Genomic DNA, 143,576 nt, shown 5'->3' with positions numbered 1-143,576 from the left:
TCTATGCAGGGGAATGTGACAGACTCTCAGCTCGCTGTTAGTGTTAGGAACATGTGCTCTCTATGCAGGGGAATGTGACAGAGGCCCAGCATGCTGTTAGTGTTAGGAACATGTCCTCTCTATGCAGGGGAATGTGACAGACTCCCAGCTCGCGGTTAGTGTTAGGAACATGCGCTCTCTATGCAGGGGAATATGACAAACTCCCAGCTTGCTGGTAGGGTTAGGAACATGTGCTGTCTATGCAGGGGAATGTGACAGACGCCCAGCTCCCTGTTTGTGTTAGGAGCATGTGCTGTCTATGCAGGGGAATGTGGCAGACTCCCAGCTCGCTGTTAGTGTTAGGAGCATATGCTCTCTTTGCAAGGGAATGTGGCAGACTCCCAGCTCGCTGTTAGTGGTATTAGCATGTGCTCTCTGTGCAGGGGAATGTGGCAGACTCCCAGATCGCTGTTAGTGTTAGGAGCATGTGCTCTCTGTGCAAGGGAATGCAACAGACTTCCAGCTCCCTGTCAGTGTTAGGAACATGTGCTTTCTATGCAAGGGAATGTGACAGACTCCCAGCTTGCGCTTAGTGTTAGGAACATGTGCTCTCTATGCAGGGGAATGTGACAGACGCCCAGCTTGCTGTTAGTGTTAGGAACATGTCCTCTCTATGCAGGGGAATGTGACAGACTCCCAACTCGCTGTTAGTGTTAGGAACATGTGCTCTCTATGCAGGGGAATGTGTAAGACTCCCAGCTCGTGGTTAGTGTTAGGAACATGTGCTCTCTGTGCAAGGGAATGTGGCAAACTCCCAGCTCGCTGTTAGTGTTAGGAACATGTGCTGTCTATGCAAACGAATGTGACAGACTCCCATCTCGCTGTTAGTGTTAGGGACAATTGCTCTCTATGCAGGGGAATATGACAGACTCCAAGCTCACTGTTAGGGAATTTGACAGACTCCCCGCTGCTGTTAATGTTAGGAACATGTGCTCTCTATGCAGGGGAATGTGACAGATGCCCAGATAGCTGTTAGTGTTAGAAACATGTGCTCTCTATGCAGGGGAATGTGACAGACTCTCAGCTCACTGTTAGTGTTAGGAACATGTGCTCTCTATGCAGGGGAATGTGACAGACGCCCAGCTTGCTGTTAGTGTTAGGAACATGTCCTCTCTATGCAGGGGAATGTGACAGACTCCCAACTCGCTGTTAGTGTTAGGAACATGTGCTCTCTATGTAGGGGAATGTGACAGACTCCCAGCTCGTGGTTAGTGTTAGGAACATGTGCTCTCTGTGCAAGGGAATGTGGCAGACTCCTAGCTCACCGTTGGTGTTAGGAGCATGTGCTGTCTATGCAAGGGAATGTGACAGACTCCCAGCTCGCTGTTAGTGTAAGGAACTAGTGCTCTCTATGCAGGGGAATGTGACAGACTCCCAGCTCGCTGTTAGTGCTCTCTGTGCAAAGGAATGTGACAGACTCCCAGCTTGCTGTTAGTGTTCGGAACATGTGCTCTCTATGCAAGGGAATGTGACAGACTCCCAGCTCGCTGTTAGGGAATTTGACAGACTCCCCGCTGCTGTTAGTGTTAGGAACATGTGCTCTCTATGCAGGGGAATGTGACAGATGCCCAGCTAGCTGTTAGTGTTAGAAACATGTGCTCTCTATGCAGGGGAATGTGACAGACTCTCAGCTCACTGTTAGTGTTAGGAACATGTGCTCTCTATGCAGGGGAATATGACAGACTTCCAGCTCCCTGTCAGTGTTAGGAACATGTGCTTTCTATGCAAGGGAATGTGACAGACTCCCAGCTTGCGCTTAGTGTTAGGAACATGTGCTCTCTATGCAGGGGAATGTGACAGACTCCCAACTCGCTGTTAGTGTTAGGAACATGTGCTCTCTATGCAGGGGAATGTGTAAGACTCCCAGCTCGTGGTTAGTGTTAGGAACATGTGCTCTCTGTGCAAGGGAATGTGGCAAACTCCCAGCTCGCTGTTAGTGTTAGGAACATGTGCTGTCTATGCAAACGAATGTGACAGACTCCCATCTCGCTGTTAGTGTTAGGGACATTTGCTCTCTATGCAGGGGAATATGACAGACTCCCAGCTCACTGTTAGGGAATTTGACAGACTCCCCGCTGCTGTTAGTGTTAGGAACATGTGCTCTCTATGCAGGGGAATGTGACAGATGCCCAGCTAGCTGTTAGTGTTAGAAACATGTGCTCTCTATGCAGGGGAATGTGACAGACTCTCAGCTCACTGTTAGTGTTAGGAACATGTGCTCTCTATGCAGGGGAATGTGACAGACGCCCAGCTTGCTGTTAGTGTTAGGAACATGTCCTCTCTATGCAGGGGAATGTGACAGACTCCCAACTCGCTGTTAGTGTTAGGAACATGTGCTCTCTATGCAGGGGAATGTGACAGACTCCCAGCTCGTGGTTAGTGTTAGGAACATGTGATCTCTGTGCAAGGGAATGTGGCAGACTCCTAGCTCACCGTTGGTGTTAGGAGCATGTGCTGTCTATGCAAGGGAATGTGACAGACTCCCAGCTCGCTGTTAGTGTTAGGAACTAGTGCTCTCTATGCAGGGGAATGTGACAGACTCCCAGCTCGCTGTTAGTGCTCTCTGTGCAAAGGAATGTGACAGACTCCCAGCTTGCTGTTAGTGTTCGGAACATGTGCTCTCTATGCAAGGGAATGTGACAGACTCCCAGCTTGCTGTTAGGGAATGTGACAGACTCCCAGCTCGCTGTTAGGGAATGTGACAGACTCCCAGCTCGCTGTTAGTGTTAGGAACGTGTGCTCTCTATGCAGGGGAATGTGACAGACAACCAGCTAGCTGTTAGTGTTAGGAACTTGTACTCTCTATGCAGGGGAATGTGACAGACTCTCAGCTCGCTGTTAGTGTTAGGAACATGTGCTCTCTATGCAGGGGAATGTGACAGAGGCCCAGCATGCTGTTAGTGTTAGGAACATGTCCTCTCTATGCAGGGGAATGTGACAGACTCCCAGCTCGCGGTTAGTGTTAGGAACATGCGCTCTCTATGCAGGGGAATATGACAAACTCCCAGCTTGCCGGTAGTGTTAGGAACATGTGCTGTCTATGCAGGGGAATGTGACAGACGCCCAGCTCCCTGTTTGTGTTAGGAGCATGTGCTGTCTATGCAGGGGAATGTGGCAGACTCCCAGCTCGCTGTTAGTGTTAGGAGCATATGCTCTCTTTGCAAGGGAATGTGGCAGACTCCCAGCTCGCTGTTAGTCGTATTAGCATGTGCTCTCTGTGCAGGGGAATGTGGCAGACTCCCAGATCGCTGTTAGTGTTAGGAGCATGTGCTCTCTGTGCAAGGGAATGCAACAGACTTCCAGCTCCCTGTCAGTGTTAGGAACATGTGCTTTCTATGCAAGGGAATGTGACAGACTCCCAGCTTGCGCTTAGTGTTAGGAACATGTGCTCTCTATTCAGGGGAATGTGACAGACACCCAGCTAGCTGTTAGTGTTAGGAACAAGTCCTCTCTATGCAGGGGAATGTGACAGACTCCCAACTTGCTGTTTGTGTTAGGAACATGTGCTCTCTATGCAGGGGAATGTGACAGACTCCCAGCTCGTGGTTAGTGTTAGGAACATGTGCTCTCTGTGCAAGGGAATGTGGCAGACTCCCAGCTCACCGTTGGTGTTAGGAGCATGTGCTGTCTATGCAAGGGAATGTGACAGACTCCCAGCTCGCTGTTAGTGTTAGGAACTAGTGCTCTCTATGCAGGGGAATGTGACAGACTCCCAGCTCGCTGTTAGTGCTCTCTGTGCAAAGGAATGTGACAGACTCCCAGCTTGCTGTTAGTGTTCGGAACATGTGCTCTCTATGCAAGGGAATGTGACAGACTCCCAGCTCGCTGTTAGTGCTCTCTGTGCAAGGGAATGTGACAGACACCCAGCTTGCTGTTAGGGAATGTGACAGACTCCCAGCTCGCTGTTAGTGTTAGGAACATGTGCTCTCTATGCAGGGGAATGTGACAGACAACCAGCTAGCTGTTAGTGTTAGGAACTTGTACTCTCTATGCAGGGGAATGTGACAGACTCTCAGCTCGCTGTTAGTGTTAGGAACATGTGCTCTCTATGCAGGGGAATGTGACAGAGGCCCAGCATGCTGTTAGTGTTAGGAACATGTCCTCTCTATGCAGGGGAATGTGACAGACTCCCAGCTCGCGGTTAGTGTTAGGAACATGCGCTCTCTATGCAGGGGAATATGACAAACTCCCAGCTTGCTGGTAGTGTTAGGAACATGTGCTGTCTATGCAGGGGAATGTGACAGATGCCCAGCTCCTTGTTTGTGTTAGGAGCATGTGCTGTCTATGCAGGGGAATGTGGCAGACTCCCAGCTCGCTGTTAGTGTTAGGAGCATATGCTCTCTTTGCAAGGGAATGTGGCAGACTCCCAGCTCGCTGTTAGTGTTATTAGCATGTGCTCTCTGTGCAGGGGAATGTGGCAGACTCCCAGATCGCTGTTAGTGTTAGGAGCATGTGCTCTCTGTGCAAGGGAATGCAACAGACTTCCAGCTCCCTGTCAGTGTTAGGAACATGTGCTTTCTATGCAAGGGAATGTGACAGACTCCCAGCTTGCGCTTAGTGTTAGGAACATGTGTTCCTTATGCAGGAGAATGTGACAGACGCACAGCTCGCTGTTAATGTTAGGAATGTGTGCTCTCTCAGCAAGGGATGTGACAGACTACCAGCTCGCTGCTAGTGTTAGGAACATGTGCTCTCTATGCAGGTGAATGTGACAGACGCCCGGCTCGCTGTTAGTGTTAGGAACATGTGCTCTCTATGCAAAGGAATGTGACAGACTCTCAGCTCACTGTTAGTGTTAGGAACATGTGCTGTCTATGCAGGAGAATGTGACAGACGCCCAGCTTGCTGTTAGTGTTAGGAACTGGTGCTCTCTATGCAGGGGAATGTGACAGACTCCTAGCTCGCTGTTAGTGTCAGGAACATGTGCTCCGTGCAAGGGAATGTGACCGACTCCCAGATCGCTGTTAGTGTTAGGAACATGTGCCGTCAATGCAAAGGAATGTGACAGACTCCCATCTCGCTGTTAGTGTTAGGAACATTTGCTCTCTATGCAGGGGAATGTGACAGACTCACAGCTCACTGATAGTGCTCTCTGTGCAAGGGAATGTGACAGACTCCCAGCTCACTGTTAGGGAATGTGACAGACTCCCAGCTCGCTGTTAGTGTTAGGAACATGTGCTTTCTAGGCAAGAGAATGTGACAGATTCCCAGCACGCTGTTAGTGATAGGAACATGTGCTCTCTATGCAGGGGAATGTGGCAGACTCCCAGCTCACTGTTAGTGTTAGGAACATGTGCTCTCTATGCAGGGGAATATGACAGACAACCAGCTAGCTGTTAGTGTTAGGAACTTGTGCTCTCTATGCAGGGGAATGTGACAGACTCTCAGCTCGCTGTTAGTGTTAGGAACATGTGCTCTCTATGCAGGGGAATGTGACAGAGGCCCAGCATGCTGTTAGTGCTAGGAACATGTGCTCTCTATGCAAGGGAATGGGACAGACTCCAAGCTCACTGTTAGTGTTAGGAACATGTGCTGTCTATGCAATGGAATGTGACAGACTCCCAGCTCGCTGTTAGTGTTCGGAACTAGTGCTCTCTATGAAAGGGAATGTGAAAGACTCCCAGCTTGCTGTTAGTGATCTCTCTGCACAGGAATGTGACAGATTCCCATCTCGCTGTTAGTTTTAGGAACATTTGCTCTCTATGCAAGGAAATGCAACAGACTTCCAGCTCCCTGTCAGTGTTAGGAACATGTGCTTTCTATGCAAGGGAATGTGACAGACTCCCAGCTTGCGCTTAGTGTTAGGAACATGTGTTCCTTATGCAGGAGAATGTGACAGACGCACAGCTCGCTGTTAATGTTAGGAATATGTGCTCTCTCTGCAAGGGATGTGACAGACTACCAGCTCGCTGCTAGTGTTAGGAACATGTGCTCTCTATGCAGGTGAATGTGACAGACTCCCAGCTCGCTGTTAGTGTTAGGAACATGTGCTCTCTATGCAAAGGAATGTGACAGACTCTCAGCTCGCTGTTAGTGTTAGGAACATGTGCTGTCTATGCAGGAGAATGTGACAAACTCCCATCCTGCTGTTAGTGTTAGGGACATTTGCTCTCTATGCAGGGGAATGTGACAGACTCCCAGCTCACTGTTAGTGCTCTCTGTGCAAGGGAAGGAGACAGACTCCCAGCTCACTGTTAGGGAATGTGACAGACTCCCAGCTCGCTGTTAGTGTTAGGAACATGTGCTCTCTATGCATTGGAATGTCACAGAATCCCAGCTCGCTGTTAGTGTTAGGAACATGTGCTCTCTAGGCAAGGGAATGTGACAGACACCCAGCTCGCTGTTAGTGTTAGGAACATGTGCTCTCTGTGCAAGGGAATGTGGCAGACTCCCAGCTCGCTGTTAGTGTTAGGAGCATGTGCTTTCTATGCAAGGGAATGTGACAGACTCCCAGCTCGCTGTTAGTGTTAGGAACATGTGCACTTGAGGAAAGGGAATGTGACAGACACCCAGCTCGCCGTTAGTATTAGGAACATGTGCTCTCTATGCAAGGGAATGTGACAGACACCCAGCTTGTTGTTAGTGTTAGGAACATGTGCTCTCTATGCATTGGAATGTCACAGAATCCCAGCTTGCTGTTAGTGTTAGGAACATGTGCTCTCTATGCAAGGGAATGGGACAGACTTCAAGCTCACTGTTAGTGTTAGGAACATGTGCTGTCTATGCAATGGAATGTGACAGACTCCCAGCTCGCTGTTAGTGTTCGGAACTAGTGCTCTCTATGCAAGGGAATGTGAAAGACTCCCAGCTTGCTGTTAGTGATCTCTCTGCCCAGGAATGTGACAGATTCCCATCTCGCTGTTAGTTTTAGGAACATTTGCTCTCTATGCAAGGAAATGCAACAGACTTCCAGCTCCCTGTCAGTGTTAGGAACATGTGCTTTCTATGCAAGGGAATGTGACAGACTCCCAGCTCGCGCTTAGTGTTAGGAACATGTGTTCCTTATGCAGGAGAATGTGACAGACGCACAGCTCGCTGTTAATGTTAGGAATATGTGCTCTCTCTGCAAGGGATGTGACAGACTACCAGCTCGCTGCTAGTGTTAGGAACATGTGCTCTCTATGCAGGTGAATGTGACAGACGCCCAGCTCGCTGTTAGTGTTAGGAACATGTGCTCTCAATGCAAAGGAATGTGACAGACTCTCAGCTCGCTGTTAGTGTTAGGAACATGTGCTGTCTATGCAGGAGAATGTGACAAACTCCCATCCTGCTGTTAGTGTAAGGGACATTTGCTCTCTATGCAGAGGAATGTGACAGACTCCCAGCTCACTGTTAGTGCTCTCTGTGCAAGGGAATGTGACAGACTCCCAGCTCGCTGTTAGGGAATGTGACAGACTCCCAGCTTGCTGTTAGTGTTAGGAACATGTGCTCTCTAGGCAAGGGAATGTGACAGATTCCCAGCACGCTGTTAGTGATAGGAACATGTGCTCTCTATGCAGGGGAATGTGGCAGACTCCCAGCTCGCTGTTAGTGTTAGGAGCATATGCTCTCTGTGCAAGGGAATGTGGCAGACTCCCAGCTCACTGTTAGTGTTAGGAGCATATGCTCTCTTTGAAAGGGAATGTGGCAGAGTCCCAGCTCACTGTTTGTGTTAGGAGCATGTGCTCTCTGTGCAAGCGAATGTGGCAGACTCCCAGTTCGCTGTTAGTGTTAGGAACATGTGCTCTCTGTGCAGGGGAGTGTGACATACTCCCAGCTCGCTGTTAGTGTTAGGAACATGTGCTCTCTGCGTAAGGGAAAATGGCAGACTCCCTGCTCACTGTTAGTGTTAGGAACATGTGCTCTCTAGGCAAGGGAATGTGACAGACTCCCAGCTCGCTGTTAGTGTTAGGAACATGTGCTCTCTAGACAAGGGAATGTGACAGACACCTAGCTCGCTGTTAGTGTTAGGAACATGTGCTCTCTGTGCAATGAATGTGGCAGACTCCCAGCTCGCTGTTAGTGTTAGGAGCATGTGCTTTCTATGCAAGGGAATGTGACAGACTCCCAGCTCGCTCTTAGTGTTAGGAACATGTGCTCTCGAGGAAAGGGAATGTGACAGACACCCGGCTCTCCGTTAGGGTTAGGAACATGTGCTCTCTATGCAAGGGAATGTGACAGACACCCAGCTTGCTGTTAGTGTTAGGAACATGTGCTCTCTATGCATTGGAATGTCACAGAATCCCAGCTCGCTGTTAGTGTTACGTACATGTGCTCTATATGCAAGGGAATGTGACAGACTCCAAGCTCACTGTTAGTGTTAGGAACATGTGCTGTCTATGCAAGGGAATGTGACAGACTCCCAGCTCGCTGTTAGTGTTCGGAAGTAGTGCTCTCTATGCAAGGGAATGTGAAAGACTCCCAGCTTGCTGTTAGTGATCTCTGTGCCCAGGAATGTGACAGATTCCCAGCTCGCTGTTAGTTTTAGGAACATTTGCTCTCTATGCAAGGAAATGCAACAGACTTCCAGCTCCCTGTCAGTGTTAGGAACATGTGCTTTCGATGCAAGGGAATGTGAAAGACTCCCATCTCGCTCTTAGTGTTAGGAACATGTGTTCCTTATGCAGGAGAATGTGACAGATGCACAGTTCGCTGTTAATGTTGGGAATATGTGCTCTCTCTGCAAGGGAATGTGACAGACTACCAGCTCGCTGCTAGTGTTAGGAACATGTGCTCTCTATGCAGGTGAATGTGACAGACGCCCAGCTCGCTGTTAGTGTTAGGAACATGTGCTCTCTATGCAAAGGAATGTGACAGACTCTCAGCTCGCTGTTAGTGTTAGGAACATGTGCTGTCTATGCAGGAGAATGTGACAGACGCCCAGCTCGCTGTTAGTGTTAGGAACATGTGCTCTCTATGCAGGGGAATGTGACAGACTCCAAGCTCGCTGTTAGTGTTAGGAACATGTGCTCTGTGCACGGGAATGTGACTAACTCCCAGCTCGCTGTTAGTGTTAGGAACTTGTGCTGTCTATGCAAACGAATGTGACAGACTCCCATCTCGCTGTTAGTGTTAGGGACATTTGCTCTCTATGCAGGGGAATATGACAGACTCCCAGCTCACTGTTAATGCTCTCTGTGCAAGGGAATGTGACAGACTCCCAGCTCGCTGTTAGGGAATGTGACAGACTCCCAGCTGCTGTTAGTGTTAGGAACATGTGCTCTCTATGCATGGGAATGTGACAGACGCCCAGCTAGCTGTTAGTGTTAGAAACATGTGCTCTCTATGCAGGGGAATGTGACAGACTCTCAGCTCACTGTCAGTGTTAGGAACATGTGCTTTCTATGCAAGGGAATGTGACAGACTCCCAGCTCGCGCTTAGTGTTAGGAACATGTGTTCCTTATGCAGGAGAATGTGACAGACGCACAGCTCGCTGTTAATGTTAGGAATATGTGCTCTCTCTGCAAGGGATGTGACAGACTACCAGCTCGCTGCTAGTGTTAGGAACATGTGCTCTCTATGCAGGTGAATGTGACAGACGCCCAGCTCGCTGTTAGTGTTAGGAACATGTGCTCTCTATGCAAAGGAATGTGACAGACTCTCAGCTCGCTGTTAGTGTTAGGAACATGTGCTGTCTATGCAGGAGAATGTGACAAACTCCCATCCTGCTGTTAGTGTAAGGGACATTTGCTCTCTACGCAGAGGAATGTGACAGACTCCCAGCTCACTGTTAGTGCTCTCTGTGCAAGGGAATGTGACAGACTCCCAGCTCGCTGTTAGGGAATGTGACAGACTCCCAGCTTGCTGTTAGTGTTAGGAACATGTGCTCTCTAGGCAAGGGAATGTGACAGATTCCCAGCACGCTGTTAGTGATAGGAACATGTGCTCTCTATGCAGGGGAATGTGGCAGACTCCCAGCTCGCTGTTAGTGTTAGGAGCATATGCTCTCTGTGCAAGGGAATGTGGCAGACTCCCAGCTCACTGTTAGTGTTAGGAGCATATGCTCTCTTTGCAAGGGAATGTGGCAGAGTCCCAGCTCACTGTTTGTGTTAGGAGCATGTGCTCTCTGTGCAAGCGAATGTGGCAGACTCCCAGTTCGCTGTTAGTGTTAGGAACATGTGCTCTCTGTGCAGGGGAGTGTGACAGACTCCCAGCTCACTGTTAGTGTTAGGAACATGTGCTCTCTGCGTAAGGGAAAATGGCAGACTCCCTGCTCACTGTTAGTGTTAGGAAAATGTGCTCTCTAGGCAAGGGAATGTGACAGACTCCCAGCTCGCTGTTAGTGTTAGGAACATGTGCTCTCTAGACAAGGGAATGTGACAGACACCTAGCTCGCTGTTAGTGTTAGGAACATGTGCTCTCTGTGCAATGAATGTGGCAGACTCCCAGCTCGCTGTTAGTGTTAGGAGCATGTGCTTTCTATGCAAGGGAATGTGACAGACTCCCAGCTCGCTCTTAGTGTTAGGAACATGTGCTCTCTATGCAAAGGAATGTGACAGACTCTCAGCTCGCTGTTAGTGTTAGGAACATGTGCTCTCTATGCAGGGGAATGTGACAGACGCCCAGCTTGCTGTTAGTGTTAGGAACATGTCCTCTCTATGCAGGGGAATGTGACAGACTCCCAACTCACTGTTAGTGTTAGGAACATGTGCTCTCTAGGCAGGGGAATGTGACAGACTCCCAGCTCGTGGTTAGTGTTAGGAACATGTGCTCTCTGTGCAAGGGAATGTGGCAGACTCCCAGCTCGCTGTTAGTGTTAGGAGCATGTGCTTTCTATGCAAGGGAATGTGACAGACTCCCAGCTCACCGTTGGTGTTAGGAGCATGTGCTGTCTATGCAAGGGAATGTGACAGACTCCCAGCTCGCTGTTAGTGTTAGGAACTAGTGCTCTCTATGCAGGGGAATGTGACAGACTCCCAGCTCGCTGTTAGTGCTCTCTGTGCAAAGGAATGTGACAGATTCCCAGCTCGCTGTTAGTTTTAAGAACATTTGCTCTCTATGCAAGGAAATGCAACAGACTTCCAGCTCCCTGTCAGTGTTAGGAACATGTGCTTTCGATACAAGAGAATTTGAAAGACTCCCAGCTCGCTCTTAGTGTCAGGAACATGTGTTCCTTATGCAGGAGAATGTGACAGATGCACAGCTCGCTGTTAATGTTAGGAATATGTGCTCTCTATGCAGGTGAATGTGACAGACTACCAGCTCGCTGTTATTGTTAGGAACATGTTTTGTCTATGCAGGAGAATGTGACAGACGCCCAGCTCGCTGTTAGTGTTAGGAACATGTGCTCTCTATGCAGGGGAATGTGACAGACTCCCAGCTCGCTGTTAGTGTTAGGAACATGTGCTCTGTGCAAGGGAATGTGACTAACTCCCAGCTCGCTGTTAGTGTTAGGAACATGTGCTGTCTATGCAAACGAATGTGACAGACTCCCATCTCGCTGTTAGTGTTAGGGACATTTGCTCTCTATGCAGGGGAATATGACAGACTCCCAGCTCACTGTTAGGGAATTTGACAGACTCCCCGCTGCTGTTAGTGTTAGGAACATGTGCTCTCTATGCAGGGGAATGTGACAGATGCCCAGCTAGCTGTTAGTGTTAGAAACATGTGCTCTCTATGCAGGGGAATGTGACAGACTCTCAGCTCACTGTTAGTGTTAGGAACATGTGCTCTCTATGCAGGGGAATGTGACAGACGCCCAGCTTGCTGTTAGTGTTAGGAACATGTCCTCTCTATGCAGGGGAATGTGACAGACTCCCAACTCGCTGTTAGTGTTAGGAACATGTGCTCTTTATGCAGGGGAATGTGACAGACTCCCAGCTCGTGGTTAGTGTTAGGAACATGTGCTTTCGATGCAAGGGAATGTGAAAGACTCCCAGCTCGCTCTTAGTGTTAGGAACATGTGTTCCTTATGCAGGAGAATGTGACAGACGCACAGTTCGCTGTTAATGTTAGGAATATGTGCTCTCTCTGCAAGGGAATGTGACAGACTACCAGCTCGCTGCTAGTGTTAGGAACATGTGCTCTCTATGCAGGTGAATGTGACAGACGCCCAGCTCGCTGTTAGTGTTAGGAACATGTGCTCTCTATGCAAAGGAATGTGACAGACTCTCAGCTCGCTGTTAGTGTTAGGAACATGTGCTGTCTATGCAGGAGAATGTGACAGACGCCCAGCTCGCTGTTAGTGTTAGGAACATGTGCTCTCTATGCAGGGGAATGTGACAGACTCCAAGCTCGCTGTTAGTGTTAGGAACATGTGCTCTCTATGCAGGGGAATGTGACAGACTCCCAGCTCGTGGTAAGTGTTAGGAACATGTGCTCTCTGTGCAAGGGAATGTGGCAGACTCCTAGCTCACCGTTGGTGTTAGGAGCATGTGCTGTCTATGCAAGGGAATGTGACAGACTCCCAGCTCGCTGTTAGTGTTAGGAACTAGTGCTCTCTATGCAGGGGAATGTGACAGACTCCCAGCTCGCTGTTAGTGCTCTCTGTGCAAAGGAATGTGACAGACTCCCAGCTTGCTGTTAGTGTTCGGAACATGTGCTCTCTATGCAAGGGAATGTGACAGACTCCCAGCTCGCTGTTAGGGAATCTGACAGACTCCCTGCTGCTGTTAGTGTTAGGAACATGTGCTCTCTATGCAGGGGAATGTGACAGATGCCCAGCTAGCTGTTAGTGTTAGAAACATGTGCTCTCTATGCAGGGGAATGTGACAGACTCTCAGCTCACTGTTAGTGTTAGGAACATGTGCTCTCTATGCAGGGGAATATGACAGACTTCCAGCTCCCTGTCAGTGTTAGGAACATGTGCTTTCTATGTAAGGGAATGTGACAGACTCCCAGCTTGCGCTTAGTGTTAGGAACATGTGCTCTCTATGCAGGGGAATGTGACAGACGCCCAGCTTGCTGTTAGTGTTAGGAACATGTCCTCTCTATGCAGGGGAATGTGACAGACTCCCAACTCGCTGTTAGTGTTAGGAACATGTGCTCTCTATGCAGGGGAATGTGTAAGACTCCCAGCTCGTGGTTAGTGTTAGGAACATGTGCTCTCTGTGCAAGGGAATGTGGCAAACTCCCAGCTCGCTGTTAGTGTTAGGAACATGTGCTGTCTATGCAAACGAATGTGACAGACTCCCATCTCGCTGTTAGTGTTAGGGACATTTGCTCTCTATGCAGGGGAATATGACAGACTCCCAGCTCACTGTTAGGGAATTTGACAGACTACCCGCTGCTGTTAGTGTTAGGAACATGTGCTCTCTATGCAGGGGAATGTGACAGATGCCCAGCTAGCTGTTAGTGTTAGAAACATGTGCTCTCTATGCAGGGGAATGTGACAGACAACCAGCTAGCTGTTAGTGTTAGGAACTTGTACTCTCTATGCAGGGGAATGTGACAGACTCTCAGCTCGCTGTTAGTGTTAGGAACATGTGCTCTCTATGCAGGGGAATGTGACAGAGGCCCAGCATGCTGTTAGTGTTAGGAACATGTCCTCTCTATGCAGGGGAATGTGACAGACTCCCAGCTCGCGGTTAGTGTTAGGAACATGTGCTGTCTATGCAGGGGAATGTGACAGATGCCCAGCTCCCTGTTTGTGTTAGGAGCATGTGCTGTCTATGCAGGGGAATGTGGCAGACTCCCAGCTCGCTGTTAGTGTTAGGAGCATATGCTCTCTTTGCAAGGGAATGTGGCAGACTCCCAGCTCGCTGTTAGTGTTATTAGCATGTGCTCTCTGTGCAGGGGAATGTGGCAGACTCCCAGATCGCTGTTAGTGTTAGGAGCATGTGCTCTCTGTGCAAGGGAATGCAACAGACTTCCAGCTCCCTGTCAGTGTTAGGAACATGTGCTTTCTATGCAAGGGAATGTGACAGACTCCCAGCTTGCGCTTAGTGTTAGGAACATGTGTTCCTTATGCAGGAGAATGTGACAGACGCACAGCTCGCTGTTAATGTTAGGAATGTGTGCTCTCTCAGCAAGGGATGTGACAGACTACCAGCTCGCTGCTAGTGTTAGGAACATGTGCTCTCTATGCAGGTGAATGTGACAGACGCCCGGCTCGCTGTTAGTGTTAGGAACATGTGCTCTCTATGCAAAGGAATGTGACAGACTCTCAGCTCACTGTTAGTGTTAGGAACATGTGCTGTCGATGCAGGAGAATGTGACAGACGCCCAGCTTGCTGTTAGTGTTAGGAACATGTGCTCTCTATGCAGGGGAATGTGACAGACTCCCAGCTCGCTGTTAGTGTTAGGAACATGTGCTCCATGCAAGGGAATGTGACCGACTCCCAGATCGCTGTTAGTGTTAGGAACATGTGCCGTCTATGCAAAGGAATGTGACAGACTCCCATCTCGCTGTTAGTGTTAGGAACATTTGCTCTCTATGCAGGGGAATGTGACAGACTCACAGCTCACTGATAGTGCTCTCTGTGCAAGGGAATGTGACAGACTCCCAGCTCACTGTTAGGGAATGTGACAGACTCCCAGCTCGCTGTTAGTGTTAGGAACATGTGCTTTCTAGGCAAGAGAATGTGACAGATTCCCAGCACGCTGTTAGTGATAGGAACATGTGCTCTCTATGCAGGGGAATGTGGCAGACTCCCAGCTCACTGTTAGTGTTAGGAACATGTGCTCTCTATGCAGGGGAATATGACAGACAACCAGCTAGCTGTTAGTGTTAGGAACTTGTGCTCTCTATGCAGGGGAATGTGACAGACTCTCAGCTCGCTGTTAGTGTTATGAACATGTGCTCTCTATGCAGGGGAATGTGACAGAGGCCCAGCATGCTGTTAGTGTTAGGAACATGTGCTCTCTATGCAAGGGAATGGGACAGACTCCAAGCTCACTGTTAGTGTTAGGAACATGTGCTGTCTATGCAATGGAATGTGACAGACTCCCAGCTCGCTGTTAGTGTTCGGAACTAGTGCTCTCTATGAAAGGGAATGTGAAAGACTCCCAGCTTGCTGTTAGTTTTAGGAACATTTGCTCTCTATGCAAGGAAATGCAACAGACTTCCAGCTCCCTGTCAGTGTTAGGAACATGTGCTTTCTATGCAAGGGAATGTGACAGACTCCCAGCTTGCGCTTAGTGTTAGGAACATGTGTTCCTTATGCAGGAGAATGTGACAGACGCACAGCTCGCTGTTAATGTTAGGAATATGTGCTCTCTCTGCAAGGGATGTGACAGACTACCAGCTCGCTGCTAGTGTTAGGAACATGTGCTCTCTATGCAGGTGAATGTGACAGACTCCCAGCTCGCTGTTAGTGTTAGGAACATGTGCTCTCTATGCAAAGGAATGTGACAGACTCTCAGCTCGCTGTTAGTGTTAGGAACATGTGCTGTCTATGCAGGAGAATGTGACAAACTCCCATCCTGCTGTTAGTGTTAGGGACATTTGCTCTCTATGCAGGGGAATGTGACAGACTCCCAGCTCACTGTTAGTGCTCTCTGTGCAAGGGAATGAGACAGACTCCCAGCTCACTGTTAGGGAATGTGACAGACTCCCAGCTCGCTGTTAGTGTTAGGAACATGTGCTCTCTAGGCAAGGGAATGTGACAGACACCCAGCTCGCTGTTAGTGTTAGGAACATGTGCTCTCTGTGCAAGGGAATGTGGCAGACTCCCAGCTCGCTGTTAGTGTTAGGAGCATGTGCTTTCTATGCAAGGGAATGTGACAGACTCCCAGCTCGCTGTTAGTGTTAGGAACATGTGCACTTGAGGAAAGGGAATGTGACAGACACCCAGCTCGCCGTTAGTGTTAGGAACATGTGCTCTCTATGCAAGGGAATGTGACAGACACCCAGCTTGTTGTTAGTGTTAGGAACATGTGCTCTCTATGCATTGGAATGTCACAGAATCCCAGCTTGCTGTTAGTGTTATGAACATGTGCTCTCTATGCAAGGGAATGGGACAGACTTCAAGCTCACTGTTAGTGTTAGGAACATGTGCTGTCTATGCAATGGAATGTGACAGACTCCCAGCTCGCTGTTAGTGTTCGGAACTAGTGCTCTCTATGCAAGGGAATGTGAAAGACTCCCAGCTTGCTGTTAGTGATCTCTCTGCCCAGGAATGTGACAGATTCCCATCTCGCTGTTAGTTTTAGGAACATTTGCTCTCTATGCAAGGAAATGCAACAGACTTCCAGCTCCCTGTCAGTGTTAGGAACATGTGCTTTCTATGCAAGGGAATGTGACAGACTCCCAGCTCGCGCTTAGTGTTAGGAACATGTGTTCCTTATGCAGGAGTATGTGACAGACGCACAGCTCGCTGTTAATGTTAGGAATATGTGCTCTCTCTGCAAGGGATGTGACAGACTACCAGCTCGCTGCTAGTGTTAGGAACATGTGCTCTCTATGCAGGTGAATGTGACAGACGCCCAGCTCGCTGTTAGTGTTAGGAACATGTGCTCTCTATGCAAAGGAATGTGACAGACTCTCAGCTCGCTGTTAGTGTTAGGAACATGTGCTGTCTATGCAGGAGAATGTGACAAACTCCCATCCTGCTGTTAGTGTAAGGGACATTTGCTCTCTATGCAGAGGAATGTGACAGACTCCCAGCTCACTGTTAGTGCTCTCTGTGCAAGGGAATGTGACAGACTCCCAGCTCGCTGTTAGGGAATGTGACAGACTCCCAGCTTGCTGTTAGTGTTAGGAACATGTGCTCTCTAGGCAAGGGAATGTGACAGATTCCCAGCACGCTGTTAGTGATAGGAACATGTGCTCTCTATGCAGGGGAATGTGGCAGACTCCCAGCTCGCTGTTAGTGTTAGGAGCATATGCTCTCTGTGCAAGGGAATGTGGCAGACTCCCAGCTCACTGTTAGTGTTAGGAGCATATGCTCTCTTTGCAAGGGAATGTGGCAGAGTCCCAGCTCACTGTTTGTGTTAGGAGCATGTGCTCTCTGTGCAAGCGAATGTGGAAGACTCCCAGTTCGCTGTTAGTGTTAGGAACATGTGCTCTCTGTGCAGGGGAGTGTGACAGACTCCCAGCTCGCTGTTAGTGTTAGGAACATGTGCTCTCTGCGTAAGGGAAAATGGCAGACTCCCTGCTCACTGTTAGTGTTAGGAACATGTGCTCTCTAGGCAAGGGAATGTGACAGACTCCCAGCTCGCTGTTAGTGTTAGGAACATGTGCTCTCTAGACAAGGGAATGTGACAGACACCTAGCTCGCTGTTAGTGTTAGGAACATGTGCTCTCTGTGCAATGAATGTGGCAGACTCCCAGCTCGCTGTTAGTGTTAGGAGCATGTGCTTTCTATGCAAGGGAATGTGACAGACTCCCAGCTCGCTCTTAGTGTTAGGAACATGTGCTCTCGAGGAAAGGGAATGTGACAGACACCCGGCTCTCCGTTAGGGTTAGGAACATGTGCTCTCTATGCAAGGGAATGTGACAGACACCCAGCTTGCTGTTAGTGTTAGGAACATGTGCTCTCTATGCATTGGAATGTCACAGAATCCCAGCTCGCTGTTAGTGTTACGTACATGTGCTCTATATGCAAGGGAATGTGACAGACTCCAAGCTCACTGTTAGTGTTAGGAACATGTGCTGTCTATGCAAGGGAATGTGACAGACTCCCAGCTCGCTGTTAGTGTTCGGAAGTAGTGCTCTCTATGCAAGGGAATGTAAAAGACTCCCAGCTTGCTGTTAGTGATCTCTGTGCCCAGGAATGTGACAGATTCCCAGCTCGCTGTTAGTTTTAGGAACATTTGCTCTCTATGCAAGGAAATGCAACAGACTTCCAGCTCCCTGTCAGTGTTAGGAACATGTGCTTTCGATGCAAGGGAATGTGAAAGACTCCCAGCTCGCTCTTAGTGTTAGGAACATGTGTTCCTTATGCAGGAGAATGTGACAGATGCACAGTTCGCTGTTAATGTTAGGAATATGTGCTCTCTCTGCAAGGGAATGTGACAGACTACCAGCACGCTGCTAGTGTTAGGAACATGTGCTCTCAATGCAGGTGAATGTGACAGACGCCCAGCTCGCTGTTAGTGTTAGGAACATGTGCTCTCTATGCAAAGGAATGTGACAGACTCTCAGCTCGCTGTTAGTGTTAGGAACATGTGCTGTCTATGCAGGAGAATGTGACAGACGCCCAGCTCGCTGTTAGTGTTAGGAACATGTGCTCTCTATGCAGGGGAATGTGACAGACTCCAAGCTCGCTGTTAGTGTTAGGAACATGTGCTCTGTGCACGGGAATGTGACTAACTCCCAGCTCGCTGTTAGTGTTAGGAACATGTGCTGTCTATGCAAACGAATGTGACAGACTCCCATCTCGCTGTTAGTGTTAGGGACATTTGCTCTCTATGCAGGGGAATATGACAGACTCCCAGCTCACTGTTAATGCTCTCTGTGCAAGGGAATGTGACAGACTCCCAGCTCGCTGTTAGGGAATGTGACAGACTCCCAGCTGCTGTTAGTGTTAGGAACATGTGCTCTCTATGCATGGGAATGTGACAGACGCCCAGCTAGCTGTTAGTGTTAGAAACATGTGCTCTCTATGCAGGGGAATGTGACAGACTCTCAGCTCACTGTCAGTGTTAGGAACATGTGCTTTCTATGCAAGGGAATGTGACAGACTCCCAGCTCGCGCTTAGTGTTAGGAACATGTGTTCCTTATGCAGGAGAATGTGACAGACGCACAGCTCGCTGTTAATGTTAGGAATATGTGCTCTCTCTGCAAGGGATGTGACAGACTACCAGCTCGCTGCTAGTGTTAGGAACATGTGCTCTCTATGCAGGTGAATGTGACAGACGCCCAGCTCGCTGTTAGTGTTAGGAACATGTGCTCTCTATGCAAAGGAATGTGACAGACTCTCAGCTCGCTGTTAGTGTTAGGAACATGTGCTGTCTATGCAGGAGAATGTGACAAACTCCCATCCTGCTGTTAGTGTAAGGGACATTTGCTCTCTACGCAGAGGAATGTGACAGACTCCCAGCTCACTGTTAGTGCTCTCTGTGCAAGGGAATGTGACAGACTCCCAGCTCGCTGTTAGGGAATGTGACAGACTCCCAGCTTGCTGTTAGTGTTAGGAACATGTGCTCTCTAGGCAAGGGAATGTGACAGATTCCCAGCACGCTGTTAGTGATAGGAACATGTGCTCTCTATGCAGGGGAATGTGGCAGACTCCCAGCTCGCTGTTAGTGTTAGGAGCATATGCTCTCTGTGCAAAGGAATGTGGCAGACTCCCAGCTCACTGTTAGTGTTAGGAGCATATGCTCTCTTTGCAAGGGAATGTGGCAGAGTCCCAGCTCACTGTTTGTGTTAGGAGCATGTGCTCTCTGTGCAAGCGAATGTGGCAGACTCCCAGTTCGCTGTTAGTGTTAGGAACATGTGCTCTCTGTGCAGGGGAGTGTGACAGACTCCCAGCTCGCTGTTAGTGTTAGGAACATGTGCTCTCTGCGTAAGGGAAAATGGCAGACTCCCTGCTCACTGTTAGTGTTAGGAACATGTGCTCTCTAGGCAAGGGAATGTGACAGACTCCCAGCTCGCTGTTAGTGTTAGGAACATGTGCTCTCTAGACAAGGGAATGTGACAGACACCTAGCTCGCTGTTAGTGTTAGGAACATGTGCTCTCTGTGCAATGAATGTGGCAGACTCCCAGCTCGCTGTTAGTGTTAGGAGCATGTGCTTTCTATGCAAGGGAATGTGACAGACTCCCAGCTCGCTCTTAGTGTTAGGAACATGTGCTCTCTATGCAAAGGAATGTGACAGACTCTCAGCTCGCTGTTAGTGTTAGGAACATGTGCTGTCTATGCAGGAGAATGTGACAAACTCCCATCCTGCTGTTAGTGTTAGGGACATTTGCTCTCTATGCAGGGGAATGTGACAGACTCCCAGCTCACTGTTAGTGCTCTCTGTGCAAGGGAATGAGACAGACTCCCAGCTCGCTGTTAGGGAATGTGACAGACTCCCAGCTCGCTGTTAGTGTTAGGAACATGTGCTCTCTATGCATTGGAATGTCACAGAATCCCAGCTCGCTGTTAGTGTTAGGAACATGTGCTCTCTAGGCAAGGGAATGTGACAGACACCCAGCTCGCTGTTAGTGTTAGGAACATGTGCTCTCTGTGCAAGGGAATGTGGCAGACTCCCAGCTCGCTGTTAGTGTTAGGAGCATGTGCTTTCTATGCAAGGGAATGTGACAGACTCCCAGCTCGCTGTTAGTGTTAGGAACATGTGCACTTGAGGAAAGGGAATGTGACAGACACCCAGCTCGCCGTTAGTGTTAGGAACATGTGCTCTCTATGCAAGGGAATGTGACAGACACCCAGCTTGTTGTTAGTGTTAGGAACATGTGCTCTCTATGCATTGGAATGTCACAGAATCCCAGCTTGCTGTTAGTGTTAGGAACATGTGCTCTCTATGCAAGGGAATGGGACAGACTTCAAGCTCACTGTTAGTGTTAGGAACATGTGCTGTCTATGCAATGGAATGTGACAGACTCCCAGCTCGCTGTTAGTGTTCGGAACTAGTGCTCTCTATGCAAGGGAATGTGAAAGACTCCCAGCTTGCTGTTAGTGATCTCTCTGCCCAGGAATGTGACAGATTCCCATCTCGCTGTTAGTTTTAGGAACATTTGCTCTCTATGCAAGGAAATGCAACAGACTTCCAGCTCCCTGTCAGTGTTAGGAACATGTGCTTTCTATGCAAGGGAATGTGACAGACTCCCAGCTCGCGCTTAGTGTTAGGAACATGTGTTCCTTATGCAGGAGAATGTGACAGACGCACAGCTCGCTGTTAATGTTAGGAATATGTGCTCTCTCTGCAAGGGATGTGACAGACTACCAGCTCGCTGCTAGTGTTAGGAACATGTGCTCTCTATGCAGGTGAATGTGACAGACGCCCAGCTCGCTGTTAGTGTTAGGAACATGTGCTCTCTATGCAAAGGAATGTGACAGACTCTCAGCTCGCTGTTAGTGTTAGGAACATGTGCTGTCTATGCAGGAGAATGTGACAAACTCCCATCCTGCTGTTAGTGTAAGGGACATTTGCTCTCTATGCAGAGGAATGTGACAGACTTCCAGCTCACTGTTAGTGCTCTCTGTGCAAGGGAATGTGACAGACTCCCAGCTCGCTGTTAGGGAATGCGACAGACTCCCAGCTTGCTGTTAGTGTTAGGAACATGTGCTCTCTAGGCAAGGGAATGTGACAGATTCCCAGCACGCTGTTAGTGATAGGAACATGTGCTCTCTATGCAGGGGAATGTGGCAGACTCCCAGCTCGCTGTTTGTGTTAGGAGCATATGCTCTCTGTGCAAGGGAATGTGGCAGACTCCCAGCTCACTGTTAGTGTTAGGAGCATATGCTCTCTTTGCAAGGGAATGTGGCCGAGTCCCAGCTCACTGTTTGTGTTAGGAGCATGTGCTCTCTGTGCAAGCGAATGTGGCAGACTCCCAGTTCGCTGTTAGTGTTAGGAACATGTGCTCTCTGTGCAGGGGAGTGTGACAGACTCCCAGCTCGCTGTTAGTGTTAGGAACATGTGCTCTCTGCGTAAGGGAAAATGGCAGACTCCCTGCTCACTGTTAGTGTTAGGAACATGTGCTCTCTAGGCAAGGGAATGTGACAGACTCCCAGCTCGCTGTTAGTGTTAGGAACATGTGCTCTCTAGACAAGGGAATGTGACAGACACCTAGCTCGCTGTTAGTGTTAGGAACATGTGCTCTCTGTGCAATGAATGTGGCAGACTCCCAGCTCGCTGTTAGTGTTAGGAGCATGTGCTTTCTATGCAAGGGAATGTGACAGACTCCCAGCTCGCTCTTAGTGTTAGGAACATGTGCTCTCGAGGAAAGGGAATGTGACAGACACCCGGCTCTCCGTTAGGGTTAGGAACATGTGCTCTCTATGCAAGGGAATGTGACAGACACCCAGCTTGCTGTTAGTGTTAGGAACATGTGCTCTCTATGCATTGGAATGTCACAGAATCCCAGCTCGCTGTTAGTGTTACGTACATGTGCTCTATATGCAAGGGAATGTGACAGACTCCAAGCTCACTGTTAGTGTTAGGAACATGTGCTGTCTATGCAAGGGAATGTGACAGACTCCCAGCTCGCTGTTAGTGTTCGGAAGTAGTGCTCTCTATGCAAGGGAATGTGAAAGACTCCCAGCTTGCTGTTAGTGATCTCTGTGCCCAGGAATGTGACAGATTCCCAGCTCGCTGTTAGTTTTAGGAACATTTGCTCTCTATGCAAGGAAATGCAACAGACTTCCAGCTCCCTGTCAGTGTTAGGAACATGTGCTTTCGATGCAAGGGAATGTGAAAGACTCCCAGCTCGCTCTTAGTGTTAGGAACATGTGTTCCTTATGCAGGAGAATGTGACAGATGCACAGTTCGCTGTTAATGTTAGGAATATGTGCTCTCTCTGCAAGGGAATGTGACAGACTACCAGCTCGCTGCTAGTGTTAGGAACATGTGCTCTCTATGCAGGTGAATGTGACAGACGCCCAGCTCGCTGTTAGTATTAGGAACATGTGCTCTCTATGCAAAGGAATGTGACAGACTCTCAGCTCGCTGTTAGTGTTAGGAACATGTGCTGTCTATGCAGGAGAATGTGACAGACGCCCAGCTCGCTGTTAGTGTTAGGAACATGTGCTCTCTATGCAGGGGAATGTGACAGACTCCAAGCTCGCTGTTAGTGTTAGGAACATGTGCTCTGTGCACGGGAATGTGACTAACTCCCAGCTCGCTGTTAGTGTTAGGAACATGTGCTGTCTATGCAAACGAATGTGACAGACTCCCATCTCGCTGTTAGTGTTAGGGACATTTGCTCTCTATGCAGGGGAATATGACAGACTCCCAGCTCACTGTTAATGCTCTCTGTGCAAGGGAATGTGACAGACTCCCAGCTCGCTGTTAGTGTTAGGAACATGTGCTCTCTATGCATGGGAATGTGACAGACGCCCAGCTAGCTGTTAGTGTTAGAAACATGTGCTCTCTATGCAGGGGAATGTGACAGACTCTCAGCTCACTGTTAGTGTTAGGAACATGTGCTCTCTATGCAGGGGAATGTGACAGACGCCCAGCTTGCTGTTAGTGTTAGGAACATGTCCTCTCTATGCAGGGGAATGTGACAGACTCCCAACTCGCTGTTAGTGTTAGGAACATGTGCTCTCTAGGCAGGGGAATGTGACAGACTCCCAGCTCGTGGTTAGTGTTAGGAACATGTGCTCTCTGTGCAAGGGAATGTGGCAGACTCCCAGCTCGCTGTTAGTGTTAGGAGCATGTGCTTTCTATGCAAGGGAATGTGACAGACTCCCAGCTCACCGTTGGTGTTAGGAGCATGTGCTGTCTATGCAAGGGAATGTGACAGACTCCCAGCTCGCTGTTAGTGTTAGGAACTAGTGCTCTCTATGCAGGGGAATGTGACAGACTCCCAGCTCGCTGTTAGTGCTCTCTGTGCAAAGGAATGTGACAGATTCCCAGCTCGCTGTTAGTTTTAGGAACATTTGCTCTCTATGCAAGGAAATGCAACAGACTTCCAGCCCCCTGTCAGTGTTAGGAACATGTGCTTTCGATGCAAGGGAATTTGAAAGACTCCCAGCTCGCTCTTAGTGTCAGGAACATGTGTTCCTTATGCAGGAGAATGTGACAGATGCACAGCTCGCTGTTAATGTTAGGAATATGTGCTCTCTCTGCAAGGGAATGTGACAGACTACCAGCTCGCTGCTAGTGTTAGGAACATGTGCTCTCTATGCAGGTGAATGTGACAGACTACCAGCTCGCTGTTATTATTAGGAACATGTGTTGTCTATGCAGGAGAATGTGACAGACGCCCAGCTCGCTGTTAGTGTTAGGAACATGTGCTCTCTATGCAGGGGAATGTGACAGACTCCCAGCTCGCTGTTAGTGTTAGGAACATGTGCTCCGTGCAAGGGAATGTGACTAACTCCCAGCTCGCTGTTAGTGTTAGGAACATGTGCTGTCTATGCAAACGAATGTGACAGACTCCCATCTCGCTGTTAGTGTTAGGGACATTTGCTCTCTATGCAGGGGAATATGACAGACTCCCAGCTCACTGTTAGGGAATTTGACAGACTCCCCGCTGCTGTTAGTGTTAGGAACATGTGCTCTCTATGCAGGGGAATGTGACAGATGCCCAGCTAGCTGTTAGTGTTAGAAACATGTGCTCTCTATGCAGGGGAATGTGACAGACTCTCAGCTCACTGTTAGTGTTAGGAACATGTGCTCTCTATGCAGGGGAATGTGACAGACGCCCAGCTTGCTGTTAGTGTTAGGAACATGTCCTCTCTATGCAGGGGAATGTGACAGACTCCCAACTCGCTGTTAGTGTTAGGAACATGTGCTCTCTATGCAGGGGAATGTGACAGACTCCCAGCTCGTGGTTAGTGTTAGGAACATGTGCTTTCGATGCAAGGGAATGTGAAAGACTCCCAGCTCGCTCTTAGTGTTAGGAACATGTGTTCCTTATGCAGGAGAATGTGACAGACGCACAGTTCGCTGTTAATGTTAGGAATATGTGCTCTCTCTGCAAGGGAATGTGACAGACTACCAGCTCGCTGCTAGTGTTAGGAACATGTGCTCTCTATGCAGGTGAATGTGACAGACGCCCAGCTCGCTGTTAGTGTTAGGAACATGTGCTCTCTATGCAAAGGAATGTGACAGACTCTCAGCTCGCTGTTAGTGTTAGGAACATGTGCTGTCTATACAGGAGAATGTGACAGACGCCCAGCTCGCTGTTAGTGTTAGGAACATGTGCTCTCTATGCAGGAGAATGTGACAGACTCCAAGCTCGCTGTTAGTGTTAGGAACATGTGCTCTCTATGCAGGGGAATGTGACAGACTCCCAGCTCGTGGTTAGTGTTAGGAACATGTGCTCTCTGTGCAAGGGAATGTGGCAGACTCCTAGCTCACCGTTGGTGTTAGGAGCATGTGCTGTCTATGCAAGGGAATGTGACAGCCTCCCAGCTCGCTGTTAGTGTTAGGAACTAGTGCTCTCTATGCAGGGGAATGTGACAGACTCCCAGCTCGCTGTTAGTGCTCTCTGTGCAAAGGAATGTGACAGACTCCCAGCTTGCTGTTAGTGTTCGGAACATGTGCTCTCTATGCAAGGGAATGTGACAGACTCCCAGCTCGCTGTTAGGGAATCTGACAGACTCCCCGCTGCTGTTAGTGTTAGGAACATGTGCTCTCTATGCAGGGGAATGTGACAGATGCCCAGCTAGCTGTTAGTGTTAGAAACATGTGCTCTCTATGCAGGGGAATGTGACAGACTCTCAGCTCACTGTTAGTGTTGGGAACATGTGCTCTCTATGCAGGGGAATATGACAGACTTCCAGCTCCCTGTCAGTGTTAGGAACATGTGCTTTCTATGCAAGGGAATGTGACAGACTCCCAGCTTGCTCTTAGTGTTAGGAACATGTGCTCTCTATGCAGGGGAATGTGACAGACGCCCAGCTTGCTGTTAGTGTTAGGAACATGTCCTCTCTATGCAGGGGAATGTGACAGACTCCCAACTCACTGTTAGTGTTAGGAACATGTGCTCTCTATGCAGGGGAATGTGTAAGACTCCCAGCTCGTGGTTAGTGTTAGGAACATGTGCTCTCTGTGCAAGGGAATGTGGAAAACTCCCAGCTCGCTGTTAGTGTTAGGAACATGTGCTGTCTATGCAAACGAATGTGACAGACTCCCATCTCGCTGTTAGTGTTAGGGACATTTGCTCTCTATGCAGGGGAATATGACAGACTCCCAGCTCACTGTTAGGGAATTTGACAGACTCCCCGCTGCTGTTAGTGTTAGGAACATGTGCTCTCTATGCAGGGGAATGTGACAGATGCCCAGCTAGCTGTTAGTGTTAGAAACATGTGCTCTCTATGCAGGGGAATGTGACAGACTCTCAGCTCACTGTTAGTGTTAGGAACATGTGCTCTCTATGCAGGGGAATGTGACAGACGCCCAGCTTGCTGTTAGTGTTAGGAACATGTCCTCGCTATGCAGGGGAATGTGACAGACTCCCAACTCGCTGTTAGTGTTAGGAACATGTGCTCTCTATGCAGGGGAATGTGACAGACTCCCAGCTCGTGGTTAGTGTTAGGAACATGTGCTCTCTGTGCAAGGGAATGTGGCAGACTCCTTGCTCACCGTTGGTGTTAGGAGCATGTGCTGTCTATGCAAGGGAATGTGACAGACTCCCAGCTCGCTGTTAGTGTTAGGAACTAGTGCTCTCTATGCAGGGGAATGTGACAGACTCCCAGCTCGCTGTTAGTGCTCTCTGTGCAAAGGAATGTGACAGACTCCCAGCTTGCTGTTAGTGTTCGGAACATGTGCTCTCTATGCAAGGGAATGTGACAGACTCCCAGCTTGCTGTTAGGGAATGTGACAGACTCCCAGCTCGCTGTTAGGGAATGTGACAGACTCCCAGCTCGCTGTTAGTGTTAGGAACATGTGCTCTCTATGCAGGGGAATGTGACAGACAACCAGCTAGCTGTTAGTGTTAGGAACTTGTACTCTCTATGCAGGGGAATGTGACAGACTCTCAGCTCGCTGTTAGTGTTAGGAACATGTGCTCTCTATGCAGGGGAATGTGACAGAGGCCCAGCATGCTGTTAGTGTTAGGAACATGTCCTCTCTATGCAGGGGAATGTGACAGACTCCCAGCTCGCGGTTAGTGTTAGGAACATGCGCTCTCTATGCAGGGGAATATGACAAACTCCCAGCTTGCCGGTAGTGTTAGGAACATGTGCTGTCTATGCAGGGGAATGTGACAGATGCCCAGCTCCCTGTTTGTGTTAGGAGCATGTGCTGTCTATGCAGGGGAATGTGGCAGACTCCCAGCTCGCTGTTAGTGTTAGGAGCATATGCTCTCTTTGCAAGGGAATGTTGTAGACTCCCAGCTCGCTGTTAGTGGTATTAGCATGTGCTCTCTGTGCAGGGGAATGTGGCAGACTCCCAGATCGCTGTTAGTGTTAGGAGCATGTGCTCTCTGTGCAAGGGAATGCAACAGACTTCCAGCTCCCTGTCAGTGTTAGGAACATGTGCTTTCTATGCAAGGGAATGTGACAGACTCCCAGCTTGCGCTTAGTGTTAGGAACATGTGCTCTCTATGCAGGGGAATGTGACAGACGCCCAGCTTGCTGTTAGTGTTAGGAACATGTCCTCTCTATGCAGGGGAATGTGACAGACTCCCAACTTGCTGTTAGTGTTAGGAACATGTGCTCTCTATGCAGGGGAATGTGACAGACTCCAAGCTCGTGGTTAGTGTTAGGAACATGTGCTCTCTGTGCAAGGGAATGTGGCAGACTCCCAGCTCACCGTTGGTGTTAGGAGCATGTGCTGTCTATGCAAGGGAATGTGACAGACTCCCAGCTCGCTGTTAGTGTTAGGAACTAGTGCTCTCTATGCAGGGGAATGTGACAGACTCCCAGCTCGCTGTTAGTGCTCTCTGTGCAAAGGAATGTGACAGACTCCCAGCTTGCTGTTAGTGTTCGGAACATGTGCTCTCTATGCAAGGGAATGTGACAGACTCCCAGCTCGCTGTTAGTGCTCTCTGTGCAAGGGAATGTGACAGACACCCAGCTTGCTGTTAGGGAATGTGACAGACTCCCAGCTCGCTGTTAGTGTTAGGAACATGTGCTCTCTATGCAGGGGAATGTGACAGACAACCAGCTAGCTGTTAGTGTTAGGAACTTGTACTCTCTATGCAGGGGAATGTGACAGACTCTCAGCTCGCTGTTAGTGTTAGGAACATGTGCTCTCTATGCAGGGGAATGTGACAGAGGCCCAGCATGCTGTTAGTGTTAGGAACATGTCCTCTCTATGCAGGGGAATGTGACAGACTCCCAGCTCGCGGTTAGTGTTAGGAACATGCGCTCTCTATGCAGGGGAATATGACAAACTCCCAGCTTGCTGGTAGTGTTAGGAACATGTGCTGTCTATGCAGGGGAATGTGACAGACGCCCAGCTCCCTGTTTGTGTTAGGAGCATATGCTGTCTATGCAGGGGAATGTGGCAGACTCCCAGCTCGCTGTTAGTGTTAGGAGCATATGCTCTCTTTGCAATTGAATGTGGCAGACTCCCAGCTCGCTGTTAGTGTTATTAGCATGTGCTCTCTATGCAGGGGAATGTGGCAGACTCCCAGATCGCTGTTAGTGTTAGGAGCATGTGCTCTCTGTGCAAGGGAATGCAACAGACTTCCAGCTCCCTGTCAGTGTTAGGAACATGTGCTTTCTATGCAAGGGAATGTGACAGACTCCCAGCTTGCGCTTAGTGTTAGGAACATGTGTTCCTTATGCAGGAGAATGTGACAGACGCACAGCTCGCTGTTAATGTTAGGAATATGTGCTCTCTCAGCAAGGGATGTGACAGACTACCAGCTCGCTGCTAGTGTTAGGAACATGTGCTCTCTATGCAGGTGAATGTGACAGACGCCCGGCTCGCTGTTAGTGTTAGGAACATGTGCTCTCTATGCAAAGGAATGTGACAGACTCTCAGCTCACTGTTAGTGTTAGGAACATGTGTTGTCTATGCAGGAGAATGTGACAGACGCCCAGCTTGCTGTTAGTGTTAGAAACTTGTGCTCTCTATGCAGGGGAATGTGACAGACTCCCAGCTCGCTGTTAGTGTTAGGAACATGTGCTCCGTGCAAGGGAATGTGACCGACTCCCAGATCGCTGTTAGTGTTAGGAACATGTGCCGTCTATGCAAAGGAATGTGACAGACTCCCATCTCGCTGTTAGTGTTAGGAACATTTGCTCTCTATGCAGGGGAATGTGACAGACTCACAGCTCACTGATAGTGCTCTCTGTGCAAGGGAATGTGACAGACTCCCAGCTCACTGTTAGGGAATGTGACAGACTCCCAGCTCGCTGTTAGTGTTAGGAACATGTGCTTTCTAGGCAAGAGAATGTGACAGATTCCCAGCACGCTGTTAGTGATAGGAACATGTGCTCTCTATGCAGGGGAATGTGGCAGACTCCCAGCTCACTGTTAGTGTTAGGAACATGTGCTCTCTATGCAGGGGAATATGACAGACAACCAGCTAGCTGTTAGTGTTAGGAACATGTGCTTTCTATGCATTGGAATGTCACAGAATCCCAGCTCGCTGTTAGTGTTAGGAACATGTGCTCTCTAGGCAAGGGAATGTGACAGACACCCAGCTCGCTGTTAGTGTTAGGAACATGTGCTCTCTGTGCAAGGGAATGTGGCAGACTCCCAGCTCGCTGTTAGTGTTAGGAGCATGTGCTTTCTATGCAAGGGAATGTGACAGACTCCCAGCTCGCTGTTAGTGTTAGGAACATGTGCACTTGAGGAAAGGGAATGTGACAGACACCCAGCTTGCCGTTAGTGTTAGGAACATGTGCTCTCTATGCAAGGGAATGTGACAGACACCCAGCTTGTTGTTAGTGTTAGGAACATGTGCTCTCTATGCATTGGAATGTCACAGAATCCCAGCTTGCTGTTAGTGTTAGGAACATGTGCTCTCTATGCAAGGGAATGGGACAGACTTCAAGCTCACTGTTAGTGTTAGGAACATGTGCTGTCTATGCAATGGAATGTGACAGACTCCCAGCTCGCTGTTAGTGTTCGGAACTAGTGCTCTCTATGCAAGGGAATGTGAAAGACTCCCAGCTTGCTGTTAGTGATCTCTCTGCCCAGGAATGTGACAGATTCCCATCTCGCTGTTAGTTTTAGGAACATTTGCTCTCTATGCAAGGAAATGCAACAGACTTCCAGCTCCCTGTCAGTGTTAGGAACATGTGCTTTCTATGCAAGGGAATGTGACAGACACCCAGCTCGCGCTTAGTGTTAGGAACATGTGTTCCTTATGCAGGAGAATGTGACAGACGCACAGCTCGCTGTTAATGTTAGGAATATGTGCTCTCTCTGCAAGGGATGTGACAGACTACCAGCTCGCTGCTAGTGTTAGGAACATGTGCTCTCTATGCAGGTGAATGTGACAGACGCCCAGCTCGCTGTTAGTGTTAGGAACATGTGCTCTCTATGCAAAGGAATGTGACAGACTCTCAGCTCGCTGTTAGTGTTAGGAACATGTGCTGTCTATGCAGGAGAATGTGACAAACTCCCATCCTGCTGTTAGTGTAAGGGACATTTGCTCTCTATGCAGAGGAATGTGACAGACTCCCAGCTCACTGCTAGTGCTCTCTGTGCAAGGGAATGTGACAGACTCCCAGCTCGCTGTTAGGGAATGTGACAGACTCCCAGCTTGCTGTTAGTGTTAGGAACATGTGCTCTCTAGGCAAGGGAATGTGACAGATTCCCAGCACGCTGTTAGTGATAGGAACATGTGCTCTCTATGCAGGGGAATGTGGCAGACTCCCAGCTCGCTGTTAGTGTTAGGAGCATATGCTCTCTGTGCAAGGGAATGTGGCAGACTCCCAGCTCACTGTTAGTGTTAGGAGCATATGCTCTCTTTGCAAGGGAATGTGGCAGAGTCCCAGCTCACTGTTTGTGTTAGGAGCATGTGCTCTCTGTGCAAGCGAATGTGGCAGACTCCCAGTTCGCTGTTAGTGTTAGGAACATGTGCTCTCTGTGCAGGGGAGTGTGACAGACTCCCAGCTCGCTGTTAGTGTTAGGAATATGTGCTCTCTGCGTAAGGGAAAATGGCAGACTCCCTGCTCACTGTTAGTGTTAGGAACATGTGCTCTCTAGGCAAGGGAATGTGACAGACTCCCAGCTCGCTGTTAGTGTTAGGAACATGTGCTCTCTAGACAAGGGAATGTGACAGACACCTAGCTCGCTGTTAGTGTTAGGAACATGTGCTCTCTGTGCAATGAATGTGGCAGACTCCCAGCTCGCTGTTAGTGTTAGGAGCATGTGCTTTCTATGCAAGGGAATGTGAAAGACTCCCAGCTCGCTCTTAGTGTTAGGAACATGTGCTCTCGAGGAAAGGGAATGTGACAGACACCCGGCTCTCCGTTAGTGTTAGGAACATGTGCTCTCTATGCAAGGGAATGTGACAGACACCCAGCTTGCTGTTAGTGTTAGGAACATGTGCTCTCTATGCATTGGAATGTCACAGAATCCCAGCTCGCTGTTAGTGTTACGTACATGTGCTCTATATGCAAGGGAATGTGACAGACTCCAAGCTCACTGTTAGTGTTAGGAACATGTGCTGTCTATGCAAGGGAATGTGACAGACTCCCAGCTCGCTGTTAGTGTTCGGAACTAGTGCTCTCTATGCAAGGGAATGTGAAAGACTCCCAGCTTGCTGTTAGTGATCTCTGTGCCCAGGAATGTGACATATTCCCAGCTCGCTGTTAGTTTTAGGAACATTTGCTCTCTATGCAAGGAAATGCAACAGACTTCTAGCTCCCTGTCAGTGTTAGGAACATGTGCTTTCGATGCAAGGGAATGTGAATGACTCCCAGCTCGCTCTTATTGTTAGGAACATGTGTTCCTTATGCAGGAGAATGTGACAGATGCACAGTTCGCTGTTAATGTTAGGAATATGTGCTCTCTCTGCAAGGGAATGTGACAGACTACCAGCTCGCTGCTAGTGTTAGGAACATGTGCTCTCTATGCAGGTGAATGTGACAGACGCCCAGCTCGCTGTTAGTGTTAGGAACATGTGCTCTCTATGCAAAGGAATGTGACAGACTCTCAGCTCGCTGTTAGTGTTAGGAACATGTGCTGTCTATGCAGGAGAATGTGACAGACGCCCAGCTCGCTGTTAGTGTTAGGAACATGTGCTCTCTATGCAGGGGAATGTGACAGACTCCAAGCTCGCTGTTAGTGTTAGGAACATGTGCTCTGTGCAAGGGAATGTGACTAACTCCCAGCTCGCTGTTAGTGTTAGGAACATGTGCTGTCTATGCAAACGAATGTGACAGACTCCCATCTCGCTGTTAGTGTTAGGGACATTTGCTCTCTATGCAGGGAATATGACAGACTCCCAGCTCACTGTTAATGCTCTCTGTGCAAGGGAATGTGACAGACTCCCAGCTCGCTGTTAGGGAATGTGACAGACTCCCAGCTGCTGTTAGTGTTAGGAACATGTGCTCTCTATGCATGGGAATGTGACAGACGCCCAGCTAGCTGTTAGTGTTAGAAACATGTGCTCTCTATGCAGGGGAATGTGACAGACTCTCAGCTCACTGTTTGTGTTAGGAACATGTGCTCTCTATGCAGGGGAATGTGACAGACGCCCAGCTTGCTGTTAGTGTTAGGAACATGTCCTCTCTATGCAGGGGAATGTGACAGACTCCCAACTCACTGTTAGTGTTAGGAACGTGTGCTCTCTAGGCAGGGGAATGTGACAGACTCCCAGCTCGTGGTTAGTGTTAGGAACATGTGCTCTCTGTGCAAGGGAATGTGGCAGACTCCCAGCTCGCTGTTAGTGTTAGGAGCATGTGCTTTCTATGCAAGGGAATGTGACAGACTCCCAGCTCACCGTTGGTGTTAGGAGCATGTGCTGTCTATGCAAGGGAATGTGACAGACTCCCAGCTCGCTGTTAGTGTTAGGAACTAGTGTTCTCTATGCAGGGGAATGTGACAGACTCCCAGCTCGCTGTTAGTGCTCTCTGTGCAAAGGAATGTGACAGATTCCCAGCTCGCTGTTAGTTTTAGGAACATTTGCTCTCTATGCAAGGAAATGCAACAGACTTCCAGCTCCCTGTCAGTGTTAGGAACATGTGCTTTCGATGCAAGGGAATTTGAAAGACTCCCAGCTCGCTCTTAGTGTCAGGAACATGTGTTCCTTATGCAGGAGAATGTGACAGATGCACAGCTCGCTGTTAATGTTAGGAATATGTGCTCTCTCTGCAAGGGAATGTGACAGACTACCAGCTCGCTGCTAGTGTTAGGAACATGTGCTGTCTATGCAGGGGAATGTGGCAGACTCCCAGCTCGCTGTTAGTGTTAGGAGCATATGCTCTCTTTGCAAGGGAATGTGGCAGACTCCCAGCTCGCTGTTAGTGGTATTAGCATGTGCTCTCTGTGCAGGGGAATGTGACAGACTCCCAGATCGCTGTTAGTGTTAGGAGCATGTGCTCTCTGTGCAAGGGAATGCAACAGACTTCCAGCTCCCTGTCAGTGTTAGGAACATGTGCTTTCTATGCAAGGAAATGTGACAGACTCCCAGCTTGCGCTTAGTGTTAGGAACATGTGCTCTCTATGCAGGGGAATGTGACAGACGCCCAGCTTGCTGTTAGTGTTAGGAACATGTCCTCTCTATGCAGGGGAATGTGACAGACTCCCAACTTGCTGTTAGTGTTAGGAACATGTGCTCTCTATGCAGGGGAATGTGACAGACTCCCAGCTCGTGGTTAGTGTTAGGAACATGTGCTCTCTGTGCAAGGGAATGTGGCAGACTCCCAGCTCACCGTTGGTGTTAGGAGCATGTGCTGTCTATGCAAGGGAATGTGAAAGACTCCCAGCTTGCTGTTACTGTTAGGAACTAGTGCTCTCTATGCAGGGGAATGTGACAGACTCCCAGCTCGCTGTTAGTGCTCTCTGTGCAAAGGAATGTGACAGACTCCCAGCTTGCTGTTAGTGTTCGGAACATGTGCTCTCTATGCAAGGGAATGTGACAGACTCCCAGCTCGCTGTTAGTGCTCTCTGTGCAAGGGAATGTGACAGACACCCAGCTTGCTGTTAGGGAATGTGACAGACTCCCAGCTCGCTGTTAGTGTTAGGAACATGTGCTCTCTATGCAGGGGAATGTGACAGACAACCAGCTAGCTGTTAGTGTTAGGAACTTGTACTCTCTATGCAGGGGAATGTGACAGCCTCTCAGCTCGCTGTTAGTGTTAGGAACATGTGCTCTCTATGCAGGGGAATGTGACAGAGGCCCAGCATGCTGTTAGTGTTAGGAACATGTCCTCTCTATGCAGGGGAATGTGGCAGACTCCCAGCTCGCTGTTAGTGTTAGGAGCATATGCTCTCTTTGCAAGGGAATGTGGCAGACTCCCAGCTCGCTGTTAGTGTTATTAGCATGTGCTCTCTGTGCAGGGGAATGTGGCAGACTCCCAGATCGCTGTTAGTGTTAGGAGCATGTGCTCTCTGTGCAAGGGAATGCAACAGACTTCCAGCTCCCTGTCAGTGTTAGGAACATGTGCTTTCTATGCAAGGGAATGTGACAGACTCCCAGCTTGCGCTTAGTGTTAGGAACATGTGTTCCTTATGCAGGAGAATGTGACAGACGCACAGCTCGCTGTTAATGTTAGGAATATGTGCTCTCTCAGCAAGGGATGTGACAGACTACCAGCTCGCTGCTAGTGTTAGGAACATGTGCTCTCTATGCAGGTGAATGTGACAGACGGCCCGGCTCGCTGTTAGTGTTAGGAATATGTGCTCTCTATGCAAAGGAATGTGACAGACTCTCAGCTCACTGTTAGTGTTAGGAACATGTGCTGTCTATGCAGGAGAATGTGACAGACGCCCAGCTTGCTGTTAGTGTTAGAAACATGTGCTCTCTATGCAGGGGAATGTGACAGACTCCCAGCTCGCTGTTAGTGTTAGGAACATGTGCTCCGTGCAAGGGAATGTGAACGACTCCCAGATCGCTGTTAGTGTTAGGAACATGTGCCGTCTATGCAAAGGAATGTGACAGACTCCCATCTCGCTGTTAGTGTTAGGAACATTTGCTCTCTATGCAGGGGAATGTGACAGACTCACAGCTCACTGATAGTGCTCTCTGTGCAAGGGAATGTGACAGACTCCCAGCTCACTGTTAGGGAATGTGACAGACTCCCAGCTCGCTGTTAGTGTTAGGAACATGTGCTTTCTAGGCAAGAGAATGTGACAGATTCCCAGCACGCTGTTAGTGATAGGAACATGTGCTCTCTATGCAGGGGAATGTGGCAGACTCCCAGCTCACTGTTAGTGTTAGGAACATGTGCTCTCTATGCAGGGGAATATGACAGACAACCAGCTAGCTGTTAGTGTTAGGAACTTGTGCTCTCTATGCAGGGGAATGTGACAGACTCTCAGCTCGCTGTTAGTGTTAGGAACATGTGCTCTCTATGCAGGGGAATGTGACAGAGGCCCAGCATGCTGTTAGTGTTAGGAACATGTGCTCTCTATGCAAGGGAATGGGACAGACTCCAAGCTCACTGTTAGTGTTAGGAACATGTGCTGTCTATGCAATGGAATGTGACAGACTCCCAGCTCGCTGTTAGTGTTCGGAACTAGTGCTCTCTATGCAAGGGAATGTGAAAGACTCCCAGCTTGCTGTTAGTGATCTCTCTGCCCAGGAATGTGACAGATTCCCATCTCGCTGTTAGTTTTAGGAACATTTGCTCTCTATGCAAGGAAATGCAACAGACTTCCAGCTCCCTGTCAGTGTTAGGAACATGTGCTTTCTATGCAAGGGAATGTGACAGACTCCCAGCTCGCGCTTAGTGTTAGGAACATGTGTTCCTTATGCAGGAGAATGTGACAGACGCACAGCTCGCTGTTAATGTTAGGAATATGTGCTCTCTCTGCAAGGGATGTGACAGACTACCAGCTCGCTGCTAGTGTTAGGAACATGTGCTCTCTATGCAGGTGAATGTGACAGACTCCCAGCTCGCTGTTAGTGTTAGGAACATGTGCTCTCTATGCAAAGGAATGTGACAGACTCTCAGCTCGCTGTTAGTGTTAGGAACATGTGCTGTCTATGCAGGAGAATGTGACAAACTCCCATCCTGCTGTTAGTGTTAGGGACATTTGCTCTCTATGCAGGGGAATGTGACAGACTCCCAGCTCACTGTTAGTGCTCTCTGTGCAAGGGAATGAGACAGACTCCCAGCTCGCTGTTAGGGAATGTGACAGACTCCCAGCTCGCTGTTAGTGTTAGGAACATGTGCTCTCTATGCATTGGAATGTCACAGAATCCCAGCTCGCTGTTAGTGTTAGGAACATGTGCACTTGAGGAAAGGGAATGTGACAGACACCCAGCTCGCCGTTAGTGTTAGGAACATGTGCTCTCTATGCAAGGGAATGTGACAGACACCCAGCTTGTTGTTAGTGTTAGGAACATGTGCTCTCTATGCATTGGAATGTCACAGAATCCCAGCTTGCTGTTAGTGTTAGGAACATGTGCTCTCTATGCAAGGGAATGGGACAGACTTCAAGCTCACTGTTAGTGTTAGGAACATGTGCTGTCTATGCAATGGAATGTGACAGACTCTCAGCTCGCTGTTAGTGTTAGGAACATGTGCTGTCTATGCAGGAGAATGTGACAAACTCCCATCCTGCTGTTAGTGTAAGGGACATTTGCTCTCTATGCAGAGGAATGTGACAGACTCCCAGCTCACTGTTAGTGCTCTCTGTGCAAGGGAATGTGACAGACTCCCAGCTCGCTGTTAGGGAATGTGACAGACTCCCAGCTTGCTGTTAGTGTTAGGAACATGTGCTCTCTAGGCAAGGGAATGTGACAGATTCCCAGCACACTGTTAGTGATAGGAACATGTGCTCTCTATGCAGGGGAATGTGGCAGACTCCCAGCTCGCTGTTAGTGTTAGGAGCATATGCTCTCTGTGCAAGGGAATGTGGCAGACTCCCAGCTCACTGTTAGTGTTAGGAGCATATGCTCTCTTTGCAAGGGAATGTGGCAGAGTCCCAGCTCACTGTTTGTGTTAGGAGCATGTGCTCTCTGTGCAAGCGAATGTGGCAGACTCCCAGTTCGCTGTTAGTGTTAGGAACATGTGCTCTCTGTGCAGGGGAGTGTGACAGACTCCCAGCTCGCTGTTAGTGTTAGGAACATGTGCTCTCTGCGTAAGGGAAAATGGCAGACTCCCTGCTCACTGTTAGTGTTAGGAACATGTGCTCTCTAGGCAAGGGAATGTGACAGACTCCCAGCTCGCTGTTAGTGTTAGGAACATGTGCTCTCTAGACAAGGGAATGTGAAAGACACCTAGCTCGCTGTTAGTGTTAGGAACATGTGCTCTCTGTGCAATGAATGTGGCAGACTCCCAGCTCGCTGTTAGTGTTAGGAGCATGTGCTTTCTATGCAAGGGAATGTGACAGACTCCCAGCTCGCTCTTAGTGTTAGGAACATGTGCTCTCGAGGAAAGTGAATGTGACAGACACCCGGCTCTCCGTTAGTGTTAGGAACATGTGCTCTCTATGCAAGGGAATGTGACAGACACCCAGCTTGCTGTTAGTGTTAGGAACATGTGCTCTCTATGCATTGGAATGTCACAGAATCCCAGCTCGCTGTTAGTGTTACGTACATGTGCTCTATATGCAAGGGAATGTGACAGACTCCAAGCTCACTGTTACTGTTAGGAACATGTGCTGTCTGTGCAAGGGAATGTGACAGACTCCCAGCTCGCTGTTAGTGTTCGGAACTAGTGCTCTCTATGCAAGGGAATGTGAAAGACTCCCAGCTTGCTGTTAGTGATCTCTGTGCCCAGGAATGTGACAGATTCCCAGCTCGCTGTTAGTTTTAGGAACATTTGCTCTCTATGCAAGGAAATGCAACAGACTTCCAGCTCCCTGTCAGTGTTAGGAACATGTGCTTTCGATGCAAGGGAATGTGAAAGACTCCCAGCTCGCTCTTAGTGTTAGGAACATGTGTTCCTTATGCAGGAGAATGTGACAGATGCACAGTTCGCTGTTAATGTTAGGAATATGTGCTCTCTCTGCAAGGGAATGTGACAGACTACCAGCTCGCTGCTAGTGTTAGGAACATGTGCTCTCTATGCAGGTGAATGTGACAGACGCCCAGCTTGCTGTTAGTGTTAGGAAGATGTGCTCTCTATGCAAAGGAATGTGACAGACTCTCAGCTCGCTGTCAGTGTTAGGAACATGTGCTGTCTATGCAGGAGAATGTGACAGACGCCCAGCTCGCTGTTAGTGTTAGGAACATGTGCTCTCTATGCAGGGGAATGTGACAGACTCCAAGCTCGCTGTTAGTGTTAGGAACATGTGCTCTGTGCAAGGGAATGTGACTAACTCCCAGCTCGCTGTTAGTGTTAGGAACATGTGCTGTCTATGCAAACGAATGTGACAGACTCCCATCTCGCTGTTAGTGTTAGGGACATTTGCTCTCTATGCAGGGGAATATGACAGACTCCCAGCTCACTGTTAATGCTCTCTGTGCAAGGGAATGTGACAGACTCCCAGCTCGCTGTTAGGGAATGTGACAGACTCCCAGCTGCTGTTAGTGTTAGGAACATGTGCTCTCTATGCATGGGAATGTGACAGACGCCCAGCTAGCAGTTAGTGTTAGAAACATGTGCTCTCTATGCAGGGGAATGTGACAGACTCTCAGCTCACTGTTAGTGTTAGGAACATGTGCTCTCTATGCAGGGGAATGTGACAGACGCCCAGCTTGCTGTTAGTGTTAGGAACATGTCCTCTCTATGCAGGGGAATGTGACAGACTCCCAACTCACTGTTAGTGTTAGGAACATGTGCTCTCTAGGCAGGGGAATGTGACAGACTCCCAGCTCGTGGTTAGTGTTAGGAACATGTGCTCTCTGTGCAAGGGAATGTGGCAGACTCCCAGCTCGCTGTTAGTGTTAGGAGCATGTGCTTTCTATGCAAGGGAATGTGACAGACTCCCAGCTCACCGTTGGTGTTAGGAGCATGTGCTGTCTATGCAAGGGAATGTGACAGACTCCCAGCTCGCTGTTAGTGTTAGGAACTAGTGCTCTCTATGCAGGGGAATGTGACAGACTCCCAGCTCGCTGTTAGTGCTCTCTGTGCAAAGGAATGTGACAGATTCCCAGCTCGCTGTTAGTTTTAGGAACATTTGCTCTCTATGCAAGGAAATGCAACAGACTTCCAGCTCCCTGTCAGTGTTAGGAACATGTGCTTTCTATGCAAGGGAATGTGACAGACTCCCAGCTTGCGCTTAGTGTTAGGAACATGTGCTCTCTATGCAGGGGAATGTGACAGACGCCCAGCTTGCTGTTAGTGTTAGGAACATGTCCTCTCTATGCTGGGGAATGTGACAGACTCCCAACTCGCTGTTAGTGTTAGGAACATGTGCTCTCTATGCAGGGGAATGTGTAAGACTCCCAGCTCGTGGTTAGTGTTAGGAACATGTGCTCTCTGTGCAAGGGAATGTGGCAAACTCCCAGCTCACTGTTAGTGTTAGGAACATGTGCTGTCTATGCAAATGAATGTGACAGACTCCCATCTCGCTGTTAGTGTTAGGGACATTTGCTCTCTATGCAGGGGAATATGACAGACTCCCAGCTCACTGTTAGGGAATTTGACAGACTACCCGCTGCTGTTAGTGTTAGGAACATGTGCTCTCTATGCAGGGGAATGTGACAGATGCCCAGCTAGCTGTTAGTGTTAGAAACATGTGCTCTCTATGCAGGGGAATGTGACAGACTCTCAGCTCACTGTTAGTGTTAGGAACATGTGCTCTCTATGCAGGGGAATGTGACAGACGCCCAGCTTGCTGTTAGTGTTAGGAACATGTCCTCTCTATGCAGGGGAATGTGACAGACTCCCAACTCGCTGTTAGTGTTAGGAACATGTGCTCTCTATGCAGGGGAATGTGACAGACTCCCAGCTCGTGGTTAGTGTTAGGAACATGTGCTCTCTGTGCAAGGGAATGTGGCAGACTCCTAGCTCACCGTTGGTGTTAGGAGCATGTGCTGTCTATGCAAGGGAATGTGACAGACTCCCAGCTCGCTGTTAGTGTTAGGAACTAGTGCTCTCTATGCAGGGGAATGTGACAGACTCCCAGCTCGCTGTTAGTGCTCTCTGTGCAAAGGAATGTGACAGACTCCCAGCTTGCTGTTATTGTTCGGAACATGTGCTCTCTATGCAAAGGAATGTGACAGACTCCCAGCTTGCTGTTAGGGAATGTGACAGACTCCCAGCTCACTGTTAGGGAATGTGACAGACTCCCAGCTCGCTGTTAGTGTTAGGAACATGTGCTCTCTATGCAGGGGAATGTGACAGACAACCAGCTAGCTATTAGTGTTAGGAACTTGTACTCTCTATGCAGGGGAATGTGACAGACTCTCAGCTCGCTGTTAGTGTTAGGAACATGTGCTCTCTATGCAGGGGAATGTGACAAAGGGCCAGCATGCTGTTAGTGTTAGGAACATGTGCTGTCTATGCAGGGGAATGTGACAGACGCCCAGCTCCCTGTTTGTGTTAGGAGCATGTGCTGTCTATGCAGGGGAATGTGGCAGACTCCCAGCTCGCTGTTAGTGTTAGGAGCATATGCTCTCTTTGCAAGGGAATGTGGCAGACTCCCAGCTCGCTGTTAGTGGTATTAGCATGTGCTCTCTGTGCAGGGGAATGTGGCAGACTCCCAGATCGCTGTTAGTGTTAGGAGCATGTGCTCTCTGTGCAAGGGAATGCAACAGACTTCCAGCTCCCTGTCAGTGTTAGGAACATGTGCTTTCTATGCAAGGGAATGTGACAGACTCCCAGCTTGCGCTTAGTGTTAGGAACATGTGCTCTCTATGCAGGGGAATGTGACAGACGCCCAGCTTGCTGTTAGTCTTAGGAACATGTCCTCTCTATGCAGGGGAATGTGACAGACTCCCAACTTGCTGTTAGTGTTAGGAACATGTGCTCTCTATGCAGGGGAATGTGACAGACTCCCAGCTCGTGGTTAGTGTTAGGAACATGTGCTCTCTGTGCAAGGGAATGTGGCAGACTCCCAGCTCACCGTTGGTGTTAGGAGCATGTGCTGTCTATGCAAGGGAATGTGACAGACTCCCAGCTCGCTGTTAGTGTTAGGAACTAGTGCTCTCTATGCAGGGGAATGTGACAGACTCCCAGCTCGCTGTTAGTGTTCTCTGTGCAAAGGAATGTGACAGACTCCCAGCTTGCTGTTAGTGTTTGGAACATGTGCTCTCTATGCAAGGGAATGTGACAGACTCCCAGCTTGCTGTTAGTGCTCTCTGTGCAAGGGAATGTGACAGACACCCAGCTTGCTGTTAGGGAATGTGACAGACTCCCAGCTCGCTGTTAGTGTTAGGAACATGTGCTCTCTATGCAGGGGAATGCGACAGACAACCAGCTAGCTGTTAGTGTTAGGAACTTGTACTCTCTATGCAGGGGAATGTGACAGACTCTCAGCTCGCTGTTAGTGTTAGGAACATGTGCTCTCTATGCAGGGGAATGTGACAGAGGCCCAGCATGCTGTTAGTGTTAGGAACATGTCCTCTCTATGCAGGGGAATGTGACAGACTCCCAGCTCGCGGTTAGTGTTAGGAACATGCGCTCTCTATGCAGGGGAATATGACAAACTCCCAGCTTGCTGGTAGTGTTAGGAACATGTGCTGTCTATGCAGGGGAATGTGACAGACGCCCAGCTCCCTGTTTGTGTTAGGAGCATGTGCTGTCTATGCAGGGGAATGTGGCAGACTCCCAGCTCGCTGTTAGTGTTAGGAGCATATGCTCTCTTTGCAAGGGAATGTGGCAGACTCCCAGCTCGCTGTTAGTGTTATTAGCATGTGCTCTCTGTGCAGGGGAATGTGGCAGACTCCCAGATCGCTGTTAGTGTTAGGAGCATGTGCTCTCTGTGCAAGGGAATGCAACAGACTTCCAGCTCCCTGTCAGTGTTAGGAACATGTGCTTTCTATGCAAGGGAATGTGACAGACTCCCAGCTTACGCTTAGTGTTAGGAACATGTGTTCCTTATGCAGGAGAATGTGACAGATGCACAGCTCGCTGTTAATGTTAGGAATATGTGCTCTCTCAGCAAGGGATGTGACAGACTACCAGCTCGCTGCTAGTGTTAGGAACATGTGTTCTCTATGCAGGTGAATGTGACAGACGCCCGGCTCGCTGTTAGTGTTAGGAACATGTGCTCTCTATGCAAATGAATGTGACAGACTCTCAGCTCACTGTTAGTGTTAGGAACATGTGCTGTCTATGCAGGAGAATGTGACAGACGTCCAGCTTGCTGTCAGTGTTAGGAACATGTGCTCTCTATGCAGGGGAATGTGACAGACTCCCAGCTCGCTGTTAGTGTTAGGAACATGTGCTCCGTGCAAGGGAATGTGACCGACTCCCAGATCGCTGTTAGTGATAGGAACATGTGCCGTCTATGCAAAGGAATGTGACAGACTCCCATCTCGCTGTTAGTGTTAGGAACATTTGCTCTCTATGCAGGGGAATGTGACAGACTCACAGCTCACTGATAGTGCTCTCTGTGCAAGGGAATGTGACAGACTCCCAGCTCACTGTTAGGGAATGTGACAGACTCCCAGCTCGCTGTTAGTGTTAGGAACATGTGCTTTCTAGGCAAGAGAATGTGACAGATTCCCAGCACGCTGTTAGTGATAGGAACATGTACTCTCTATGCAGGGGAATGTGGCAGACTCCCAGCTCAGTGTTAGGAACATGTGCTCTCTATGCTCTCAGCTCGCTGTTAGTGTTAGGAACATGTGCTCTCTATGCAGGGGAATGTGACAGAGGCCCAGCATGCTGTTAGTGTTAGGAACATGTGCTGTCTATGCAATGGAATGTGGCAGACTCCCAGATCGCTGTTAGTGTTAGGAGCATGTGCTCTCTGTGCAAGGGAATGCAACAGACTTCCAGCTCCCTGTCAGTGTTAGGAACATGTGCTTTCTATGCAAGGGAATGTGACAGACTCCCAGCTTGCGCTTAGTGTTAGGAACATGTGCTCTCTATGCAGGGGAATGTGACAGACGCCCAGCTTGCTGTTAGTGTTAGGAACATGTCCTCTCTATGCAGGGGAATGTGACAGACTCCCAACTTGCTGTTAGTGTTAGGAACATGTGCTCTCTATGCAGGGGAATGTGACAGACTCCCAGCTCGTGGTTAGTGTTAGGAACATGTGCTCTCTGTGCAAGGGAATGTGGCAGACTCCCAGCTCACCGTTGGTGTTAGGAGCATGTGCTGTCTATGCAAGGGAATGTGACAGACTCCCAGCTCGCTGTTAGTGTTAGGAACTAGTGCTCTCTATGCAGGGGAATGTGACAGACTCCCAGCTCGCTGTTAGTGTTCTCTGTGCAAAGGAATGTGACAGACTCCCAGCTTGCTGTTAGTGTTTGGAACATGTGCTCTCTATGCAAGGGAATGTGACAGACTCCCAGCTTGCTGTTAGTGCTCTCTGTGCAAGGGAATGTGACAGACACCCAGCTTGCTGTTAGGGAATGTGACAGACTCCCAGCTCGCTGTTAGTGTTAGGAACATGTGCTCTCTATGCAGGGGAATGCGACAGACAACCAGCTAGCTGTTAGTGTTAGGAACTTGTACTCTCTATGCAGGGGAATGTGACAGACTCTCAGCTCGCTGTTAGTGTTAGGAACATGTGCTCTCTATGCAGGGGAATGTGACAGAGGCCCAGCATGCTGTTAGTGTTAGGAACATGTCCTCTCTATGCAGGGGAATGTGACAGACTCCCAGCTCGCGGTTAGTGTTAGGAACATGCGCTCTCTATGCAGGGGAATATGACAAACTCCCAGCTTGCTGGTAGTGTTAGGAACATGTGCTGTCTATGCAGGGGAATGTGACAGACGCCCAGCTCCCTGTTTGTGTTAGGAGCATGTGCTGTCTATGCAGGGGAATGTGGCAGACTCCCAGCTCGCTGTTAGTGTTAGGAGCATATGCTCTCTTTGCAAGGGAATGTGGCAGACTCCCAGCTCGCTGTTAGTGTTATTAGCATGTGCTCTCTGTGCAGGGGAATGTGGCAGACTCCCAGATCGCTGTTAGTGTTAGGAGCATGTGCTCTCTGTGCAAGGGAATGCAACAGACTTCCAGCTCCCTGTCAGTGTTAGGAACATGTGCTTTCTATGCAAGGGAATGTGACAGACTCCCAGCTTACGCTTAGTGTTAGGAACATGTGTTCCTTATGCAGGAGAATGTGACAGATGCACAGCTCGCTGTTAATGTTAGGAATATGTGCTCTCTCAGCAAGGGATGTGACAGACTACCAGCTCGCTGCTAGTGTTAGGAACATGTGCTCTCTATGCAGGTGAATGTGACAGACGCCCGGCTCGCTGTTAGTGTTAGGAACATGTGCTCTCTATGCAAATGAATGTGACAGACTCTCAGCTCACTGTTAGTGTTAGGAACATGTGCTGTCTATGCAGGAGAATGTGACAGACGTCCAGCTTGCTGTCAGTGTTAGGAACATGTGCTCTCTATGCAGGGGAATGTGACAGACTCCCAGCTCGCTGTTAGTGTTAGGAACATGTGCTCCGTGCAAGGGAATGTGACCGACTCCCAGATCGCTGTTAGTGATAGGAACATGTGCCGTCTATGCAAAGGAATGTGACAGACTCCCATCTCGCTGTTAGTGTTAGGAACATTTGCTCTCTATGCAGGGGAATGTGACAGACTCACAGCTCACTGATAGTGCTCTCTGTGCAAGGGAATGTGACAGACTCCCAGCTCACTGTTAGGGAATGTGACAGACTCCCAGCTCGCTGTTAGTGTTAGGAACATGTGCTTTCTAGGCAAGAGAATGTGACAGATTCCCAGCACGCTGTTAGTGATAGGAACATGTACTCTCTATGCAGGGGAATGTGGCAGACTCCCAGCTCAGTGTTAGGAACATGTGCTCTCTATGCAGGGGACTATGACAGACAACCAGCTAGCTGTTAGTGTTAGGAACTTGTGCTCTCTATGCAGGGGAATGTGACAGACTCTCAGCTCGCTGTTAGTGTTAGGAACATGTGCTCTCTATGCAGGGGAATGTGACAGAGGCCCAGCATGCTGTTAGTGTTAGGAACATGTGCTGTCTATGCAATGGAATGTGACAGACTCCCAGCTCGCTGTTAGTGTTCGGAACTAGTGCTCTCTATGCAAGGGAATGTGAAAGACTCCCAGCTTGCTGTTAGTGATCTCTCTGCCCAGGAATGTGACAGATTCCCATCTCGCTGTTAGTTTTAGGAACATTTGCTCTCTATGCAAGGAAATGCAACAGACTTCCAGCTCCCTGTCAGTGTTAGGAACATGTGCTTTCTATGCAAGGGAATGTGACAGACTCCCAGCTCGCGCTTAGTGTTAGGAACATGTGTTCCTTATGCAGGAGAATGTGACAGACGCACAGCTCGCTGTTAATGTTAGGAATATGTGCTCTCTCTGCAAGGGATGTGACAGACTACCAGCTCGCTGCTAGTGTTAGGAACATGTGCTCTCTATGCAGGTGAATGTGACAGACGCCCAGCTCGCTGTTAGTGTTAGGAACATGTGCTCTCTATGCAAAGGAATGTGACAGACTCTCAGCTCGCTGTTAGTGTTAGGAACATGTGCTGTCTATGCAGGAGAATGTGACAAACTCCCATCCTGCTGTTAGTGTTAGGGACATTTGCTCTCTATGCAGGGGAATGTGACAGACTCCCAGCTCACTGTTAGTGCTCTCTGTGCAAGGGAATGAGACAGACTTCCAGCTCGCTGTTAGGGAATGTGACAGACTCCCAGCTCGCTGTTAGTGTTAGGAACATGTGCTCTCTATGCATTGGAATGTCACAGAATCCCAGCTCGCTGTTAGTGTTAGGAACATGTGCTCTCTAGGCAAGGGAATGTGACAGACACCCAGCTCGCTGTTAGTGTTAGGAACATGTGCTCTCTGTGCAAGGGAATGTGGCAGACTCCCAGCTCGCTGTTAGTGTTAGGAGCATGTGCTTTCTATGCAAGGGAATGTGACAGACTCCCAGCTCGCTGTTAGTGTTAGGAACATGTGCACTTGAGGAAAGGGAATGTGACAGACACCCAGCTCGCCGTTAGTGTTAGGAACATGTGCTCTCTATGCAAGGGAATGTGACAGACACCCAGCTTGTTGTTAGTGTTAGGAACATGTGCTCTCTATGCATTGGAATGTCACAGAATCCCAGCTTGCTGTTAGTGTTAGGAACATGTGCTCTCTATGCAAGGGAATGGGACAGACTTCAAGCTCACTGTTAGTGCTCTCTGTGCAAGGGAATGTGACAGACTCCCAGCACGCTGTTAGGGAATGTGACAGACTCCCAGCTTGCTGTTAGTGTTAGGAACATGTGCTCTCTAGGCAAGGGAATGTGACAGATTCCCAGCACGCTGTTAGTGATAGGAACATGTGCTCTCTATGCAGGGGAATGTGGCAGACTCCCAGCTCGCTGTTAGTGTTAGGAGCATATGCTCTCTGTGCAAGGGAATGTGGCAGACTCCCAGCTCACTGTTAGTGTTAGGAGCATATGCTCTCTTTGCAAGGGAATGTGGCAGAGTCCCAGCTCACTGTTTGTGTTAGGAGCATGTGCTCTCTGTGCAAGCGAATGTGGCAGACTCCCAGTTCGCTGTTAGTGTTAGGAACATGTGCTCTCTGTGCAGGGCAGTGTGACAGACTCCCAGCTCGCTGTTAGTGTTAGGAACATGTGCTCTCTGCGTAAGGGAAAATGGCAGACTCCCTGCTCACTGTTAGTGTTAGGAACATGTGCTCTCTAGGCAAGGGAATGTGACAGACTCCCAGCTCGCTGTTAGTGTTAGGAACATGTGCTCTCTAGGCAAGGGAATGTGACAGACACCCAGCTCGCTGTTAGTGTTAGGAACATGTGCTCTCTGTGCAATGAATGTGGCAGACTCCCAGCTCGCTGTTCGTGTTAGGAGCATGTGCTTTCTATGCAAGGGAATGTGACAGACTCCCAGCTCGCGGTTAGTGTTAGGAACATGCGCTCTCTATGCAGGGGAATATGACAAACTCCCAGCTTGCTGGTAGTGTTAGGAACATGTGCTGTCTATGCAGGGGAATGTGACAGACGCCCAGCTCCCTGTTTGTGTTAGGAGCATGTGCTGTCTATGCAGGGGAATGTGGCAGACTCCCAGCTCGCTGTTAGTGTTAGGAGCATATGCTCTCTTTGCAAGGGAATGTGGCAGACTCCCAGCTCGCTGTTAGTGTTATTAGCATGTGCTCTCTGTGCAGGGGAATGTGGCAGACTCCCAGATCGCTGTTAGTGTTAGGAGCATGTGCTCTCTGTGCAAGGGAATGCAACAGACTTCCAGCTCCCTGTCAGTGTTAGGAACATGTGCTTTCTATGCAAGGGAATGTGACAGACTCCCAGCTTACGCTTAGTGTTAGGAACATGTGTTCCTTATGCAGGAGAATGTGACAGATGCACAGCTCGCTGTTAATGTTAGGAATATGTGCTCTCTCAGCAAGGGATGTGACAGACTACCAGCTCGCTGCTAGTGTTAGGAACATGTGTTCTCTATGCAGGTGAATGTGACAGACGCCCGGCTCGCTGTTAGTGTTAGGAACATGTGCTCTCTATGCAAATGAATGTGACAGACTCTCAGCTCACTGTTAGTGTTAGGAACATGTGCTGTCTATGCAGGAGAATGTGACAGACGTCCAGCTTGCTGTCAGTGTTAGGAACATGTGCTCTCTATGCAGGGGAATGTGACAGACTCCCAGCTCGCTGTTAGTGTTAGGAACATGTGCTCCGTGCAAGGGAATGTGACCGACTCCCAGATCGCTGTTAGTGATAGGAACATGTGCCGTCTATGCAAAGGAATGTGACAGACTCCCATCTCGCTGTTAGTGTTAGGAACATTTGCTCTCTATGCAGGGGAATGTGACAGACTCACAGCTCACTGATAGTGCTCTCTGTGCAAGGGAATGTGACAGACTCCCAGCTCACTGTTAGGGAATGTGACAGACTCCCAGCTCGCTGTTAGTGTTAGGAACATGTGCTTTCTAGGCAAGAGAATGTGACAGATTCCCAGCACGCTGTTAGTGATAGGAACATGTACTCTCTATGCAGGGGAATGTGGCAGACTCCCAGCTCAGTGTTAGGAACATGTGCTCTCTATGCTCTCAGCTCGCTGTTAGTGTTAGGAACATGTGCTCTCTATGCAGGGGAATGTGACAGAGGCCCAGCATGCTGTTAGTGTTAGGAACATGTGCTGTCTATGCAATGGAATGTGGCAGACTCCCAGATCGCTGTTAGTGTTAGGAGCATGTGCTCTCTGTGCAAGGGAATGCAACAGACTTCCAGCTCCCTGTCAGTGTTAGGAACATGTGCTTTCTATGCAAGGGAATGTGACAGACTCCCAGCTTGCGCTTAGTGTTAGGAACATGTGCTCTCTATGCAGGGGAATGTGACAGACGCCCAGCTTGCTGTTAGTGTTAGGAACATGTCCTCTCTATGCAGGGGAATGTGACAGACTCCCAACTTGCTGTTAGTGTTAGGAACATGTGCTCTCTATGCAGGGGAATGTGACAGACTCCCAGCTCGTGGTTAGTGTTAGGAACATGTGCTCTCTGTGCAAGGGAATGTGGCAGACTCCCAGCTCACCGTTGGTGTTAGGAGCATGTGCTGTCTATGCAAGGGAATGTGACAGACTCCCAGCTCGCTGTTAGTGTTAGGAACTAGTGCTCTCTATGCAGGGGAATGTGACAGACTCCCAGCTCGCTGTTAGTGTTCTCTGTGCAAAGGAATGTGACAGACTCCCAGCTTGCTGTTAGTGTTTGGAACATGTGCTCTCTATGCAAGGGAATGTGACAGACTCCCAGCTTGCTGTTAGTGCTCTCTGTGCAAGGGAATGTGACAGACACCCAGCTTGCTGTTAGGGAATGTGACAGACTCCCAGCTCGCTGTTAGTGTTAGGAACATGTGCTCTCTATGCAGGGGAATGCGACAGACAACCAGCTAGCTGTTAGTGTTAGGAACTTGTACTCTCTATGCAGGGGAATGTGACAGACTCTCAGCTCGCTGTTAGTGTTAGGAACATGTGCTCTCTATGCAGGGGAATGTGACAGAGGCCCAGCATGCTGTTAGTGTTAGGAACATGTCCTCTCTATGCAGGGGAATGTGACAGACTCCCAGCTCGCGGTTAGTGTTAGGAACATGCGCTCTCTATGCAGGGGAATATGACAAACTCCCAGCTTGCTGGTAGTGTTAGGAACATGTGCTGTCTATGCAGGGGAATGTGACAGACGCCCAGCTCCCTGTTTGTGTTAGGAGCATGTGCTGTCTATGCAGGGGAATGTGGCAGACTCCCAGCTCGCTGTTAGTGTTAGGAGCATATGCTCTCTTTGCAAGGGAATGTGGCAGACTCCCAGCTCGCTGTTAGTGTTATTAGCATGTGCTCTCTGTGCAGGGGAATGTGGCAGACTCCCAGATCGCTGTTAGTGTTAGGAGCATGTGCTCTCTGTGCAAGGGAATGCAACAGACTTCCAGCTCCCTGTCAGTGTTAGGAACATGTGCTTTCTATGCAAGGGAATGTGACAGACTCCCAGCTTACGCTTAGTGTTAGGAACATGTGTTCCTTATGCAGGAGAATGTGACAGATGCACAGCTCGCTGTTAATGTTAGGAATATGTGCTCTCTCAGCAAGGGATGTGACAGACTACCAGCTCGCTGCTAGTGTTAGGAACATGTGCTCTCTATGCAGGTGAATGTGACAGACGCCCGGCTCGCTGTTAGTGTTAGGAACATGTGCTCTCTATGCAAATGAATGTGACAGACTCTCAGCTCACTGTTAGTGTTAGGAACATGTGCTGTCTATGCAGGAGAATGTGACAGACGTCCAGCTTGCTGTCAGTGTTAGGAACATGTGCTCTCTATGCAGGGGAATGTGACAGACTCCCAGCTCGCTGTTAGTGTTAGGAACATGTGCTCCGTGCAAGGGAATGTGACCGACTCCCAGATCGCTGTTAGTGATAGGAACATGTGCCGTCTATGCAAAGGAATGTGACAGACTCCCATCTCGCTGTTAGTGTTAGGAACATTTGCTCTCTATGCAGGGGAATGTGACAGACTCACAGCTCACTGATAGTGCTCTCTGTGCAAGGGAATGTGACAGACTCCCAGCTCACTGTTAGGGAATGTGACAGACTCCCAGCTCGCTGTTAGTGTTAGGAACATGTGCTTTCTAGGCAAGAGAATGTGACAGATTCCCAGCACGCTGTTAGTGATAGGAACATGTACTCTCTATGCAGGGGAATGTGGCAGACTCCCAGCTCAGTGTTAGGAACATGTGCTCTCTATGCAGGGGACTATGACAGACAACCAGCTAGCTGTTAGTGTTAGGAACTTGTGCTCTCTATGCAGGGGAATGTGACAGACTCTCAGCTCGCTGTTAGTGTTAGGAACATGTGCTCTCTATGCAGGGGAATGTGACAGAGGCCCAGCATGCTGTTAGTGTTAGGAACATGTGCTGTCTATGCAATGGAATGTGACAGACTCCCAGCTCGCTGTTAGTGTTCGGAACTAGTGCTCTCTATGCAAGGGAATGTGAAAGACTCCCAGCTTGCTGTTAGTGATCTCTCTGCCCAGGAATGTGACAGATTCCCATCTCGCTGTTAGTTTTAGGAACATTTGCTCTCTATGCAAGGAAATGCAACAGACTTCCAGCTCCCTGTCAGTGTTAGGAACATGTGCTTTCTATGCAAGGGAATGTGACAGACTCCCAGCTCGCGCTTAGTGTTAGGAACATGTGTTCCTTATGCAGGAGAATGTGACAGACGCACAGCTCGCTGTTAATGTTAGGAATATGTGCTCTCTCTGCAAGGGATGTGACAGACTACCAGCTCGCTGCTAGTGTTAGGAACATGTGCTCTCTATGCAGGTGAATGTGACAGACGCCCAGCTCGCTGTTAGTGTTAGGAACATGTGCTCTCTATGCAAAGGAATGTGACAGACTCTCAGCTCGCTGTTAGTGTTAGGAACATGTGCTGTCTATGCAGGAGAATGTGACAAACTCCCATCCTGCTGTTAGTGTTAGGGACATTTGCTCTCTATGCAGGGGAATGTGACAGACTCCCAGCTCACTGTTAGTGCTCTCTGTGCAAGGGAATGAGACAGACTTCCAGCTCGCTGTTAGGGAATGTGACAGACTCCCAGCTCGCTGTTAGTGTTAGGAACATGTGCTCTCTATGCATTGGAATGTCACAGAATCCCAGCTCGCTGTTAGTGTTAGGAACATGTGCTCTCTAGGCAAGGGAATGTGACAGACACCCAGCTCGCTGTTAGTGTTAGGAACATGTGCTCTCTGTGCAAGGGAATGTGGCAGACTCCCAGCTCGCTGTTAGTGTTAGGAGCATGTGCTTTCTATGCAAGGGAATGTGACAGACTCCCAGCTCGCTGTTAGTGTTAGGAACATGTGCACTTGAGGAAAGGGAATGTGACAGACACCCAGCTCGCCGTTAGTGTTAGGAACATGTGCTCTCTATGCAAGGGAATGTGACAGACACCCAGCTTGTTGTTAGTGTTAGGAACATGTGCTCTCTATGCATTGGAATGTCACAGAATCCCAGCTTGCTGTTAGTGTTAGGAACATGTGCTCTCTATGCAAGGGAATGGGACAGACTTCAAGCTCACTGTTAGTGCTCTCTGTGCAAGGGAATGTGACAGACTCCCAGCACGCTGTTAGGGAATGTGACAGACTCCCAGCTTGCTGTTAGTGTTAGGAACATGTGCTCTCTAGGCAAGGGAATGTGACAGATTCCCAGCACGCTGTTAGTGATAGGAACATGTGCTCTCTATGCAGGGGAATGTGGCAGACTCCCAGCTCGCTGTTAGTGTTAGGAGCATATGCTCTCTGTGCAAGGGAATGTGGCAGACTCCCAGCTCACTGTTAGTGTTAGGAGCATATGCTCTCTTTGCAAGGGAATGTGGCAGAGTCCCAGCTCACTGTTTGTGTTAGGAGCATGTGCTCTCTGTGCAAGCGAATGTGGCAGACTCCCAGTTCGCTGTTAGTGTTAGGAACATGTGCTCTCTGTGCAGGGCAGTGTGACAGACTCCCAGCTCGCTGTTAGTGTTAGGAACATGTGCTCTCTGCGTAAGGGAAAATGGCAGACTCCCTGCTCACTGTTAGTGTTAGGAACATGTGCTCTCTAGGCAAGGGAATGTGACAGACTCCCAGCTCGCTGTTAGTGTTAGGAACATGTGCTCTCTAGGCAAGGGAATGTGACAGACACCCAGCTCGCTGTTAGTGTTAGGAACATGTGCTCTCTGTGCAATGAATGTGGCAGACTCCCAGCTCGCTGTTCGTGTTAGGAGCATGTGCTTTCTATGCAAGGGAATGTGACAGACTCCCAGCTCGCTCTTAGTGTTAGGAACATGTGCTCTCGAGGAAAGGGAATGTGACAGACACCCGGCTCTCCGTTAGTGTTAGGAACATGTGCTCTCTATGCAAGGGAATGTGACAGACACCCAGCTTGCTGTTAGTGTTAGGAACATGTGCTCTCTATGCATTGGAATGTCACAGAATCCCAGCTCGCTGTTAGTGTTACGTACATGTGCTCTATATGCAAGGGAATGTGACAGACTCCAAGCTCACTGTTAGTGTTAGGAACATGTGCTGTCTATGCAAGGGAATGTGACAGACTCCCAGCTCGCTGTTAGTGTTCGGAACTAGTGCTCTCTATGCAAGGGAATGTGAAAGACTCCCAGCTTGCCGTTAGTGATCTCTGTGCCCAGGAATTTGACAGATTCCCAGCTCGCTGTTAGTTTTAGGAACATTTGCTCTCTATGCAAGGAAATGCAACAGACTTCCAGCTCCCTGTCAGTGTTAGGAACATGTGCTTTCGATGCAAGGGAATGTGAAAGACTCCCAGCTCGCTCTTAGTGTTAGGAACATGTGTTCCTTATGCAGGAGAATGTGACAGACGCACAGTTCGCTGTTAATGTTAGGAATATATGCTCTCTCTGCAAGGGAATGTGACAGACTACCAGCTCGCTGTTAGTGTTAGGAACATGTGCTGTCTATGCAGGAGAATGTGACAGATGCCCAACTCGCTGTTAGTGTTAGGAACATGTGCTCTCTATGCAGGGGAATGTGACAGACTCCAAGCTCGCTGTTAGTGTTAGGAACATGTGCTCTGTGCAAGGGAATGTGACTAACTCCCAGCTCGCTGTTAATGTTAGGAACATGTGCTGTCTATGCAAACGAATGTGACAGACTCCCATCTCGCTGTTAGTGTTAGGGACATTTGCTCTCTATGCAGGGGAATATGACAGACTCCCAGCTCACTGTTAATGCTCTCTGTGCAAGGGAATGTGACAGACTCCCAGCTCGATGTTAGGGAATGTGACAGACTCCCAGCTGCTGTTAGTGTTAGGAACATGTGCTCTCTATGCATGGGAATGTGACAGACGCCCTGCTAGCTGTTAGTGTTAGGAACTTGTACTCTCTATGCAGGGGAATGTGACAGACTCTCAGCTCGCTGTTAGTGTTAGGAACATGTGCTCTCTATGCAGGGGAATGTGACAGAGGCCCAGCATGCTGTTAGTGTTAGGAACATGTCCTCTCTATGCAGGGGAATGTGACAGACTTCCAGCTCGCGGTTAGTGTTAGGAACATGCGCTCTCTATGCAGGGGAATATGACAAACTCCCAGCTTGCTGGTAGTGTTAGGAACATGTGCTGTCTATGCAGGGGAATGTGACAGACGCCCAGCTCCCTGTTTGTGTTAGGAGCATGTGCTGTCTATGCAGGGGAATGTGGCAGACTCCCAGCTCGCTGTTAGTGTTAGGAGCATATGCTCTCTTTGCAAGGGAATGTGGCAGACTCCCAGCTCGCTGTTAGTGTTATTAGCATGTGCTCTCTGTGCAGGGGAATGTGGCAGACTCCCAGATCGCTGTTAGTGTTAGGAGCATGTGCTCTCTGTGCAAGGGAATGCAACAGACTTCCAGCTCCCTGTCAGTGTTAGGAACATGTGCTTTCTATGCAAGGGAATGTGACAGACTCCCAGCTTGCGCTTAGTGTTAGGAACATGTGTTCCTTATGCAGGAGAATGTGACAGACGCACAGCTCGCTGTTAATGTTAGGAATATGTGCTCTCTCAGCAAGGGATGTGACAGACTACCAGCTCGCTGCTAGTGTTAGGAACATGTGCTCTCTATGCAGGTGAATGTGACAGACGCCCGGCTCGCTGTTAGTGTTAGGAACATGTGCTCTCTATGCAAAGGAATGTGACAGACTCTCAGCTCACTGTTAGTGTTAGGAACATGTGCTGTCTATGCAGGAGAATGTGACAGACGCCCAGCTTGCTGTCAGTGTTAGGAACATGTGCTCTCTATGGAGGGGAATGTGACAGACTCCCAGCTCGCTGTTAGTGTTAGGAACATGTGCTCCGTGCAAGGGAATGTGACCGACTCCCAGATCGCTGTTAGTGTTAGGAACATGTGCCATCTATGCAAAGGAATGTGACAGACTCCCATCTCGCTGTTAGTGTTAGGAACATTTGCTCTCTATGCAGGGGAATGTGACAGACTCACAGCTCACTGATAGTGCTCTCTGTGCAAGGGAATGTGACAGACTCCCAGCTCACTGTTAGGGAATGTGACAGACTCCCAGCTCGCTGTTAGTGTTAGGAACATGTGCTTTCTAGGCAAGAGAATGTGACAGATTCCCAGCACGCTGTTAGTGATAGGAGCATGTGCTCTCTATGCAGGGGAATGTGGCAGACTCCCAGCTCACTGTTAGTGTTAGGAACATGTGCTCTCTATGCAGGGGACTATGACAGACAACCAGCTAGCTGTTAGTGTTAGGAACTTGTGCTCTCTATGCAGGGGAATGTGACAGACTCTCAGCTCGCTGTTAGTGTTAGGAACATGTGCTCTCTATGCAAGGGAATGGGACAGACTCCAAGCTCACTGTTAGTGTTAGGAACATGTGCTGTCTATGCAATGGAATGTGACAGACTCCCAGCTCGCTGTTAGTGTTCGGAACTAGTGCTCTCTATGCAAGGGAATGTGAAAGACTCCCAGCTTGCTGTTAGTGATCTCTCTGCCCAGGAATGTGACAGATTCCCATCTCGCTGTTAGTTTTAGGAACATTTGCTCTCTATGCAAGGAAATGCAACAGACTTCCAGCTCCCTGTCAGTGTTAGGAACATGTGCTTTCTATGCAAGGGAATGTGACAGACTCCCAGCTCGCGCTTAGTGTTAGGAACATGTGTTCCTTATGCAGGAGAATGTGACAGACGCACAGCTCCCTGTTAATGTTAGGAATATGTGCTCTCTCTGCAAGGGATGTGACAGACTACCAGCTCGCTGCTAGTGTTAGGAACATGTGCTCTCTATGCAGGTGAATGTTACAGACGCCCAGCTCGCTGTTAGTGTTAGGAACATGTGCTCTCTATGCAAAGGAATGTGACAGACTCTCAGCTCGCTGTTAGTGTTAGGAACATGTGCTGTCTATGCAGGAGAATGTGACAAACTCCCATCCTGCTGTTAGTGTTAGGGACATTTGCTCTCTATGCAGGGGAATGTGACAGACTCCCAGCTCACTGTTAGTGCTCTCTGTGCAAGGGAATGAGACAGACTCCCAGCTCGCTGTTAGGGAATGTGACAGACTCCCAGCTCGCTGTTAGTGTTAGGAACATGTGCTCTCTATGCATTGGAATGTCACAGAATCCCAGCTCACTGTTAGTGTTAGGAACATGTGCTCTCTAGGCAAGGGAATGTGACAGACACCCAGCTCGCTGTTAGTGTTAGGAACATGTGCTCTCTGTGCAAGGGAATGTGGCAGACTCCCAGCTCGCTGTTAGTGTTAGGAGCATGTGCTTTCTATGCAAGGGAATGTGACAGACTCCCAGCTCGCTGTTAGTGTTAGGAACATGTGCACTTGAGGAAAGGGAATGTGACAGACACCCAGCTCGCCGTTAGTGTTAGGAACATGTGCACTTGAGGAAAGGGAATGTGACAGACACCCAGCTCGCCGTTAGTGTTAGGAACATGTGCTCTCTATGCATTGGAATGTCACAGAATCCCAGCTTGCTGTTAGTGTTAGGAACATGTGCTCTCTATGCAAGGGAATGGGACAGACTTCAAGCTCACTGTTAGTGTTAGGAACATGTGCTGTCTATGCAATGGAATGTGACAGACTCCCAGCTCGCTGTTAGTGTTCGGAACTAGTGCTCTCTATGCAAGGGAATGTGAAAGACTCCCAGCTTGCTGTTAGTGATCTCTCTGCCCAGGAATGTGACAGATTCCCATCTCGCTGTTAGTTTTAGGAACATTTGCTCTCTATGCAAGGAAATGCAACAGACTTCCAGCTCCCTGTCAGTGTTAGGAACATGTGCTTTCTATGCAAGGGAATGTGACAGACTCCCAGCTCGCGCTTAGTGTTAAGAACATTTGTTCCTTATGCAGGAGAATGTGACAGACGCACAGCTCGCTGTTAATGTTAGGAATATGTGCTCTCTCTCCAAGGGATGTGACAGACTACCAGCTCGCTGCTAGTGTTAGGAACATGTGCTCTCTATGCAGGGGAATGTGACAGACTCCCAGCTCGCTGTTAGTGTTAGGAACATGTGCTCTCTATGCAGGGGAATGTGACAGACTCCCAGCTCGCTGTTAGTGTTAGGAACATGTGCTCTGTGCAAGGGAATGTGACCGACTCCCAGATCGCTGTTAGTGCTCTCTGTGCAAGGGAATGTGACAGACTCCCAGCTCACTGTTACGGAATGTGACAGACTCCCAGCTCGCTGTTAGTGTTAGGAACATGTGCTCTCTAGGCAAGGGAATGTGACAGATTCCCAGCACGCTGTTAGTGATAGGAACATGTGCTCTCTATGCAGGGGAATGTGGCAGACTCCCAGCTCGCTGTTAGTGTTAAGTGCATGTGCTTTCTATGCAAGGGAATGTGACAGACTCCCAGCTCGCTGTTAGTGTTAGGAACATGTGCACTCGAGGAAAGAGAATGTGACAGACACCCAGCTTGCCGTTAGGGTTAGGAACATGTGCTCTCTATGCAAGGGAATGTGACAGACACCCAGCTTGTTGTTAGTGTTAGGAACATCTGCTCTCTATGCATTGGAATGTCACAGAATCCCAGCTCGCTGTTAGTGTTAGGAACATGTGCTCTCTAGGCAAGGGAATGTGACAGACACCCAGCTCGCTGTTAGTGTTAGGAACATGTGCTCTCTATGCAAAGGAATGTGACAGACTCTCAGCTCGCTGTTAGTGTTAGGAACATGTGCTGTCTATGCAGGAGAATGTGACAAACTCCCATCCTGCTGTTAGTGTAAGGGACATTTGCTCTCTATGCAGAGGAATGTGACAGACTCCCAGCTCGCTGTTAGTGAATGTGACAGACTCCCAGCTTGCTGTAAGTGTTAGGAACATGTGCTCTCTAGGCAAGGGAATGTGACAGATTCCCAGCACGCTGTTAGTGATAGGAACATGTGCTCTCTATGCAGGGGAATGTGGCAGACTCCCAGCTCGCTGTTAGTGTTAGGAACATGTGCTCTCTATGCAGGGGAATGTGGCAGACTCCCAGCTCGCTGTTAGTGTTAGGAGCATGTGCTCTCTGTGCAAGCGAATGTGGCAGACTCCCAGTTCGCTGTTAGTGTTAGGAACATGTGCTCTCTGTGCAGGGCAGTGTGACAGACTCCCAGCTCGCTGTTAGTGTTAGGAACATGTACTCTCTGCGTAAGGGAAAATGGCAGATTCCCAGCTCACTGTTAGTGTTAGGAACATGTGCTCTCTAGGCAAGGGAATGTGACAGACTCCCAGCTCGCTGTTAGTGTTAGGAACATGTGCTCTCTAGGCAAGGGAATGTGACAGACACCCAGCTCGCTGTTAGTGTTAGGGACATGTGCTCTCTGTGCAATGAATGTGGCAGACTCCCAGCTCACTGTTAGTGTTAGGAGCATGTGCTTTCTATGCAAGGGAATGTGACAGACTCCCAGCTCGCTCTTAGTGTTAGGAACATGTGCTCTCGAGGAAAGGGAATGTGACAGACACCCGGCTCTCCGTTAGTGTTAGGAACATGTGCTCTCTAGGCAAGGGAATGTGACAGACACCCAGCTTGCTGTTAGTGTTAGGAACATGTGCTCTCTATGCATTGGAATGTCACAGAATCCCAGCTCGCTGTTAGTGTTACGTACATGTGCTCTATATGCAAGGGAATGTGACAGACTCCAAGCTCACTGTTAGTGTTAGGAACATGTGCTGTCTATGCAAGGGAATGTAACAGACACCCAGCTCGCTGTTAGTGTTCGGAACTAGTGCTCTCTATGCAAGGGAATGTGAAAGACTCCCAGCTGCTGTTAGTGATCTCTGTGCCCAGGAATGTGACAGATTCCCAGCTCGCTGTTAGTTTGGAACATTTGGTCTCTATGCAAGGAAATGCAACAGACTTCCAGCTCCCTGTCAGTGTTAGGAACATGTGCTTTGGATGCAAGGGAATGTGAAAGACTCCCAGCTCACTCTTAGTGTTAGGAACATGTGTTCCTTATGCAGGAGAATGTGACAGACGCACAGTTCGCTGTTAATGTTAGGAATATGTGCTCTCTCTGCAAGGGAATGTGACAGACTACCAGCTCGCTGCTAGTGTTAGGAACATGTGCTCTCTATGCAGGTGAATGTGACAGACGCCCAGCTCGCTGTTAGTGTTAGGAACATGTGCTCTCTATGCAAAGGAATGTGACAGACTCTCAGCTCGCTGTTAGTGTTAGGAACATGTGCTGTCTATGCAGGAGAATGTGACAGACGCCCAGCTCGCTGTTAGTGTTAGGAACATGTGCTCTCTATGCAGGGGAATGTGACAGACTCCCAGCTCGCTGTTAGTGTTAGGAACATGTGCTCTGTGCAAGGGAATGTGACTAACTCCCAGCTCGCTGTTAGTGTTAGGAACATGTGCTGTCTATGCAAACGAATGTGACAGACTTCCATCTCGCTGTTAGTGTTAGGGACATTTGCTCTCTATGCAGGGGAATATGACAGACTCCCAGCTCACTGTTAATGCTCTCTGTGCAAGGGAATGTGACAGACTCCCAGCTCGCTGTTAGGGAATGTGACAGACTCCCAGCTGATGTTAGTGTTAGGAACATGTGCTCTCTATGCATGGGAATGTGACAGACGCCCAGCTAGCTGTTATTGTTAGAAACATGTGCTCTCTATGCAGGGGAATGTGACAGACTCTCAGCTCACTGTTAGTGTTAGGAACATGTGCTCTCTATGCAGGGGAATGTGACAGACGCCCAGCTTGCTGTTAGTGTTAGGAACATGTCCTCTCTATGCAAGGGAATGTGACAGACTCCCAACTCGCTGTTAGTGTTAGGAACATGTGCTCTCTATGCAGGGGAATGTGACAGACTCCCAGCTCGTGGTTAGTGTTAGGAACATGTGCTCTCTGTGCAAGGGAATGTGACAGACTCCCAGCTCACCGTTGGTGTTAGGAGCATGTGCTGTCTATGCAAGGGAATGTGACAGACTCCCAGCTCGCTGTTAGTGTTAGGAACTAGTGCTCTCTATGCAGGGGAATGTGACAGACTCCCAGCTCGCTGTTAGTGCTCTCTGTGCAAAGGAATGTGACAGATTCCCAGCTCGCTGTTAGTTTTAGGAACATTTGCTCTCTATGCAAGGAAATGCAACAGACTTCCAGCTCCCTGTCAGTGTTGGGAACATGTGCTTTCGATGCAAGGGAATGTGAAAGACTCCCAGCTCGCTCTTAGTGTCAGGAACATGTGTTCCTTATGCAGGAGAATGTGACAGATGCACAGCTCGCTGTTAATGTTAGGAATATGTGCTCTCTCTGCAAGGGAATGTGACAGATTACCAGCTCGCTGCTAGTGTTAGGAACTTGTGCTCTCTATGCAGGTGAATGTGACAGACTACCAGCTCGATGTTATTGTTAGGAACATGTGCTGTCTATGCAGGAGAATGTGACAGACGCCCAGCTCGCTGTTAGTGTTAGGAACATGTGCTCTCTATGCAGGGGAATGTGACAGACTCCCAGCTCGCTGTTAGTGTTAGGAACATGTGCTCTGTGCAAGGGAATGTGACTAACTCCCAGCTCGCTGTTAGTGTTAGGAACATGTGCTGTCTATGCAAACGAATGTGACAGACTCCCATCTCGCTGTTAGTGTTAGGGACATTTGCTCTCTATGCAGGGGAATGTGACAGACTCCCAGCTCGTGGTTAGTGTTAGGAACATGTGCTCTCTGTGCAAGGGAATGTGGCAGACTCCCAGCTCACCGTTGGTGTTAGGAGCATGTGCTGTCTATGCAAGGGAATGTGACAGACTCCCAGCTCGCTGTTAGTGTTAGGAACATGTCCTCTCTATGCAGGGGAATGTGACAGACAACCAGCTAGCTGTTAGTGTTAGGAACTTGTACTCTCTATGCAGGGGAATGTGACAGACTCTCAGCTCGCTGTTAGTGTTAGGAACATGTGCTCTCTATGCAGGGGAATGTGACAGAGGCCCAGCATGCTGTTAGTGTTAGGAACATGTCCTCTCTATGCAGGGGAATGTGACAGACTCCCAGCTCGCGGTTAGTGTTAGGAACATGCACTCTCTATGCAGGGGAATATGACAAACTCCCAGCTCGCTGGTAGTGTTAGGAACATGTGCTGTCTATGCAGGGGAATGTGACAGACGCCCAGCTCCCTGTTTGTGTTAGGAGCATGTGCTGTCTATGCAGGGGAATGTGGCAGACTCCCAGCTCGCTGTTAGTGTTAGGAGCATATGCTCTCTTTGCAAGGGAATGTGGCAGACTCCCAGCTCGCTGTTAGTGTTATTAGCATGTGCTCTCTGTGCAGGGGAATGTGGCAGACTCCCAGATCGCTGTTAGTGTTAGGAACATGTGCTTTCTATGCAAGGGAATGTGACAGACTCCCAGCTTGCGCTTAGTGTTAGGAACATTGGTTCCTTATGCAGGAGAATGTGACAGACGCACAGCTCGCTGTTAATGTTAGGAATATGTGCTCTCTCAGCAAGGGATGTGACAGACTACCAGCTCGCTGCTAGTGTTAGGAACATGTGCTCTCTATGCAGGTGAATGTGACAGATGCCCGGCTCGCTGTTAGTGTTAGGAACATGTGCTCTCTATGCAAAGGAATGTGACAGACTCTCAGCTCACTGTTAGTGTTAGGAACATGTGCTGTCTATGCAGGAGAATGTGACAGACGCCCAGCTCGCTGTTAGTGTTAGGAACATGTGCTCTCTATGCAGGGGAATGTGACAGACTCCCAGCTCGCTGTTAGTGTTAGGAACATGTGCTCCGTGCAAGGGAATGTGACAGACTCACAGCTCACTGATAGTGCTCTCTGTGCAAGGGAATGTGACAGACTCCCAGCTCGCTGTTAGTGTTAGGAACATGTGCTCTCTAGGCAAGAGAATGTGACAGATTCCCAGCACGCTGTTAGTGATAGGAACATGTGCTCTCTATGCAGGGGAATGTGGCAGACAACCAGCTAGCTGTTAGTGTTAGGAACTTGTGCTCTCTATGCAGGGGAATGTGACAGAATCTCAGCTCGCTGTTAGTGTTAGGAACATGTGCTCTCTATGCAGGGGAATGTGACAGAGGCCCAGCATGCTGTTAGTGTTAGGAAAATGTCCTCTCTATGCAGGGGAATGTGACAGACTCCCAATTCGCTGTTAGTGTTAGGAACATGTGCTCTCTATGCAGGGGAATGTGACAGACTCCCAGCTCGCGGTTATTGTTAGGAACATGCGCTCTCTATGCAGGGGAATATGACAAACTCCCAGCTCGCTGGTAGTGTTAGGAACATGTGCTGTCTATGCAGGGGAATGTGACAGACGCCCAGCTCACTGTTTGTGTTAGGAGCATGTGCTCTCTGTGCAAGCGAATGTGGCAGACTCCCAGTTCGCTGTTAGTGTTAGGAACATGTGCTCTCTGTGCAGGGCAGTGTGACAGACTCCCAGCTCGCTGTTAGTGTTAGGAACATGTGCTCTCTGCGTAAGGGAAAATGGCAGATTCCCAGCTCACTGTTAGTGTTAGGAACATGTGCTCTCTAGGCAAGGGAATGTGACAGACTCCCAGCTCGCTGTTAGTGTTAGGAACATGTCCTCTCTAGGCAAGGGAATGTGACAGACACCCAGCTCGCTGTTAGTGTTAGGGACATGTGCTCTCTGTGCAATGAATGTGGCAGACTCCCAGCTCGCTGTTAGTGTTAGGAGCATGTGCTTTCTATGCAAGGGAATGTGACAGACTCCCAGCTCGCTCTTAGTGTTAGGAACATGTGCTCTCGAGGAAAGGGAATGTGACAGACACCCGGCTCTCCGTTAGTGTTAGGAACATGTGCTCTCTATGCAAGGGAATGTGACAGACACCCAGCTTGCTGTTAGTGTTATGAACATGTGCTCTCTATGCATTGGAATGTCACAGAATCCCAGCTCGCTGTTAGTGTTACGTACATGTGCTCTATATGCAAGGGAATGTGACAGACTCCAAGCTCACTGTTAGTGTTAGGAACATGTGCTGTCTATGCAAGGGAATGTGACAGACACCCAGCTCGCTGTTAGTGTTCGGAACTAGTGCTCTCTATGCAAGGGAATGTGAAAGACTCCCAGCTTGCTGTTAGTGATCTCTGTGCCCAGGAATGTGACAGATTCCCAGCTCGCTGTTAGTTTGGAACATTTGCTCTCTATGCAAGGAAATGCAACAGACTTCCAGCTCCCTGTCAGTGTTAGGAACATGTGCTTTCGATGCAAGGGAATGTGAAAGACTCCCAGCTCACTCTTAGTGTTAGGAACATGTGTTCCATATGCAGGAGAATGTGACAGACGCACAGTTCGCTGTTAATGTTAGGAATATGTGCTCTCTCTGCAAGGGAATGTGACAGACTACCAGCTCGCTGCTAGTGTTAGGAACATGTGCTCTCTATGCAGGTGAATGTGACAGACGCCCAGCTCGCTGTTAGTGTTAGGAACATGTGCTCTCTATGCAAAGGAATGTGACAGACTCTCAGCTCGCTGTTAGTGTTAGGAACATGTGCTGTCTATGCAGGAGAACGTGACAGACGCCCAGCTCGCTGTTAGTGTTAGGAACATGTGCTCTCTATGCAGGGGAATGTGACAGACTCCCAGCTCGCTGTTAGTGTTAGGAACAAGTGCTCTGTGCAAGGGAATGTGACTAACTCCCAGCTCGCTGTTAGTGTTAGGAACATGTGCTGTCTATGCAAACGAATGTGACAGACTCCCATCTCGCTGTTAGTGTTAGGGACATTTGCTCTCTATGCAGGGGAATATGACAGACTCCCAGCTCACTGTTAATGCTCTCTGTGCAAGGGAATGTGACAGACTCCCAGCTCGCTGTTAGGGAATGTGACAGACTCCCAGCTGCTGTTAGTGTTAGGAACATGTGCTCTCTATGCATGGGAATGTGACAGACGCCCAGCTTGCTGTTATTGTTAGAAACATGTGCTCTCTATGCAGGGGAATGTGACAGACTCTCAGCTCACTGTTAGTGTTAGGAACATGTGCTCTCTATGCAGGGGAATGTGACAGACGCCCAGCTTGCTGTTAGTGTTAGGAACATGTCCTCTCTATGCAGGGGAATGTGACAGACTCCCAACTCGCTGTTAGTGTTAGGAACATGTGCTCTCTATGCAGGGGAATGTGACAGACTCCCAGCTTGTGGTTAGTGTTAGGAACATGTGCTCTCTGTGCAAGGGAATGTGACAGACTCCCAGCTCACCGTTGGTGTTAGGAGCATGTGCTGTCTATGCAAGGGAATGTGACAGACTCCCAGCTCGCTGTTAGTGTTAGGAACTAGTGCTCTCTATGCAGGGGAATGTGACAGACTCCCAGCTCGCTGTTAGTGCTCTCTGTGCAAAGGAATGTGACAGATTCCCAGCTCGCTGTTAGTTTTAGGAACATTTGCTCTCTATGCAAGGAAATGCAACAGACTTCCAGCTCCCTGTCAGTGTTGGGAACATGTGCTTTCGATGCAAGGGAATGTGAAAGACTCCCAGCTCGCTCTTAGTGTCAGGAACATGTGTTCCTTATGCAGGAGAATGTGACAGATGCACAGCTCGCTGTTAATGTTAGGAATATGTGCTCTCTCTGCAAGGGAATGTGACAGATTACCAGCTCGCTGCTAGTGTTAGGAACATGTGCTCTCTATGCAGGTGAATGTGACAGACTACCAGCTCGCTGTTATTGTTAGGAACATGTGCTGTCTATGCAGGAGAATGTGACAGACGCCCAGCTCGCTGTTAGTGTTAGGAACATGTGCTCTCTATGCAGGGGAATGTGACAGACTCCCAGCTCGCTGTTAGTGTTAGGAACATGTGCTCTGTGCAAGGGAATGTGACTAACTCCCAGCTCGCTGTTAATGTTAGGAACATGTGCTGTCTATGCAAACGAATGTGACAGACTCCCATCTCGCTGTTAGTGTTAGGGACATTTGCTCTCTATGCAGGGGAATGTGACAGACTCCCAGCTTGTGGTTAGTGTTAGGAACATGTGCTCTCTGTGCAAGGGAATGTGGCAGACTCCCAGCTCACCGTTGGTGTTAGGAGCATGTGCTGTCTATGCAAGGGAATGTGACAGACTCCCAGCTCACTGTTAGTGTTAGGAACATGTCCTCTCTATGCAGGGGAATGTGACAGACTCCCAACTCGCTGTTAGTGTTAGGAACATGTGCTCTCTATGCAGGGGAATGTGACAGACTCAAAGCTTGTGGTTAGTGTTAGGAACATGTGCTCTCTGTGCAAGGGAATGTGGCAGACTCCCAGCTCACCGTTGGTGTTAGGAGCATGTGCTGTCTATGCAAGGGAATGTGACAGACTCCCAGCTCGCTGTTAGTGTTAGGAACTAGTGCTCTCTATGCAGGGGAATGTGACAGACTCCCAGCTCGCTGTTAGTGCTCTCTGTGCAAAGGAATGTGACAGACTCCCAGCTTGCTGTTAGTGTTCGGAACATGTGCTCTCTATGCAAGGGAATGTGACAGACTCCCAGCTCGCAGTTAGTGCTCTCTGTGCAAGGGAATGTGACAGACACCCAGCTTGCTGTTAGGGAATGTGACAGACTCCCAGCTCGCTGTTAGTGTTAGGAACATGTGCTCTCTATGCAGGGGAATGTGACAGACAACCAGCTAGCTGTTACTGTTAGGAACTTGTACTCTCTATGCAGGGGAATGTGACAGACTCTCAGCTCGCTGTTAGTGTTAGGAACATGTGCTCTCTATGCAGGGGAATGTGACAGAGGCCCAGCATGCTGTTAGTGTTAGGAACATGTCCTCTCTATGCAGGGGAATGTGACAGACTCCCAGCTCGCGGTTAGTGTTAGGAACATGCGCTCTCTATGCAGGGGAATATGACAAACTCCCAGCTCGCTGGTAGTGTTAGGAACATGTGCTGTCTATGCAGGGGAATGTGACAGACGCCCAGCTCCCTGTTTGTGTTAGGAGCATGTGCTGTCTATGCAAGGGAATGTGGCAGACTCCCAGCTCGCTGTTAGTGTTAGGAGCATATGCTCTCTTTGCAAGGGAATGTGGCAGACTCCCAGCTCGCTGTTAGTGTTATTAGCATGTGCTCTCTGTGCAGGGGAATGTGGTAGACTCCCAGATCGCTGTTAGTGTTAGGAACATGTGCTTTCTATGCAAGGGAATGTGACAGACTCCCAGCTTGCGTTTAGTGTTAGGAACATTGGTTCCTTATGCAGGAGAATGTGACAGACGCACAGCTCGCTGTTAATGTTAGGAATATGTGCTCTCTCAGCAAGGGATGTGACAGACTACCAGCTCGCTGCTAGTGTTAGGAACATGTACTCTCTATGCAGGTGAATGTGACAGACGCCCGGCTCGCTGTTAGTGTTAGGAACATGTGCTCTCTATGCAAAGGAATGTGACAGACTCTCAGCTCACTGTTAGTGTTAGGAACATGTGCTGTCTATGCAGGAGAATGTGACAGACGCCCAGCTCGCTGTTAGTGTTAGGAACATGTGCTCTCTATGCAGGGGAATGTGACAGACTCCCAGCTCGCTGTTAGTGTTAGGAACATGTGCTCCGTGCAAGGGAATGTGACAGACTCACAGCTCACTGATAGTGCTCTCTGTGCAAGGGAATGTGACAGACTCCCAGCTCGCTGTTAGTGTTAGGAACATGTGCTCTCTAGGCAAGAGAATGTGACAGATTCCCAGCACGCTGTTAGTGATAGGAACATGTGCTCTCTATGCAGGGGAATGTGGCAGACTCCCAGCTCACTGTTAGTGTTAGGAACATGTGCTCTCTATGCAGGGGAATGTGACAGACAACCAGCTAGCTGTTAGTGTTAGGAACTTGTGCTCTCTGTGCAGGGGAATGTGACAGACTCTCAGCTCGCTGTTAGTGTTAGGAACATGTGCTCTCTATGCAGGGGAATGTGACAGAGGCCCAGCATGCTGTTAGTGTTAGGAACATGTCCTCTCTATGCAGGGGAATGTGACAGACTCCCAATTCGCTGTTAGTGTTAGGAACATGTGCTCTCTATGCAGGGGAATGTGACAGACTCCCAGCTCGCGGTTATTGTTAGGAACATGCGCTCTCTATGCAGGGGAATATGACAAACTCCCAGCTCGCTGGTAGTGTTAGGAACATGTGCTGTCTATGCAGGGGAATGTGGCAGACTCCCATCTCGCTGTTAGTGTTAGGAGCATATGCTCTCTTTGCAAGGGAATGTGGCAGACTCCCAGCTCGCTGTTAGTGTTATTAGCATGTGCTCTCTGTGCAGAGGAATGTGGCAGACTCCCAGATCGCTGTTAGTGTTAGGAGCATGTGCTCTCTGTGCAAGGGAATGTGGCAGACTCCCAGTTCTCTGTTAGTGTTAGGAACATGTGCTCTCTGTGCAGGGCAGTGTGACAGACTCCCAGCTCGCTGTTAGTGTTAGGAACATGTGCTCTCTGCGCAAGGGAATGTGGCAGACTCCCAGCTCACTGTTAGTGTTAGGAACATGTGCTCTCTAGGCAAGGGAATGTGACAGACTCCCAGCTCGCTGTTAGTGTTAGGAACATGTGCTCTCTAGGCAAGGGAATGTGACAGACACCCAGCTCGCTGTTAGTGTTAGGAAGATGTGCTCTCTGTGCAAGGGAATATGGCAGACTCCCAGCTCGCTGTTAGTGTTAGGAGCATGTGCTTTCTATGCAAGGGAATGTGACAGACTCCCAGCTCGCTGTTAGTGTTAGGAACATGTGCACTCGAGGAAAGGGAATGTGACAGACACCCAGCTCGACGTTAGTGTTAGGAACATGTGCTCTCTATGCAAGGGAATGTGACAGACTCCAAGCTCACTGTTAGTGTTAGGAACATGTGCTGTCTATGCAACGGAATGTGACAGACACCCAGCTCGCTGTTAGTGTTCGGAACTAGTGCTCTCTATGCAAGGGAATGTGAAAGACTCTCACCTTGCTGTTAGTGATCTCTCTGCCCAGGAATGTGACAGATTCCCAGCTCGCTGTTAGTTTTAGGAACATTTGCTCTCTATGCAAGGATATGTAACAGACACACAGCTCGCTGTTAATGTTAGGAATATGTGCTCTCTCAGCAAGGGATGTGACAGACTACCAGCTCGCTGCTAGTGTTAGGAACATGTGCTCTCTATGCAGGTGAATGTGACAGATGCCCAGCTCGCTGTTAGTGTTAGGAACATGTGCTTTCTATGCAGGAGAATGTGACAAACTCCCATCTTGCTGTTAGTGTTAGGGACATTTGCTCTCTATGCAGAGGAATGTGACAGACTCCCAGCTCACTGTTAGTGCTCTCTGTGCAAGGGAATGTGACAGACTCCCAGCTCGCTGTTAGGGAATGTGACAGACTCCCAGCTCGCTGTTAGTGTTAGGAACATGTGCTCTCTAGGCAAGGGAATGTGACAGATTCCCAGCACGCTGTTAGTGATAGGAACATGTGCTCTCTATGCAGGGGAATATGGCAGACTCCCAGCTCGCTGTTAGTGTTAGGAGCATGTGCTCTGAGTGCAAGGGAATGTGGCAGACTCCCAGCTCGCTGTTAGTGTTAGGAGCATATGCTCTCTTTGCAAGGGAATGTGGCAGAGTCCCAGCTCACTGTTAGTGTTAGGAGCATGGGCTCTCTGTGCAAGCGAATGTGGCAGACTCCCAGTTCGCTGTTAGTGTTAGGAACATGTGCTCTCTGTGCAGGGCAGTGTGACAGACTCCCAGTTCGCTGTTAGTGTTAGGAACATGTGCTCTCTGCGTAATGGAAAGTGGCAGACTCCCAGCTCACTGTTAGTGTTAGGAACATGTGCTCTCTAGGCAAGGGAATGTGACAGACTCCCAGCTCGCTGTTAGTGTTAGGAACATGTGCTCTCTAGGCAAGGGAATGTGACAGACACCCAGCTCGCTGTTAGTGTTAGGAACATGTGCTCTCTGTGCAATGAATGTGGCAGACTCCCAGCTCGCTGTTAGTATTAGGAGCATGTGCTCTCTATGCAAGGGAATGTGACAGACTCCAAGCTCACTGTTAGTGTTAGGAACATGTGCTGTCTATGCAAGGGAATGTGACAGACTCCCAGCTCGCTGTTAGTGTTCGGAACTAGTGCTCTCTATGCAAGGGAATGTGAAAGACTCCCAGCTTGCTGTTAGTGATCTCTGTGCCCAGGAATGTGACAGATTCCCAGCTCGCTGTTAGTTTTAGGAACATTTGCTCTCTATGCAAGGAAATGCAACAGACTTCCAGCTCCCTGTCAGTGTTAGAAACATGTGCTTTCGATGCAAGGGAATGTGAAAGACTCCCAGCTCGCTCTTAGTGTTAGGAACATGTGTTCCTTATGCAGGAGAATGTGACAGACGCACAGTTCGCTGTTAATGTTAGGAATATGTGCTCTCTCTGCAAGGGAATGTGACAGACTACCAGCTCGCTGCTAGTGTTAGGAACATGTGCTCTCTATGCAGGTGAATGTGACAGACGCCCAGCTCGCTGTTAGTGTTAGGAACATGTGCTCTCTATGCAAAGGAATGTGACAGACTCTCAGCTCGCTGTTAGTGTTAGGAACATGTGCTGTCTATGCAGGAGAATGTGACAGACGCCCAGCTCGCTGTTAGTGTTAGGAACATGTGCTCTCTATGCAGGGGAATGTGGCAGACTCCCAGCTCGCTGTTAGTGTTAGGAGCATGTGCTCTGAGTGCAAGGGAATGTGGCAGACTCCCAGCTCGCTGTTAGTGTTAGGAGCATATGCTCTCTTTGCAAGGGAATGTGGCAGAGTCCCAGTTCGCTGTTAGTGTTAGGAAGATGTGCTCTCTGTGCAGGGCAGTGTGACAGACTCCCAGCTCGCTGTTAGTGTTAGGAACATGTGCTCTCTGCGCAAGGGAATGTGGCAGACTCCCAGCTCACTGTTAGTGTTAGGAACATGTGCTCTCTAGGCAAGGGAATGTGACAGACTCCCAGCTCGCTGTTAGTGTTAGGAACATGTGCTCTCTAGGCAAGGGAATGTGACAGACACCCAGCTCGCTGTTAGTGTTAGGAACATGTGCTCTCTGTGCAAGGGAATATGGCAGACTCCCAGCTCGCTGTTAGTGTTAGGAGCATGTGCTTTCTATGCAAGGGAATGTGACAGACTCCCAGCTCGCTGTTAGTGTTAGGAACATGTGCACTCGAGGAAAGGGAATGTGACAGAGACCCAGCTCGACGTTAGTGTTAGGAACATGTGCTCTCTATGCAAGGGAATGTGACAGACACCCAGCCTGTTGTTAGGGTTAGGAACATGTGCTCTCTATGCATTGGAATGTCACAGAATCCCAGCTCGCTGTTAGTGTTAGGAACATGTGCTCTCTATGCAAGGGAATGTGACAGACTCCAAGCTCACTGTTAGTGTTAGGAACATGTACTGTCTATGCAACGGAATGTGACAGACACCCAGCTCGCTGTTAGTGTTCGGAACTAGTGCTCTCTATGCAAGGGAATGTGAAAGACTCTCACCTTGCTGTTAGTGATCTCTCTGCCCAGGAATGTGACAGATTCCCAGCTCGCTGTTAGTTTTAGGAACATTTGCTCTCTATGCAAGGATATGCAACAGACGCACAGCTCGCTGTTAATGTTAGGAATATGTGCTCTCTCAGCAAGGGATGTGACAGACTACCAGCTCGCTGCTAGTGTTAGGAACATGTGCTCTCTATGCAGGTGAATGTGCCAGACGCCCAGCTCGCTGTTAGTGTTAGGAACATGTGCTGTCTATGCAGGAGAATGTGACAAACTCCCATCTTGCTGTTAGTGTTAGGGACATTTGCTCTCTATGCAGGGGAATGTGACAGACTCCCAGCTCACTGTTAGTGCTCTCTGTGCAAGGGAATGTGACAGACTCCCAGCTCGCTGTTAGGCAATGTGACAGACTCCCAGCTCGCTGTTAGTGTTAGGAACATGTGCTCTCTAGGCAAGGGAATGTGACCGATTCCCAGCACGCTGTTAGTGATAGGAACATGTGCTCTCTATGCAGTGGAATGTGGCAGACTCCCAGCTTGCTGTTAGTGTTAGGAACATGTGCTCTCTGTGCAAGGGAATGTGGCAGACTCCCAGCTCGCTGTTAGTGTTAGGAGCATATGCTCTCTTTGCAAGGGAATGTGGCAGAGTCCCAGCTCACTGTTAGTGTTAGGAGCATGTGCTCTCTGTGCAAGCGAATGTGGCAGACTCCCAGTTCGCTGTTAGTGTTAGGAACATGTGCTCTCTGTGCAGGGCAGTGTGACAGACTCCCAGCTCGCTGTTAGTGTTAGGAACATGTGCTCTCTGCGTAAGGGAAAGTGGCAGACTCCCAGCTCACTGTTAGTGTTAGGAACATGTGCTCTCTAGGCAAGGGAATGTGACAGACTCCCAGCTCGCTGTTAGTGTTAGGAACATGTGCTCTCTAGGCAAGGGAATGTGACAGACACCCAGCTCGCTGTTAGTGTTAGGAACATGTGCTCTCTGTGCAATGAATGTGGCAGACTCCCAGCTCGCTGTTAGTGTTAGGAGCATGTGCTTTCTATGCAAGGGAATGTGAAAGACTCCCAGCTCGCTCTTAGTGTTAGGAACATGTGCTCTCGAGGAAAGGGAATGTGACAGACACCCAGCTCTCCGTTAGTGTTAGGAACATGTGCTCTCTATGCAAGGGAATGTGACAGACACCCAGCTTGCTGTTAGTGTTAGGAACATGTGCTCTCTATGCATTGGAATGTCACAGAATCCCAGCTCGCTGTTAGTGTTACGAACATGTGCTCTCTATGCAAGGGAATGTGACAGACTCCAAGCACACTGTTAGTGTTTGGAACATGTGCTGTATATGCAAGGGAATGTGACAGACTCCCAGCTCGCTGTTAGTGTTTGGAACTAGTGCTCTCTATGCAAGGGAATGTGAAAGACTCCCAGCTTGCTGTTAGTGATCTCTGTGCCCAGGAATGTGACAGATTCCCAGCTCGCTGTTAGTTTTAGGAACATTTGCTCTCTATGCAAGGAAATGCAACAGACTTCCAGCTCCCTGTCAGTGTTAGGAACATGTGCTTTCGATGCAAGGGAATGTGAAAGACTCCCAGCTCGCTCTTAGTGTTAGGAACATGTGGTCCTTATGCAGGAGAATGTGACAGACGCACAGTTCGCTGTTAATGTTAGGAATATGTGCTCTCTCTGCAAGGGAATGTGACAGACTACCAGCTCGCTGCTAGTGTTAGGAACATGTGCTCTCTATGCAGGTGAATGTGACAGACGCCCAGCTCGCTGTTAGTGTTAGGAACATGTGCTCTCTATGCAAAGGAATGTGACAGACTCTCAGCTCGCTGTTAGTGTTAGGAACATGTGCTGTCTATGCAGGAGAATGTGACAGACGCCCAGCTCGCTGTTAGTGTTAGGAACATGTGCTCTCTATGCTTGGGAATGTGACAGACTCCCAGCTCGCTGTTAGTGTTAGGAACATGTGCTCTGTGCAAGGGAATGTGACTAACTCCCAGCTCGCTGTTAGTGTTAGGAACATGTTCTCTCTGTGCAGGGCAGTGTGACAGACTCCCAGCTCGCTGTTAGTGTTAGGAACATGTGCTCTCTGCGCAAGGGAATGTGGCAGACTCCCAGCTCACTGTTAGTGTTAGGAACATGTGCTCTCTAGGCAAGGGAATGTGACAGACTCCCAGCTCGCTGTTAGTGTTAGGAACATGTGCTCTCTAGGCAAGGGAATGTGGCAGACTCCCAGTTCGCTGTTAGTGTTAGGAACATGTGCTCTCTGCGCAAGGGAATGTGGCAGACTCCCAGCTCACTGTTAGTGTTAGGAACATGTGCTCTCTAGGCAAGGGAATGTGACAGACTCCCAGCTCGCTGTTAGTGTTAGGAACAATGGCTCTCTAGGCAAGGGAATGTGACAGACTCCCAGCTCGCTGTTAGTGTTAGGAACATGTGCTCTCTAGGCAAGGGAATGTGGCAGACTCCCAGTTCGCTGTTAGTGTTAGGAACATGTGCTCTCTGCGCAAGGGAATGTGGCAGACTCCCAGCTCACTGTTAGTGTTATTAGCATGTGCTCTCTGTGCAGGGGAATGTGGCAGACTCCCAGATCGCTGTTAGTGTTAGGAGCATGTGCTCTCTGTGCAAGGGAATGTGGCAGACTCCCAGTTCACTGTTAGTGTTAGGAACATGTGCTCTCTGTGCAGGGCAGTGTGACAGACTCCCAGCTCGCTGTTAGTGTTAGGAACATGTGCTCTCTGCGCAAGGGAATGTGGCAGACTCCCAGCTCACTGTTAGTGTTAGGAACATGTGCTCTCTAGGCAAGGGAATGTGACAGACTCCCAGCTCGCTGTTAGTGTTAGGAACATGTGCTCTCTAGGCAAGGGAATGTGACAGACACCCAGCTCGCTGTTAGTGTTAGGAACATGTGCTCTCTGTGCAAGGGAATTTGGCAGACTCCCAGCTCGCTGTTAGTGTTAGGAGCATGTGCTTTCTATGCAAGGGAATGTGACAGACTCCCAGCTCGCTGTTAGTGTTAGGAACATGTGCACTCGAGGAAAGGGAATGTGACAGACACCCAGCTCGCCGTTAGTGTTAGGAACATGTGCTCTCTATGCAAGGGAATGTGACAGGCACCCAGCCTGTTGTTAGGGTTAGGAACATGTGCTCTCTATGCATTGGAAAGTCACAGAATCCCAGCTCGCTGTTAGTGTTAGGAACATGTGCTCTCTATGCAAGGGAATGTGACAGACTCCAAGCTCACTGTTAGTGTTAGGAACATGTGCTGTCTATGCAACGGAATGTGACAGACACCCAGCTCGCTGTTAGTGTTCGGAACTAGTGCTCTCTATGCAAGGGAATGTGAAAGACTCTCACCTTGCTGTTAGTGATCTCTCTGCCCAGGAATGTGACAGATTCCCAGATCGCTGTTAGTTTTAGGAACATTTGCTCTCTATGCAAGGAAATGCAACAGACGCACAGCTCGATGTTAATGTTAGGAATATGTGCTCTGTCAGCAAGGGATGTGACAGACTACCAGCTCACTGCTAGTGTTAGGAACATGTGCTCTCTATGCAGGTGAATGTGACAGACGCCCAGCTCGCTGTTAGTGTTAGGAACATGTGGTCTCTATGCAAAGGGAATTTGACAGACTCTCAGCTCACTGTTAGTGTTAGGAACATGTGCTGTCTATGCAGGAGAATGTGACAGATGCCCAGCTCGCTGTTAGTGTTAGGAACATGTGCTCTCTATGCAGGGGAATGTGACAGACTCCCAGCTCGCTGTTAGTGTTAGGAACATGTGCTCCGTGCAAGGGAATGTGACCGACTCCCAGATCGCTGTTAGTGTTAGGAACATGTGCTGTCTATGCAAAGGAATGTGACAGACTCCCATCTCGCTGTTAGTGTAAGGGACATTTGCTTTCTATGCAGGGGAATGTGACAGACTCCCAGCTCACTGTTAGTGCTCTCTGTGAAAGGGAATGTGACAGACTCTCAGCTCACTGTTACAGAATGTGACAGACTCCCAGCTCGCTGTTAGTGTTAGGAACATGTGCTCTCTAGGCAAGGGAATGTGACAGATTCCCAGCACGCTGTTAGTGATAGGAACATGTGCTCTCTATGCAGGGGAATGTAGCAGACTCCCAGCTCGCTGTTAGTGTTAAGTGCATGTGCTTTCTATGCAAGGGAATGTGACAGACTCCCAGCTCGCTGTTAGTGTTAGGAACATGTGCACTCGAGGAAAGAGAATGTGACAGACACCCAGCTTGCCGTTAGTGTTAGGAACATGTTTCGCTATGAGGGAATGTGACAGACACCCAGCTTGTTGTTAGTGTTAGGAACATGTGCTCTCTATGCATTGGAATGTCACAGAATCCCAGCTCGCTGTTAGTGTTAGGAACATGTGCTCTCTAGGCAAGGGAATGTGACAGACACCCAGCTCGCTGTTAGTGTTAGGAACATGTGCTCTCTGTGCAAGGGAATGTGGCAGACTCCCAGCTCGCTGTTAGTGTTAGGAGCATGTGCTTTCTATGCAAGGGAATGTGACAGACTCCCAGCTCGCTGTTAGTGTTAGGAACATGTGCACTCGAGGAAAGGGAATGTGACAGACACCCAGCTCACCGTTAGTGTTAGGAACATGTGCTCTCTATGCAAGGGAATGTGACAGACACCCAGCTTGTTGTTAGTGTTAGGAACATGTGCTCTCTATGCAAGGGAATGTGAAAGACTCCCAGCTTGCTGTTAGTGATCTCTCTGCCCAGGAATGTGACAGATTCCCAGCTCGCTGTTAGTTTTAGGAACATTTGCTCTCTATGCAAGGAAATGCAATAGACTTCCAGCTCCCTGTTAGTGTTAGGAACATGTGCTTTCTATGCAAGGGAATGTGACAGACTCCCAGCTCGCGCTTAGTGTTAGGAACATGTGTTCCTTATGCAGAAGAATGTCACAGATGCACAGCTCACTGTTAATGTTAGTAATATGTGCTCTCTCTGCAAGGGATGTGACAGACTACCAGCTCGCTGCTAGTGTTAGGAACATGTGCTCTCTATGCAGGTGAATGTGACAGACGCCCAGCTCGCTGTTAGTGTTAGGAACATGTGCTCTCTATGCAAAGGAATGTGACAGACTCTCAGCTCGCTGTTAGTGTTAGGAACATGTGCTGTCTATGCAGTAGAATGTGACAAACTCCCATCTTGCTATTAGTGTTAGGGACATTTGCTCTCTATGCAGGGGAATGTGACAGACTCCCAGCTCACTGTTAGTGCTCTCTGTGCAAGGGAATGTGACAGACTCCCAGCTCGCTGTTAGGGAATGTGACAGACTCCCAGCTCGCTGTTAGTGTTAGGAACATGTGCTCTCTAGGCAAGGGAATGTGACAGATTCCCAGCACACTGTTAGTGATAGGAACATGTGCTCTCTATGCAGGGGAATGTGGTAGACTCCCAGCTCGCTCTTAGTGTTAGGAGCATGTGCTCTCTGTGCAAGGGAATGTGGCAGACTCCCAGCTCACCGTTAGTGTTAGGAGCATGTGCTCTCTGTGCAGGTGAATGTGACAGACGCCCAGCTCGCTGTTAGTGTTAGGAACATGTGCTCTCTATGCAAAGGAATGTGACAGACTCTCAGCTCGCTGTTAGTGTTAGGAACATGTGCTGTCTATGCAGGAGAATGTGACAGACGCACAGTTCGCTGTTAATGTTAGGAATATGTGCTCTCTCTGCAAGGGAATGTGACAGACTACCAGCTCGCTGCTAGTGTTAGGAACATGTGCTCTCTATGCAGGTGAATGTGACAGACGCCCAGCTCGCTGTTAGTGTTAGGAACATGTGCTCTCTATGCAAAGGAATGTGACAGACTCTCAGCTCGCTGTTAGTGTTAGGAACATGTGCTGTCTATGCAGGAGAATGTGACAGACGCCCAGCTCGCTGTTAGTGTTAGGAACATGTGCTCTCTATGCAGGGGAATGTGGCAGACTCCCAGCTCGCTGTTAGTGTTAGGAGCATGTGCTCTGAGTGCAAGGGAATGTGGCAGACTCCCAGCTCGCTGTTAGTGTTAGGAGCATATGGTCTCTTTGCAAGGGAATGTGGCAGAGTCCCAGTTCGCTGTTAGTGTTAGGAAGATGTGCTCTCTGTGCAGGGCAGTGTGACAGACTCCCAGCTCGCTGTTAATGTTAGGAACATGTGCTCTCTGCGCAAGGGAATGTGGCAGACTCCCAGCTCACTGTTAGTGTTAGGAACATTTGCTCTCTAGGCAAGGGAATGTGACAGACTCCCAGCTCGCTGTTAGTGTTAGGAACATGTGCTCTCTAGGCAAGGGAATGTGACAGACACCCAGCTCGCTGTTAGTGTTAGGAACATGTGCTCTCTGTGCAAGGGAATATGGCAGACTCCCAGCTCGCTGTTAGTGTTAGGAGCATGTGCTTTCTATGCAAGGGAATGTGACAGTCTCCCAGCTCGCTGTTAGTGTTAGGAGCATATGGTCTCTTTGCAATGGAATGTGGCAGAGTCCCAGTTCGCTGTTAGTGTTAGGAAGATGTGCTCTCTGTGCAGGGCAGTGTGACAGACTCCCAGCTCGCTGTTAGTGTTAGGAACATGTGCTCTCTGCGCAAGGGAATGTGGCAGACTCCCAGCTCACTGTTAGTGTTAGGAACATGTGCTCTCTAGGCAAGGGAATGTGACAGACTCCCAGCTCGCTGTTAGTGTTAGGAACATGTGCTCTCTAGGCAAGGGAATGTGACAGACACCCAGCTCGCTGTTAGTGTTAGGAACATGTGCTCTCTGTGCAAGGGAATATGGCAGACTCCCAGCTCGCTGTTAGTGTTAGGAACATGTGCTCTCTATGCAAGGGAATGTGAAAGACTCCCAGCTTGCTGTTAGTGATCTCTCTGCCCAGGAATGTGACAGATTCCCAGCTCGCTGTTAGTTTTAGGAACATTTGCTCTCTATGCAAGGAAATGCAATCGACTTCCAGCTCCCTGTCAGTGTTAGGAAGATGTGCTTTCTATGCAAGGGAATGTGACAGACTCCCAGCTCGCGCTTAGTGTTAGGAACATGTGTTCCTTATGCAGGAGAATGTCACAGACGCACAGCTCGCTGTTAATGTTAGTAATATGTGCTCTCTCTGCAAGGGATGTGACAGACTACCAGCTCACTGCTAGTGTTAGGAACATGTGCTGTCTATGCAGTAGAATGTGACAAACTCCCATCTTGCTATTAGTGTTAGGGACATTTGCTCTCTATGCAGGGGAATGTGACAGACTCCCAGCTCACTGTTAGTGCTCTCTGTGCAAGGGAATGTGACAGACTCCCAGCTCGCTGTTAGGGAATGTGACAGACTCCCAGCTCGCTGTTAGTGTTAGGAACATGTGCTCTCTAGGCAAGGGAATGTGACAGATTCCCAGCACGCTGTTAGTGATAGGAACATGTGCTCTCTATGCAGGGGAATGTGGTAGACTCCCAGCTCGCTCTTAGTGTTAGGAGCATGTGCTCTCTGTGCAAGGGAATGTGGCAGACTCCCAGCTCACCGTTAGTGTTAGGAGCATGTGCTCTCTATGCAGGTGAATGTGACAGACGCCCAGCTCGCTGTTAGTGTTAGGAACATGTGCTCTCTATGCAAAGGAATGTGACAGACTCTCAGCTCGCTGTTAGTGTTAGGAACATGTGCTGTCTATGCAGGAGAATGTGACAGACGCACAGTTCGCTGTTAATGTTAGGAATATGTGCTCTCTCTGCAAGGGAATGTGACAGACTACCAGCTCGCTGCTAGTGTTAGGAACATGTGCTCTCTATGCAGGTGAATGTGACAGACGCCCAGCTCGCTGTTAGTGTTAGGAACATGTGCTCTCTATGCAAAGGAATGTGACAGACTCTCAGCTCGCTGTTAGTGTTAGGAACATGTGCTGTCTATGCAGGAGAATGTGACAGACGCACAGTTCGCTGTTAATGTTAGGAATATGTGCTCTCTCTGCAAGGGAATGTGACAGACTACCAGCTCGCTGCTAGTGTTAGGAACATGTGCTCTCTATGCAGGTGAATGTGACAGACGCCCAGCTCGCTGTTAGTGTTAGGAACATGTGCTCTCTATGCAGGGGAATGTGGCAGACTCCCAGCTCGCTGTTAGTGTTAGGAGCATGTGCTCTGAGTGCAAGGGAATGTGGCAGACTCCCAGCTCGCTGTTAGTGTTAGGAGCATATGGTCTCTTTGCAAGGGAATGTGGCAGAGTCCCAGTTCGCTGTTAGTGTTAGGAAGATGTGCTCTCTGTGCAGGGCAGTGTGACAGACTCCCAGCTCGCTGTTAGTGTTAGGAACATGTGCTCTCTGCGCAAGGGAATGTGGCAGACTCCCAGCTCACTGTTAGTGTTAGGAACATGTGCTCTCTAGGCAAGGGAATGTGACAGACTCCCAGCTCGCTGTTAGTGTTAGGAACATGTGCTCTCTAGGCAAGGGAATGTGACAGACACCCAGCTCGCTGTTAGTGTTAGGAACATGTGCTCTCTGTGCAAGGGAATATGGCAGACTCCCAGCTCGCTGTTAGTGTTAGGAGCATGTGATTTCTATGCAAGGGAATGTGACAGACTCCCAGCTCGCTGTTAGTGTTAGGAACATGTGCTCCTTATACAGGAGAATGTGACAGACGCCCAGCTCGCTGTTAATGTTAGGAATATGTGCTCTCTCTGCAAGGGATGTGACAGACGCCCAGCTTGCTGTTAGTGTTAGGAACATGTGCTCTCTATGCAGGTGAATGTGACAGACGCCCAGCTCGCTGTTAGTGTTAGGAACATGTGCTCTCTATGCAAAGGAATGTGACAAACTCCCATCTTGCTATTAGTGTTAGGGACATTTGCTCTCTATGCAGGGGAATGTGACAGACTCCCAGCTCACTGTTAGTGCTCTCTGTGCAAGGGAATGTGACAGACTCCCAGCTCGCTGTTAGGGAATGTGACAGACTCCCAGCTCGCTGTTAGTGTTAGGAACATGTGCTCTCTAGGCAAGGGAATGTGACAGATTCCCAGCACGCTGTTAGTGATAGGAACATGTGCTCTCTATGCAAGGGAATGTGGCAGACTCCCAGCTCACCGTTAGTGTTAGGAGCATGTGCTCTCTATGCAGGTGAATGTGACAGACACCCAGCTCGCTGTTAGTGTTAGGAACATGTGCTCTCTATGCAAAGGAATGTGACAGACTCTCAGCTCGCTGTTAGTGTTAGGAACATGTGCTGTCTATGCAGGAGAATGTGACAGACGCACAGTTCGCTGTTAATGTTAGGAATATGTGCTCTCTCTGCAAGGGAATGTGACAGACTACCAGCTCGCTGCTAGTGTTAGGAACATGTGCTCTCTATGCAGGTGAATGTGACAGACGCCCAGCTCGCTGTTAGTGTTAGGAACATGTGCTCTCTATGCAAAGGAATGTGACAGACTCTCAGCTCGCTGTTAGTGTTAGGAACATGTGCTGTCTATGCAGGAGAATGTGACAGACGCCCAGCTCGCTGTTAGTGTTAGGAACATGTGCTCTCTATGCAGGGGAATGTGGCAGACTCCCAGCTCGCTGTTAGTGTTAGGAGCATGTGCTCTGAGTGCAAGGGAATGTGGCAGACTCCCAGCTCGCTGTTAGTGTTAGGAGCATATGGTCTCTTTGCAAGGGAATGTGGCAGAGTCCCAGTTCGCTGTTAGTGTTAGGAAGATGTGCTCTCTGTGCAGGGCAGTGTGACAGACTCCCAGCTCGCTGTTAGTGTTAGGAACATGTGCTCTCTGCGCAAGGGAATGTGGCAGACTCCCAGCTCACTGTTAGTGTTAGGAACATGTGCTCTCTAGGCAAGGGAATGTGACAGACTCCCAGCTCGCTGTTAGTGTTAGGAACATGTGCTCTCTAGGCAAGGGAATGTGACAGACACCCAGCTCGCTGTTAGTGTTAGGAACATGTGCTCTCTGTGCAAGGGAATATGGCAGACTCCCAGCTCGCTGTTAGTGTTAGGAGCATGTGCTTTCTATGCAAGGGAATGTGACAGACTCCCAGCTCGCTGTTAGTGTTAGGAACATGTGCACTCGAGGAAAGGGAATGTGACAGACACCCAGCTCGACGTTAGTGTTAGGAACATGTGCTCTCTATGCAAGGGAATGTGACAGACACCCAGCCTGTTGTTAGGGTTAGGAACATGTGCTCTCTATGCATTGGAATGTCACAGAATCCCAGCTCGCTGTTAGTGTTAGGAACATGTGCTCTCTATGCAAGGGAATGTGACAGACTCCCAGCTCGCTGTTAGGGAATGTGACAGACTCCCAGCTCGCTGTTAGTGTTAGGAACATGTGCTCTCTAGGCAAGGGAATGTGACAGATTCCCAGCACACTGTTAGTGATAGGAACATGTGCTCTCTATGCAGGGGAATGTGGTAGACTCCCAGCTCGCTCTTAGTGTTAGGAGCATGTGCTCTCTGTGCAAGGGAATGTGGCAGACTCCCAGCTCACCGTTAGTGTTAGGAGCATGTGCTCTCTGTGCAGGTGAATGTGACAGACGCCCAGCTCGCTGTTAGTGTTAGGAACATGTGCTCTCTATGCAAAGGAATGTGACAGACTCTCAGCTCGCTGTTAGTGTTAGGAACATGTGCTGTCTATGCAGGAGAATGTGACAGACGCACAGTTCGCTGTTAATGTTAGGAATATGTGCTCTCTCTGCAAGGGAATGTGACAGACTACCAGCTCGCTGCTAGTGTTAGGAACATGTGCTCTCTATGCAGGTGAATGTGACAGACGCCCAGCTCGCTGTTAGTGTTAGGAACATGTGCTCTCTATGCAAAGGAATGTGACAGACTCTCAGCTCGCTGTTAGTGTTAGGAACATGTGCTGTCTATGCAGGAGAATGTGACAGACGCCCAGCTCGCTGTTAGTGTTAGGAACATGTGCTCTCTATGCAGGGGAATGTGGCAGACTCCCAGCTCGCTGTTAGTGTTAGGAGCATGTGCTCTGAGTGCAAGGGAATGTGGCAGACTCCCAGCTCGCTGTTAGTGTTAGGAGCATATGGTCTCTTTGCAAGGGAATGTGGCAGAGTCCCAGTTCGCTGTTAGTGTTAGGAAGATGTGCTCTCTGTGCAGGGCAGTGTGACAGACTCCCAGCTCGCTGTTAATGTTAGGAACATGTGCTCTCTGCGCAAGGGAATGTGGCAGACTCCCAGCTCACTGTTAGTGTTAGGAACATGTGCTCTCTAGGCAAGGGAATGTGACAGACTCCCAGCTCGCTGTTAGTGTTAGGAACATGTGCTCTCTAGGCAAGGGAATGTGACAGACACCCAGCTCGCTGTTAGTGTTAGGAACATGTGCTCTCTGTGCAAGGGAATATGGCAGACTCCCAGCTCGCTGTTAGTGTTAGGAGCATGTGCTTTCTATGCAAGGGAATGTGACAGTCTCCCAGCTCGCTGTTAGTGTTAGGAGCATATGGTCTCTTTGCAAGGGAATGTGGCAGAGTCCCAGTTCGCTGTTAGTGTTAGGAAGATGTGCTCTCTGTGCAGGGCAGTGTGACAGACTCCCAGCTCGCTGTTAGTGTTAGGAACATGTGCTCTCTGCGCAAGGGAATGTGGCAGACTCCCAGCTCACTGTTAGTGTTAGGAACATGTGCTCTCTAGGCAAGGGAATGTGACAGACTCCCAGCTCGCTGTTAGTGTTAGGAACATGTGCTCTCTAGGCAAGGGAATGTGACAGACACCCAGCTCGCTGTTAGTGTTAGGAACATGTGCTCTCTGTGCAAGGGAATATGGCAGACTCCCAGCTCGCTGTTAGTGTTAGGAACATGTGCTCTCTATGCAAGGGAATGTGAAAGACTCCCAGCTTGCTGTTAGTGATCTCTCTGCCCAGGAATGTGACAGATTCCCAGCTCGCTGTTAGTTTTAGGAACATTTTCTCTCTATGCAAGGAAATGCAATCGACTTCCAGCTCCCTGTCAGTGTTAGGAAGATGTGCTTTCTATGCAAGGGAATGTGACAGACTCCCAGCTCGCGCTTAGTGTTAGGAACATGTGTTCCTTATGCAGGAGAATGTCACAGACGCACAGCTCGCTGTTAATGTTAGTAATATGTGCTCTCTCTGCAAGGGATGTGACAGACTACCAGCTCGCTGCTAGTGTTAGGAACATGTGCTCTCTATGCAGGTGAATGTGACAGACGCCCAGCTCGCTGTTAGTGTTAGGAACATGTGCTCTCTATGCAAAGGAATGTGACAGACTCTCAGCTCGCTGTTAGTGTTAGGAACATGTGCTGTCTATGCAGTAGAATGTGACAAACTCCCATCTTGCTATTAGTGTTAGGGACATTTGCTCTCTATGCAGGGGAATGTGACAGACTCCCAGCTCACTGTTAGTGCTCTCTGTGCAAGGGAATGTGACAGACTCCCAGCTCGCTGTTAGGGAATGTGACAGACTCCCAGCTCGCTGTTAGTGTTAGGAACATGTGCTCTCTAGGCAAGGGAATGTGACAGATTCCCAGCACGCTGTTAGTGATAGGAACATGTGCTCTCTATGCAGGGGAATGTGGTAGACTCCCAGCTCGCTCTTAGTGTTAGGAGCATGTGCTCTCTGTGCAAGGGAATGTGGCAGACTCCCAGCTCACCGTTAGTGTTAGGAGCATGTGCTCTCTATGCAGGTGAATGTGACAGACGCCCAGCTCGCTGTTAGTGTTAGGAACATGTGCTGTCTATGCAGGAGAATGTGACAGACGCACAGTTCGCTGTTAATGTTAGGAATATGTGCTCTCTCTGCAAGGGAATGTGACAGACTACCAGCTCGCTGCTAGTGTTAGGAACATGTGCTCTCTATGCAGGTGAATGTGACAGACGCCCAGCTCGCTGTTAGTGTTAGGAACATGTGCTCTCTATGCAAAGGAATGTGACAGACTCTCAGCTCGCTGTTAGTGTTAGGAACATGTGCTGTCTATGCAGGAGAATGTGACAGACGCCCAGCTCGCTGTTAGTGTTAGGAACATGTGCTCTCTATGCAGGGGAATGTGGCAGACTCCCAGCTCGCTGTTAGTGTTAGGAGCATGTGCTCTGAGTGCAAGGGAATGTGGCAGACTCCCAGCTCGCTGTTAGTGTTAGGAGCATATGGTCTCTTTGCAAGGGAATGTGGCAGAGTCCCAGTTCGCTGTTAGTGTTAGGAAGATGTGCTCTCTGTGCAGGGCAGTGTGACAGACTCCCAGCTCGCTGTTAGTGTTAGGAACATGTGCTCTCTGCGCAAGGGAATGTGGCAGACTCCCAGCTCACTGTTAGTGTTAGGAACATGTGCTCTCTAGGCAAGGGAATGTGACAGACTCCCAGCTCGCTGTTAGTGTTAGGAACATGTGCTCTCTAGGCAAGGGAATGTGACAGACACCCAGCTCGCTGTTAGTGTTAGGAACATGTGCTCTCTGTGCAAGGGAATATGGCAGACTCCCAGCTCGCTGTTAGTGTTAGGAGCATGTGATTTCTATGCAAGGGAATGTGACAGACTCCCAGCTCGCTGTTAGTGTTAGGAACATGTGCTCCTTATACAGGAGAATGTGACAGACGCCCAGCTCGCTGTTAATGTTAGGAATATGTGCTCTCTCTGCAAGGGATGTGACAGACGCCCAGCTTGCTGTTAGTGTTAGGAACATGTGCTCTCTATGCAGGTGAATGTGACAGACGCCCAGCTCGCTGTTAGTGTTAGGAACATGTGCTCTCTATGCAAAGGAATGTGACAAACTCCCATCTTGCTATTAGTGTTAGGGACATTTGCTCTCTATGCAGGGGAATGTGACAGACTCCCAGCTCACTGTTAGTGCTCTCTGTGCAAGGGAATGTGACAGACTCCCAGCTCGCTGTTAGGGAATGTGACAGACTCCCAGCTCGCTGTTAGTGTTAGGAACATGTGCTCTCTAGGCAAGGGAATGTGACAGATTCCCAGCACGCTGTTAGTGATAGGAACATGTGCTCTCTATGCAGGGGAATGTGGTAGACTCCCAGCTCGCTCTTAGTGTTAGGAGCATGTGCTCTCTGTGCAAGGGAATGTGGCAGACTCCCAGCTCACCGTTAGTGTTAGGAGCATGTGCTCTCTATGCAGGTGAATGTGACAGACGCCCAGCTCGCTGTTAGTGTTAGGAACATGTGCTCTCTATGCAAAGGAATGTGACAGACTCTCAGCTCGCTGTTAGTGTTAGGAACATGTGCTGTCTATGCAGGAGAATGTGACAGACGCACAGTTCGCTGTTAATGTTAGGAATATGTGCTCTCTCTGCAAGGGAATGTGACAGACTACCAGCTCGCTGCTAGTGTTAGGAACATGTGCTCTCTATGCAGGTGAATGTGACAGACGCCCAGCTCGCTGTTAGTGTTAGGAACATGTGCTCTCTATGCAAAGGAATGTGACAGACTCTCAGCTCGCTGTTAGTGTTAGGAACATGTGCTGTCTATGCAGGAGAATGTGACAGACGCCCAGCTCGCTGTTAGTGTTAGGAACATGTGCTCTCTATGCAGGGGAATGTGGCAGACTCCCAGCTCGCTGTTAGTGTTAGGAGCATGTGCTCTGAGTGCAAGGGAATGTGGCAGACTCCCAGCTCGCTGTTAGTGTTAGGAGCATATGGTCTCTTTGCAAGGGAATGTGGCAGAGTCCCAGTTCGCTGTTAGTGTTAGGAAGATGTGCTCTCTGTGCAGGGCAGTGTGACAGACTCCCAGCTCGCTGTTAGTGTTAGGAACATGTGCTCTCTGCGCAAGGGAATGTGGCAGACTCCCAGCTCACTGTTAGTGTTAGGAACATGTGCTCTCTAGGCAAGGGAATGTGACAGACTCCCAGCTCGCTGTTAGTGTTAGGAACATGTGCTCTCTAGGCAAGGGAATGTGACAGACACCCAGCTCGCTGTTAGTGTTAGGAACATGTGCTCTCTGTGCAAGGGAATATGGCAGACTCCCAGCTCGCTGTTAGTGTTAGGAGCATGTGCTTTCTATGCAAGGGAATGTGACAGACTCCCAGCTCGCTGTTAGTGTTAGGAACATGTGCACTCGAGGAAAGGGAATGTGACAGACACCCAGCTCGACGTTAGTGTTAGGAACATGTGCTCTCTATGCAAGGGAATGTGACAGACACCCAGCCTGTTGTTAGGGTTAGGAACATGTGCTCTCTATGCATTGGAATGTCACAGAATCCCAGCTCGCTGTTAGTGTTAGGAACATGTGCTCTCTATGCAAGGGAATGTGACAGACTCCAAGCTCACTGTTAGTGTTAGGAACATGTGCTGTCTATGCAACGGAATGTGACAGACACCCAGCTCGCTGTTAGTGTTCGGAACTAGTGCTCTCTATGCAAGGGAATGTGAAAGACTCTCACCTTGCTGTTAGTGATCTCTCTGCCCAGGAATGTGACAGATTCCCAGCTCGCTGTTAGTTTTAGGAACATTTGCTCTCTATGCAAGGATATGCAACAGACGCACAGCTCGCTGTTAATGTTAGGAATATGTGCTCTCTCAGCAAGGGATGTGACAGACTACCAGCTCGCTGCTAGTGTTAGGAACATGTGCTCTCTATGCAGGTGAATGTGCCAGACGCCCAGCTCGCTGTTAGTGTTAGGAACATGTGCTGTCTATGCAGGAGAATGTGACAAACTCCCATCTTGCTGTTAGTGTTAGGGACATTTGCTCTCTATGCAGGGGAATGTGACAGACTCCCAGCTCACTGTTAGTGCTCTCTGTGCAAGGGAATGTGACAGACTCCCAGCTCGCTGTTAGGCAATGTGACAGACTCCCAGCTCGCTGTTAGTGTTAGGAACATGTGCTCTCTAGGCAAGGGAATGTGACAGATTCCCAGCACGCTGTTAGTGATAGGAACATGTGCTCTCTATGCAGGGGAATGTGGCAGACTCCCAGCTTGCTGTTATTGTTAGGAACATGTGCTCTCTGTGCAAGGGAATGTGGCAGACTCCCAGCTCGCTGTTAGTGTTAGGAGCATATGCTCTCTTTGCAAGGGAATGTGGCAGAGTCCCAGCTCACTGTTAGTGTTAGGAGCATGTGCTCTCTGTGCAAGCGAATGTGGCAGACTCCCAGTTCGCTGTTAGTGTTAGGAACATGTGCTCTCTGTGCAGGGCAGTGTGACAGACTCCCAGCTCGCTGTTAGTGTTAGGAACATGTGCCCTCTGCGTAAGGGAAAGTGGCAGACTCCCAGCTCACTGTTAGTGTTAGGAACATGTGCTCTCTAGGCAAGGGAATGTGACAGACTCCCAGCTCGCTGTTAGTGTTAGGAACATGTGCTCTCTAGGCAAGGGAATGTGACAGACACCCAGCTCGCTGTTAGTGTTAGGAACATGTGCTCTCTGTGCAATGAATGAGGCAGACTCCCAGCTCGCTGTTAGTGTTAGGAGCATGTGCTTTCTATGCAAGGGAATGTGAAAGACTCCCAGCTCGCTCTTAGTGTTAGGAACATGTGCTCTCGAGGAAAGGGAATGTGACAGACACCCAGCTCTCCGTTAGTGTTAGGAACATGTGCTCTCTATGCAAGGGAATGTGACAGACACCCAGCTTGCTGTTAGTGTTAGGAACATGTGCTCTCTATGCATTGGAATGTCACAGAATCCCAGCTCGCTGTTAGTGTTACGAACATGTGCTCTCTATGCAAGGGAATGTGACAGACTCCAAGCTCACTGTTAGTGTTAGGAACGTGTGCTGTCTATGCAAGGGAATGTGACAGACTCCCAGCTCGCTGTTAGTGTTTGGAACTAGTGCTCTCTATGCAAGGGAATGTGAAAGACTCCCAGCTTGCTGTTAGTGATCTCTGTGCCCAGGAATGTGACAGATTCCCAGCTCGCTGTTAGTTTTAGGAACATTTGCTCTCTATGCAAGGAAATGCAACAGACTTCCAGCTACCTGTCAGTGTTAGGAACATGTGCTTTCGATGCAAGGGAATGTGAAAGACTCCCAGCTCGCTCTTAGTGTTAGGAACATGTGGTCCTTATGCAGGAGAATGTGACAGACGCACAGTTCGCTGTTAATGTTAGGAATATGTGCTCTCTCTGCAAGGGAATGCGACAGACTACCAGCTCGCTGCTAGTGTTAGGAACATGTGCTCTCTATGCAAAGGAATGTGACAGACTCTCAGCTCGCTGTTAGTGTTAGGAACATGTGCTGTCTATGCAGTAGAATGTGACAAACTCCCATCTTGCTATTAGTGTTAGGGACATTTTCTCTCTATGCAGGGGAATGTGACAGACTCCCAGCTCACTGTTAGTGCTCTCTGTGCAAGGGAATGTGACAGACTCCCAGCTCGCTGTTAGGGAATGTGACAGACTCCCAGCTCGCTGTTAGTGTTAGGAACATGTGCTCTCTAGGCAAGGGAATGTGACAGATTCCCAGCACGCTGTTAGTGATAGGAACATGTGCTCTCTATGCAGGGGAATGTGGTAGACTCCCAGCTCGCTCTTAGTGTTAGGAGCATGTGCTCTCTGTGCAAGGGAATGTGGCAGACTCCCAGCTCACCGTTAGTGTTAGGAGCATGTGCTCTCTATGCAGGTGAATGTGACAGACGCCCAGCTCGCTGTTAGTGTTAGGAACATGTGCTCTCTATGCAAAGGAATGTGACAGACTCTCAGCTCGCTGTTAGTGTTAGGAACATGTGCTGTCTATGCAGGAGAATGTGACAGACGCACAGTTCGCTGTTAATGTTAGGAATATGTGCTCTCTCTGCAAGGGAATGTGACAGACTACCAGCTCGCTGCTAGTGTTAGGAACATGTGCTCTCTATGCAGGTGAATGTGACAGACGCCCAGCTCGATGTTAGTGTTAGGAACATGTGCTCTCTATGCAAAGGAATGTGACAGACTCTCAGCTCGCTGTTAGTGTTAGGAACATGTGCTGTCTATGCAGGAGAATGTGACAGACGCCCAGCTCGCTGTTAGTGTTAGGAACATGTGCTCTCTATGCAGGGGAATGTGGCAGACTCCCAGCTCGCTGTTAGTGTTAGGAGCATGTGCTCTGAGTGCAAGGGAATGTGGCAGACTCCCAGCTCGCTGTTAGTGTTAGGAGCATATGGTCTCTTTGCAAGGGAATGTGGCAGAGTCCCAGTTCGCTGTTAGTGTTAGGAAGATGTGCTCTCTGTGCAGGGCAGTGTGACAGACTCCCAGCTCGCTGTTAGTGTTAGGAACATGTGCTCTCTGCGCAAGGGAATGTGGCAGACTCCCAGCTCACTGTTAGTGTTAGGAACATGTGCTCTCTAGGCAAGGGAATGTGACAGACTCCCAGCTCGCTGTTAGTGTTAGGAACATGTGCTCTCTAGGCAAGGGAATGTGACAGACACCCAGCTCGCTGTTAGTGTTAGGAACATGTGCTCTCTGTGCAAGGGAATATGGCAGACTCCCAGCTCGCTGTTAGTGTTAGGAGCATGTGATTTCTATGCAAGGGAATGTGACAGACTCCCAGCTCGCTGTTAGTGTTAGGAACATGTGCTCCTTATACAGGAGAATGTGACAGACGCCCAGCTCGCTGTTAATGTTAGGAATATGTGCTCTCTCTGCAAGGGATGTGACAGACGCCCAGCTTGCTGTTAGTGTTAGGAACATGTGCTCTCTATGCAGGTGAATGTGACAGACGCCCAACTCGCTGTTAGTGTTAGGAACATGTGCTCTCTATGCAAAGGAATGTGACAGACTCTCAGCTCGCTGTTAGTGTTAGGAACATGTGCTGTCTATGCAGTAGAATGTGACAAACTCCCATCTTGCTATTAGTGTTAGGGACATTTGCTCTCTATGCAGGGGAATGTGACAGACTCCCAGCTCACTGTTAGTGCTCTCTGTGCAAGGGAATGTGACAGACTCCCAGCTCGCTGTTAGGGAATGTGACAGACTCCCAGCTCGCTGTTAGTGTTAGGAACATGTGCTCTCTAGGCAAGGGAATGTGACAGATTCCCAGCACGCTGTTAGTGATAGGAACATGTGATCTCTATGCAGGGGAATGTGGTAGACTCCCAGCTCGCTCTTAGTGTTAGGAGCATGTGCTCTCTGTGCAAGGGAATGTGGCAGACTCCCAGCTCACCATTAGTGTTAGGAGCATGTGCTCTCTATGCAGGTGAATGTGACAGACGCCCAGCTCGCTGTTAGTGTTAGGAACATGTGCTCTCTTTGCAAAGGAATGTGACAGACTCTCAGCTCGCTGTTAGTGTTAGGAACATGTGCTGTCTATGCAGGAGAATGTGACAGACGCACAGTTCGCTGTTAATGTTAGGAATATGTGCTCTCTCTGCAAGGGAATGTGACAGACTACCAGCTCGCTGCTAGTGTTAGGAACATGTGCTCTCTATGCAGGTGAATGTGACAGACGCCCAGCTCGCTGTTAGTGTTAGGAACATGTGCTCTCTATGCAAAGGAATGTGACAGACTCTCAGCTCGCTGTTAGTGTTAGGAACATGTGCTGTCTATGCAGGAGAATGTGACAGACGCCCAGCTCGCTGTTAGTGTTAGGAACATGTGCTCTCTATGCAGGGGAATGTGGCAGACTCCCAGCTCGCTGTTAGTGTTAGGAGCATGTGCTCTGAGTGCAAGGGAATGTGGCAGACTCCCAGCTCGCTGTTAGTGTTAGGAGCATATGGTCTCTTTGCAAGGGAATGTGGCAGAGTCCCAGTTCGCTGTTAGTGTTAGGAAGATGTGCTCTCTGTGCAGGGCAGTGTGACAGACTCCCAGCTCGCTGTTAGTGTTAGGAACATGTGCTCTCTGCGCAAGGGAATGTGGCAGACTCCCAGCTCACTGTTAGTGTTAGGAACATGTGCTCTCTAGGCAAGGGAATGTGACAGACTCCCAGCTCGCTGTTAGTGTTAGGAACATGTGCTCTCTAGGCAAGGGAATGTGACAGACACCCAGCTCGCTGTTAGTGTTAGGAACATGTGCTCTCTGTGCAAGGGAATATGGCAGACTCCCAGCTCGCTGTTAGTGTTAGGAGCATGTGCTTTCTATGCAAGGGAATGTGACAGACTCCCAGCTCGCTGTTAGTGTTAGGAACATGTGCACTCGAGGAAAGGGAATGTGACAGACACCCAGCTCGACGTTAGTGTTAGGAACATGTGCTCTCTATGCAAGGGAATGTGACAGACACCTAGCCTGTTGTTAGGGTTAGGAACATGTGCTCTCTATGCATTGGAATGTCACAGAATCCCAGCTCGCTGTTAGTGTTAGGAACATGTGCTCTCTATGCAAGGGAATGTGACAGACTCCAAGCTCACTGTTAGTGTTAGGAACATGTGCTGTCTATGCAACGGAATGTGACAGACACCCAGCTCGCTGTTAGTGTTCGGAACTAGTGCTCTCTATGCAAGGGAATGTGAAAGACTCTCACCTTGCTGTTAGTGATCTCTCTGCCCAGGAATGTGACAGATTCCCAGCTCGCTGTTAGTTTTAGGAACATTTGCTCTCTATGCAAGGATATGCAACAGACGCACAGCTCGCTGTTAATGTTAGGAATATGTGCTCTCTCAGCAAGGGATGTGACAGACTACCAGCTCGCTGCTAGTGTTAGGAACATGTGCTCTCTATGCAGGTGAATGTGCCAGACGCCCAGCTCGCTGTTAGTGTTAGGAACATGTGCTGTCTATGCAGGAGAATGTGACAAACTCCCATCTTGCTGTTAGTGTTAGGGACATTTGCTCTCTATGCAGGGGAATGTGGCAGACTCCCAGCTCACTGTTAGTGCTCTCTGTGCAAGGGAATGTGACAGACTCCCAGCTCGCTGTTAGGCAATGTGACAGACTCCCAGCTCGCTGTTAGTGTTAGGAACATGTGCTCTCTAGGCAAGGGAATGTGACAGATTCCCAGCACGCTGTTAGTGATAGGAACATGTGCTCTCTATGCAGGGGAATGTGGCAGACTCCCAGCTTGCTGTTAGTGTTAGGAACATGTGCTCTCTGTGCAAGGGAATGTGGCAGACTCCCAGCTCGCTGTTAGTGTTAGGAGCATATGCTCTCTTTGCAAGGGAATGTGGCAGAGTCCCAGCTCACTGTTAGTGTTAGGAGCATGTGCTCTCTGTGCAAGCGAATGTGGCAGACTCCCAGTTCGCTGTTAGTGTTAGGAACATGTGCTCTCTGTGCAGGGCAGTGTGACAGACTCCCAGCTCGCTGTTAGTGTTAGGAACATGTGCCCTCTGCGTAAGGGAAAGTGGCAGACTCCCAGCTCACTGTTAGTGTTAGGAAAATGTGCTCTCTAGGCAAGGGAATGTGACAGACTCCCAGCTCGCTGTTAGTGTTAGGAACATGTGCTCTCTAGGCAAGGGAATGTGACAGACACCTAGCTCGCTGTTAGTGTTAGGAACATGTGCTCTCTGTGCAATGAATGTGGCAGACTCCCAGCTCGCTGTTAGTGTTAGGAGCATGTGCTTTCTATGCAAGGGAATGTGAAAGACTCCCAGCTCGCTCTTAGTGTTAGGAACATGTGCTCTCGAGGAAAGGGAATGTGACAGACACCCAGCTCTCCGTTAGTGTTAGGAACATGTGCTCTCTATGCAAGGGAATGTGACAGACACCCAGCTTGCTGTTAGTGTTAGGAACATGTGCTCTCTATGCATTGGAATGTCACAGAATCCCAGCTCGCTGTTAGTGTTACGAACATGTGCTCTCTATGCAAGGGAATGTGACAGACTCCAAGCTCACTGTTAGTGTTAGGAACATGTGCTGTCTATGCAAGGGAATGTGACAGACTCCCAGCTCGCTGTTAGTGTTTGGAACTAGTGCTCTCTATGCAAGGGAATGTGAAAGACTCCCAGCTTGCTGTTAGTGATCTCTGTGCCCAGGAATGTGACAGATTCCCAGCTCGCTGTTAGTTTTAGTAACATTTGCTCTCTATGCAAGGAAATGCAACAGACTTCCAGCTACCTGTCAGTGTTAGGAACATGTGCTTTCGATGCAAGGGAATGTGAAAGACTCCCAGCTCGCTCTTAGTGTTAGGAACATGTGGTCCTTATGCAGGAGAATGTGACAGACGCACAGTTCGCTGTTAATGTTAGGAATATGTGCTCTCTCTGCAAGGGAATGTGACAGACTACCAGCTCGCTGCTAGTGTTAGGAACATGTGCTCTCTATGCAGGTGAATGTGACAGACGCCCAGCTCGCTGTTAGTGTTAGGAACATGTGCTCTCTATGCAAAGGATTGTGACAGACTCTCAGCTCGCTTTTAGTGTTAGGAACATGTGCTGTCTATGCAGGAGAATGTGACAGACGCCCAGCTCGCTGTTAGTGTTAGGAACATGTGCTCTCTATGCATGGGAATGTGACAGACTCCCAGCTCGCTGTTAGTGTTAGGAACATGTGCTCTGTGCAAGGGAATGTGACTAACTCCCAGCTCGCTGTTAGTGTTAGGAACATGTGCTGTCTATGCAAACGAATGTGACAGACTCCCAGTTCGCTGTTAGTGTTAGGAACATGTGCTCTCTGTGCAGGGCAGTGTGACAGACTCCCAGCTCGCTGTTAGTGTTAGGAACATGTGCTCTCTGCGCAAGGGAATGTGGCAGAATCCCAGCTCACTGTTAGTGTTAGGAACATGTGCTCTCTAGGCAAGGGAATGTGACAGACTCCCAGCTCGCTGTTAGTGTTAGGAACATGTGCTCTCTAGGCAAGGGAATGTGGCAGACTCCCAGTTCGCTGTTAGTGTTAGGAACATGTGCTCTCTGTGCAAGGGAATGTGGCAGACTCCCAGCTCACTGTTAGTGTTAGGAACATGTGCTCTCTAGGCAAGGGAATGTGGCAGACTCCCAGCTCGCTGTTAGTGTTAGGAACATGTGCTCTCTAGGCAAGGGAATGTGACAGACTCCCAGCTCGCTGTTAGTGTTAGGAACATGTGCTCTCTAGGCAAGGGAATGTGGCAGACTCCCAGTTCGCTGTTAGTGTTAGGAACATGTGCTCTCTGCGCAAGGGAATGTGGCAGACTCCCAGCTCACTGTTAGTGTTATTAGCATGTGCTCTCTATGCAGGTGAATGTGACAGACGCCCAGCTCGCTGTTAGTGTTAGGAACATGTGCTCTCTTTGCAAAGGAATGTGACAGACTCTCAGCTCGCTGTTAGTGTTAGGAACATGTGCTGTCTATGCAGGAGAATGTGACAGACGCACAGTTCGCTGTTAATGTTAGGAATATGTGCTCTCTCTGCAAGGGAATGTGACAGACTACCAGCTCGCTGCTAGTGTTAGGAACATGTGCTCTCTTTGCAGGTGAATGTGACAGACGCCCAGCTCGCTGTTAGTGTTAGGAACATGTGCTCTCTATGCAAAGGAATGTGACAGACTCTCAGCTCGCTGTTAGTGTTAGGAACATGTGCTGTCTATGCAGGAGAATGTGACAGACGCCCAGCTCGCTGTTAGTGTTAGGAACATGTGCTCTCTATACAGGGGAATGTGGCAGACTCCCAGCTCGCTGTTAGTGTTAGGAGCATGTGCTCTGAGTGCAAGGGAATGTGGCAGACTCCCAGCTCGCTGTTAGTGTTAGGAGCATATGGTCTCTTTGCAAGGGAATGTGGCAGAGTCCCAGTTCGCTGTTAGTGTTAGGAAGATGTGCTCTCTGTGCAGGGCAGTGTGACAGACTCCCAGCTCGCTGTTAGTGTTAGGAACATGTGCTCTCTGCGCAAGGGAATGTGGCAGACTCCCAGCTCACTGTTAGTGTTAGGAACATGTGCTCTCTAGGCAAGGGAATGTGACAGACTCCCAGCTCGCTGTTAGTGTTAGGAACATGTGCTCTCTAGGCAAGGGAATGTGACAGACACCCAGCTCGCTGTTAGTGTTAGGCACATGTGCTCTCTGTGCAAGGGAATATGGCAGACTCCCAGCTCGCTGTTAGTGTTAGGAGCATGTGCTTTCTATGCAAGGGAATGTGACAGACTCCCAGCTCGCTGTTAGTGTTAGGAACATGTGCACTCGAGGAAAGGGAATGTGACAGACACCCAGCTCGACGTTAGTGTTAGGAACATGTGCTCTCTATGCAAGGGAATGTGACAGACACCTAGCCTGTTGTTAGGGTTAGGAACATGTGCTCTCTATGCATTGGAATGTCACAGAATCCCAGCTCGCTGTTAGTGTTAGGAACATGTGCTCTCTATGCAAGGGAATGTGACAGACTCCAAGCTCACTGTTAGTGTTAGGAACATGTGCTGTCTATGCAACGGAATGTGACAGACACCCAGCTCGCTGTTAGTGTTCGGAACTAGTGCTCTCTATGCAAGGGAATGTGAAAGACTCTCACCTTGCTGTTAGTGATCTCTCTGCCCAGGAATGTGACAGATTCCCAGCTCGCTGTTAGTTTTAGGAACATTTGCTCTCTATGCAAGGATATGCAACAGATGCACAGCTCGCTGTTAATGTTAGGAATATGTGCTCTCTCAGCAAGGGATGTGACAGACTACCAGCTCGCTGCTAGTGTTAGGAACATGTGCTCTCTATGCAGGTGAATGTGCCAGACGCCCAGCTCGCTGTTAGTGTTAGGAACATGTGCTGTCTATGCAGGAGAATGTGACAAACTCCCATCTTGCTGTTAGTGTTAGGGACATTTGCTCTCTATGCAGGGGAATGTGGCAGACTCCCAGCTCACTGTTAGTGCTCTCTGTGCAAGGGGATGTGACAGACTCCCAGCTCGCTGTTAAGCAATGTGACAGACTCCCAGCTCACTGTTAGTGTTAGGAACATGTGCTCTCTAGGCAAGGGAATGTGACAGATTCCCAGCACGCTGTTAGTGATAGGAGCATATGCTCTCTTTGCAAGGGAATGTGGCAGAGTCCCAGCTCACTGTTAGTGTTAGGAGCATGTGCTCTCTGTGCAAGCGAATGTGGCAGACTCCCAGCTCGCTGTTAGTGTTAGGAGCATATGCTCTCTTTGCAAGGGAATGTGGCAGAGTCCCAGCTCACTGTTAGTGTTAGGAGCATGTGCTCTCTGTGCAAGCGAATGTGGCAGACTCCCAGTTCGCTGTTAGTGTTAGGAACATGTGCTCTCTGTGCAGGGCAGTGTGACAGACTCCCAGCTCGCTGTTAGTGTTAGGAACATGTGCCCTCTGCGTAAGGGAAAGTGGCAGACTCCCAGCTCACTGTTAGTGTTAGGAAAATGTGCTCTCTAGGCAAGGGAATGTGACAGACTCCCAGCTCGCTGTTAGTGTTAGGAACATGTGCTCTCTAGGCAAGGGAATGTGACAGACACCTAGCTCGCTGTTAGTGTTAGGAACATGTGCTCTCTGTGCAATGAATGTGGCAGACTCCCAGCTCGCTGTTAGTGTTAGGAGCATGTGCTTTCTATGCAAGGGAATGTGAAAGACTCCCAGCTCGCTCTTAGTGTTAGGAACATGTGCTCTCGAGGAAAGGGAATGTGACAGACACCCAGCTCTCCGTTAGTGTTAGGAACATGTGCTCTCTATGCAAGGGAATGTGACGGACACCCAGCTTGCTGTTAGTGTTAGGAACATGTGCTCTCTATGCATTGGAATGTCACAGAATCCCAGCTCGCTGTTAGTGTTACGAACATGTGCTCTCTATGCAAGGGAATGTGACAGACTCCAAGCTCACTGTTAGTGTTAGGAACATGTGCTGTCTATGCAAGGGAATGTGACAGACTCCCAGCTCGCTGTTAGTGTTTGGAACTAGTGCTCTCTATGCAAGGGAATATGAAAGACTCCCAGCTTGCTGTTAGTGATCTCTGTGCCCAGGAATGTGACAGATTCCCAGCTCGCTGTTAGTTTTAGTAACATTTGCTCTCTATGCAAGGAAATGCAACAGACTTCCAGCTACCTGTCAGTGTTAGGAACATGTGCTTTCGATGCAAGGGAATGTGAAAGACTCCCAGCTCGCTCTTAGTGTTAGGAACATGTGGTCCTTATGCAGGAGAATGTGACAGACGCACAGTTCGCTGTTAATGTTAGGAATATGTGCTCTCTCTGCAAGGGAATGTGACAGACTACCAGCTCGCTGCTAGTGTTAGGAACATGTGCTCTCTATGCAGGTGAATGTGACAGACGCCCAGCTCGCTGTTAGTGTTAGGAACATGTGCTCTCTATGCAAAGGAATGTGACAGACTCTCAGCTCGCTTTTAGTGTTAGGAACATGTGCTGTCTATGCAGGAGAATGTGACAGACGCCCAGCTCGCTGTTAGTGTTAGGAACATGTGCTCTCTATGCATGGGAATGTGACAGACTCCCAGCTCGCTGTTAGTGTTAGGAACATGTGCTCTGTGCAAGGGAATGTGACTAACTCCCAGCTCGCTGTTAGTGTTAGGAACATGTGCTGTCTATGCAAACGAATGTGACAGACTCCCAGTTCGCTGTTAGTGTTAGGAACATGTGCTCTCTGTGCAGGGCAGTGTGACAGACTCCCAGCTCGCTGTTAGTGTTAGGAACATGTGCTCTCTGCGCAAGGGAATGTGGCAGAATCCCAGCTCACTGTTAGTGTTAGGAACATGTGCTCTCTAGGCAAGGGAATGTGACAGACTCCCAGCTCGCTGTTAGTGTTAGGAACATGTGCTCTCTAGGCAAGGGAATGTGGCAGACTCCCAGTTCGCTGTTAGTGTTAGGAACATGTGCTCTCTGTGCAAGGGAATGTGGCAGACTCCCAGCTCACTGTTAGTGTTAGGAACATGTGCTCTCTAGGCAAGGGAATGTGGCAGACTCCCAGCTCGCTGTTAGTGTTAGGAACATGTGCTCTCTAGGCAAGGGAATGTGACAGACTCCCAGCTCGCTGTTAGTGTTAGGAACATGTGCTCTCTAGGCAAGGGAATGTGGCAGACTCCCAGTTCGCTGTTAGTGTTAGGAACATGTGCTCTCTGCGCAAGGGAATGTGGCAGACTCCCAGCTCACTGTTAGCGTTATTAGCATGTGCTCTCTGTGCAGGGGAATGTGGCAGACTCCCAGATCGCTGTTAGTGTTAGGAGCATGTGCTCTCTGTGCAAGGGAATGTGGCAGACTCCCAGTTCGCTGTTAGTGTTAGGAACATGTGCTCTCTGTGCAGGGCAGTGTGACAGACTCCCAGCTCGCTGTTAGTGTTAGGAACATGTGCTCTCTGCGCAAGGGAATGTGGCAGACTCCCAGCTCACTGTTAGTGTTAGGAACATGTGCTCTCTAGGCAAGGGAATGTGACAGACTCCCAGCTCGCTGTTAGTGTTAGGAACATGTGCTCTCTAGGCAAGGGAATGTGACAGACACCCAGCTCGCTGTTAGTGTTAGGAACATGTGCTCTCTGTGCAAGGGAATTTGGCAGACTCCCAGCTCGCTGTTAGTGTTAGGAGCATGTGCTTTCTATGCAAGGGAATGTGACAGACTCCCAGCTCGCTGTTAGTGTTAGGAACATGTGCACTCGAGGAAAGGGAATGTGACAGACACCCAGCTCGCCGTTAGTGTTAGGAACATGTGTTCTCTATGCAAGGGAATGTGACAGACACCCAGCCTGTTGTTAGGGTTAGGAACATGTGCTCTCTATGCATTGGAATGTCACAGAATCCCAGCTCGCTGTTAGTGTTAGGAACATGTGCTCTCTATGCAAGGGAATGTGACAGACTCCAAGCTCACTGTTAGTGTTAGGAACATGTGCTGTCTATGCAACGGAATGTGACAGACACCCAGCTCGCTGTTAGTGTTCGGAACTAGTGCTCTCTATGCAAGGGAATGTGAAAGACTCTCACCTTGCTGTTAGTGATCTATCTGCCCAGGAATGTGACAGATTCCCAGCTCGCTGTTAGTTTTAGGAACATTTGCTCTCTATGCAAGGAAATGCAACAGACGCACAGCTCGCTGTTAATGTTAGGAATATGTGCTCTGTCAGCAAGGGATGTGACAGACTACCAGCTCACTGCTAGTGTTAGGAACATGTGCTCTCTGCACAAGGGAATGTGGCAGACTCCCAGCTCACTGTTAGTGTTAGGAACATGTGCTCTCTAGGCAACGGAATGTGACAGACTCCCAGCTCGCTGTTAGTGTTAGGAACATGTGCTCTCTAGGCAAGGGAATGTGACAGACTCCCAGCTCGCTGTTAGTGTTAGGAACATGTGCTCTCTAGGCAAGGGAATGTGACAGACTCCCAGCTCGCTGTTAGTGTTAGGAACATGTGCTCTCTAGGCAAGGGAATGTGGCAGACTCCCAGTTCGCTGTTAGTGTTAGGAACATGTGCTCTCTGCGCAAGGGAATGTGGAAGACTCCCAGCTCACTGTTAGTGTTATTAGCATGTGCTCTCTGTGCAGGGGAATGTGGCAGACTCCCAGATCGCTGTTAGTGTTAGGAGCAGGTGCTCTCTGTGCAAGGGAATGTGGCAGACTCCCAGTTTGCTGTTAGTGTTAACAACATGTGCTCTCTGTGCAGGGCAGTGTGACAGACTCCCAGCTCACTGTTAGTGTTAGGAACATGTGCTCTCTAGGCAAGGGAATGTGAAAGACTCCCAGCTCGCTGTTAGTGTTAGGAACATGTGCTCTCTAGGCAAGGGAATGTGACAGACACCCAGCTCGCTGTTAGTGTTGGGAACATGTGCTCTCTGTGGAAGGGAATTTGGCAGACTCCCAGCTCGCTGTTAGTGTTAGGAGCATGTGCTTTCTATGCAAGGGAATGTGACAGACTCCCAGCTCGCTGTTAGTGTTAGGAACATGTGCACTCGAGGAAAGGGAATGTGACAGACACCCAGCTCGCCGTTAGTGTTAGGAACATGTGCTCTCTATGCAAGGGAATGTGACAGACACCCAGCCTGTTGTTAGGGTTAGGAACATGTGCTCTCTATGCATTGGAAAGTCACAGAATCCCAGCTCGCTGTTAGTGTTAGGAACATGTGCTCTCTATGCAAGGGAATGTGACAGACTCCAAGCTCACTGTTAGTGTTAGGAACATGTGCTGTCTATGCAACGGAATGTGACAGACACCCAGCTCACTGTTAGTGTTCGGAACTAGTGCTCTCTATGCAAGGGAATGTGAAAGACTCTCACCTTGCTGTTAGTGATCTCTCTGCCCAGGAATGTGACGGATTCCCAGATCGCTGTTAGTTTTAGGAACATTTGCTCTCTATGCAAGGAAATGCAACAGACGCACAGCTCGCTGTTAATGTTAGGAATATGTGCTCTGTCAGCAAGGGATGTGACAGACTACCAGCTCACTGCTAGTGTTAGGAACATGTGCTCTCTATGCAGGTGAATGTGACAGACGCCCAGCTCGCTGTTAGTGTTAGGAACATGTGCTCTCTATGCAAAGGGAATTTGATAGACTCTCAGCTCACTGTTAGTGTTAGGAACATGTGCTGTCTATGCAGGAGAATGTGACAGACGCCCAGCTCGCTGTTAGTGTTAGGAACATGTGCTCTCTATGCAGGGGAATGTGACAGACTCCCAGCTCGCTGTTAGTGTTAGGAACATGTGCTCCGTGCAAGGGAATGTGACCGACTCCCAGATCGCTGTTAGTGTTAGGAACATGTGCTCCGTGCAAGGGAATGTGACAGACTCCCATCTCGCTGTTAGTGTAAGGGACATTTGCTTTCTATGCAGGGGAATGTGACAGACTCCCAGCTCACTGTTAGTGCTCTCTGTGAAAGGGAATGTGACAGACTCTCAGCTCACTGTTACGGAATGTGACAGACTCCCAGCTCGCTGTTAGTGTTAGGAACATGTGCTCTCTAGGCAAGGGAATGTGACAGATTCCCAGCACGCTGTTAGTGATAGGAACATGTGCTCTCTATGCAGGGGAATGTAGCAGACTCCCAGCTCGCTGTTAGTGTTAAGTGCATGTGCTTTCTATGCAAGGGAATGTGACAGACTCCCAGCTCGCTGTTAGTGTTAGGAACATGTGCACTCGAGGAAAGAGAATGTGACAGACACCCAGCTTGCCGTTAGTGTTAGGAACATGTGTCGCTATGCAAGGGAATGTGACAGACACCCAGCTTGTTGTTAGTGTTAGGAACATGTGCTCTCTATGCATTGGAATGTCACAGAATCCCAGCTCGCTGTTAGTGTTAGGAACATGTGCTCTCTAGGCAAGGGAATGTGACAGACACCCAGCTCGCTGTTAGTGTTAGGAACATGTGCTCTCTGTGCAAGGGAATGTGGCAGACTCCCAGCTCGCTGTTAGTGTTAGGAGCATGTGCTTTCTATGCAAGGGAATGTGACAGACTCCCAGCTCGCTGTTAGTGTTAGGAACATGTGCACTCGAGGAAAGGGAATGTGACAGACACCCAGCTCACCGTTAGTGTTAGGAACATGTGCTCTCTATGCAAGGGAATGTGACAGACACCCAGCTTGTTGTTAGTGTTAGGAACATGTGCTCTCTATGCAAGGGAATGTGAAAGACTCCCAGCTTGCTGTTAGTGATCTCTCTGCCCAGGAATGTGACAGATTCCCAGCTCGCTGTTAGTTTTAGGAACATTTGCTCTCTATGCAAGGAAATGCAATAGACTTCCAGCTCCCTGTCAGTCTTAGGAACATGTGCTTTCTATGCAAGGGAATGTGACAGACTCCCAGCTCGCGCTTAGTGTTAGGAACATGTGTTCCTTATGCAGGAGAATGTCACAGACGCACAGCTCGCTGTTAATGTTAGTAATATGTGCTCTCTCTGCAAGGGATGTGACAGACTACCAGCTCGCTGCTAGTGTTAGGAACATGTGCTCTCTATGCAGGTGAATGTGACAGACGCCCAGCTCGCTGTTAGTGTTAGGAACATGTGCTCTCTATGCAAAGGAATGTGACAGACTCTCAGCTCGCTGTTAGTGTTAGGAACATGTTCTGTCTATGCAGTAGAATGTGACAAACTCCCATCTTGCTATTAGTGTTAGGGACATTTGCTCTCTATGCAGGGGAATGTGACAGACTCCCAGCTCACTGTTAGTGCTCTCTGTGCAAGGGAATGTGACAGACTCCCAGCTCGCTGTTAGGGAATGTGACAGACTCCCAGCTCGCTGTTAGTGTTAGGAACATGTGCTCTCTAGGCAAGGGAATGTGACTGATTCCCAGCACGCTGTTAGTGATAGGAACATGTGCTCTCTATGCAGGGGAATGTGGTAGACTCCCAGCTCGCTCTTAGTGTTAGGAGCATGTGCTCTCTGTGCAAGGGAATGTGGCAGACTCCCAGCTCACCGTTAGTGTTAGGAGCATATGCTCTCTTTGCAAGGGAATGTGACAGATTCCCAGCACGCTGTTAGTGTTAGGAACATGTGCTCTCTATGCAGGGGAATGTGACAGACTCCCAATTCGCTGTTAGTGTTAGGAACAGGTGCTCTCTATGCAGGGGAATGTGACAGACTCCCAGCTCGCTGTTAGTGTTAGGAACATGTGCTCTCTATGCAGGGGAATGTGACAAACTCCCAGCTCGCTAGTAGTGTTAGGAACATGTGCTGTCTATGCAGGGGAATCTGACAGACGCCCAGCTCCCTGTTTGTGTTAGGAGCATGTGCTGTCTACACAGGGGAATGTGGCAGACTCCCATCTCGCTGTTAGTGTTAGAAGCATATGCTCTCTTTGCAAGGGAATGTGGCAGACTCCCAGCTCGCTGTTAGTGTTATTAGCATGTGCTCTCTGTGCAGGGGAATGTGGCAGACTCCCAGATCGCTGTTAGTGTTAGGAGCATGTGCTCTCTGTGCAAGGGAATGTGGCAGACTCCCAGTTCGCTGTTAGTGTTAGGAACATGTGCTCTCTGTGCAGGGCAGTGTGACAGACACCCAGCCTGTTGTTAGTGTTAGGAACATGTGCTCTCTGAGCAAGGGAATGTGGCAGACTCCCAGCTCACTGTTAGTGTTAGGAACATGTGCTCTCTAGGCAAGGGAATGTGACAGACTCCCAGCTCGCTGTTAGTGTTAGGAACATGTGCTCTCTAGGCAAGGGAATGTGACAGACACCCAGCTCGCTGTTAGTGTTAGGAACATGTGCTCTCTGTGCAAGGGAATATGGCAGACTCCCAGCTCGCTGTTAGTGTTAGGAGCATGTGCTTTCTATGCAAGGGAATGTGACAGACTCCCAGCTCGCTGTTAGTGTTAGGAACATGTGCACTCGAGAAAAGGGAATGTGACAGACACCCAGCTCGACGTTAGTGTTAGGAACATGTGCTCTCTATGCAAGGGAATGTGACAGACACCCAGCCTGTTGTTAGGGTTAGGAACATGTGCTCTCTATGCATTGGAATGTCACAGAATCCCAGCTCGCTGTTAGTGTTAGGAACATGTGCTCTCTATGCAAGGGAATGTGACAGACTCCAAGCTCACTGTTAGTGTTAGGAACATGTGCTGTTTATGCAACGGAATGTGACAGACACCCAGCTTGCTGTTAGTGTTCGGAACTAGTGCTCTCTATGCAAGGGAATGTGAAAGACTCTCACCTTGCTGTTAGTGATCTCTCTGCCCAGGAATGTGACAGATTCCCAGCTCGCTGTTAGTTTTAGGAACATTTGCTCTCTATGCAAGGAAATGCAACAGACGCACAGCTCGCTGTTAATGTTAGGAATATGTGCTCTCTCAGCAAGGGATGTGACAGACTACCAGCTCGCTGCTAGTGTTAGGAACATGTGCTCTCTATGCAGGTGAATGTGACAGATGCCCAACTCGCTGTTAGTGTTAGGAACATGTGCTCTCGAGGAAAGGGAATGTGACAGACACCCAGCTCTCCGTTAGTGTTAAGAACATGTGCTCTCTATGCAAGGGAATGTGACAGACACCCAGCTTGCTGTTAGTGTTAGGAACATGTGCTCTCTATGCATTGGAATGTCACAGAATCCCAGCTCGCTGTTAGTGTTACGAACATGTGCTCTCTATGCAAGGGAATGTGACAGACTCCAAGCTCACTGTTAGTGTTAGGAACATGTGCTGTCTATGCAAGGGAATGTGACAGACTCCCAGCTCGCTGTTAGTGTTCGGAACTAGTGCTCTCTATGCAAGGGAATGTGAAAGACTCCCAGCTTGCTGTTAGTGATCTCTGTGCCCAGGAATGTGACAGATTCCCAGCTCACTGTTAGTTTTAGGAACATTTGCTCTCTATGCAAGGAAATGCAACAAACTTCCAGCTCCCTGTAAGTGTTAGGAACTTGTGCTTTCGATGCAAGGGAATGTGAAAGACTCCCAGCTTGCTCTTAGTGTTAGGAACATGTGTTCCTTATGCAGGAGAATTTGACAGACGCACAGCTCGCTGTTAATGTTAGGAATATGTGCTCTCTCTGCAAGGGAATGTGACAGACTACCAGCTCGCTGCTAGTGTTAGGAACATGTGCTCCCTATGCAGGTGAATGTGTCAGACGCCCAGCTCGCTGTTAGTGTTAGGAACATGTGCTCTCTTTGCAAAGGAATGTGACAGACTCTCAGCTCGCTGTTAGTGTTAGGAACATGTGCTGTCTATGCAGGAGAATGTGACAGACGCCCAGCTCGCTGTTAGTGTTAGGAACATGTGCTCTCTATGCGGTTGAATGTGACAGACTCCCAGCTCGCTGTTAGTGTTAGGAACATGTGCTCTGTGCAAGGGAATGTGACTAACTCCCAGCTCGCTGTTAGTGTTTGGAACATGTGCTGTCTATGCAAACGAATGTGACAGACTCCCATCTCGCTGTTAGTGTTAGGGACATTTGCTCTCTATGCAGGGGAATATGACAGACTCCCAGCTCACTGTTAGTGCTCTCTGTGCAAGGGAATGTGACAGACTCCCAGCTCGCTGTTAGGGAATGTGACAGACTCCCAGCTGCTGTTAGTGTTAGGAACATGTGCTCTCTAGGCAGCGGAATGTGACAGACGCCCAGCTAGCTGCTAGTGTTAGAAACATGTGCTCTCTATGCAGGGGAATGTGACAGACTCTCAGCTCACTGTTAGTGTTAGGAACATGTGCTCTCTATGCAGGGGAATGTGACAGACGCCCAGCTTGCTGTTAGTGTTAGGAACATGTCCTCTCTATGCAGGGGAATGTGACAGACTCCCAACTCGCTGTTAGTGTTAGGAACATGTGCTCTCTAGGCAGGGGAATGTGACCAACTCCCAGCTCGTGGTTAGTGTTAGGAACATGTGCTCTCTGTGCAAGGGAATGTGGCAGACTCCCAGCTCGCTGTTAGTGTTAGGAGCATGTGCTTTCTATGCAAGGGAATGTGACAGACTCCCAGCTCACCGTTGGTGTTAGGAACATGTGCTGTCAATGCAAGGGAATGTGACAGACTCCCAGCTCGCTGTTAGTGTTAGGAACTAGTGCTCTCTATGCAGGGGAATGTGACAGACTCCCAGCTCGCTGTTAGTGCTCTCTGTGCAAAGGAATGTGACAGATTCCCAGCTCGCTGTTAGTTTTAGGAACATTTGCTCTCTATGCAAGGAAATGCAACAGACTTCCAGCTCCCTGTCAGTGTTAGGAACATGTGCTTTTGATGCAAGGGAATGTGAAAGACTCCCAGCTCGCTCTTAGTGTTATGAACATGTGTTCCTTATGCAGGAGAATGTGACAGATGCACAGCTCGCTGTTAATGTTAGGAATATGTGCTCTCTCTGCAAGGGAATGTGACAGACTACCAGCTCGCTGCTAGTGTTAGGAACATGTGCTCTCTATGCAGGAGAATGTGACAGACGCACAGTTCGCTGTTAATGTTAGGAATATGTGCTCTCTCTGCAAGGGAATGTGACAGACTACCATCTCGCTGCTAGTGTTAGGAACATGTGCTCTCTATGCAGGTGAATGTGACAGACGCCCAGCTCGCTGTTAGTGTTAGGAACATGTGCTCTCTATGCAAAGGAATGTGACAGACTCTCAGCTCGCTGTTAGTGTTAGGAACATGTGCTGTCTATGCAGGAGAATGTGACAGACGCCCAGCTCGCTGTTAGTGTTAGGAACATGTGCACTCTATGCAGGGGAATGTGGCAGACTCCCAGCTCGCTGTTAGTGTTAGGAGCATGTGCTCTGAGTGCAAGGGAATGTGGCAGACTCCCAGCTCGCTGTTAGTGTTAGGAGCATATGGTCTCTTTGCAAGGGAATGTGGCAGAGTCCCAGTTCGCTGTTAGTGTTAGGAAGATGTGCTCTCTGTGCAGGGCAGTGTGACAGACTCCCAGCTCGCTGTTAGTGTTAGGAACATGTGCTCTCTGCGCAAGGGAATGTGGCAGACTCCCAGCTCACTGTTAGTGTTAGGAACATGTGCTCTCTAGGCAAGGGAATGTGACAGACTCCCAGCTCGCTGTTAGTGTTAGGAACATGTGCTCTCTAGGCAAGGGAATGTGACAGACACCCAGCTCGCTGTTAGTGTTAGGAACATGTGCTCTCTGTGCAAGGGAATATGGCAGACTCCCAGCTCGCTGTTAGTGTTAGGAGCATGTGCTTTCTATGCAAGGGAATGTGACAGACTCCCAGCTCGCTGTTAGTGTTAGGAACATGTGCACTCGGGGAAAGGGAATGTGACAGACACCCAGCTCGACGTTAGTGTTAGGAACATGTGCTCTCTATGCAAGGGAATGTGACAGACACCCAGCCTGTTGTTAGGGTTAGGAACATGTGCTCTCTATGCATTGGAATGTCACAGAATCCCAGCTCACTGTTAGTGTTAGGAACATGTGCTCTCTATGCAAGGGAATGTGACAGACTCCAAGCTCACTGTTAGTGTTAGGAACATGTGCTGTCTATGCAACGGAATGTGACAGACACCCAGCTCGCTGTTAGTGTTCGGAACTAGTGCTCTCTATGCAAGGGAATGTGAAAGACTCTCACCTTGCTGTTAGTTTTAGGAACATTTGCTCTCTATGCAAGGATATGCAACAGACGCACAGCTCGCTGTTAATGTTAGGAATATGTGCTCTCTCAGCAAGGGATGTGACAGACTACCAGCTCGCTGCTAGTGTTAGGAACATGTGCTCTCTATGCAGGTGAATGTGCCAGACGCCCAGCTCGCTGTTAGTGTTAGGAACATGTGCTGTCTATGCAGGAGAATGTGACAAACTCCCATCTTGCTGTTAGTGTTAGGGACATTTGCTCTCTATGCAGGGGAATGTGACAGACTCCCAGCTCACTGTTAGTGCTCTCTGTGCAAGGGAATGTGACAGACTCCCAGCTCGCTGTTAGGCAATGTGACAGACTAACAGCTCGCTGTTAGTGTTAGGAACATGTGCTCTCTAGGCAAGGGAATGTGACAGATTCCCAGCACGCTGTTAGTGATAGGAACATGTGCTCTCTATGCAGGGGAATGTGGCAGACTCCCAGCTTGCTGTTAGTGTTAGGAACATGTGCTCTCTGTGCAAGGGAATGTGGCAGACTCCCAGCTCGCTGTTAGTGTTAGGAGCATATGCTCTCTTTGCAAGGGAATGTGGCAGAGTCCCAGCTCACTGTTAGTGTTAGGAGCATGTGCTCTCTGTGCAAGCGAATGTGGCAGACTCCCAGTTCGCTGTTAGTGTTAGGAACATGTGCTCTCTGTGCAGGGCAGTGTGACAGACTCCCAGCTCGCTGTTAGTGTTAGGAACATGTGCCCTCTGCGTAAGGGAAAGTGGCAGACTCCCAGCTCACTGTTAGTGTTAGGAACATGTGCTCTCTAGGCAAGGGAATGTGACAGACTCCCAGCTCGCTGTTAGTGTTAGGAACATGTGCTCTCTAGGCAAGGGAATGTGACAGACACCCAGCTCGCTGTTAGTGTTAGGAACATGTGCTCTCTGTGCAATGAATGTGGCAGACTCCCAGCTCGCTGTTAGTGTTAGGAGCATGTGCTTTCTATGCAAGGGAATGTGAAAGACTCCCAGCTCGCTCTTAGTGTTAGGAACATGTGCTCTCGAGGAAAGGGAATGTGACAGACACCCAGCTCTCCGTTAGTGTTAGGAACATGTGCTCTCTATGCAAGGGAATGTGACAGACACCCAGCTTGCTGTTAGTGTTAGGAACATGTGCTCTCTATGCATTGGAATGTCACAGAATCCCAGCTCGCTGTTAGTGTTACGAACATGTGCTCTCTATGCAAGGGAATGTGACAGACTCCAAGCTCACTGTTAGTGTTAGGAACATGTGCTGTCTATGCAAGGGAATGTGACAGACTCCCAGCTCGCTGTTAGTGTTTGGAACTAGTGCTCTCTATGCAAGGGAATGTGAAAGACTCCCAGCTTGCTGTTAGTGATCTCTGTGCCCAGGAATGTGACAGATTCCCAGCTCGCTGTTAGTTTTAGGAACATTTGCTCTTTATGCAAGGAAATGCAACAGACTTCCAGCTCCCTGTCAGTGTTAGGAACATGTGCTTTCGATGCAAGGGAATGTGAAAGACTCCCAGCTCGCTCTTAGTGTTAGGAACATGTGGTCCTTATGCAGGAGAATGTGACAGACGCACAGTTCCCTGTTAATGTTAGGAATATGTGCTCTCTCTGCAAGGGAATGTGACAGACTACCAGCTCGCTGCTAGTGTTAGGAACATGTGCTCTCTATGCAGGTGAATGTGACAGACGCCCAGCTCGCTGTTAGTGTTAGGAACATGTGCTCTCTATGCAAAGGAATGTGACAGACTCTCAGCTCGCTGTTAGTGTTAGGAACATGTGCTGTCTATGCAGGAGAATGTGACAGACGCCCAGCTCGCTGTTAGTGTTAGGAACATGTGCTCTCTAGGCAAGGGAATGTGACAGACTCCCAGCTCGCTGTTAGTGTTAGGAACATGTGCTCTCTAGGCAAAGGAATGTGACAGACTCTCAGCTCGCTGTTAGTGTTAGGAACATGTGCTGTCTATGCAGTAGAATGTGACAAACTCCCATCTTGCTATTAGTGTTAGGGACATTTGCTCTCTATGCAGGGGAATGTGACAGACTCCCAGCTCACTGTTAGTGCTCTCTGTGCAAGGGAATGTGACAGACTCCCAGCTCGCTGTTAGGGAATGTGACAGACTCCCAGCTCGCTGTTAGTGTTAGGAACATGTGCTCTCTAGGCAAGGGAATGTGACAGATTCCCAGCACGCTGTTAGTGATAGGAACATGTGCTCTCTATGCAGGGGAATGTGGTAGACTCCCAGCTCGCTCTTAGTGTTAGGAGCATGTGCTCTCTGTGCAAGGGAATGTGGCAGACTCCCAGCTCACCGTTAGTGTTAGGAGCATGTGCTCTCTATGCAGGTGAATGTGACAGACGCCCAGCTCGCTGTTAGTGTTAGGAACATGTGCTCTCTATGCAAAGGAATGTGACAGACTCTCAGCTCGCTGTTAGTGTTAGGAACATGTGCTGTCTATGCAGGAGAATGTGACAGACGCACAGTTCGCTGTTAATGTTAGGAATATGTGCTCTCTCTGCAAGGGAATGTGACAGACTACCAGCTCGCTGCTAGTGTTAGGAACATGTGCTCTCTATGCAGGTGAATGTGACAGACGCCCAGCTCGCTGTTAGTGTTAGGAACATGTGCTCTCTATGCAAAGGAATGTGACAGACTCTCAGCTCGCTGTTAGTGTTAGGAACATGTGCTGTCTATGCAGGAGAATGTGACAGACGCCCAGCTCGCTGTTAGTGTTAGGAACATGTGCTCTCTATGCAGGGGAATGTGGCAGACTCCCAGCTCGCTGTTAGTGTTAGGAGCATGTGCTCTGAGTGCAAGGGAATGTGGCAGACTCCCAGCTCGCTGTTAGTGTTAGGAGCATATGGTCTCTTTGCAAGGGAATGTGGCAGAGTCCCAGTTCGCTGTTAGTGTTAGGAAGATGTGCTCTCTGTGCAGGGCAGTGTGACAGACTCCCAGCTCGCTGTTAGTGTTAGGAACATGTGCTCTCTGCGCAAGGGAATGTGGCAGACTCCCAGCTCACTGTTAGTGTTAGGAACATGTGCTCTCTAGGCAAGGGAATGTGACAGACTCCCAGCTCGCTGTTAGTGTTAGGAACATGTGCTCTCTAGGCAAGGGAATGTGACAGACACCCAGCTCGCTGTTAGTGTTAGGAACATGTGCTCTCTGTGCAAGGGAATATGGCAGACTCCCAGCTCGCTGTTAGTGTTAGGAGCATGTGCTTTCTATGCAAGGGAATGTGACAGACTCCCAGCTCGCTGTTAGTGTTAGGAACATGTGCACTCGAGGAAAGGGAATGTGACAGACACCCAGCTCGACGTTAGTGTTAGGAACATGTGCTCTCTATGCAAGGGAATGTGACAGACACCCAGCCTGTTGTTAGGGTTAGGAACATGTGCTCTCTATGCATTGGAATGTCACAGAATCCCAGCTCACTGTTAGTGTTAGGAACATGTGCTCTCTATGCAAGGGAATGTGACAGACTCCAAGCTCACTGTTAGTGTTAGGAACATGTGCTGTCTATGCAACGGAATGTGACAGACACCCAGCTCGCTGTTAGTGTTCGGAACTAGTGCTCTCTATGCAAGGGAATGTGAAAGACTCTCACCTTGCTGTTAGTGATCTCTCTGCCCAGGAATGTGACAGATTCCCAGCTCGCTGTTAGCTTTAGGAACATTTGCTCTCTATGCAAGGATATGCAACAGGCGCACAGCTCGCTGTTAATGTTAGGAATATGTGCTCTCTCAGCAAGGGATGTGACAGACTACCAGCTCGCTGCTAGTGTTAGGAACATGTGCTCTCTATGCAGGTGAATGTGCCAGACGCCCAGCTCGCTGTTAGTGTTAGGAACATGTGCTGTCTATGCAGGAGAATGTGACAAACTCCCATCTTGCTGTTAGTGTTAGGGACATTTGCTCTCTATGCCTGGGAATGTGACAGACTCCCAGCTCACTGTTAGTGCTCTCTGTGCAAGGGAATGTGACAGACTCCCAGCTCGCTGTTAGGCAATGTGACAGACTAACAGCTCGCTGTTAGTGTTAGGAACATGTGCTCTCTAGGCAAGGGAATGTGACAGATTCCCAGCACGCTGTTAGTGATAGGAACATGTGCTCTCTATGCAGGGGAATGTGGCAGACTCCCAGCTTGCTGTTAGTGTTAGGAACATGTGCTCTCTGTGCAAGGGAATGTGGCAGACTCCCAGCTCGCTGTTAGTGTTAGGAGCATATGCTCTCTTTGCAAGGGAATGTGGCAGAGTCCCAGCTCACTGTTAGTGTTAGGAGCATGTGCTCTCTGTGCAAGCGAATGTGGCAGACTCCCAGTTCGCTGTTAGTGTTAGGAACATGTGCTCTCTGTGCAGGGCAGTGTGACAGACTCCCAGCTCGCTGTTAGTGTTAGGAACATGTGCCCTGTGCGTAAGGGAAAGTGGCAGACTCCCAGCTCACTGTTAGTGTTAGGAACATGTGCTCTCTAGGCAAGGGAATGTGACAGACTCCCAGCTCGCTGTTAGTGTTAGGAACATGTGCTCTCTAGGCAAGGGAATGTGACAGACACCCAGCTCGCTGTTAGTGTTAGGAACATGTGCTCTCTGTGCAATGAATGTGGCAGACTCCCAGCTCGCTGTTAGTGTTAGGAGCATGTGCTTTCTATGCAAGGGAATGTGAAAGACTCCCAGCTCGCTCTTAGTGTTAGGAACATGTGCTCTCGAGGAAAGGGAATGTGACAGACACCCAGCTCTCCGTTAGTGTTAGGAACATGTGCTCTCTATGCAAGGGAATGTGACAGACACCCAGCTTGCTGTTAGTGTTAGGAACATGTGCTCTCTATGCATTGGAATGTCACAGAATCCCAGCTCGCTGTTAGTGTTACGAACATGTGCTCTCTATGCAAGGGAATGTGACAGACTCCAAGCTCACTGTTAGTGTTAGGAACATGTGCTGTCTATGCAAGGGAATGTGACAGACTCCCAGCTCGCTGTTAGTGTTTGGAACTAGTGCTCTCTATGCAACGGAATGTGAAAGACTCCCAGCTTGCTGTTAGTGATCTCTGTGCCCAGGAATGTGACAGATTCCCAGCTCGCTGTTAGTTTTAGGAACATTTGCTCTCTATGCAAGGAAATGCAACAGACTTCCAGCTCCCTGTCAGTATTAGGAACATGTGCTTTCGATGCAAGGGAATGTGAAAGACTCCCAGCTCGCTCTTAGTGTTAGGAACATGTGGTCCTTATGCAGGAGAATGTGACAGACGCACAGTTCGCTGTTAATGTTAGGAATATGTGCTCTCTCTGCAAGGGAATGTGACAGACTACCAGCTCGCTGCTAGAGTTAGGAACATGTGCTCTCTATGCAGGTGAATGTGACAGACGCCCAGCTCGCTGTTAGTGTTAGGAACATGTGCTCTCTATGCAAAGGAATGTGACAGACTCTCAGCTCGCTGTTAGTGTTAGGAACATGTGCTGTCTATGCAGGAGAATGTGACAGACGCCCAGCTCGCTGTTAGTGTTAGGAACATGTGCTCTCTATGCATGGGAATGTGACAGACTCCCAGCTCGCTGTTAGTGTTAGGAACATGTGCTCTGTGCAAGGGAATGTGACTAACTCCCAGCTCGCTGTTAGTTTTAGGAACATGTGCTGTCTATGCAAACGAATGTGACAGACTCCCAGTTCGCTGTTAGTGTTAGGAACATGTGCTCTCTGTGCAGGGCAGTGTGACAGACTCCCAGCTCGCTGTTAGTGTTAGGAACATGTGCTCTCTGCGCAAGGGAATGTGGCAGACTCCCAGCTCACTGTTAGTGTTAGGAACATGTGCTCTCTAGGCAAGGGAATGTGACAGACTCCCAGTTCGCTGTTAGTGTTAGGAACATGTGCTCTCTAGGCAAGGGAATGTGGCAGACTCCCAGTTCACTGTTAGTGTTAGGAACATGTGCTCTCTGCGCAAGGGAATGTGGCATACTCCCAGCTCACTGTTAGTGTTATTAGCATGTGCTCTCTGTGCAGGGGAATGTGGCAGACTCCCAGATCGCTGTTAGTGTTAGGAGCATGTGCTCTCTGTGCAAGGGAATGTGGCAGACTCCCAGTTCGCTGTTAGTGTTAGGAACATGTGCTCTCTGTGCAGGGCAGTGTGACAGACTCCCAGCTCGCTGTTAGTGTTAGGAACATGTGCTCTCTGCGCAAGGGAATGTGGCAGACTCCCAGCTCACTGTTAGTGTTAGGAACATGTGCTCTCTAGGCAAGGGAATGTGACAGACTCCCAGCTCGCTGTTAGTGTTAGGAACATGTGCTCTCTAGGCAAGGGAATGTGACAGACACCCAGCTCGCTGTTAGTTTTAGGAACATGTGCTCTCTGTGCAAGGGAATTTGGCAGACTCCCAGCTCGCTGTTAGTGTTAGGAGCATGTGCTTTCTATGCAAGGGAATGTGACAGACTCCCAGCTCGCTGTTAGTGTTAGGAACATGTGCACTCGAGGAAAGGGAATGTGACAGACACCCAGCTCGCCGTTAGTGTTAGGAACATGTGCTCTCTATGCAAGGGAATGTGACAGACACCCAGCCTGTTGTTAGGGTTAGGAACATGTGCTCTCTATGCATTGGAATGTCACAGAATCCCAGCTCGCTGTTAGTGTTAGGAACATGTGCTCTCTATGCAAGGGAATGTGACAGACTCCAAGCTCACTGTTAGTGTTAGGAACATGTGCTCTCGAGGAAAGGGAATGTGACAGACACCCAGCTCTCCGTTAGTGTTAGGAACATGTGCTCTCTATGCAAGGGAATGTGACAGACACCCAGCTTGCTGTTAGTGTTAGGAACATGTGCTCTCTATGCATTGGAATGTCACAGAATCCCAGCTCGCTGTTAGTGTTACGAACATGTGCTCTCTATGCAAGGGAATGTGACAGACTCCAAGCTCACTGTTAGTGTTAGGAACATGTGCTGTCTATGCAAGGGAATGTGACAGACTCCCAGCTCGCTGTTAGTGTTTGGAACTAGTGCTCTCTATGCAAGGGAATGTGAAAGACTCCCAGCTTGCTGTTAGTGATCTCTGTGCCCAGGAATGTGACAGATTCCCAGCTCGCTGTTAGTTTTAGGAACATTTGCTCTTTATGCAAGGAAATGCAACAGACTTCCAGCTCCCTGTCAGTGTTAGGAACATGTGCTTTCGATGCAAGGGAATGTGAAAGACTCCCAGCTCGCTCTTAGTGTTAGGAACATGTGGTCCTTATGCAGGAGAATGTGACAGACGCACAGTTCCCTGTTAATGTTAGGAATATGTGCTCTCTCTGCAAGGGAATGTGACAGACTACCAGCTCGCTGCTAGTGTTAGGAACATGTGCTCTCTATGCAGGTGAATGTGACAGACGCCCAGCTCGCTGTTAGTGTTAGGAACATGTGCTCTCTATGCAAAGGAATGTGACAGACTCTCAGCTCGCTGTTAGTGTTAGGAACATGTGCTGTCTATGCAGGAGAATGTGACAGACGCCCAGCTCGCTGTAAGTGTTAGGAACATGTGCTCTCTAGGCAAGGGAATGTGACAGACTCCCAGCTCGCTGTTAGTGTTAGGAACATGTGCTCTCTAGGCAAAGGAATGTGACAGACTCTCAGCTCGCTGTTAGTGTTAGGAACATGTGCTGTCTATGCAGTAGAATGTGACAAACTCCCATCTTGCTATTAGTGTTAGGGACATTTGCTCTCTATGCAGGGGAATGTGACAGACTCCCAGCTCACTGTTAGTGCTCTCTGTGCAAGGGAATGTGACAGACTCCCAGCTCGCTGTTAGGGAATGTGACAGACTCCCAGCTCGCTGTTAGTGTTAGGAACATGTGCTCTCTAGGCAAGGGAATGTGACAGATTCCCAGCACGCTGTTAGTGATAGGAACATGTGCTCTCTATGCAGGGGAATGTGGTAGACTCCCAGCTCGCTCTTAGTGTTAGGAGCATGTGCTCTCTGTGCAAGGGAATGTGGCAGACTCCCAGCTCACCGTTAGTGTTAGGAGCATGTGCTCTCTATGCAGGTGAATGTGACAGACGCCCAGCTCGCTGTTAGTGTTAGGAACATGTGCTCTCTATGCAAAGGAATGTGACAGACTCTCAGCTCGCTGTTAGTGTTAGGAACATGTGCTGTCTATGCAGGAGAATGTGACAGACGCACAGTTCGCTGTTAATGTTAGGAATATGTGCTCTCTCTGCAAGGGAATGTGACAGACTACCAGCTCGCTGCTAGTGTTAGGAACATGTGCTCTCTATGCAGGTGAATGTGACAGACGCCCAGCTCGCTGTTAGTGTTAGGAACATGTGCTCTCTATGCAAAGGAATGTGACAGACTCTCAGCTCGCTGTTAGTGTTAGGAACATGTGCTGTCTATGCAGGAGAATGTGACAGACGCCCAGCTCGCTGTTAGTGTTAGGAACATGTGCTCTCTATGCAGGGGAATGTGGCAGACTCCCAGCTCGCTGTTAGTGTTAGGAGCATGTGCTCTGAGTGCAAGGGAATGTGGCAGACTCCCAGCTCGCTGTTAGTGTTAGGAGCATATGGTCTCTTTGCAAGGGAATGTGGCAGAGTCCCAGTTCGCTGTTAGTGTTAGGAAGATGTGCTCTCTGTGCAGGGCAGTGTGACAGACTCCCAGCTCGCTGTTAGTGTTAGGAACATGTGCTCTCTGCGCAAGGGAATGTGGCAGACTCCCAGCTCACTGTTAGTGTTAGGAACATGTGCTCTCTAGGCAAGGGAATGTGACAGACTCCCAGCTCGCTGTTAGTGTTAGGAACATGTGCTCTCTAGGCAAGGGAATGTGACAGACACCCAGCTCGCTGTTAGTGTTAGGAACATGTGCTCTCTGTGCAAGGGAATATGGCAGACTCCCAGCTCGCTGTTAGTGTTAGGAGCATGTGCTTTCTATGCAAGGGAATGTGACAGACTCCCAGCTCGCTGTTAGTGTTAGGAACATGTGCACTCGAGGAAAGGGAATGTGACAGACACCCAGCTCGACGTTAGTGTTAGGAACATGTGCTCTCTATGCAAGGGAATGTGACAGACACCCAGCCTGTTGTTAGGGTTAGGAACATGTGCTCTCTATGCATTGGAATGTCACAGAATCCCAGCTCACTGTTAGTGTTAGGAACATGTGCTCTCTATGCAAGGGAATGTGACAGACTCCAAGCTCACTGTTAGTGTTAGGAACATGTGCTGTCTATGCAACGTAATGTGACAGACACCCAGCTCGCTGTTAGTGTTCGGAACTAGTGCTCTCTATGCAAGGGAATGTGAAAGACTCTCACCTTGCTGTTAGTGATCTCTCTGCCCAGGAATGTGACAGATTCCCAGCTCGCTGTTAGTTTTAGGAACATTTGCTCTCTATGCAAGGATATGCAACAGGTGCACAGCTCGCTGTTAATGTTAGGAATATGTGCTCTCTCAGCAAGGGATGTGACAGACTACCAGCTCGCTGCTAGTGTTAGGAACATGTGCTCTCTATGCAGGTGAATGTGCCAGACGCCCAGCTCGCTGTTAGTGTTAGGAACATGTGCTGTCTATGCAGGAGAATGTGACAAACTCCCATCTTGCTGTTAGTGTTAGGGACATTTGCTCTCTATGCAGGGGAATGTGACAGACTCCCAGCTCACTGTTAGTGCTCTCTGTGCAAGGGAATGTGACAGACTCCCAGCTCGCTGTTAGGCAATGTGACAGACTAACAGCTCGCTGTTAGTGTTAGGAACATGTGCTCTCTAGGCAAGGGAATGTGACAGATTCCCAGCACGCTGTTAGTGATAGGAACATGTGCTCTCTATGCAGGGGAATGTGGCAGACTCCCAGCTTGCTGTTAGTGTTAGGAACATGTGCTCTCTGTGCAAGGGAATGTGGCAGACTCCCAGCTCGCTGTTAGTGTTAGGAGCATATGCTCTCTTTGCAAGGGAATGTGGCAGAGTCCCAGCTCACTGTTAGTGTTAGGAGCATGTGCTCTCTGTGCAAGCGAATGTGGCAGACTCCCAGTTCGCTGTTAGTGTTAGGAACATGTGCTCTCTGTGCAGGGCAGTGTGACAGACTCCCAGCTCGCTGTTAGTGTTAGGAACATGTGCCCTCTGCGTAAGGGAAAGTGGCAGACTCCCAGCTCACTGTTAGTGTTAGGAACATGTGCTCTCTAGGCAAGGGAATGTGACAGACTCCCAGCTCGCTGTTAGTGTTAGGAACATGTGCTCTCTAGGCAAGGGAATGTGACAGACACCCAGCTCGCTGTTAGTGTTAGGAACATGTGCTCTCTGTGCAATGAATGTGGCAGACTCCCAGCTCGCTGTTAGTGTTAGGAGCATGTGCTTTCTATGCAAGGGAATGTGAAAGACTCCCAGCTCGCTCTTAGTGTTAGGAACATGTGCTCTCGAGGAAAGGGAATGTGACAGACACCCAGCTCTCCGTTAGTGTTAGGAACATGTGCTCTCTATGCAAGGGAATGTGACAGACACCCAGCTTGCTGTTAGTGTTAGGAACATGTGCTCTCTATGCATTGGAATGTCACAGAATCCCAGCTCGCTGTTAGTGTTACGAACATGTGCTCTCTATGCAAGGGAATGTGACAGACTCCAAGCTCACTGTTAGTGTTAGGAACATGTGCTGTCTATGCAAGGGAATGTGACAGACTCCCAGCTCACTGTTAGTGTTTGGAACTAGTGCTCTCTATGCAAGGGAATGTGAAAGACTCCCAGCTTGCTGTTAGTGATCTCTGTGCCCAGGAATGTGACAGATTCCCAGCTCGCTGTTAGTTTTAGGAACATTTGCTCTCTATGCAAGGAAATGCAACAGACTTCCAGCTCCCTGTCAGTATTAGGAACATGTGCTTTCGATGCAAGGGAATGTGAAAGACTCCCAGCTCGCTCTTAGTGTTAGGAACATGTGGTCCTTATGCAGGAGAATGTGACAGACGCACAGTTCGCTGTTAATGTTAGGAATATGTGCTCTCTCTGCAAGGGAATGTGACAGACTACCAGCTCGCTGCTAGTGTTAGGAACATGTGCTCTCTATGCAGGTGAATGTGACAGACGCCCAGCTCGCTGTTAGTGTTAGGAACATGTGCTCTCTATGCAAAGGAATGTGACAGACTCTCAGCTCGCTGTTAGTGTTAGGAACATGTGCTGTCTATGCAGGAGAATGTGACAGACGCCCAGCTCGCTGTTAGTGTTAGGAACATGTGCTCTCTATGCATGGGAATGTGACAGACTCCCAGCTCGCTGTTAGTGTTAGGAACATGTGCTCTGTGCAAGGGAATGTGACTAACTCCCAGCTCACTGTTAGTTTTAGGAACATGTGCTGTCTATGCAAACGAATGTGACAGACTCCCAGTTCGCTGTTAGTGTTAGGAACATGTGCTCTCTGTGCAGGGCAGTGTGACAGACTCCCAGCTCGCTGTTAGTGTTAGGAACATGTGCTCTCTGCGCAAGGGAATGTGGCAGACTCCCAGCTCACTGTTAGTGTTAGGAACATGTGCTCTCTAGGCAAGGGAATGTGACAGACTCCCAGTTCGCTGTTAGTGTTAGGAACATGTGCTCTCTAGGCAAGGGAATGTGGCAGACTCCCAGTTCACTGTTAGTGTTAGGAACATGTGCTCTCTGCGCAAGGGAATGTGGCAGACTCCCAGCTCACTGTTAGTGTTATTAGCATGTGCTCTCTGTGCAGGGGAATGTGGCAGACTCCCAGATCGCTGTTAGTGTTAGGAGCATGTGCTCTCTGTGCAAGGGAATGTGGCAGACTCCCAGTTCGCTGTTAGTGTTAGGAACATGTGCTCTCTGTGCAGGGCAGTGTGACAGACTCCCAGCTCGCTGTTAGTGTTAGGAACATGTGCTCTCTGCGCAAGGGAATGTGGCAGACTCCCAGCTCACTGTTAGTGTTAGGAACATGTGCTCTCTAGGCAAGGGAATGTGACAGACTCCCAGCTCGCTGTTAGTGTTAGGAACATGTGCTCTCTAGGCAAGGGAATGTGACAGACACCCAGCTCGCTGTTAGTTTTAGGAACATGTGCTCTCTGTGCAAGGGAATTTGGCAGACTCCCAGCTCGCTGTTAGTGTTAGGAGCATGTGCTTTCTATGCAAGGGAATGTGACAGACTCCCAGCTCGCTGTTAGTGTTAGGAACATGTGCACTCGAGGAAAGGGAATGTGACAGACACCCAGCTCGCCGTTAGTGTTAGGAACATGTGCTCTCTATGCAAGGGAATGTGACAGACACCCAGCCTGTTGTTAGGGTTAGGAACATGTGCTCTCTATGCATTGGAATGTCACAGAATCCCAGCTCGCTGTTAGTTTTAGGAACATTTGCTCTCTATGCAAGGAAATGCAATAGACTTCCAGCTCCCTGTCAGTGTTAGGAACATGTGCTTTCTATGCAAGGGAATGTGACAGACTCCCAGCTCGCCGTTAGTGTTAGGAACATGTGCTCTCTATGCAAGGGAATGTGACAGACACCCAGCCTGTTGTTAGGGTTAGGAACATGTGCTCTCTATGCATTGGAATGTCACAGAATCCCAGCTCGCTGTTAGTGTTAGGAACATGTGCTCTCTATGCAAGGGAATGTGACAGACTCCAAGCTCACTGTTAGTGTTAGGAACATGTGCTGTCTATGCAACGGAATGTGACAGATACCCAGCTCGCTGTTAGTGTTCGGAACTAGTGCTCTCTATGCAAGGGAATGTGAAAGACTCTCACCTTGCTGTTAGTGATCTATCTGCCCAGGAATGTGACAGATTCCCAGCTCGCTGTTAGTTTTAGGAACATTTGCTCTCTATGCAAGGAAATGCAACAGACGCACAGCTCGCTGTTAATGTTAGGAATATGTGCTCTGTCAGCAAGGGATGTGACAGACTACCAGCTCACTGCTAGTGTTAGGAACATGTGCTCTCTGCGCAAGGGAATGTGGCAGACTCCCAGCTCACTGTTAGTGTTAGGAACATGTGCTCTCTAGGCAAGGGAATGTGACAGACTCCCAGCTCGCTGTTAGTGTTAGGAACATGTGCTCTCTAGGCAAGGGAATGTGACAGACTCCCAGCTCGCTGTTAGTGTTAGGAACATGTGCTCTCTAGGCAAGGGAATGTGACAGACTCCCAGCTCGCTGTTAGTGTTAGGAACATGTGCTCTCTAGGCAAGGGAATGTGGCAGACTCCCAGTTCGCTGTTAGTGTTAGGAACATGTGCTCTCTGCGCAAGGGAATGTGGCAGACTCCCAGCTCACTGTTAGTGTTATTAGCATGTGCTCTCTGTGCAGGGGAATGTGGCAGACTCCCAGATCGCTGTTAGTGTTAGGAGCATGTGCTCTCTGTGCAAGGGAATGTGGCAGACTCCCAGTTTGCTGTTAGTGTTAGGAACATGTGCTCTCTGTGCAGGGCAGTGTGACAGACTCCCAGCTCACTGTTAGTGTTAGGAACATGTGCTCTCTAGGCAAGGGAATGTGACAGACTCCCAGCTCGCTGTTAGTGTTAGGAACATGTGCTCTCTAGGCAAGGGAATGTGACAGACACCCAGCTCGCTGTTAGTGTTAGGAACATGTGCTCTCTGTGCAAGGGAATTTGGCAGACTCCCAGCTCGCTGTTAGTGTTAGGAGCATGTGCTTTCTATGCAAGGGAATGTGACAGACTCCCAGCTCGCTGTTAGTGTTAGGAACATGTGCACTCGAGTAAAGGGAATGTGACAGACACCCAGCTCGCCGTTAGTGTTAGGAACATGTGCTCTCTATGCAAGGGAATGTGACAGACACCCAGCCTGTTGTTAGGGTTAGGAACATGTGCTCTCTATGCATTGGAAAGTCACAGAATCCCAGCTCGCTGTTAGTGTTAGGAACATGTGCTCTCTATGCAAGGGAATGTGACAGACTCCAAGCTCACTGTTAGTGTTAGGAACATGTGCTGTCTATGCAACGGAATGTGACAGACACCCAGCTCGCTGTTAGTGTTCGGAACTAGTGCTCTCTATGCAAGGGAATGTGAAAGACTCTCACCTTGCTGTTAGTGATCTCTCTGCCCAGAAATGTGACAGATTCCCAGATCGCTGTTAGTTTTAGGAACATTTGCTCTCTATGCAAGGAAATGCAACAGACGCACAGCTCGCTGTTAATGTTAGGAATATGTGCTCTGTCAGCAAGGGATGTGACAGGCTACCAGCTCACTGCTAGTGTTAGGAACATGTGCTCTCTATGCAGGTGAATGTGACAGACGCCCAGCTCGCTGTTAGTGTTAGGAACATGTGCTCTCTATGCAAAGGGAATTTGACAGACTCTCAGCTCACTGTTAGTGTTAGGAACATGTGCTGTCTATGCAGGAGAATGTGACAGACGCCCAGCTCGCTGTTAGTGTTAGGAACATGTGCTCTCTATGCAGGGGAATGTGACAGACTCCCAGCTCGCTGTTAGTGTTAGGAACATGTGCTCCATGCAGGGGAATGTGACAGACTCCCAGCTCGCTGTTAGTGTTAGGAACATGTGCTGTCTATGCAAAGGAATGTGACAGACTCCCATCTCGCTGTTAGTGTAAGGTGCATTTGCTTTCTATGCAGGGGAATGTGACAGACTCCCAGCTCACTGTTAGTGCTCTCTGTGAAAGGGAATGTGACAGACTCTCAGCTCACTGTTACGGAATGTGACAGACTCCCAGCTCGCTGTTAGTGTTAGGAACATGTGCTCTCTAGGCAAGGGAATGTGACAGATTCCCAGCACGCTGTTAGTGATAGGAACATGTGCTCTCTATGCAGGGGAATGTAGCAGACTCCCAGCTCGCTGTTAGTGTTAAGTGCATGTGCTTTCTATGCAAGGGAATGTGACAGACTCCCAGCTCGCTGTTAGTGTTAGGAACATGTGCACTCGAGGAAAGAGAATGTGACAGACACCCAGCTTGCCGTTAGTGTTAGGAACATGTGTCGCTATGCAAGGGAATGTGACAGACACCCAGCTTGTTGTTAGTGTTAGGAACATGTGCTCTCTATGCATTGGAATGTCACAGAATCCCAGCTCGCTGTTAGTGTTAGGAACATGGGCTCTCTAGGCAAGGGAATGTGAACGACTCCCAGCTTGCTGTTAGTGATCTCTCTGCCCAGGAATGTGACAGATTCCCAGCTCGCTGTTAGTTTTAGGAACATTTGCTCTCTATGCAAGGAAATGCAATAGACTTCCAGCTCCCTGTCAGTGTTAGGAACATGTGCTTTCTATGCAAGGGAATGTGACAGACTCCCAGCTCGCGCTTAGTGTTAGGAACATGTGTTCCTTATGCAGGAGAATGTCACAGACGCACAGCTCGCTGTTAATGTTAGTAATATGTGCTCTCTCTGCAAGGGATGTGACAGACTACCAGCTCGCTGCTAGTGTTAGGAACATGTGCTCTCGATGCAGGTGAATGTGACAGACGCCCAGCTCGCTGTTAGTGTTAGGAACATGTGCTCTCTATGCAAAGGAATGTGACAGACTCTCAGCTCGCTGTTAGTGTTAGGAACATGTTCTGTCTATGCAGTAGAATGTGACAAACTCCCATCTTGCTATTAGTGTTAGGGACATTTGCTCTCTATGCAGGGGAATGTGACAGACTCCCAGCTCACTGTTAGTGCTCTCTGTGCAAGGGAATGTGACAGACTCCCAGCTCGCTGTTAGGGAATGTGACAGACTCCCAGCTCGCTGTTAGTGTTAGGAACATGTGCTCTCTAGGCAAGGGAATGTGACAGATTCCCAGCACGCTGTTAGTGATAGGAACATGTGCTCTCTATGCAGGGGAATGTGGTAGACTCCCAGCTCGCTCTTAGTGTTAGGAGCATGTGCTCTCTGTGCAAGGGAATGTGGCAGACTCCCAGCTCACCGTTAGTGTTAGGAGCATATGCTCTCTTTGCAAGGGAATGTGACAGATTCCCAGCACGCTGTTAGTGTTAGGAACATGTGCTCTCTATGCAGGGGAATGTGACAGAGGCCCAGCATGCTGTTAGTGTTAGGAACATGTCCTCTCTATGCAGGGGAATGTGACAGACTCCCAATTCGCTGTTAGTGTTAGGAACATGTGCTCTCTATGCAGGGGAATGTGACAGACTCCCAGCTCGCGGTTAGTGTTAGGAACATGCGCTCTCTATGCAGGGGAATATGACAAACTCCCAGCTCGCTAGTAGTGTTAGGAACATGTGCTGTCTATGCAGGGGAATGTGACAGACGCCCAGCTCCCTGTTTGTGTTAGGAGCATGTGCTGTCTACACAGGGGAATGTGGCAGACTCCCATCTCGCTGTTAGTGTTAGAAGCATATGCTCTCTTTGCAAGGGAATGTGGCAGACTCCCAGCTCGCTGTTAGTGTTATTAGCATGTGCTCTCTGTGCAGGGGAATGTGGCAGACTCCCAGATCGCTGTTAGTGTTAGGAGCATGTGCTCTCTGTGCAAGGGAATGTGGCAGACTCCCAGTTCGCTGTTAGTGTTAGGAACATGTGCTCTCTGTGCAGGGCAGTGTGACAGACTCCCAGCTCGCTGTTAGTGTTAGGAACATGTGCTCTCTGAGCAAGGGAATGTGGCAGACTCCCAGCTCACTGTTAGTGTTAGGAACATGTGCTCTCTAGGCAAGGGAATGTGACAGACTCCCAGCTCGCTGTTAGTGTTAGGAACATGTGCTCTCTAGGCAAGGGAATGTGACAGACACCCAGCTCGCTGTTAGTGTTACGAACATGTGCTCTCTGTGCAAGGGAATATGGCAGACTCCCAGCTCGCTGTTAGTGTTAGGAGCATGTGCTTTCTATGCAAGGGAATGTGACAGACTCCCAGCTCGCTGTTAGTGTTAGGAACATGTGCACTCGAGGAAAGGGAATGTGACAGACACCCAGCTCGACGTTAGTGTTAGGAACATGTGCTCTCTATGCAAGGGAATGTGACAGACACCCAGCCTGTTGTTAGGGTTAGGAACATGTGCTCTCTATGCATTGGAATGTCACAGAATCCCAGCTCGCTGTTAGTGTTAGGAACATGTGCTCTCTATGCAAGGGAATGTGACAGACTCCAAGCTCACTGTTAGTGTTAGGAACATGTGCTGTTTATGCAACGGAATGTGACAGACACCCAGCTTGCTGTTAGTGTTCGGAACTAGTGCTCTCTATGCAAGGGAATGTGAAAGACTCTCACCTTGCTGTTAGTGATCTCTCTGCCCAGGAATGTGACAGATTCCCAGCTCGCTGTTAGTTTTAGGAACATTTGCTCTCTATGCAAGGAAATGCAACAGACGCACAGCTCGCTGTTAATGTTAGGAATATGTGCTCTCTCAGCAAGGGATGTGACAGACTACCAGCTCGCTGCTAGTGTTAGGAACATGTGCTCTCTATGCAGGTGAATGTGACAGACGCCCAACTCGCTGTTAGTGTTAGGAACATGTGCTCTCGAGGAAAGGGAATGTGACAGACACCCAGCTCTCCGTTAGTGTTAGGAACATGTGCTCTCTATGCAAGGGAATGTGACAGACACCCAGCTTGCTGTTAGTGTTAGGAACATGTGCTCTCTATGCATTGGAATGTCACAGAATCCCAGCTCGCTGTTAGTGTTACGAACATGTGCTCTCTATGCAAGGGAATGTGACAGACTCCCAGTTCACTGTTAGTGTTAGGAACATGTGCTCTCTGCGCAAGGGAATGTGGCAGACTCCCAGCTCACTGTTAGTGTTATTAGCATGTGCTCTCTGTGCAGGGGAATGTGGCAGACTCCCAGATCGCTGTTAGTGTTAGGAGCATGTGCTCTGTGCAAGGGAATGTGACTAACTCCCAGCTCGCTGTTAGTTTTAGGAACATGTGCTGTCTATGCAAACGAATATGACAGACTCCCAGTTCGCTGTTAGTGTTATGAACATGTGCTCTCTGTGCAGGGCAGTGTGACAGACTCCCAGCTCGCTGTTAGTGTTAGGAACATGTGCTCTCTGCGCAAGGGAATGTGGCAGACTCCCAGCTCACTGTTAGTGTTAGGAACATGTGCTCTCTAGGCAAGGGAATGTGACAGACTCCCAGTTCGCTGTTAATGTTAGGAACATGTGCTCTCTAGGCAAGGGAATGTGGCAGACTCCCAGTTCACTGTTAGTGTTAGGAACATGTGCTCTCTGCGCAAGGGAATGTGGCAGACTCCCAGCTCACTGTTAGTGTTATTAGCATGTGCTCTCTGTGCAGGGGAATGTGGCAGACTCCCAGATCGCTGTTAGTGTTACGAGCATGTGCTCTCTGTGCAAGGGAATGTGGCAGACTCCCAGTTCGCTGTTAGTGTTAGGAACATGTGCTCTCTGTGCAGGGCAGTGTGACAGACTCCCAGCTCGCTGTTAGTGTTAGGAACATGTGCTCTCTGCGCAAGGGAATGTGGCAGACTCCCAGCTCACTGTTAGTGTTAGGAACATGTGCTCTCTAGGCAAGGTAATGTGACAGACTCCCAGCTCGCTGTTAGTGTTAGGAACATGTGCTCTCTAGGCAAGGGAATGTGACAGACACCCAGCTCGCTGTTAGTGTTAGGAACATGTGCTCTCTGTGCAAGGGAATTTGGCAGACTCCCAGCTCGCTGTTAGTGTTAGGAGCATGTGCTTTCTATGCAAGGGAATGTGACAGACTCCCAGCTCGCTGTTAGTGTTAGGAACATGTGCACTCGAGGAAAGGGAATGTGACAGACACCCAGCTCGCCGTTAGTGTTAGGAACATGTGCTCTCTATGCAAGGGAATGTGACAGACACCCAGCCTGTTGTTAGGGTTAGGAACATGTGCTCTCTATGCATTGGAATGTCACAGAATCCCAGCTCGCTGTTAGTGTTAGGAACATGTGCTCTCTATGCAAGGGAATGTGACAGACTCCAAGCTCACTGTTAGTGTTAGGAACATGTGCTGTCTATGCAACGGAATGTGACAGATACCCAGCTCGCTGTTAGTGTTCGGAACTAGTGCTCTCTATGCAAGGGAATGTGAAAGACTCTCACCTTGCTGTTAGTGATCTATCTGCCCAGGAATGTGACAGATTCCCAGCTCGCTGTTAGTTTTAGGATCATTTGCTCTCTATGCAAGGAAATGCAACAGACGCACAGCTCGCTGTTAATGTTAGGAATATGTGCTCTGTCAGCAAGGGATGTGACAGACTACCAGCTCACTGCTAGTGTTAGGAACATGTGCTCTCTGCGCAAGGGAATGTGGCAGACTCCCAGCTCACTGTTAGTGTTAGGAACATGTGCTCTCTAGGCAAGGGAATGTGACAGACTCCCAGCTCGCTGTTAGTGTTAGGAACATGTGCTCTCTAGGCAAGGGAATGTGACAGACTCCCAGCTCGCTGTTAGTGTTAGGAACATGTGCTCTCTAGGCAAGGGAATGTGACAGACTCCCAGCTCGCTGTTAGTGTTAGGAACATGTGCTCTCTAGGCAAGGGAATGTGGCAGACTCCCAGTTCGCTGTTAGTGTTAGGAACATGTGCTCTCTGCGCAAGGGAATGTGGCAGACTCCCAGCTCACTGTTAGTGTTATTAGCATGTGCTCTCTGTGCAGGGGAATGTGGCAGACTCCCAGATCGCTGTTAGTGTTAGGAGCATGTGCTCTCTGTGCAAGGGAATGTGGCAGACTCCCAGTTTGCTGTTAGTGTTAGGAACATGTGCTCTCTGTGCAGGGCAGTGTGACAGACTCCCAGCTCACTGTTAGTGTTAGGAACATGTGCTCTCTAGGCAAGGGAATGTGACAGACTCCCAGCTCGCTGTTAGTGTTAGGAACATGTGCTCTCTAGGCAAGGGAATGTGACAGACACCCAGCTCGCTGTTAGTGTTAGGAACATGTGCTCTCTGTGCAAGGGAATTTGGCAGACTCCCAGCTCGCTGTTAGTGTTAGGAGCATGTGCTTTCTATGCAAGGGAATGTGACAGACTCCCAGCTCGCTGTTAGTGTTAGGAACATGTGCACTCGAGGAAAGGGAATGTGACAGACACCCAGCTCGCCGTTAGTGTTAGGAACATGTGCTCTCTATGCAAGGGAATGTGACAGACACCCAGCCTGTTGTTAGGGTTAGGAACATGTGCTCTCTATGCATTGGAAAGTCACAGAATCCCAGCTCGCTGTTAGTGTTAGGAACATGTGCTCTCTATGCAAGGGAATGTGACAGACTCCAAGCTCACTGTTAGTGTTAGGAACATGTGCTGTCTATGCAACGGAATGTGACAGACACCCAGCTCGCTGTTAGTGTTCGGAACTAGTGCTCTCTATGCAAGGGAATGTGAAAGACTCTCACCTTGCTGTTAGTGATCTCTCTGCCCAGAAATGTGACAGATTCCCAGATCGCTGTTAGTTTTAGGAACATTTGCTCTCTATGCAAGGAAATGCAACAGACACACAGCTCGCTGTTAATGTTAGGAATATGTGCTCTGTCAGCAAGGGATGTGACAGACTACCAGCTCACTGCTAGTGTTAGGAACATGTGCTCTCTATGCAGGTGAATGTGACAGACGCCCAGCTCGCTGTTAGTGTTAGGAACATGTGCTCTCTATGCAAAGGGAATTTGACAGACTGTCAGCTCACTGTTAGTGTTAGGAACATGTGCTGTCTATGCAGGAGAATGTGACAGACGCCCAGCTCGCTGTTAGTGTTAGGAACATGTGCTCTCTATGCAGGGGAATGTGACAGACTCCCAGCTCGCTGTTAGTGTTAGGAACATGTGCTCCGTGCAAGGGAATGTGACCGACTCCCAGATCGCTGTTAGTGTTAGGAACATGTGCTGTCTATGCAAAGGAATGTGACAGACTCCCATCTCGCTGTTAGTGTAAGGGACATTTGCTTTCTATGCAGGGGAATGTGACAGACTCCCAGCTCACTGTTAGTGCTCTCTGTGAAAGGGAATGTGACAGACTCTCAGCTCACTGTTACGGAATGTGACAGACTCCCAGCTCGCTGTTAGTGTTAGGAACATGTGCTCTCTAGGCAAGGGAATGTGACAGATTCCCAGCACGCTGTTAGTGATAGGAACATGTGCTCTCTATGCAGGGGAATGTAGCAGACTCCCAGCTCGCTGTTAGTGTTAAGTGCATGTGCTTTCTATGCAAGGGAATGTGACAGACTCCCAGCTCGCTGTTAGTGTTAGGAACATGTGCACTCGAGGAAAGAGAATGTGACAGACACCCAGCTTGCCGTTAGTGTTAGGAACATGTGTCGCTATGCAAGGGAATGTGACAGACACCCAGCTTGTTGTTAGTGTTAGGAACATGTGCTCTCTATGCATTGGAATGTCACAGAATCCCAGCTCGCTGTTAGTGTTAGGAACATGTGCTCTCTAGGCAAGGGAATGTGACAGACACCCAGCTCGCTGTTAGTGTTAGGAACATGTGCTCTCTGTGCAAGGGAATGTGGCAGACTCCCAGCTCGCTGTTAGCGTTAGGAGCATGTGCTTTCTATGCAAGGGAATGTGACAGACTCCCAGCTCGCTGTTAGTGTTAGGAACATGTGCACTCGAGGAAAGGGAATGTGACAGACACCCAGCTCACCGTTAGTGTTAGGAACATGTGCTCTCTATGCAAGGGAATGTGACAGACACCCAGCTTGTTGTTAGTGTTAGGAACATGTGCTCTCTATGCAAGGGAATGTGAAAGACTCCCAGCTTGCTGTTAGTGATCTCTCTGCCCAGGAATGTGACAGATTCCCAGCTCGCTGTTAGTTTTAGGAACATTTGCTCTCTATGCAAGGAAATGCAATAGACTTCCAGCTCCCTGTCAGTGTTAGGAACATGTGCTTTCTATGCAAGGGAATGTGACAGACTCCCAGCTCGCGCTTAGTGTTAGGAACATGTGTTCCTTATGCAGGAGAATGTCACAGACGCACAGCTCGCTGTTAATGTTAGTAATATGTGCTCTCTCTGCAAGGGATGTGACAGACTACCAGCTCGCTGCTAGTGTTAGGAACATGTGCTCTCGATGCAGGTGAATGTGACAGACGCCCAGCTCGCTGTTAGTGTTAGGAACATGTGCTCTCTATGCAAAGGAATGTGACAGACTCTCAGCTCGCTGTTAGTGTTAGGAACATGTTCTGTCTATGCAGTAGAATGTGACAAACTCCCATCTTGCTATTAGTGTTAGGGACATTTGCTCTCTATGCAGGGGAATGTGACAGACTCCCAGCTCACTGTTAGTGCTCTCTGTGCAAGGGAATGTGACAGACTCCCAGCTCGCTGTTAGGGAATGTGACAGACTCCCAGCTCGCTGTTAGTGTTAGGAACATGTGCTCTCTAGGCAAGGGAATGTGACAGATTCCCAGCACGCTGTTAGTGATAGGAACATGTGCTCTCTATGCAGGGGAATGTGGTAGACTCCCAGCTCGCTCTTAGTGTTAGGAGCATGTGCTCTCTGTGCAAGGGAATGTGGCAGACTCCCAGCTCACCGTTAGTGTTAGGAGCATATGCTCTCTTTGCAAGGGAATGTGACAGATTCCCAGCACGCTGTTAGTGTTAGGAACATGTGCTCTCTATGCAGGGGAAAGTGACAGACTCCCAATTCGCTGTTAGTGTTAGGAACAGGTGCTCTCTATGCAGGGGAATGTGACAGACTCCCAGCTCGCTGTTAGTGTTAGGAACATGTGCTCTCTATGCAGGGGAATGTGACAGAGGCCCAGCATGCTGTTAGTGTTAGGAACATGTCCTCTCTATGCAGGGGAATGTGACAGACTCCCAATTCGCTGTTAGTGTTAGGAACATGTGCTCTCTATGCAGGGGAATGTGACAGACTCCCAGCTCGCGGTTAGTGTTAGGAACATGCGCTCTCTATGCAGGGGAATATGACAAACTCCCAGCTCGCTAGTAGTGTTAGGAACATGTGCTGTCTATGCAGGGGAATGTGACAGACGCCCAGCTCCCTGTTTGTGTTAGGAGCATGTGCTGTCTACACAGGGGAATGTGGCAGACTCCCATCTCGCTGTTAGTGTTAGAAGCATATGCTCTCTTTGCAAGGGAATGTGGCAGACTCCCAGCTCGCTGTTAGTGTTATTAGCATGTGCTCTCTGTGCAGGGGAATGTGGCAGACTCCCAGATCGCTGTTAGTGTTAGGAGCATGTGCTCTCTGTGCAAGGGAATGTGGCAGACTCCCAGTTCGCTGTTAGTGTTAGGAACATGTGCTCTCTGTGCAGGGCAGTGTGACAGACTCCCAGCTCGCTGTTAGTGTTAGGAACATGTGCTCTCTGAGCAAGGGAATGTGGCAGACTCCCAGCTCACTGTTACTGTTAGGAACATGTGCTCTCTAGGCAAGGGAATGTGACAGACTCCCAGCTCGCTGTTAGTGTTAGGAACATGTGCTCTCTAGGCAAGGGAATGTGACAGACACCCAGCTCGCTGTTAGTGTTAGGAACATGTGCTCTCTGTGCAAGGGAATATGGCAGACTCCCAGCTCGCTGTTAGTGTTAGGAGCATGTGCTTTCTATGCAAGGGAATGTGACAGACTCCCAGCTCGCTGTTAGTGTTAGGAACATGTGCACTCGAGGAAAGGGAATGTGACAGACACCCAGCTCGACGTTAGTGTTAGGAACATGTGCTCTCTATGCAAGGGAATGTGACAGACACCCAGCCTGTTGTTAGGGTTAGGAACATGTGCTCTCTATGCATTGGAATGTCACAGAATCCCAGCTCGCTGTTAGTGTTAGGAACATGTGCTCTCTATGCAAGGGAATGTGACAGACTCCAAGCTCACTGTTAGTGTTAGGAACATGTGCTGTTTATGCAACGGAATGTGACAGACACCCAGCTTGCTGTTAGTGTTCGGAACTAGTGCTCTCTATGCAAGGGAATGTGAAAGACTCTCACCTTGCTGTTAGTGATCTCTCTGCCCAGGAATGTGACAGATTCCCAGCTCGCTGTTAGTTTTAGGAACATTTGCTCTCTATGCAAGGAAATGCAACAGACGCACAGCTCACTGTTAATGTTAGGAATATGTGCTCTCTCAGCAAGGGATGTGACAGACTACCAGCTCGCTGCTAGTGTTAGGAACATGTGCTCTCTATGCAGGTGAATGTGACAGACGCCCAACTCGCTGTTAGTGTTAGGAACATGTGCTCTCGAGGAAAGGGAATGTGACAGACACCCAGCTCTCCGTTAGTGTTAGGAACATGTGCTCTCTATGCAAGGGAATGTGACAGACACCCAGCTTGCTGTTAGTGTTAGGAACATGTGCTCTCTATGCATTGGAATGTCACAGAATCCCAGCTCGCTGTTAGTGTTACGAACATGTGCTCTCTATGAAAGGGAATGTGACAGACTCCAAGCTCACTGTTAGTGTTAGGAACATGTGCTGTCTATGCAAGGGAATGTGACAGACTCCCAGCTCGCTGTTAGTGTTCGGAACTAGTGCTCTCTATGCAAGGGAATGTGAAAGACTCCCAGCTTGCTGTTAGTGATCTCTGTGCCCAGGAATGTGACAGATTCCCAGCTCACTGTTAGTTTTAGGAACATTTGCTCTCTATGCAAGGAAATGCAACAGACTTCCAGCTCCCTGTAAGTGTTAGGAACTTGTGCTTTCGATGCAAGGGAATGTGAAAGACTCCCAGTTTGCTCTTAGTGTTAGGAACATGTGTTCCTTATGCAGGAGAATTTGACAGACGCACAGCTCGCTGTTAATGTTAGGAATATGTGCTCTCTCTGCAAGGGAATGTGACAGACTACCAGCTCGCTGCTAGTGTTAGGAACATGTGCTCCCTATGCAGGTGAATGTGACAGACGCCCAGCTCGCTGTTAGTGTTAGGAACATGTGCTGTCTATGCAGGAGAATGTGACAGACGCCCAGCTCGCTGTTAGTGTTAGGAACATGTGCTCTCTATGCGGTTGAATGTGACAGACTCCCAGCTCGCTGTTAGTGTTAGGAACATGTGCTCTGTGCAAGGGAATGTGACTAACTCCCAGCTCGCTGTTAGTGTTTGGAACATGTGCTGTCTATGCAAACGAATGTGACAGACTCCCATCTCGCTGTTAGTGTTAGGGACATTTGCTCTCTATGCAGGGGAATATGACAGACTCCCAGCTCACTGTTAGTGCTCTCTGTGCAAGGGAATGTGACAGACTCCAAGCTCGCTGTTAGGGAATGTGACAGACTCCCAGCTGCTGTTAGTGTTAGGAACATGTGCTCTCTAGGCAGCGGAATGTGACAGACGCCCAGCTAGCTGTTAGTGTTAGAAACATGTGCTCTCTATGCAGGGGAATGTGACAGACTCTCAGCTCACTGTTAGTGTTAGGAACATGTGCTCTCTATGCAGGGGAATGTGACAGACGCCCAGCTTGCTGTTAGTGTTAGGAACATGTCCTCTCTATGCAGGGGAATGTGACAGACTCCCAACTCGCTGTTAGTGTTAGGAACATGTGCTCTCTAGGCAGGGGAATGTGACCAACTCCCAGCTCGTGGTTAGTGTTAGGAACATGTGCTCTCTGTGCAAGGGAATGTGGCAGACTCCCAGCTCGCTGTTAGTGTTAGGAGCATGTGCTTTCTATGCAAGGGAATGTGACAGACTCCCAGCTCACCGTTGGTGTTAGGAGCATGTGCTGTCAATGCAAGGGAATGTGACAGACTCCCAGCTCGCTGTTAGTGTTAGGAACTAGTGCTCTCTATACAGGGGAATGTGACAGACTCCCAGCTCGCTGTTAGTGCTCTCTGTGCAAAGGAATGTGACAGATTCCCAGCTCGCTGTTAGTTTTAGGAACATTTGCTCTCTATGCAAGGAAATGCAACAGACTTCCAGATCCCTGTCAGTGTTAGGAACATGTGCTTTTGATGCAAGGGAATGTGAAAGACTCCCAGCTCGCTCTTAGTGTTAGGAACATGTGTTCCTTATGCAGGAGAATGTGACAGATGCACAGCTCGCTGTTAATGTTAGGAATATGTGCTCTCTCTGCAAGGGAATGTGACAGACTACCATCTCGCTGCTAGTGTTAGGAACATGTGCTCTCTATGCAGGTGAATGTGACAGACGCCCAGCTCGCTGTTAGTGTTAGGAACATAAGCTCTCTATGCAAAGGAATGTGACAGACTCTCAGCTCGCTGTTATGGTTAGGAACATGTACTGTCTATGCCGGAGAATGTGACAGACTCCCAGCTCGCTGTTAGTGTTAGGAACATGTGCTCTCTATGCAGGGGAATGTAACAGACTCCCAGCTCGCTGTTAGTGTTAGGAACATGTGCTCTGTGCAAGGGAATGTGACTAACTCACAGCTCGCTGTTAGTGTTAGGAACATCTGCTGTCTATGCAAAGAATGTGACAGACTCCCATCTCGCTGTTAGTTTTAGGGACATTGATCTCTATGCAGGGGAATATGACAGACTCCCAGCTCACTGTTAGTGCTCTCTGTGCAAGGGAATGTGACAGACTCCCAGCTCGCTGTTATGGAATGTGACAGACTCCCAGCTGCTGTTAGTGTTAGGAACATGTGCTATCTATGCAGGGGAATGTGACAGATGCCCAGCTTGCTGTTAGTGTTAGGAACATGTCCTCTCTATGCAGGGGAATGTGACAGACTCCCAACTCGCTGTTAGTGTTAGGAACATGTGCTCTCTATGCAGGGGAATGTGACAGACTCCCAGCTCGTGGTTAGTGTTAGGAACATGTGCTCTCTGTGCAAGGGAATGTGGCAGACTCCCAGCTCGCTGTTAGTGTTAGGAGCATATGCTTTCTATGCAAGGGAATGTGACAGACTCCCAGCTCACCGTTGGTGTTAGGAGCATGTGCTATCTATGCAAGGGAATGTGACAGACTCCCAGCTCGCTGTTAGTGTTAGGAACTAGTGCTCTCTATGCAGGGGAATGTGACAGACTCCCAGCTCGCTGTTAGTGCTCTCTGTGCAAAGGAATGTGACAGACTCCCAGCTTGCTGTTAGTGTTCGGAACATGTGCTCTCTATGCAGGGGAATGTGACAGACTCCCAGCTCGCTGTTAGTGCTCTCTGTGCAAGGGAATGTGACAGACACCCAGCTTGCTGTTAGGGAATGTGACAGACTCCCAGCTCGCTGTTAGTGTTAGGAACATGTGCCCTCTATGCAGGGGAATGTGACAGACAACCAGCTAGCTGTTAGTGTTATGAACTTGTGCTCTCTATGCAGGGGAATGTGACAGACTCTCAGCTCGCTGTTAGTGTTAGGAACATGTGCTCTCTATGCAGGGGAATGTGACAGAGGCCCAGCATGCTGTTAGTGTTAGGAACATGTCCTCTCTATGCAGGGGAATGTGACAGACTCCCAATTTGCTGTTAGTGTTAGGAACATGTGCTCTCTATACAGGGGAATGTGACAGAATCCCAGCTTGCGGTTAGTGTTAGGAACATGCGCTCTCTATGCAGGGGAATATGACAAACTCCCAGCTCGCTGGTAGTGTTAGGAACATGTGCTGTCTATGCAGGGTAATGTGACAGACGCCCAGCTCCCTGTTTGTGTTAGGAGCATGTGCTGTCTACGCAGGGGAATGTGGCAGACTCCCATCTCGCTGTTAGTGTTAGGAGCATATGCTCTCTTTGCAAGGGAATGTGGCAGACTCCCAGCTCACTCTTAGTGTTATTAGCATGTGCTCTCTGTGCAGGGGAATGTGGCAGACTCCCAGATCGCTGTTAGTGTTAGGAGCATGTGCTCTCTGTGCAAGGGAATGTGGCAGACTCCCAGTTCGCTGTTAGTGTTAGGAACATGTGCTCTCTGTGCAGGGCAGTGTGACAGACTCCCAGCTCACTGTTAGTGTTAGGAACATGTGCTCTCTGTGCAAGGGAATGTGGCAGACTCCCAGCTCACTGTTAGTGTTAGGAACATGTGCTCTCTAGGCAAGGGAATGTGACAGACTCCCAGCTCGCTGTTAGTGTTAGGAACATGTGCTCTCTAGGCAAGGGAATGTGACAGACACCCAGCTCGCTGTTAGTGTTAGGAACATATGCTCTCTGTGCAAGGGAATTTGGCAGACTCCCAGCTCGCTGTTAGTGTTAGGAGCATGTGCTTTCTATGCAAGGGAATGTGACAGACTCCCAGCTCGCTGTTAGTGTTAGGAACTTGTGCACTCGAGGAAAGGGAATGTGACAGACAACCAGCTCGCTGTTAGTGTTAGGAACATGTGCTCTCTATGCAAGGGAATGTGACAGACACCCAGCCTGTTGTTAGGGTTAGGAACATGTGCTCTCTATGCATTGGAATGTCACAGAATCCCAGCTCGCTGTTAGTGTTAGGAACATGTGCTCTCTATGCAAGGGAATGTGACAGACTCCAACCTCACTGTTAGTGTTAGGAACATGTGCTGTCTATGCAACGGAATGTGACAGACACCCAGCTCGCTGTTTGTGTTTGGAACTAGTGCTCTCTATGCAAGGGAATGTGAAAGACTCTCACCTTGCTGTTAGTGATCTCTCTGCCCAGGAATGTGACAGATTCCCAGCTCGCTGTTAGTTTTAGGAACATTTGCTCTCTATGCAAGGAAATGCAACAGACGCACAGCTCGCTGTTAATGTTAGGAATATGTGCTCTCTCAGCAAGGGATGTGACAGACTACCAGCTCGCTGCTAGTGTTAGGAACATGTGCTCTCTATGCAGGTGAATGTGACAGACGCCCAGCTCGCTGTTAGTGTTAGGAACATGTGCTCTCTATGCAAAGGGAATTTGACAGACTCTCAGCTCACTGTTAGTGTTAGGAACATGTGCTGTCTATGCAGGAGAATGTGACAGACGCCCAGCTCGCTGTTAGTGTTAGGAACATGTGCTCTCTATGCAGGGGAATGTGACAGACTCCCAGCTCGCTGTTAGTGTTAGGAACATGTGCTCCGTGCAAGGGAATGTGACCGACTCCCAGATCGCTGTTAGTGTTAGGAACATGTGCTGTCTATGCAAAGGAATGTGACAGACTCCCATCCGCTGTTAGTGTAAGGGACATTTGCTCTCTATGCAGGGGAATGTGACAGACTCCCAGCTCACTGTTAGTGCTCTCTGTGAAAGGGAATGTGACAGACTCCCAGCTCACTGTTACGGAATGTGACAGACTCACAGCTCGCTGTTAGTGTTAGGAACATGTGCTCTCTAGGCAAGGGAATGTGACAGATTCCCAGCACGCTGTTAGTGATAGGAAAATGTGTTCTCTGTGCAAGGGAATGTGGCAGACTCCCAGCTCGCTGTTAGTGTTAGGAGCATGTGCTTTCTATGCAAGGGAATGTGACAGACTCCCAGCTCGCTGTTAGTGTTAGGAACATGTGCACTCGAGGAAAGGGAATGTGACAGACACCCAGCTCACCGTTAGTGTTAGGAACATGTGCTCTCTATGCAAGGGAATGTGACAGACACCCAGCTTGTTGTTAGTGTTAGGAACATGTGCTCTCTATGCATTGGAATGTCACAGAATCCCAGCTTGCTGTTAGTGTTAGGAACATGTGCTCTCTATGCAAGGGAATGGGACAGACTCCAAGCTCACTGTTAGTGTTAGGAACATGTGCTGTCTATGCAACGGAATGTTACAGACTCCCAGCTCGCTGTTAGTGTTCAGAACTAGTGCTCTCTATGCAAGGGAATGTGAAAGACTCCCAGCTTGCTGTTAGTGATCTCTCTGCCCAGGAATGTGACAGACGCACAGCTCGCTGTTAATGTTAGGAATATGTGCTCTCTCTGCAAGGGATGTGACAGACTACCAGCTCGCTGCTATTGTTAGGAACATGTGCTCTCTATGCAGGTGAATGTGACAGACGCCCAGCTCGCTGTTAGTGTTAGGAACATGTGCTCTCTATGCAAAGGAATGTGACAGACTCTCAGCTCGCTGTTAGTGTTAGGAACATGTGCTGTCTATGCAGGAGAATGTGACAAACTCCCATCTTGCTGTTAGTGTTAGGGACATTTGCTCTCTATGCAGGGGAATGTGACAGACTCCCAGCTCACTGTTAGTGCTCTCTGTGCAAGGGAATGTGACAGACTCCCAGCTCGCTGTTAGTGTTAGGAACATGTGCTCTCTAGGCAAGGGAATGTGACAGATTCCCAGCTCGCTGTTAGTGTTAGGAGCATGTGCTCTCTGTGCAAGGGAATGTGGCAGACTCCCAGTTCGCTGTTAGTGTTAGGAGCATATGCTCTCTTTGCAAGGGAATGTGACAGATTACCAGCACGCTGTTAGTGTTAGGAACATGTGCTGTCTATGCAGGGGAATGTGACAGACTCACAGCTCGCGGTTAGTGTTAGGAACATGCGCTCTCTATGCAGGGGAATATGACAAACTCCCAGCTCGCTGGTAGTGTTAGGAACATGTGCTGTCTATGCAGGGGAATGTGACAGACGCTCAGCTCCCTGTTAGTGTTAGGAACATGTGCTCTCTAGGCAAGGGAATGTGACAGATTCCCAGCACGCTGTTAGTGATAGGAACATGTGCTCTCTATGCAGGGGAATGTGGTAGACTCCCAGCTCACTGTTAGTGTTAGAAACATGTGCTCTCTGTGCAAGGGAATATGGCAGACTCCCAGCTCGCTGTTAGTGTTAGGAACATGTGCACTCGAGGAAAGGGAATGTGACAGACACCCAGCTCGACGTTAGTGTTAGGAACATGTGCTCTCTATGCAAGGGAATGTGACAGACACCCAGCCTGTTGTTAGGGTTAGGAACATGTGCTCTCTATGCATTGGAATGTCACAGAATCCCAGCTCGCTGTTAGTGTTAGGAACATGTGCTCTCTATGCAAGGGAATGTGACAGACTCCAAGCTCACTGTTAGTGTTAGGAACATGTGCTGTCTATGCAACGGAATGTGACAGACACCCAGCTCGCTGTTAGTGTTCGGAACTAGTGCTCTCTATGCAAGGGAATGTGAAAGACTCTCACCTTGCTGTTAGTCATCTCACTGCCCAGGAATGTGACAGATTCCCAGCTCGCTGTTAGTTTTAGGAACATTTGCTCTCTATGCGAGGAAATGCTACAGACGCACAGCTCGCTGTTAATGTTAGGAATATGTGCTCTCTCAGCAAGGGATGTGACAGACTACCAGCTCGCTGCTAGTGTTAGGAACATGTGCTCTCTATGCAGGTGAATGTGACAGACGCCCAGCTCCCTGTTTGTGTTAGGAGCATGTGCTGTCTACGCAGGGGAATGTGGCAGACTCCCATCTCGCTGTTAGTGTTAGGAGCATATGCTCTCTTTGCAAGGGAATGTGGCAGACTCCCAGCTCGCTGTTAGTGTTATTAGCATGTGCTCTCTGTGCAGGGGAATGTGGCAGACTCCCAGATCGCTGTTAGTGTTAGGAGCATGTGCTCTCTGTGCAAGGGAATGTGGCAGACTCCCAGTTCGCTGTTAGTGTTAGGAACATGTGCTCTCTGTGCAGGGCAGTGTGACAGACTCCCAGCTCGCTGTTAGTGTTAGGAACATGTGCTCTCTGCGCAAGGGAATGTGGCAGACTCCCAGCTCACTGTTAGTGTTAGGAACATGTGCTCTCTAGGCAAGGGAATGTGACAGACTCCCAGCTCGCTGTTAGTGTTAGGAACATGTGCTCTCTAGGCAAGGGAATGTGACAGACACCCAGCTCGCTGTTAGTGTTAGGAACATGTGCTCTCTGTGCAAGGGAATATGGCAGACTCCCAGCTCGCTGTTAGTGTTAGGAGCATGTGCTTTCTATTCAAGGGAATGTGACAGACTCCCAGCTCGCTGTTAGTGTTAGGGACATGTGCTCTCGAGGAAAGGGAATGTGACAGACACCCAGCCTGTTGTTAGGGTTAGGAACATGTGCTCTCTATGCATTGGAATGTCACAGAATCCCAGCTCGCTGTTAGTGTTAGGAACATATGCTCTCTATGCAAGGGAATGTGACAGACTCCAAGCTCACTGTTAGTGTTAGGAACATGTGCTGTCTATGCAACAGAATGTGACAGACACCCAGCTCGCTGTTAGTGTTCGGAACTAGTGCTCTCTATGCAAGGGAATGTGAAAGACTCTCACCTTGCTGTTAGTGATCTCTCTGCCCAGGAATGTGACAGATTCCCAGCTCGCTGTTAGTTTTAGGAACATTTGCTCTCTATGCAAGGAAATGCAACAGACGCACAGCTCGCTGTTAATGTTAGGAATATGTGCTCTCTCAGCAAGGGATGTGACAGACTACCAGCTCGCTGCTAGTGTTAGGAACATGTGCTCTCTATGCAGGTGAATGTGACAGACGCCCAACTCGCTGTTAGTGTTAGGAACATGTGCTCTCGAGGAAAGGGAATGTGACAGACACCCAGCTCTCCGTTAGTGTTAGGAACATGTGCTCTCTATGCAAGGGAATGTGACAGACACCCAGCTTGCTGTTAGTGTTAGGAACATGTGCTCTCTATGCATTGGAATGTCACAGAATCCCAGCTCGCTGTTAGTGTTACGAATATTTGCTCTCTATGCAAGGGAATGCGACAGACTCCAAGCTCACTGTTAGTGTTAGGAACATGTGCTGTCTATGCAAGGGAATGTGACAGACTCCCAGCTCGCTGTTAGTGTTCGGAACTAGTGCTCTCTATGCAAGGGAATGTGAAAGACTCCCAGCTTGGTGTTAGTGATCTCTGTGCCCAGGAATGTGACAGATTCCCAGCTCGCTGTTAGTTTTAGGAACATTTGCTCTCTATGCAAGGAAATGCAACAGACTTCCAGCTCCCTGTAAGTGTTAGGAACTTGTGCTTTCGATGCAAGGGAATGTGAAAGACTCCCAGCTCGCTCTTAGTGTTAGCAACATGTGTTCCTTATGCAGGAGAATGTGACAGACGCACAGCTCGCTGTTAATGTTAGGAATATGTGCTCTCTTTGCAAGGGAATGAGACAGACTATCAGCTCGCTGCTAGTGTTAGGAACATGTGCTCTCTATGCAGGTGAATGTGACAGACGCCCAGCTCGCTGTTAGTGTTAGGAACATGTGCTCTCTATGCAAAGGAATGTGACAGACTCTCAGCTCGCTGTTAGTGTTAGGAACATGTGCTGTCTATGCAGGAGAATGTGACAGACGCCCAGCTTGCTGTTAGTGTTAGGAACATGTGCTCTCTATGCGGTTGAATGTGACAGACTCCCAGCTCGCTGTTAGTGTTAGGAACATGTGCTCTGTGCAAGGGAATGTGACTAACTCCCAGCTCGCTGTTAGTGTTTGGAACATGTGCTGTCTATGCAAACGAATGTGACAGACTCCCATCTCGCTGTTAGTGTTAGGGACATTTGCTCTCTATGCAGGGGAATATGACAGACTCCCAGCTCACTGTTAGTGCTCTCTCTGCAAGGGAATGTGACAGACTCCCAGCTCGCTGTTAGGGAATGTGACAGACTCCCAGCTGCTGTTAGTGTTAGGAACATGTGCTCTCTAGGCAGGGAAATGTGACAGACGCCTAGCTAGCTGTTAGTGTTAGAAACATGTGCTCTCTATGCAGGGGAATGTGACAGACTCTCAGCTCACTGTTAGTGTTAGGAACATGTGCTCTCTATGCAGGGGAATGTGACAGACGCCCAGCTTGCTGTTAGTGTTAGGAACATGTCCTCTCTATGCAGGGGAATGTGACAGACTCCAAACTCGCTGTTAGTGTTAGGAACATGTGCTCTCTAGGCAGGGGAATGTGACCAACTCCCAGCTCATGGTTAGTGTTAGGAACATGTGCTCTCTGTGCAAGGGAATGTGGCAGACTCCCAGCTCGCTGTTAGTTTTAGGAACATTTGCTCTCTATGCAAGGAAATGTGACAGACTCCCAGCTCACTGTTGGTGTTAGGAACATGTGCTGTCTATGCAGGGGAATGTGACAGATTCCCAGCACGCTGTTAGTGATAGGAACATGTGCTCTCTATGCAGGGGAATGTGGTAGACTCCCAGCTCACTGTTAGTGTTAGGAACATGTGCTCTCTGTGCAAGGGAATATGGCAGACTCCCAGCTCGCTGTTAGTGTTAGGAACATGTGCACTCGAGGAAAGGGAATGTGACAGACACCCAGCTCGACGTTAGTGTTAGGAACATGTGCTCTCTATGCAAGGGAATGTGACAGACACCCAGCCTGTTGTTAGTGTTAGGAAAATGTGCACTCGAGGAAAGGGAATGTGACAGACTCCAAGCTCACTGTTAGTGTTAGGAACATGTGCTGTCTATGCAACGGAATGTGACAGACACCCAGCTCGCTGTTAGTGTTCGGAACTAGTGCTCTCTATGCAAGGGAATGTGAAAGACTCTCACCTTGCTGTTAGTGATCTCACTGCCCAGGAATGTGACAGATTCCCAGCTCGCTGTTAGTTTTAGGAACATTTGCTCTCTATGCGAGGAAATGCAACAGACGCACAGCTCGCTGTTAATGTTAGGAATATGTGCTCTCTCAGCAAGGGATGTGACAGACTACCAGCTCGCTGCTAGTGTTAGGAACATGTGCTCTCTATGCAGGTGAATGTGACAGACGCCCAGCTCCCTGTTTGTGTTAGGAGCATGTGCTGTCTACGCAGGGGAATGTGGCAGACTCCCATCTGGCTGTTAGTGTTAGGAGCATATGCTCTCTTTGCAAGGGAATGTGGCAGACTCCCAGCTCGCTGTTAGTGTTATTAGCATGTGCTCTCTGTGCAGGGGAATGTGGCAGACTCCCAGATCGCTGTTAGTGTTAGGAGCATGTGCTCTCTGTGCAAGGGAATGTGGCAGACTCCCAGTTCGCTGTTAGTGTTAGGAACATGTGCTCTCTGTGCAGGGCAGTGTGACAGACTCCCAGCTCGCTGTTAGTGTTAGGAACATGTGCTCTCTGCGCAAGGGAATGTGGCAGACTCCCAGCTCACTGTTAGTGTTAGGAACATGTGCTCTCTAGGCAAGGGAATGTGACAGACTCCCAGCTCGCTGTTAGTGTTAGGAACATGTGCTCTCTAGGCAAGGGAATGTGACAGACACCCAGCTCGCTGTTAGTGTTAGGAACATGTGCTCTCTGTGCAAGGGAATATGGCAGACTCCCAGCTCGCTGTTAGTGTTAGGAGCATGTGCTTTCTATTCAAGGGAATGTGACAGACTCCCAGCTCGCTGTTAGTGTAGGGACATGTGCACTCGAGGAAAGGGAATGTGACAGACACCCAGCCTGTTGTTAGGGTTAGGAACATGTGCTCTCTATGCATTGGAATGTCACAGAATCCCAGCTCGCTGTTAGTGTTAGGAACATATGCTCTCTATGCAAGGGAATGTGACAGACTCCAAGCTCACTGTTTGTGTTAGGAACATGTGCTGTCTATGCAACGGAATGTGACAGACACCCAGCTCGCTGTTAGTGTTCGGAACTAGTGCTCTCTATGCAAGGGAATGTGAACGACTCTCACCTTGCTGTTAGTGATCTCTCTGCCCAGGAATGTGACAGATTCCCAGCTCGCTGTTAGTTTTAGGAACATTTGCTCTCTATGCAAGGAAATGCAACAGACTTCCAGCTCCCTGTCAGTGTTAGGAACATGTGCTTTCTATGCAAGGGAATGTGACAGACTCCCAGCTCGCGCTTAGTGTTAGGAACATGTGTTCCTTATGCAGGAGAATGTGACAGACGCACAGCTCGCTGTTAATGTTAGGAATATGTGCTCTCTCTGCAAGGGATGTGACAGACTACCAGCTCGCTGCTATTGTTAGGAACATGTGCTCTCTATGCAGGTGAATGTGACAGACGCCCAGCTCGCTGTTAGTGTTAGGAACATGTGCTCTCTATGCAAAGGAATGTGACAGACTCTCAGCTCGCTGTTAGTGTTAGGAACATGTGCTGTCTATGCAGGAGAATGTGACAAACTCCCATCTTGCTGTTAGTGTTAGGGACATTTGCTCTCTATGCAGGGGAATGTGACAGACTCCCAGCTCACTGTTAGTGCTCTCTGTGCAAGGGAATGTGACAGACTCCCAGCTCGCTGTTAGTGTTAGGAACATGTGCTCTCTAGGCAAGGGAATGTGACAGATTCCCAGCTCGCTGTTAGTGTTAGGAGCATGTGCTCTCTGTGCAAGGGAATGTGGCAGACTCCCAGTTCGCTGTTAGTGTTAGGAGCATATGCTCTATTTGCAAGGGAATGTGACAGATTACCAGCACGCTGTTAGTGTTAGGAACATGTGCTGTCTATGCAGGGGAATGTGACAGACTCACAGCTCGCGGTTAGTGTTAGGAACATGCGCTCTCTATGCAGGAGAATATGACAAACTCCCAGCTCGCTGGTAGTGTTAGGAACATGTGCTGTCTATGCAGGGGAATGTGACAGAGGCTCAGCTCCCTGTTAGTGTTAGGAACATGTGCTCTCTAGGCAAGGGAATGTGACAAATTCCCAGCACGCTGTTAGTGATAGGAACATGTGCTCTCTATGCAGGGGAATGTGGTAGACTCCCAGCTCACTGTTAGTGTTAGGAACATGTGCTCTCTGTGCAAGGGAATATGGCAGACTCCCAGCTCGCTGTTAGTGTTAGGAACATGTGCACTCGAGGAAAGGGAATGTGACAGACACCCAGCTCGACGTTAGTGTTAGGAACATGTGCTCTCTATGCAAGGGAATGTGACAGACACCCAGCCTGTTGTTAGGGTTAGGAACATGTGCTCTCTATGCATTGGAATGTCACAGAATCCCAGCTCGCTGTTAGTGTTAGGAACATGTGCTCTCTATGCAAGGGAATGTGACAGACTCCAAGCTCACTGTTAGTGTTAGGAACATGTGCTGTCTATGCAACGGAATGTGACAGACACCCAGCTCGCTGTTAGTGTTCGGAACTAGTGCTCTCTATGCAAGGGAATGTGAAAGACTCTCACCTTGCTGTTAGTCATCTCACTGCCCAGGAATGTGACAGATTCCCAGCTCGCTGTTAGTTTTAGGAACATTTGCTCTCTATGCGAGGAAATGCAACAGACGCACAGCTCGCTGTTAATGTTAGGAATATGTGCTCTCTCAGCAAGGGATGTGACAGACTACCAGCTCGCTGCTAGTGTTAGGAACATGTGCTCTCTATGCAGGTGAATGTGACAGACGCCCAGCTCCCTGTTTGTGTTAGGAGCATGTGCTGTCTACGCAGGGGAATGTGGCAGACTCCCATCTCGCTGTTAGTGTTAGGAGCATATGCTCTCTTTGCAAGGGAATGTGGCAGACTCCCAGCTCGCTGTTAGTGTTATTAGCATGTGCTCTCTGTGCAGGGGAATGTGGCAGACTCCCAGATCGCTGTTAGTGTTAGGAGCATGTGCTCTCTGTGCAAGGGAATGTGGCAGACTCCCAGTTCGCTGTTAGTGTTAGGAACATGTGCTCTCTGTGCAGGGCAGTGTGACAGACTCCCAGCTCGCTGTTAGTGTTAGGAACATGTGCTCTCTGCGCAAGGGAATGTGGCAGACTCCCAGCTCACTGTTAGTGTTAGGAACATGTGCTCTCTAGGCAAGGGAATGTGACAGACTCCCAGCTCGCTGTTAGTGTTAGGAACATGTGCTCTCTAGGCAAGGGAATGTGACAGACACCCAGCTCGCTGTTAGTGTTAGGAACATGTGCTCTCTGTGCAAGGGAATATGGCAGACTCCCAGCTCGCTGTTAGTGTTAGGAGCATGTGCTTTCTATTCAAGGGAATGTGACAGACTCCCAGCTCGCTGTTAGTGTTAGGGACATGTGCACTCGAGGAAAGGGAATGTGACAGACACCCAGCCTGTTGTTAGGGTTAGGAACATGTGCTCTCTATGCATTGGAATGTCACAGAATCCCAGCTCGCTGTTAGTGTTAGGAACATATGCTCTCTATGCAAGGGAATGTGACAGACTCCAAGCTCACTGTTAGTGTTAGGAACATGTGCTGTCTATGCAACAGAATGTGACAGACACCCAGCTCGCTGTTAGTGTTCGGAACTAGTGCTCTCTATGCAAGGGAATGTGAAAGACTCTCACCTTGCTGTTAGTGATCTCTCTGCCCAGGAATGTGACAGATTCCCAGCTCGCTGTTAGTTTTAGGAACATTTGCTCTCTATGCAAGGAAATGCAACAGACGCACAGCTCGCTGTTAATGTTAGGAATATGTGCTCTCTCAGCAAGGGATGTGACAGACTACCAGCTCGCTGCTAGTGTTAGGAACATGTGCTCTCTATGCAGGTGAATGTGACAGACGCCCAACTCGCTGTTAGTGTTAGGAACATGTGCTCTCGAGGAAAGGGAATGTGACAGACACCCAGCTCTCCGTTAGTGTTAGGAACATGTGCTCTCTATGCAAGGGAATGTGACAGACACCCAGCTTGCTGTTAGTGTTAGGAACATGTGCTCTCTATGCATTGGAATGTCACAGAATCCCAGCTCGCTGTTAGTGTTACGAACATGTGCTCTCTATGCAAGGGAATGCGACAGACTCCAAGCTCACTGTTAGTGTTAGGAACATGTGCTGTCTATGCAAGGGAATGTGACAGACTCCCAGCTCGCTGTTAGTGTTCAGAACTAGTGCTCTCTATGCAAGGGAATGTGAAAGACTCCCAGCTTGCTGTTAGTGATCTCTGTGCCCAGGAATGTGACAGATTCCCAGCTCGCTGTTAGTTTTAGGAACATTTGCTCTCTATGCAAGGAAATGCAACAGACTTCCAGCTCCCTGTAAGTGTTAGGAACTTGTGCTTTCGATGCAAGGGAATGTGAAAGACTCCCAGCTCGCTCTTAGTGTTAGCAACATGTGTTCCTTATGCAGGAGAATGTGACAGACGCACAGCTCGCTGTTAATGTTAGGAATATGTGCTCTCTTTGCAAGGGAATGAGACAGACTATC

This window comes from Ambystoma mexicanum, unplaced genomic scaffold, assembly GCF_040938575.1.
Source record: "Ambystoma mexicanum isolate Mex_15411 unplaced genomic scaffold, UKY_AmexF1_1 Mex_scaf70, whole genome shotgun sequence".
In the NCBI taxonomy this organism is placed as follows: Eukaryota; Metazoa; Chordata; class Amphibia; order Caudata; family Ambystomatidae; genus Ambystoma; species Ambystoma mexicanum.
The sequence above is the reverse complement of the archived record's forward strand: the minus strand, read 5'-3'. Positions refer to the sequence as shown.